Raw genomic sequence first — 101,535 nt, forward strand, 5'->3', positions numbered from 1 at the left:
AACAAATCGGCATTTTCGGCGAATTCGTTGTCCTAAAAATCTCATTTCGAGTTATAAGAACATTTTATGTATGATTTTTGTCATTCGGATCCAAAATTTACTTCGTATTAAGTTCTTTGATTTTTTCAAATTTGAATTTTCCGAGTTCTTTAAACAAAAATAAAGAGGGAATTCGATCGGGACCGTCAAAGCACTTCGTATTAAGCCGGGTTATCGAATTATCCGAGTTCGTATCAACCAAGTTCCACTGTATACAACAACACAACAATTTCTGTACTTAATATATATTTGTAACACTGCACGTGTAACAGAACTTTTGAAGGGCAGTGTCTTTATCATCTAGACTCTTAAAGTAGATTCCACACCTCCATATATGGTAACTGAGTGATCACGTAAGATGAGTGTTGGCGAATGGTTAGTACAAAAACTCCTTAATTTAAGATTTTTCCTTATTAACTTCTGTAATGCTTTCCTAAGGAGTATTTTAAGATAACCCCTGAAAGTTAAGAAATGTTTATAAAACAGGACCTTGTAGCACTTTTCATTAGCTGAAATTTCATTTATAATATGTCGGTAAACAATAACATGACATTTGGATTTTAGCAACACATTTAACCATTGAAATTCTTCCAAGTATAGGCTGTTATAGTTAAGTGATCTCTTCAATTTTTCATGACTAGAAGAGATTTTACGAAACTAGGCTCAAACTTTTTGCTTGCCAAGAATCGCAAATTCCTTAGACTCATTTCATAAAATCTCATATGAAATTAACACTTATATAAGGTCCTATATATATGCTGTAATATCACAAGAGGACAATATTTCTACTGATAACCAGTCTTTAAAAGAGGGAGTATTTTTCTTCTTAGATTTCAATGGATACAAGTGTAGGCTTTCAGATACTCACGGCTACCTCATCAGATGCGAGTCTGCTCTTAAAGGTAAAATTAGTCAAAACAGATTTGGTTTAATAGTTTGATTTTTGTATACCAGGGTATGATAAATGTCCTGTTCTTACAGTCACTTTCATTAGAGTTGACTGGTGAATTATGAAAGGATTCAGAACTGCTAATAAAAGTTGAACAGATGAAGAAACAATCCAACATAATTGTTGGGATGTTTGCAAGATTGTGTACAATCATGACTTTCGGGCTTCTGTATGGTTTGTTGTCGAAATCGCTATCAAAAGTGAATTTACTATAAACCATACAGTAGTCACAGGGTGCTATTTAAATCATGACTTATCTTACTATATAGTTTTGAATCAAGAAATATTTCAATAGACTTTTAGGAAACATACATACATTTTCTTTGAATTAAGGTCTATAGGTAAAGTATTGAATGTAATTAGCAGCATAACCGAACCTCCAGCATGGATGTGGCGATAGCTGTATTTCCTAAATTCAGCGCAGTTTGATCCCTGTGCAAATAAATTCCGCATTTCATAGCTACCCCTGTAAGTTTTTCTATGACAAGAAAAGCAAAACAATTTCAAATTTTTATAAAAAACAATTTTATTGTTGGATTTCTAATGAACATTTGATTTAATGTCTACTTTCAATTACTGAATACATGTACATGTAATAAGTTGATATTCAATACACAAAAACATGTACCGTATTCGACCCAATAAATGCATATGTCCCTATAAGCACCCCTTCCTTTTTTGAGGCCTCGATTTCAATTGCCCAGGCATAAATAAAAGACCAAAACTACACAACTACACAAAACTGTATTTATTTCCCGTCTTATTAGCACCTTTTCATTTTCTTCAATTGTTTAAACGCCTTGGGCGCTTATTGGGTCGAATACGGTATACATTCTTTATTAAAGCATAATACAATAAATTGTGTTTAGTATCAAAAACAAACCCCAATAAAACAACTGTCTACAAAGTACATTTAGAATGAAGTTTTACGATAAGGCACAATGGGAGATATGATTGGAAAAGGAAACAATACTATAGCCTCTTTCAGCATTTCGAACAAAATTAATATTTGTTTTAACAATATTCAAATTGTTTGGTTTTCCTTACAACAGAATTTTTTCTTTTGCTTAAAGATATTGTCCATATTTTTTGATATGACTGTCCATAAATGGACAGCAGAGTAAGATAATGTACTCTTGGTGTCAAGTATTTAAAGATACTCCACCACCAACAGAGCATAAATGATACCCATCATTTGAACAATAATTGAAGTTTAATGGTGTATAAATGTGTAATTAAAACAAAAATACACATCAAATAATTTGTTTTGGTGCAAGTGCAATCAGTACTTAATTCCATATAGGGCATAGTGCCATGAAATTTGTTTGGGACACAATTATTTTTGATATTTACATATTAAAGTAAAATAAGAAGCTCAAACTTTTCCATGTTGGTAATGGTGTAAGGTAAGTAACTTTTGTAAATGAAGAAAAATATTATTTTGTCTGCTCCTGTTTTTGATAAGAGAAAAAAACAAGAGGCCCAGAGGGCCTGTATCGCTCACCTGGTTTGCAATGCCTAGGAATGTTCTGAATATAGGTTCATTGTTTCTTTTCTGAAGGAATTTGAATATTTACCTCTAATTCCCCTATTGGGCCCCACTCTTTCTGCTCCTGGGGGTCAAAGCCAAAATTTATACGAATTCTGTTAATCCCAAGGATGTTTCTGGGCCAAATTTGGTTAAAAATCCAAGCAGAACTATATGACTGGATTTACCGCTATTTCCCATATTGGGCCCTGCCCCTCCTGCCCCCAGGTGTCAGAGCCAAAATTTATACAAACTCTATTCCCCTTCCCCCAAGGATGTCTGTGGTAAAATTTGGTTCCAATCCATGCAGAACTCTAGGACAAATAGCGATTTATAGGATTTACCTCTATTTCCCCTATTGGGCCCCGCCCCTCCTGCCCCCAGGGGGTCAGAGCCAAAATTTATACCAGTTCTGTTCCCCTTCCCCCACGGATGTTTGTGGCCAAATTTGGTTACAGTCCATGCAGAACTCTATGACTAGTAGCGATTTAAAGGAAATGTTGACGGACGGATGGAAGGATGGACGACGGACGCCGCGCCATGACATAAGCTCACCGGCCCTTTGGGCCAGGTGAGCTAAAAACCATGCGTCAGCGGTGTAGCATCTTTAACATAATGGTCATATAGAATGTACAACAAAGGACAATTTACTAGCTGGGTTTAAGCTTTCAGTAGCCATCACAAAGTTTATTTTTGCTTGAACAAAATTCTAGTGCTTCAAATAAAAACTTGAATCGTCATGCAGATGGATAGCAAATGATAGCAGAACAAAACACAACAGCATACTGCACATGTATCAACAGTATACAGTTGTTGACCGGGGTTGAGGGCAACAGATGATTTGTTGGACCCGAAGACAAACTGTTGCCCGAGGCCAAAGGCAATCATCTGTTGCCCAAAAACCCAGTCGATAACTGTTTTGTTATACCCATTGACTCAAAACAATGCATTGATGTCACAAATTGTAGGTGTGACGTCACTCCAGTCCAACAACACATTTCAACAGTCGATTTTAGCAGTTCTTTGGCCTGCTCGACGGAACAGTACATTTATTGGCAATTTTGTCCATAGAGTTTATAAAGAAAATATTTTATAAGGGTATAACAATACGTTATGATGTGTACAGTTATAAACAAAAAATGTCAGCCACCTTCAAATGTAATTAGGACAAAGAGGTGACATTATAAATGGGCAAAAAAGACACAGTATGTACACGTTACATTTTATGGAAAAGGCATATAAACACAAGATTGACTTTCCACCAAAATAGTCCCTCAATACATTCCCCCACTCAAACCCAAACACAGAAGAATGACCACAAATGTAAACTCCATGGACCATCTTTACACAGAAGAATGACCACAAATGTAAACTACATGGACCATCTTTTATCTTGTACAATGATAAATACACACATGCATTACATGAAATATTACATTTTATTCTTGTGTCCTGAAGCACCAAATCTATGGATGAATGACAGTAAATTAATCTATAACAATTTAAATACTGCCAATTTATTCTCACAGTGATTTAATTTCACGTTTTGATGGCTAACAAATCTTTGTAGTGATATGAACTCATCTCGTTTTTTAGTGGCAATTTTTTTTCACTGTATTTGATCGACTGCGAAATACGTGAAATCGCACACTGAAATAGTTTGTTTACTCTCTAGGAATGTTTACCAATATTAACCTCAAATAAGCTCCCTTGTTTTCAATTGTCAATTAAATATGCATGTTCCTGGGTATTAAGTCTGGTCACACACTGGTCAATCCTCCCATTCATACAGCAAAAGGAACATTTGAGTATAAATATGACAAAATAAGTACCTAAAACAATCCCTGGAATCAGCATTCATACAATTATTTAAAATATATATAATTATCTATCGTCACAAACATCAGCTGTCTGTTGCCAGTAAATTCACACCAGGAATTTGTTCTGAGGGAAAATTGTCTGTAATTGAGGTGGCCGTACTACTTGGTATGTCTTCTTCTTTGTATTGTCCAAGTTTGAACTTACAGCAAATAAAATCTGTTAGAATACCTCCAAGGGAATGCATTATTCCTGTAAATACACAAAAGGATGTACAGTTAATTTGATGGATTCGTACACAGAGCATAAATTATCACTGTAAAAGACTGATGTATCATATGTGACACAGAACCAAATAACTAACATGTTGAACACTAAAGACAGCAAAGTACAGAACCAAATAACTAACATGTTGAACACTAAAGACAGAAACGTACAGAACCAAATAACTAACATGTTGAACACTAAAGACAGCAAAGTACAGAACCAAATACCTAACATGTTGAACACTAAAGACAGAAAAGTACAGAACCAAAAAACAAACATGTTGAACACTAAAGACAGCAAAGTACAGAACCAAATAACTAACATGTTGAACACTAAAGACAGCAAAGTACAGAACCAAAAAACGAACATGTTGAACACTAAAGACAGAAACGTACAGAACCAAATAACTAACATGTTAAACACTAAAGACAGAAACGTACAGAACCAAATAACTAACATGTTAAACACTAAAGACAGAAACGTACAGAACCAAATAACTAACATGTTGAACACTAAAGACAGAAACGTACAGAACCAAAAAACGAACATGTTAAACACTAAAGACAGAAACGTACAGAACCAAATAACTAACATGTTGAACACTAAAGACAGCAAAGTACAGAACCAAAAAACGAACATGTTGAACACTAAAGACAGAAACGTACAGAACCAAAAAACGAACATGTTGAACACTAAAGACAGAAAAGTACAGAACCAAATAACTAACATGTTGAACACTAAAGACAGCATAGTACAGAACCAAATAACTAACATGTTGAACACTAAAGACAGAAACGTACAGAACCAAGAAACTAACATGTTGAACACTGAAGACAGAAATGTACAGAACCAAATAACTAACATGTTGAACACTAGAGACAGAAACGTACAGAACCAAATAACTAACATGTTGAACACTAAAGACAGAAACGTACAGAACCAAATAACTAACATGTTGAACACTAAAGACAGCAAAGTACAGAACCAAAAAACAAACATGTTGAACACTAAAGACAGCAAAGTACAGAACCAAAAAACAAACATGTTGAACACTAAAGACAGCAAAGTACAGAACCAAAAAACAAACATGTTGAACACTAAAGACAGCAAAGTACAGAACCAAAAAACGAACATGTTAAACACTAAAGACAGAAACGTACAGAACCAAAAAACGAACATGTTAAACACTAAAGACAGAAAAGTACAGAACAAAAAAAACGAACATGTTAAACACTAAAGACAGAAAAGTACAGAACCAAAAAACTAACATGTTGAACACTAAAGACAGCAAAGTACAGAACCAAAAAACTAACATGTTGAACACTAAAGACAGCAAAGTACAGAACCAAGAAACTAACATGTTGAACACTAAAGACAGCAAAGTACAGAACCAAAAAACTAACATGTTGAACACTAAAGACAGCAAAGTACAGAACCAAGAAACTAACATGTTGAACACTAAAGACAGAAACGTACAGAACCAAATAACTAACATGTTAAACACTAAAGACAGAAAAGTACAGAACCAAAAAACTAACATGTTGAACACTAAAGACAGCAAAGTACAGAACCAAAAAACAAACATGTTGAACACTAAAGACAGCAAAGTACAGAACCAAAAAACAAACATGTTGAACACTAAAGACAGCAAAGTACAGAACCAAAAAACTAACATGTTGAACACTAAAGACAGCAAAGTACAGAACCAAGAAACTAACATGTTGAACACTAAAGACAGAAACGTACAGAACCAAATAACTAACATGTTGAACACTAAAGACAGCAAAGTACAGAACCAAGAAACTAACATGTTGAACACTGAAGTCTTGACACCAAAGTACAGATGCCTTCACATGACAAGGTCATTATAATGAAAAATGTTTGGTTTAAACTTAATTAGTTACAAAATCCAACCGTAAATGGAAAACAGAATGTAACTCACCTGATACAGAAAATATGCCTCCGACGATACCAACCAGCCGTATCAGAAACTGCCCAAATGGACGATGTACTTCACTCACACGAATTTTTAGAGAATTCAGATCATACTTGACAAATATTCCTGGTACTCCATGACTGCCAGTAGAATGGTCAATGCTTCGGTTCTGAAAAGAATTCACAGTATGCTTGAACTTTGTAGAAGGTGGAAAAACCATAACATAATCTACAAACACAGCTGAAATTCAAACTTAATTTAACTTAGTTTAACAAGAGGCCCATGGGCCTTAACGGTCACCTGAGTTCAGATACAGAATGAAACAAAGACATGCATATAAACACTATATATTTGCCCATCAGGCCCTTGAAGTCAGTCAGTGATTTTATGAATTTGATTTTCTAATCTATGAAGGTTATTTAGTTCCATCGAATCTGTGAATTCAGATGAAGATTTTTGAAATTTTAGCCATTTTGACCCCCTTTAGGCCTCACCCTCTAGCCCCTGGGGACAGCCAGGACCAACATGGATATGATGAGACCCCAGGGTCATAATAAGACCTTTCGATCTATGAAGAATATTTGAATCTATCAGTTCCAGAAATTCAGAAGAAGATTTTTGAAGTTATAGCCTATTTGACCCCTTTTGGTCCCACCCCTAAGGTCCCTCAGGGTCAGTCATAGAAAATTTGTTAATAGGATTCAACGTCAATCTCATAGGGATAATTCTGACAATATTTGATTATGTCCTACAATAAATGACCAAATTATGCTCAAAAATGTGTTTTGCCTATATAAACTACAGTAAACTTAACCCCTTTCCAGGGGGAAACCCGAGACCCCAGGGTCATATAATTCACAATTGTTGTAGAAGGCCTTGCAACCTTTCTATCTACGAAGAGTATTTGATTCTACCACATCTGTGAATGGAGAAGAAGATTTTTGAAATTTAAGTCAATTTTACCCCTTTTGGCCCCTCCCATAGCCCCCTGGGGGGTGGGGGTCATATAATTCACAATTTTGATTGGCCTTATGCCTTAGAAGGTTTGTTCAAAATTTTATTGACATTGCTTTAGCAGTTTTGGAGAAGAAGTCGAAAATGTAAATTGTTTATGGACACGCAAAGCACAACAACGGATAAAAGGCGATTGGAATAGGTCACTTGAGACTTCGTCTCAGGTGATCTAAAAATTGATGGGTTTGGGAGCCATGACCCAAACCATCATATCCTTAAAGGCCCAAACCATACATCACAAAGTCCTTTAAAGGCCCAATATTGAATATCACAAAGTTCTCCATATTAAAGGCCTACTAGAATGTTGAATATCACAAAGTTCTCCATATTAAAGGCCTACTAGAATGTTGAATATCACAAAGTTCTCCATATTAAAGGCCTACTAGAATGTTGAATATCACAAAGTTCTCCATATTAAAGGCCTACTAGAATGTTGAATATCACAAAGTTCTCCATATTAAAGGCCTACCTGGTACTAGAATGTTGAATATCACAAAATTCTCCATATTAAAGGGCTACTAGAATGTTGAATATCACAAAGTTCTCCATATTAAAGGCCTACTAGAATGTTGAATATCACAAATTTCACCATATTAAAGGCCTACTAGAATGTTGAATATCACAAAGTTCTCCTTATCACAAAGTTCTCCATATTAAAGGCCTACTAGAATGTTGAATATCACAAAGTTCTCCATATTAAAGGCCTACTAGAATGTTGAATATCACAAAGTTCTCCATATTAAAGGCCTACTAGAATGTTGAATATCACAAAGTTCTCCATATTAAAGGCCTACTAGAATGTTGAATATCACAAAGTTCTCCATATTAAAGGCCTACTAGAATGTTGAATATCACAAAGTTCTCCATATTAAAGGCCTACTAGAATGTTGAATATCACAAAGTTCTCCTATTAAAGGCCTACTAGAATGTTGAATATCACAAAGTTCTCCATATTAAAGGCCTACTAGAATGTTGAATATCACAAAGTTCTCCATATTAAAGGCCTACTAGAATGTTGAATATCACAAAGTTCTCCATATTAAAGGCCTACTAGAATGTTGAATATCACAAAGTTCTCCATATTAAAGGCCTACTAGAATGTTGAATATCACAAAGTTCTCCATATTAAAGGCCTACTAGAATGTTGAATATCACAAAGTTCTCCATATTAAAGGCTACTAGAATGTTGAATATCACAAAGTTCTCCATATTCTACTACATGAATATCACAAAGTTCTCCATATTAAAGGCCACTAGAATGTTGAATATCACAAAGTTCTCCATATTAAAGGCCTACTAGAATGTTGAATATCACAAAGTTTCTCCATATTAAAGGCCTACTAGAATGTTGAATATCACAAAGTTCTCCATATTAAAGGCCTAGTACTAGAATGTTGAATATCACAAATTCTCCATATTAAAGGGTACTAGAATGTTGAATATCACAAAGTTCTCCATATGAAAGGCCTACTAGAATGTTGAATATCACAAATTCTCCATATTAAAGGCCTACCTGGTACTAGAATGTTGAATATCACAAAGTTCTCCATATTAAAGGCCTACTAGAATGTTGAATATCACAAAGTTCTCCATATTAAAGGCCTACTAGAATGTTGAATATCACAAAGTTCTCCATATGAAATCTACTAGAAGGTGAATATCACAAATTCCCATATTAAAGGCACTAGAATGTTGAATATCACAAAGTTCTCCATATTAAAGGGCTACTAGAATGTTGAATATCACAAAGTTCTCCATATTAAAGGGCTACTAGAATGTTGAATATCACAAAGTTCTCCATATTAAAGGCCTACTAGAATGTTGAATATCACAAAGTTCTCCATATTAAAGGCCTACTAGAATGTTGAATATCACAAAGTTCTCCATATTAAAGGCCTACTAGAATGTTGAATATCACAAAGTTCTCCATATTAAAGGCCTACTAGAATGTTGAATATCACAAAGTTCTCCATATTAAAGGCCTACTAGAATGTTGAATATCACAAAGTTCTCCATATTAAAGGGCTACTAGAATGTTGAATATCACAAAGTTCTCCATATTAAGGGCTACTAGAATGTTGAATATCACAAAGTTCTCCATATTAAAGGCTACTACTAGAATGTTGAATATCACAAAGTTCTCCATATTAAAGGGCTACTAGAATGTTGAATATCACAAAGTTCTCCATATTAAAGGGCTACTAGAATGTTGAATATCACAAAGTTCTCCATATTAAAGGCCTACTAGAATGTTGAATATCACAAAGTTCTCCATATTAAAGGCCTACTAGAATGTTGAATATCACAAAGTTCTCCCATATTAAAGGCCTACTAGAATGTTGAATATCACAAAGTTCTCCATATGAAAGGCCTACTAGAATGTTGAATATCACAAATTTCACCATATTAAAGGACTACTAGAATGTTGAATATCACAAAGTTCTCCATATTAAAGGGCTACTAGAATGTTGAATATCACAAAGTTCTCCATATTAAAGGCCTACCTGGTACTAGAATGTTGAATATCACAAAGTTCTCCATATGAAAGGCCTACTAGAATGTTGAATATCACAAAGTTCTCCATATTAAAGGCCTACCTGGTACTAGAATGTTGAATATCACAAAATTCTCCATATTAAAGGGCTACTAGAATGTTGAATATCACAAAGTTCTCCATATGAAAGGCCTACTAGAATGTTGAATATCACAAAGTTCTCCATATGAAAGGGCCTACTAGAATGTTGAATATCACAAAGTTCACCATATTAAAGGGCTACTAGAATGTTGAATATCACAAAGTTCTCCATATTAAAGGCCTACTAGAATGTTGAATATCACAAAGTTCTCCATATTAAAGGCCTACTAGAATGTTGAATATCACAAAGTTCTCCATATGAAAGGCCTACTAGAATGTTGAATATCACAAAGTTCTCCATATTAAAGGGCTACTAGAATGTTGAATATCACAAAAGTTCTCCATATTAAAGGCCTACTAGAATGTTGAATATCACAAAGTTCTCCATATTAAAGGCCTACTAGAATGTTGAATATCACAAAGTTCTCCATATGAAAGGCCTACTAGAATGTTGAATATCACAAAGTTCTCCATATTATACTAAATGTTGAATATCACAAAGTTCTCCATATTAAAGGGCTACTAGAATGTTGAATATCACAAAGTTCTCCATATTAAAGGCCTACTAGAATGTTGAATATCACAAAGTTCTCCATATGAAAGGCCTACTAGAATGTTGAATATCACAAAGTTCTCCATATTAAAGGGCTACTAGAATGTTGAATATCACAAAGTTCTCCATATTAAAGGCCTACTAGAATGTTGAATATCACAAAGTTCTCCATATTAAAGGCCTACTAGAATGTTGAATATCACAAAGTTCTCCATATGAAAGGCTACTAGAATGTTGAATATCACAAATTTCACCATATTAAAGGGCTACTAGAATGTTGAATATCACAAAGTTCTCCATATTAAAGGGCTACTAGAATGTTGAATATCACAAAGTTCTCCATATTAAAGGCCTCTACTAGAATGTTGAATATCACAAAGTTCTCCATATTAAAGGGCTACTAGAATGTTGAATATCACAAAGTTCTCCATATTAAAGGCCTACTAGAATGTTGAATATCACAAAGTTCTCCATATTAAAGGCCTACTAGAATGTTGAATATCACAAAGTTCTCCATATTAAAGGCCTACTAGAATGTTGAATATCACAAAGTTCTCCATATGAAAGGCCTACTAGAATGTTGAATATCACAAAGTTTTCACCATATTAAAGGGCTACTAGAATGTTGAATATCACAAAGTTCTCCATATTAAAGGGCTACTAGAATGTTGAATATCACAAAGTTCTTCATATTAAAGGCACCTGGTACTAGAATGTTGAATATCACAAAGTTCTCCATATGAAAGGCCTACTAGAATGTTGAATATCACAAAGTTCTCCATATGAAAGGCCTACCTACTAGAATGTTGAATATCACAAATTTCACCATATTAAAGGCTACTAGAATGTTGAATATCACAAAGTTCTCCATATTAAAGGGCTACTAGAATGTTGAATATCACAAAGTTCTCCATATTAAAGGGCTACTAGAATGTTGAATATCACAAAGTTCTCCATATTAAAGGGCTACTAGAATGTTGAATATCACAAAGTTCTCCATATTAAAGGCCTACCTGGTACTAGAATGTTGAATATCACAAAGTTCTCCATATTAAAGGGCTACTAGAATGTTGAATATCACAAAGTTCTCCATATTAAAGGCCTACCTGGTACTAGAATGTTGAATATCACAAAGTTCTCCATATGAAAGGGCTACTAGAATGTTGAATATCACAAAGTTCTCCATATTAAAGGGGTACTAGAATGTTGAATATCACAAAGTTCTCCATATTAAAGGGCTACTAGAATGTTGAATATCACAAAGTTCTCCATATTAAAGGCCTACTAGAATGTTGAATATCACAAAGTTCTCCATATTAAAGGCCTGACTAGAATGTTGAATATCACAAAGTTCTCCATATTAAAGGCCTACTAGAATGTTGAATATCACAAATTTCACCATATTAAAGGGCTACTAGAATGTTGAATATCACAAAGTTCTCCATATTAAAGGGCTACTAGAATGTTGAATATCACAAAGTTCTCCATATTAAAGGCCTACTGGTACTAGAATGTTGAATATCACAAAGTTCTCCATATACTAAAGGGCTACTAAGGTAAGTGGGTCTATAGACAGATCCCTTTGTTTCAGTAGGTAGTGGAGTCTTTAACGAAAGATCCCTTTGTTACAGGTAGGTAGTGTGTCTTATAAGACTGAATCCCTTTGTACGGATAGAAGTGGGGTCGAATAAGACAGATCCCTTTGTTACGGGTAGGTGTGTGTCGTTAAGAAGATCCCTTTGTTACGGTAGGTTAGTGGGTCTATAGACAGATCCCTTTTGTTACGGATTAGGTCTTTAAGGACAGATCCTTTTGCTACAGATAGGTAGAGGGTCTTTAAGACAGATCCCTTTGTCTACAGATAGGTAGTGGGTCTTTAAGACAGATCCCTTTGCTACAGATAGGTAGTGGGGTCTTTAAGACAGATCCCTTTGCTACAGATAGGTAGTGCGGTCTTTAAGACAGATCCCTTTGCTACAGATAGGTAGTGGTGTCTTTAAGACAGATCCTTTGCTACAGATAGGTAGTGGGTCTTTAAGACAGATCCCTTTGTTACGATTAGGTAGTGGGTCTTTAAGACAGATCCCTTTGCTACAGATTAGGTAGAGGGTCTTTAAGACAGATACCTTTGTTACAGATAGGTAGTGGGTCTTTAAGACGTAATCCCTGTTGCTACAGTAGGTAGAGGGTCTTTAAGACAGATCCCTTTGTTACAGATAGGTAGTGGGTCTTTAAGACAGATCCCTTTGTTAAGATAGGTAGTGGGTCTTTAAGACAGATCCCTTTGCTACAGATAGGTAGTGGGTCTTTTAAGACAGATCCCCTTTGCTACAGAGAGGTAGTGGGTCTTTAAGACAGATTACTTTTGCCTACAGATAGGTAGAGGGTCTTTAAGACAGATCCCTTTGTTACATGATAGGTAGTGGGTCTTTAAGGACAGATCCCTTTGTTACCGGTAGGTAGTGGGGTCTATTAAGACAGATCCCTTTGTTACAGATAGGGTAGTGGGTCTTTAAGACCAGATCCTTTGCTACAGATTGGTAGTGGGTCTTTAAGACAGATCCCTTTGTACAGATAGGTAGTGGGTCTTTAAGACAGATCCCTTTGTTACGGGTAGGTAGTGGGTCTTTAAGACAGATCACTTTGCTACAGATAGGTAGAGGGTCTTTAAGACAGATGCCACTTTGTTACAGATAGGTAGTGGGTCTTTAAGACAGATCCCTTTGTTACAGATAGGTAGAGGGTCCTTAGACAGATCCTTTGGTTACTGATAGGTAGAAGGGTCTTTAGACCAGATCACTTTGGTACAGATAGGTTGAGGGTCTTTAAGACAGATCCTTTTGCTACAGATAGGTAGTGGGTCTTTAAGACAGATCCTTTGCTACAGATAGGTAGTGGGTCTTTAAGACAGATCCCTTTGCTACAGGATAGGTAGTGGGGTCTATAAGACAGATCCCTTTGTTACAGATAGGTAGTGGGTCTTTAAGACAGATCCCTTTGCTACAGATTAGGTAGTGGGTCTTTAAGACAGATCCCTTTGTTACAGATGGTAGTGGGTCTTTATCCCTTTGTTACAGTAGTGGGTCTTTAAGACAGATCCCTTTGTTACGGATAGGTAGTGAGGGTCTTTAAGACAGATCCCTTTGTTACAGGTAGGTAGTGGGTCTTTAAGACAGATCCCTTTGTTACGGGTAGGTAGTGGGTCTTTAAGACAGATCCCTTTGTTACAGATAGGTAGTGGGTCTTTAAGACAGATCCCTTTGTTACAGATAGGTAGTGGGTCTTTAAGACAGATCCCTTTGTTACAGATAGGTAGTGGGTCTTTAAGACAGATCCCTTTGTTACGGGTAGGTAGTGGGTCTTTAAGACAGATCCCTTTGTTACTTAGAAGATCCCTTTGTAGATAGGTAGTGGGTCTTTAAGACAGATCCCTTTGTTACAGATAGGTAGTGGGTCTTTAAGACAGATCCCTTTGTTACAGATAGGTAGTGGGTCTTTAAGACAGATCCCTTTGTTACAGATAGGTAGTGGGTCTTTAAGACAGATCCCTTTGTTACGGATAGGTAGTGGGTCTTTAAGACAGATCCCTTTGTTACAGATAGGTAGTGGGTCTTTAAGACAGATCCCTTTGTTACAGATAGGTAGTGGGTCTTTAAGACAGATCCCTTTGTTACAGATAGGTAGTGGGTCTTTAAGACAGATCCCTTTGTTACAGATAGGTAGTGGGTCTTTAAGACAGATCCCTTTGTTACAGATAGGTAGTGGGTCTTTAAGACAGATCCCTTTGTTACAGGTAGGTAGTGGGTCTTTAAGACAGATCCCTTTGCTACAGATAGGTAGTGGGTCTTTAAGACAGATCACTTTGCTACAGATAGGTAGTGGGTCTTTAAGACAGATCCCTTTGTTACAGATAGGTAGTGGGTCTTTAAGACAGATCCCTTTGTTACAGATAGGTAGTGGGTCTTTAAGACAGATCCCTTTGTTACAGATAGGTAGAGGGTCTTTAAGACAGATCCCTTTGTTACAGATAGGTAGAGGGTCTTTAAGACAGATCCCTTTGCTACAGATAGGTAGTGGGTCTTTAAGACAGATCCCTTTGCTACAGATAGGTAGTGGGTCTTTAAGACAGATCCCTTTGCTACAGATAGGTAGTGGGTCTTTAAGACAGATCCCTTAGTGGGTCTTTAAGAAGATCCCTTTGTACAGATAGGTAGTGGGTCTTTAAGACAGATCCCTTTGCTACAGATAGGTAGAGGGTCTTTAAGACAGATCCCTTTGCTACAGATAGGTAGAGGGTCTTTAAGACAGATCCCTTTGCTACAGATAGGTAGTGGGTCTTTAAGACAGATCCCTTTGTTACAGATAGGTAGTGGGTCTTTAAGACAGATCCCTTTGCTACAGATAGGTAGTGGGTCTTTAAGACAGATCCCTTTGCTACAGATAGGTAGTGGGTCTTTAAGACAGATCCCTTTGCTACAGATAGGTAGTGGGTCTTTTTAAGACAGATCCCTTTGCTACAGATAGGTAGTGGGTCTTTAAGACAGATCCCTTTGCTACAGATAGGTAGAGGGTCTTTAAGACAGATCCCTTTGTTACAGATAGGTAGTGGGTCTTTAAGACAGATCCCTTTGCTACAGATAGGTAGTGGGTCTTTAAGACAGATCCCTTTGCTACAGATAGGTAGTGGGTCTTTAAGACAGATCCCTTTGCTACAGATAGGTAGAGGGTCTTTAAGACAGATCACTTTGCTACAGATAGGTAGAGGGTCTTTAAGACAGATCCCTTTGTTATGGGTAGGTAGTGGGTCTTTAAGACAGATCCCTTTGTTACAGATAGGTAGTGGGTCTTTAAGACAGATCCCTTTGCTACAGATAGGTAGTGGGTCTTTAAGACAGATCCCTTTGCTACAGATAGGTAGTGGGTCTTTAAGACAGATCCCTTTGCTACAGATAGGTAGAGGGTCTTTAAGACAGATCACTTTGCTACAGATAGGTAGAGGGTCTTTAAGACAGATCCCTTTGTTACGGGTAGGTAGTGGGTCTTTAAGACAGATCCCTTTGCTACAGATAGGTAGAGGGTCTTTAAGACAGATCACTTTGCTACAGATAGGTAGAGGGTCTTTAAGACAGATCCCTTTGTTACAGATAGGTAGTGGGTCTTTAAGACAGATCCCTTTGCTACAGATAGGTAGTGGGTCTTTAAGACAGATCCCTTTGCTACAGATAGGTAGTGGGTCTTTAAGACAGATCCCTTTGTTACAGATAGGTAGTGGGTCTTTAAGACAGATCCCTTTGCTACAGATAGGTAGTGGGTCTTTAAGACAGATCCCTTTTGATCCCTTTGCTACAGATAGGTAGTGGGTCTTTAAGACAGATCCCTTTGCTACAGATAGGTAGAGGGTCTTTAAGACAGATCCCTTTGCTACAGATAGGTAGTGGGTCTTTAAGACAGATCCCTTTGCTACAGATAGGTAGTGGGTCTTTAAGACAGATCCCTTTGCTACAGATAGGTAGTGGGTCTTTAAGACAATCCCTTTGCTACAGATAGGTAGAGGGTCTTTAAGACAGATCCCTTTGTTACAGATAGGTAGTGGGTCTTTAAGACAGATCCCTTTGCTACAGATAGGTAGTGGGTCTTTAAGACAGATCCCTTTGCTACAGATAGGTAGTGGGTCTTTAAGACAGATCCCTTTGCTACAGAGAGGTAGTGGGTCTTTAAGACAGATCCCTTTGCTACAGATAGGTAGAGGGTCTTTAAGACAGATCACTTTGCTACAGATAGGTAGAGGGTCTTTAAGACAGATCCCTTTGTTACAGATAGGTAGTGGGTCTTTAAGACAGATCCCTTTGTTACAGATAGGTAGTGGGTCTTTAAGACAGATCCCTTTGCTACAGATAGGTAGTGGGTCTTTAAGACAGATCCCTTTGCTACAGATAGGTAGTGGGTCTTTAAGACAGATCCCTTTGCTACAGATAGGTAGTGGGTCTTTAAGACAGATCCCTTTGTTACAGATAGGTAGTGGGTCTTTAAGACAGATCCCTTTGCTACATAGTGGTTTAAGACAGATCCTTTGTACAGATAGGTAGGGTCTTTAAGACAGATCCCTTTGCTACAGATAGGTAGTGGGTCTTTAAGACAGATCCCTTTGCTACAGATAGGTAGTGGGTCTTTAAGACAGATCCCTTTGCTACAGATAGGTAGTGGGTCTTTAAGACAGATCCCTTTGTTACAGATAGGTAGTGGGTCTTTAAGACAGATCCCTTTGCTACAGATAGGTAGTGGGTCTTTAAGACAGATCCCTTTGCTACAGATAGGTAGAGGGTCTTTAAGACAGATCCCTTTGTTACAGATAGGTAGTGGGTCTTTAAGACAGATCCCTTTGTTACAGATAGGTAGTGGGTCTTTAAGACAGATCCCTTTGCTACAGATAGGTAGTGGGTCTTTAAGACAGATCCCTTTGTTACGGGTAGGTAGTGGGTCTTTAAGACAGATCCCTTTGCTACAGATAGGTAGAGGGTCTTTAAGACAGATCACTTTGCTACAGATAGGTAGAGGGTCTTTAAGACAGATCCCTTTGCTACAGATAGGTAGTGGGTCTTTAAGACAGATCCCTTTGTTACAGATTGGTAGGTAGTGGGTCTTTAAGACAGATCCCTTTGCTACAGATAGGTAGTGGGTCTTTAAGACAGATCCCTTTGCTACAGATAGGTAGAGGGTCTTTAAGACAGATCCCTTTGCTACAGATAGGTAGTGGGTCTTTAAGACAGATCCCTTTGTTACAGATAGGTAGTGGGTCTTTAAGACAGATCCCTTTGCTACAGATAGGTAGTGGGTCTTTAAGACAGATCACTTTGCTACAGATAGGTAGTGGGTCTTTAAGACAGATCCCTTTGCTACAGATAGGTAGTGGGTCTTTAAGACAGATCCCTTTGTTACAGATAGGTAGTGGGTCTTTAAGACAGATCCCTTTGCTACAGATAGGTAGTGGGTCTTTAAGACAGATCCCTTTGCTACAGATAGGTAGTGGGTCTTTAAGACAGATCCCTTTGCTACAGATAGGTAGTGGGTCTTTAAGACAGATCCCTTTGCTACAGATAGGTAGTGGGTCTTTAAGACAGATCCCTTTGTTACAGATAGGTAGTGGGTCTTTAAGACAGATCCCTTTGTTACAGATAGGTAGTGGGTCTTTAAGACAGATCCCTTTGCTACAGATAGGTAGTGGGTCTTTAAGACAGATCCCTTTGCTACAGATAGGTAGTGGGTCTTTAAGACAGATCCCTTTGTTACAGATAGGTAGTGGGTCTTTAAGACAGATCCCTTTGCTACAGATAGGTAGAGGGTCTTTAAGACAGATCCCTTTGTTACAGATAGGTAGTGGGTCTTTAAGACAGATCACTTTGTTACAGATAGGTAGTGGGTCTTTAAGACAGATCCCTTTGCTACAGATAGGTAGAGGGTCTTTAAGACAGATCCCTTTGCTACAGATAGGTAGTGGGTCTTTAAGACAGATCCCTTTGCTACAGATAGGTAGTGGGTCTTTAAGACAGATCCCTTTCTTACAGATAGGTAGTGGGTCTTTAAGACAGATCCCTTTGCTACAGATAGGTAGTGGGTCTTTAAGACAGATCCCTTTGCTACAGATAGGTAGTGGGTCTTTAAGACAGATCCCTTTGTTACAGGTAGGTAGTGGGTCTTTAAGACAGATCCCTTTGCTACAGATAGGTAGAGGGTCTTTAAGACAGATCACTTTGCTACAGATAGGTAGAGGGTCTTTAAGACAGATCCCTTTGTTACAGATCCCTAGGGCTTTAATGTCAGATGTTGTGGGTCTTTAAGACAGATCCCTTTGCTACAGATAGGTAGAGGGTCTTTAAGACAGATCACTTTGCTACAGATAGGTAGAGGGTCTTTAAGACAGATCCCTTTGCTACAGATAGGTAGTGGGTCTTTAAGACAGATCCCTTTGCTACAGATAGGTAGTGGGTCTTTAAGACAGATCCCTTTGCTACAGATAGGTAGAGGGTCTTTAAGACAGATCCCTTTGTTACAGATAGGTAGTGGGTCTTTAAGACAGATCCCTTTGCTACAGATAGGTAGTGGGTCTTTAAGACAGATCCCTTTGCTACAGATAGGTAGTGGGTCTTTAAGACAGATCCCTTTGCTACAGATAGGTAGTGGGTCTTTAAGACAGATCCTTTGCTACAGATAGGTAGTGGGTCTTTAAGACAGATCCCTTTGTTACAGATAGGTAGTGGGTCTTTAAGACAGATCCCTTTGTTACAGATAGGTAGTGGGTCTTTAAGACAGATCCCTTTGCTACAGATAGGTAGTGGGTCTTTAAGACAGATCCCTTTGCTACAGATAGGTAGAGGGTCTTTAAGACAGATCCCTTTGCTACAGATAGGTAGTGGGTCTTTAAGACAGATCCCTTTGCTACAGATAGGTAGTGGGTCTTTAAGACAGATCCCTTTGCTACAGATAGGTAGTGGGTCTTTAAGACAGATCCCTTTGCTACAGATAGGTAGAGGGTCTTTAAGACAGATCCCTTTGCTACAGATAGGTAGTGGGTCTTTAAGACAGATCCCTTTGTTACAGATAGGTAGTGGGTCTTTAAGACAGATCCCTTTGCTACAGATAGGTAGAGGGTCTTTAAGACAGATCACTTTGCTACAGATAGGTAGTGGGTCTTTAAGACAGATCCCTTTGCTACAGATAGGTAGTGGGTCTTTAAGACAGATCCCTTTGCTACAGATAGGTAGAGGGTCTTTAAGACAGATCCCTTTGCTACAGATAGGTAGTGGGTCTTTAAGACAGATCCCTTTGCTACAGATAGGTAGTGGGTCTTTAAGACAGATCACTTTGCTACAGATAGGTAGTGGGTCTTTAAGACAGATCCCTTTGTTACAGATAGGTAGTGGGTCTTTAAGACAGATCACTTTGCTACAGATAGGTAGTGGGTCTTTAAGACAGATCCCTTTGCTACAGATAGGTAGTGGGTCTTTAAGACAGATCCCTTTGTTACAGATAGTCTTTAAGTACAGATCCCTTTGCTACAGATAGGTAGTGGGTCTTTAAGACAGATCCCTTTGCTACAGATAGGTAGTGGGTCTTTAAGACAGATCCCTTTGCTACAGATAGGTAGTGGGTCTTTAAGACAGATCCCTTTGCTACAGATAGGTAGTGGGTCTTTAAGACAGATCCCTTTGCTACAGATAGGTAGTGGGTCTTTAAGACAGATCCCTTTGCTACAGATAGTGGTCTTTAAGACCTTGTAAGTGGGTCTTTAAGACAGATCCCTTTGCTACAGATAGGTAGTGGGTCTTTAAGACAGATCCTTTGCTACAGATAGGTAGTGGGTCTTTAAGACAGATCCCTTTGCTACAGATAGGTAGTGGGTCTTTAAGACAGATCCCTTTGCTACAGATAGGTAGTGGGTCTTTAAGACAGATCCCTTTGCTACAGATAGGTAGTGGGTCTTTAAGACAGATCCCTTTGCTACAGATAGGTAGTGGGTCTTTAAGACAGATCCCTTTGTTACAGATAGGTAGTGGGTCTTTAAGACAGATCCCTTTGCTACAGATAGGTAGTGGGTCTTTAAGACAGATCCCTTTGCTACAGATAGGTAGTGGGTCTTTAAGACAGATCCCTTTGTTACAGATAGGTAGTGGGTCTTTAAGACAGATCCCTTTGCTACAGATAGGTAGTGGGTCTTTAAGACAGATCCCTTTGCTACAGATAGGTAGTGGGTCTTTAAGACAGATCCCTTTGCTACAGATAGGTAGTGGGTCTTTAAGACAGATCCCTTTGCTACAGATAGGTAGGGGTCTTTAAGACAGATCCCTTTGCTACAGATAGGTAGTGGGTCTTTAAGACAGATCCCTTTTTACAGATAGGTAGTGGGTCTTTAAGACAGATCCCTTTGCTACAGATAGGTAGTGGGTCTTTAAGACAGATCCCTTTGCTACAGATAGGTAGAGGGTCTTTAAGACAGATCCCTTTGCTACAGATAGGTAGAGGGTCTTTAAGACAGATCACTTTGTTACAGATAGGTAGTGGGTCTTTAAGACAGATCCCTTTGTTACAGATAGGTAGTGGGTCTTTAAGACAGATCCCTTTGCTACAGATAGGTAGAGGGTCTTTAAGACAGATCCTTTGCTACAGATAGGTAGTGGGTCTTTAAGACAGATCCCTTTGTTACAGTAGGTAGTGGGTCTTTAAGACAGATCCCTTTGCTACAGATAGGTAGTGGGTCTTTAAGACAGATCCCTTTGCTACAGATAGGTAGTGGGTCTTTAAGACAGATCCCTTTGCTACAGATAGGTAGTGGGTCTTTAAGACAGATCCCTTTGCTACAGATAGGTAGTGGGTCTTTAAGACAGATCCCTTTGTTACAGATATAGGTAGTGGGTCTTTAAGACAGATCCCTTTGTTTTACAGATAGGTAGTGGGTCTTTAAGACAGATCCCTTTGCTACAGATAGGTAGTGGGTCTTTAAGACAGATCCCTTTGCTACAGATAGGTAGTGGGTCTTTAAGACAGATCCCTTTGCTACAGATAGGTAGAGGGTCTTTAAGACAGATCACTTTGTTACAGATAGGTAGTGGGTCTTTAAGACAGATCCCTTTGCTACAGATAGGTAGAGGGTCTTTAAGACAGATCTTTTGCTACAGATAGGTAGTGGGTCTTTAAGACAGATCCCTTTGCTACAGATAGGTAGAGGGTCTTTAAGACAGATCCCTTTGTTACAGATAGGTAGTGGGTCTTTAAGACAGATCCCTTTGCTACAGATAGGTAGAGGGTCTTTAAGACAGATCACTTTGCTAGTAGATAGGTAGTGGGTCTTTAAGACAGATCCTTTGTTACAGATAGGTAGAGGGTCTTTAAGACAGATCCCTTTGCTACAGATAGGTAGTGGGTCTTTAAGACAGATCCCTTTGCTACAGATAGGTAGTGGGTCTTTAAGACAGATCCCTTTGCTACAGATAGGTAGTGGGTCTTTAAGACAGATCCCTTTGTTACAGATAGGTAGTGGGTCTTTAAGACAGATCCCTTTGCTACAGATAGGTAGTGGGTCTTTAAGACAGATCCCTTTGCTACAGATAGGTAGTGGGTCTTTAAGACAGATCACTTTGTTACAGATAGGTAGTGGGTCTTTAAGACAGATCCCTTTGCTACAGATAGGTAGAGGGTCTTTAAGACAGATCCCTTTGCTACAGATAGGTAGAGGGTCTTTAAGACAGATCCCTTTGCTACAGATAGGTAGTGGGTCTTTAAGACAGATCCCTTTGCTACAGATAGGTAGTGGGTCTTTAAGACAGATCCCTTTGTTACAGATAGGTAGAGGGTCTTTAAGACAGATCCCTTTGTTACAGATAGGTAGAGGTAGAGGGTCTTTAAGACAGATCCCTTTGCTACAGATAGGTAGTGGGTCTTTAAGACAGATCCCTTTGCTACAGATAGGTAGTGGGTCTTTAAGACAGATCCCTTTGCTACAGATAGGTAGTGGGTCTTTAAGACAGATCCCTTTGCTACAGATAGGTAGTGGGTCTTTAAGACAGATCCCTTTGCTACAGATAGGTAGTGGGTCTTTAAGACAGATCCCTTTGCTACAGATAGGTAGTGGGTCTTTAAGACAGATCCCTTTGCTACAGATAGGTAGTGGGTCTTTAAGACAGATCCCTTTGTTACAGATAGGTAGTGGGTCTTTAAGACAGATCCCTTTGCTACAGATAGGTAGAGGGTCTTTAAGACAGATCCCTTTGCTACAGATAGGTAGTGGGTCTTTAAGACAGATCCCTTTGCTACAGATAGGTAGTGGGTCTTTAAGACAGATCCCTTTGTTACAGATAGGTAGTGGGTCTTTAAGACAGATCCCTTTGCTACAGATAGGTAGTGGGTCTTTAAGACAGATCCCTTTGCTACAGATAGGTAGAGGGTCTTTAAGACAGATCCCTTTGTTACAGATAGGTAGTGGGTCTTTAAGACAGATCCCTTTGTTACAGATAGGTAGTGGGTCTTTAAGACAGATCCCTTTGCTACAGATAGGTAGTGGGTCTTTAAGACAGATCCCTTAAGACAGATCCCTTTGTTACAGATAGGTAGTGGGTCTTTAAGACAGATCCCTTTGTTACAGATAGGTAGTGGGTCTTTAAGACAGATCCCTTTGTTACAGATAGGTAGTGGGTCTTTAAGACAGATCACTTTGTTACAGATAGGTAACAGATAGGTAGAGGGTCTATAAGACAGATTCCTTTGCTACAGATAGGTAGTGGGTCTTTAAGACAGATCCCTTTGTTACAGATAGGTAGTGGGTCTTTAAGACAGATCCCTTTGTTACAGATAGGTAGTGGGTCTTTAAGACAGATCCCTTTGCTACAGATAGGTAGTGGGTCTTTAAGACAGATCCCTTTGCTACAGATAGGTAGTGGGTCTTTAAGACAGATCCCTTTGTTACAGATAGGTAGAGGGTCTTTAAGACAGATCCCTTTGCTACAGATAGGTAGTGGGTCTTTAAGACAGATCCCTTTGCTACAGATAGGTAGTGGGTCTTTAAGACAGATCCCTTTGTTACAGATAGGTAGTGGGTCTTTAAGACAGATCCCTTTGTTACAGGTAGGTAGTGGGTCTTTAAGACAGATCCCTTTGTTACAGATAGGTAGTGGGTCTTTAAGACAGATCCCTTTGTTACAGATAGGTAGTGGGTCTTTAAGACAGATCCCTTTGTTACAGATAGGTAGTGGGTCTTTAAGACAGATCCCTTTGTTACAGATAGGTAGTGGGTCTTTAAGACAGATCCCTTTGTTACAGATAGGTAGTGGGTCTTTAAGACAGATCCCTTTGTTACAGAGTAGGTAGTGGGTCTTTAAGACAGATCCCTTTGTTACAGATAGGTAGTGGGTCTTTAAGACAGATCCCTTTGTTACAGATAGGTAGTGGGTCTTTAAGACAGATCCCTTTGCTACAGATAGGTAGTGGGTCTTTAAGACAGATCCCTTTGTTACAGATAGGTAGTGGGTCTTTAAGACAGATCCCTTTGTTACAGATAGGTAGAGGGGTCTTTAAGACAGATCCCTTTGCTACAGATAGGTAGTGGGTCTTTAAGACAGATCCCTTTGCTACAGATAGGTAGAGGGTCTTTAAGACAGATCCTTTGTTACAGATAGGTAGTGGGTCTTTAAGACAGATCCCTTTGCTACAGATAGGTAGTGGGTCTTTAAGACAGATCCCTTTGTTACAGATAGGTAGAGGGTCTTTAAGACAGATCCCTTTGTTACAGATAGGTAGAGGGTCTTTAAGACAGATCCCTTTGCTACAGATAGGTAGTGGGTCTTTAAGACAGATCCCTTTGTTACAGATAGGTAGTGGGTCTTTAAGACAGATCCCTTTGTTACAGATAGGTAGTGGGTCTTTAAGACAGATCCCTTTGTTACAGATAGGTAGAGGGTCTTTAAGACAGATCCCTTTGTTACAGATAGGTAGTGGGTCTTTAAGACAGATCCCTTTGTTACAGATAGGTAGTAGGGGTCTTTAAGACAGATCCCTTTGTTACAGATAGGTAGTGGGTCTTTAAGACAGATCCCTTTGTTACAGATAGGTAGTGGGTCTTTAAGACAGATCCCTTTGTTACAGATAGGTAGAGGGTCTTTAAGACAGATCCCTTTGTTACAGATAGGTAGTGGGTCTTTAAGACAGATCCCTTTGTTACAGATAGGTAGAGGGTCTTTAAGACAGATCCCTTTGTTACAGATAGGTAGAGGGTCTTTAAGACAGATCCCTTTGTACAGATAGGTAGTGGGTCTTTAAGACAGATCCCTTTGTTACAGTAGGTAGTGGGTCTTTAAGACAGATCCCTTTGTTACGGGTAGGTAGTGGGTCTTTAAGACAGATCCCTTTGTTAGGGGGTAGTGGGTCTATAAGACAGATCCCTTTGTTACAGATAGGTAGTGGGTCTTTAAGACAGATCCCTTTGTTACAGATAGGTAGTGGGTCTATAAGACAGATCCTTTGTTACAGTATAGGTAGTGGGTCTTTAAGACAGATCACTTTGTTACAGATATGTACTGGGTCTATAAGACAGATCCCTTTGTTTACAGATAGGTAATGGGTCTTTAAGACAGATCCCTTTGTTACAGATAGGTAGTGGGTCTTTACGACAGATCCTTTTGTTACAGATAGGTAGTGGGTCTTTAAGACAGATCCCTTTTTTACTTTCTGAGTAATAGTGGATTTGTTTATGGACATGACAGATAGACAGGTGATCAGAAGTGAAAAAAAAAAAGCACGCATCTGGGTACAGTATACTACCCCAACTCTTACCCGGTGTGAAACAGCATAATTGGTAGGTGTCAACATTAAGCCGATAGGTTCTGACTTCAGTTTGGTACAAATCTGCATAAAGTATTGATTACATATGAAGTCTGAAAGACGGAAAGAAAGTACAAGGAAATACTCAAACCAATCTAATCCAGGGATTAATGTACAAAGTTTAACACCTAGTGGCAAATTTAAAAGAATAGATTTGTTGAGAAGAAATGTTTCCGTAGTTACTGTAGAACCAGGCAAACAACTTTTGATTCATATACATCCGTTGGAATCACTGTTTCCAATTAGCCAATAACAATGGAGCTAGAGGGGTGTGGTGACCAAGTGGTTAAGATGGTCTAACATATTACCACAAGCCCTCCATTTCTGGGCCACGGTGACCAAGTGGTTAAGATGTCCTTTGTTACAGATAAATGGTAGTGACTGAAATTACTATTGTTATAATCCCTCCATTTCTTTGTTTACAGAATTGATTTAGATTATCTATATTACCCACAAGCCCTCCATTTCAATTGTACCACGGTGGCAAAGTGGTTAAGACAATCCCGACATATTACCACAGTAGCCCCTACATTTCTAGGGGGCCACGGTAAGCAAAGTGGGTTACAGATATTATAGATAGTCCCGACATATTTATATATGAATGTCCATATTTGTAGATCCACGGTAAGTATATACAGCAAGTGGTTAAGATGTACGATATTTTGTACAGATAGGTATTTCTGGGTCCTATGCATGTTCTTTTACAGATACCACACGTCCCTACTGGTTTATTACCGACAAGATGTTTTCTGTATGGTGGGCTAAATGGTATTTTTGAACAATATAGATTGTATTTAAGAAGATCCCTTTGCTACATATATATTTATATATTGTTATTCCGTATTACTGTCCCTATATAGTGGTTAGATGTCCAGACATTTATTTATATTGGTACCACGATACCCCAATGGTGTTTTTAAATTGTGTGTCTCAATTATGTGTATTATAGTAGTAGATAGTCATTTATACATGTAGCCTATCCCAATATATTTTATTGTATCCTCCCATTTGGGTCCTTTATGACATATCCCTTTGACAGATTTCAGAGGGTCCTTTAAATATACATCCATATGTAACTCCATATTGATCTTGCCATAAAAATGTTACAGATACGATGGGTATTTAAGTACCATTCTAAGGATATTTCATTGTAAACATATTTTACCTATATAGGAATGTATATCAATATGTATTTACATGCTTTGTATATTATAAGGTATGTCACCAGTATAATGATAAGGGATTGTACAAAAATGTTATGTATTTGTAGTGTACCTAGTATATTTACTGTCTTTGACATTCCCTTTTAAATTGTATTTAGGGGGTTGATACGTCATTCACCGGATACCAAATTTTGTACAGATTCTACGGTCTTATTTTATGGGAGAAGTTGTATCCTCTGTAAGGACAGATAGTGTAAACATTAAACCCTATCACAATCATGTTCATTTTCATATACATTTTTAATTTAAAAGTTTGTATAGTTGTGAATTCCATTTTTTTTGTATATAATAAATATTGATAGGTACCTTTAATGTTTGAGACAGATCTCTTTGTTATTTAGTCATTTTCAAAATTACCTGCAATTTAGCAAAAATTATTTTTTAATACTTTATTTCACATATAATATTTGTATTGTACACTTTTAGTACCAATAGATATTTTATTGAAGTTCTACCATTATGTACCTATATATATATAATTACTATTGTATTTATATTGTACCTATATATATTTACATATTGTATTTATACTGTACCTATATATATTTATATATTGTATTTATATTGTACCTGTATATATTTTTATCGCACCTCGGACAGAAATGTCCCGAAATGATTGGCGGAGAGCCGTCACGTGGTGACCCCCTAACACTTTATAGGGGGTCAGTAAATTTTATTATGGTGCAATATGGCGGCTGTCGCCATCGCTTCAAAATTTAAACACATTCTCTTCAACTAAATATACCACTTCATTACCGTAAAACTATATATTACTTGTTAATTTTTGTGTAAAAATAATTTTAATCGTTTTCATACTTCAAATTACATGAAATGCATTTTTTAAATTCGAGTTGCTTCCCCTACGCCAGTTTGAAAGTTGATGACGCGGCAAAAGTCAAACGTAGCAATATTTAAGCGTTTTCTAGACTGTGATTATAAACAAATGGAGGTGTTCGGACCCACAGATCAATCCTCACTCTACAACCAATTTATGGGCATAACTTTTCAGTGATTATCTCAGCAAGAATGCACAGATGATCAAGGAGATTATACTTAAGATGTTAGATGGATGTTTGTGTCACTCTTGTTTGTGATGCTTTCAATATACAGACAGTTTGGTGTGGTATTGAGGTAGGCCTACTGTGTACATAGGAATGTCAAACTTATTGTTGATTTATGAATTATTCAGTATTATTCTGCAGGTTCCTTATACAGTGTATTTGAAAATTCTTGAAATTAATAAATGAATAAATAAATGTATAGCCTACTGAAGTAGGCCAATTATTTTAAAAGTGTCGATTGTTTGTTATCATTCACCAGCATGATTCAAGTTTGATTTCAGATTCTTGACCAAACAAATACTATGAAATAGGAAACAAAGAATTAATGAAACAATTAAATGGTCCTCAATGAGATAAATTCGTTATATAGTCAGTTACTGACCCCCTATAAAGGCATAGAGGGTCAGTAAGAAGTATAGGAGGCTTGGGCTACGCCCTCGCCCCCTATAAATCTTACTGACCCTCTATGCCTTTATAGGGGGTCAGTAACTGACTATATAACTAATAATATATTGTATTTAACCCCTAGAGTGCCACAGAGCCTATTTATAGGCTCTATAATACTACCGTTGAGTGCCAAAGGGCCTTTTTTTAGGCTCTCTGAAATTCGACAGTTTAACAATAGCGATGACGTCATCTAACTATTCTGCAACGTCATTTTCGCGCTCCAGAAGATCGGCTCGACGGGAAAATGGCGACGTGATTGTTTGCTCCAAGGTTTCGACTTTTTTCACCTAGGAACAATGGCTTTATTTATCCACGGATTTTTACCAAATTTAGTATAACAATACGAAATTGTCTGCTCTCTCAGTTCATACTATTTGCTGAGTCTTTCGATGTTTCATTTTCAAAATTTCATTATTTTTGCACCGTTAAAACTCCATGACACTTTCTTTTTTTTTTACAAATAGCGTGAAAATGCTTGCTCATAGGACACGGTTTTCTAAAAAAACAATATAAATTAAAATTACTGATGTATGATCTGTAAGAGTAGATAATTTTTGGATGTTTGGCAACTTGTTTAGAATCAATGAATAAATAAAATCAGGTAGATCTATATTGCAAAATTGACCACGTGAAAAGACGTTTCAGCCGAAATTGAGCATAAGAAGTCTATTCGTAGCAGTAAAATACTTAAAATTCCAAGTGCATGTGCATTGGTGCCTGTCAGCCATGTTGTTTTCTCATTTGTCCTAAGTTACAATATGCATGTTCATAGGAAGCGGGAGATATAAATGAAAAGAAATCACCTCAAATACTTTCCGAGAATTACCTGTAGCGGTAAAAAGAATGCTTACGGACGGCTGAAGAACGACGGACAAAAGGCGATAATTATGTATATAAAATTTACGTTATATAATTTAATTTTAAGGGATTTATGCTTTATGCTTAAGAGCAACATAAAATGCACAGGTATTAACGCAATATATCAATATCATAAATATACGAGAACATTGATTGTCAGTTGCATTCTTATCTGTTGAGATAAGCACAGGCACAAAACATAAATACAAATGTATGCTTAGACAAATAGCTCTCGTTCGCTTGACTGTTAATAATTACCGACATATCAAATGTACGTCAATAAATATCGACATCACCAAAAATAAGTAACTAACAAATCAACTTTTGTCGATTGTAGGATATTTTTTCGCGGGCTTTTTGGTGTACTCGCGCGGCTGGCAATACTCTTCAGATTTGTCTCCGATTAATGTGAATAGCTAACACATATACATGCATACGATTTTATGCGGACTCGTCCGCCTTATTCATCTTTCTGAAAAAATAGATTTTGAAAATGCAGAAAGTCTGCACCGGGGAAAAAATTATATCATTTGTTCGAATTCCTATATCTTAAAATAAAGAAATATGTGAAAGTGAAGTTATCGATTACACCTACCTCGCTAGCCATTACGATACTATCCCTGTTTTGGGTACTTGGTTTGCTATGTTGCGGTTATATATACCACAGGCGTTAGGCTCTATAGGCATGTTTCTCTCTATTACATATATATATGTGACACAGTATTACCTTGTATAATATATATAAAGAGAGAGAGGGGGGAGAGAGGGAGAGAGAGAGAGAGAGAGAGAGAGAGAGAAATATCTATAGAGCCAAACCCCTGTGCTTATACCGTATCGCTGTACCATTCGCTCGTTCCCCCATCCACCGCTATCATTTATTTACCGAAAGGATATACAATGTATCTCGGTGGCTGACCGTCTGTTTTTCCTATATCATTCTTAGTTTTTTTTTATACATTTTAGAGTGATACAAATGTGCGAATACGGTACGTTCAAGGAATTTCCGTAGATTACATGTAAGACACATGTATACATGTACAGATGACGTCATGAAGAATAAATGTTGTTTGGTTTTCTGTTTGGAATAAAATGTGATTTGAGACGATACATTGGTTTTTATTTCAACGATTCATATAATTCTATTTAAAAACTTCTGTTAAAATATCTGAAAATAGACATATAGCACACGACCTTAAACGCTACAGCAACAGTTTCGGATCAAAAGTCTTTCCGCATTGTTAAATTTTCCTATATATTTTGTTTTATTTTCATTTTATCTTTGAATTTTTTTTTATCTCTTTATTAGTGGATTTTTTTCCAAATTCATCTATATGTTCAGCTCATTATATTTGCATAGTTCTCCAATATTTATTTTTTTAAGATATCATTAGTTTTGTGCTCAAAGCTGACATCTTCCTTTCCTTGTTATGCTAAACATGGCGATGAAGATGGTTTTTTTTGTTTATAAAATATGTTTTTTCTCAAAAGAATCAGTGACGAGAAACTATGCAAATATCATGAGCTGAAATAGTAGAAAATTTCCCATTAGTATGTCAAATTTGGTAAAGATTCATTTGGCTAGGAACTGTACACAAACATGTCCTTTTATCAGTTGTGCACAACAATATCCATTTTGTGACGAGAGGAATTCCAGGCTTGCCGTGATAATGACGTGACGTCGTCACTGGTTCTATTGTTCAATTGTTCTACGTCATATTTTTTTCAAATCACATTTTGATCGAAACACGGCTTGGCACTCTCTAAGAGGATTCCTGTGGCACTCAAAGGGTTAAACTGTACCTATATATTATACATTGTATTTATATTGTACCTATATATTATAAATACAATGTATAATATATATTGGTACAATACGAATACAATATATAAATATATATAGGTACAGTATAAATGCAATATATAAATATTTATCTCACCTCGGACCGAAATGTCCCCAAATGTTTGGTGGAGAGCCGTCACGTGGTGACCCCCTATCACTTTATAGGGGGTCAGTACATTTTGTTATGGTGCAATATGGCGACTCTCGTCCTCACTTCAAAATTTAAACACATTACCTTCAACTAAATATACCACTAAATTACCGTAAAACTATATATTACTTGTTGATTTTTGTGTAAAAATAATTTTAATCGTTTTAATACTTCAAATTAAATGAAATGCATTTTTTTAAATACGAGTTGCTTCCCCTACGCCAGTTTGAAAGTTGATGACGCGGCGAAAGTCAAACGCAGCAATATTCAAGCGTTTTCTAGACTGTGATTATAAACAAATGGAGGTGTTCGGACCCACAGATCAATCCTCACACTACAACCAATTTATCGGCATAACTTTTAAGTGATTATCTCAGCAAGAATGCACAGATGATCAAGGAGATTATACTTAAGATGTTAGATGGATGTTTGTGTCACTCTTGTTTGTGATGCTTTCAATATACAGCCGGTCTGTTGTCATATTGAAGTAGGCCTACTGTGCACATAGGAATGTCGAAATTATTGTTGATTTATGAATTATTCAGTAATATTCTGCAGGTTCCTTATACAGAAGATATTTGAAAATTCTTAAAAGAAATACACAGATAAATATATAGCCTAGGCCAATTATTTTAAAAGTGGCGATTGTTTGTTATCATTTGCGCCAGTATGATTTAAGTTTGATTTCAGATTCCTGACCAAACAAACAGGAAGCAAAGAATTAACAAAACAAATAAATGGTCCTCGATGCGATAAATTTGTTATATAGTCAGTTACTGACCCCTATAAAGGCATAGAGGGTCAGTAAGAAGTATAGGAGGCTCGATCAGGCTACGCCCTCGCCCCCTATAAATCTTACTGCTTTTATTGGGGGGTCAGTAACTGACTATATAACTAATAATATAGGTACAATATAAATACAATCTATAATATATTTAGCTAGTGGTTTTGAAGAATGCGTGCATGCATTACATGTTAATCATGTTTCCAAAATATGACTGTCATGGCGTCAATCACTGACAACGACGGCAACTATAGCAAAACATTGCATTTATTCTGTACCTATATATTTTTATATTGTATTTATTGTACATCTTTACCTGTAATTCTCTCTTACATTCCCATTAACACACATCTTAAAATTGACATTTTTTACTGAGCAGACTAAACTTCACAAGAATTTACACACTAGCCTTAAAGTTCTTCAAAAAAATTTACATTTACCTGCATTCTCTACAATGACTGTCACATGGACGTCTAAAGTAGCCTACATTATCATCATTAATCTTGAAGTTATTCACAAGGACTTACACTTACCTGCATTCTCTATAATGACTGTCACATGGACATCTAAAGTAGCCTACATTATCATCATCAGTCTTGAAGTTCTTCACAAGGACTTACACTTACCTGCATTCTCTATAATGGCTGTCACATGGACGTCTAAAGTAGCCTACATTATCATCATCAGTCTTGAAGTTCTTCACAAGGACTTACACTTACCTGCATTCTCTATAATGGCTGTCACATGGACGTCTAAAGTAGCCTACATTATCATCATTAATCTTGAAGTTATTCACAAGGACTTACACTTACCTGCATTCTCTACAATGACTGTCACATGGACGTCTAAAGTAGCCTACATTATCATCATCAGTCTTAAAGTTCTTCAAAAGGACTTACACTTACCTGCATTCTCTATAATGGCTGCCAAATGGATATGTCGGCCCAAGTTGGGAAAAGTTCTAGGTAGAGAGACGTTATGTCAAAATTTTAGTAAAACTTAGTAAAATATGAAATAGGTCAAGGGTCACATCAATATAAGGTTCAGTACTGCAGAGCTTTACACTATCCAATCACTTAAAACAAATGACCTTACAAATCTGAATCATGGAACGACCTGGGGTCAGGTCAGACACACTCAAACAAATGACCTTACACATCTGAATCATAAAATATTCAGGGGTCAGGTCAGACCGACTTTAAACAAATGACCTTACACATCTGAATCATAAAATATTCAGGGGTCAGGTCAGACCGACTTTAAACAAATGACCTTACACATCTGAATCATAACATGTTCAGAGGTCAGGTCAGACCGACTTTAAACAAATGACCTTACACATCTGAATCATAATATGTTCAGAGGTCAGGTCAGACCGACTTTAAACAAATGACCTTACACATCTGAATCATAAAATATTCAGGGGTCAGGTCAGACCGACTTTAAACAAATGACCTTACACATCTGAATCATAACATATTCAGGGGTCAGGTCAGACCGACTTTAAACAAATGACCTTACAAAACTGAATCATGGAACGACCAGGGGTCAGGTCAGACCTACTTTAACAAATGACCTTACACATCTGAATCATGGTATGTTCAGGGGTCTGGTTAAAATGACTATCTCTTTTACTAAACACAAAATCAAGAGAAAAAATAGATTTGGGATTTGTTTATACCTGTATCACACTGCCACTAGATCAGCCATTTGTTTGTCTATGATAATAGTCTGAGCTTTTTCAGTGCCTGTCCAGCAGGTTTCACTAAAATTACCAATGAGTTATATTATAGAGTATAAAAATTAATCAACTTATTGGTTGGCTGCTGAGTGTGATATATACCAGTACACACAGAGGAAACAATGTGGTATAGTATTCAAAGAACAGCATTATTAGGATAAAAAGGGCAGATCAGGGATTAGTGAACAAGAATAAACTAATATTTATTTTGATAACGACAGACTTACTTTGAACAGAACATAATCTGAACTCAATTTTTTTTTCTTTTATAGTTTTGTATCTATACATAATAGTTTGATAGTGTAAAGCCCACTCCATCTTGTCCCATATATTGACCTTCCCCATTGACCACCACAACCACCCATGCATATGCTATGTATGATAGCTTCCTGTTGTCACCATCACCCCTTACCAGAACTTTTTATCATCATCGAGATATGGGCGTGTCCTCGTGGTATCATCGGCACTGACCTGGGGGTCAAAAGTTCATTAAAGGTCACCAACCCATGCATTGCATAATCAAATATGTTCCACATGATACATTTGATATAAATAGGCTTTGAGAGACTATAACATTGGGATGTTATATGGTATGGTCGATCTGTAGTAGCTGGTGGCACAACAGCACAACCCAGACCGTTTCTCAGCTTATCAAGTAAGACATACCACCTGAATATGGACAACTTTTTATTTGATTAGGATGTTTCATCCCAAAAGAATTTTAATATGAATCCAAATTAATTAATGAAACTAGTAAACATGATGTTAAAGGGACAATTCGGGCTAAGAGAACATTTGCATATATATCTGAAACAAGCCAGTTCTAATGGACGTTAGATAGTTGGTTTTACTGTGATATGCCAGAAAAGCCCACTGTGGTGAAATGTGTACAAAATGTTTAAACTTATTCGCTATCCGCCATTACACATTGTGGTCAGACGTCATGTATGCCGAACTCTGACCCTTCTTAGTTGAATAACATGTGTCTAGAACTACTTAAATTGTTTTTTTAATTAGTGTGTTTACCGTATTATGTGGATACTGTCTAACAAACAATTTCATCTACTTCTCAGTGGTTATATATTGCACTTGTTATTGCTATACCATTTGAAATTTCAACAGTTTCAATTAAAATACTTCACAATGTCGTGTATTTTTTCAGTATTTCATGTTTATATGTAGAACAATACATTTATGTCATTTTTGCTTTGTGGTTATGTAACAGAATAAGACTCACTAAATTGTCCCTTTTACATTACTGGAGGAGCAGATAAGGTCGGTTTGTTGTGTCCCTTTAACATTACTGGAGGAGCAGATAAGGTCGGTTTGTTGTGTCCCTTTAACATTACTGGAGGAGCAGATAAGGTCAGTTTGTTGTGTCCCTTTAACATTACTGGAGGAGCAGATAAGGTCAGTTTGTTGTGTCCCTTTTACATTACTGGAGGAGCAGATAAGGTCGGTTTGTTGTGTCCCTTTAACATTACTGGAGGAGCAGATAAGGTCGGTTTGTTGTGTCCCTTTAACATTACTGGAGGAGCAGATAAGGTTAGTTTGTTGTGTCCCTTTAACATTACTGGAGGAGCAGATAAGGTCAGTTTGTTGTGTCCCTTTAACATTACTGGAGGAGCAGATAAGGTCAGTTTGTTGTGTCCCTTTAACATTACTGGAGGAGCAGATAAGGTCGGTTTGTTGTGTCCCTTTAACATTACTGGAGGAGCAGATAAGGTCGGTTTGTTGTGTCCCTTTAACATAACTGGAGGAGCAGATAAGGTCAGTTTGTTGTGTCCCTTTAACATAACTGGAGGAGCAGATAAGGTCGGTTTGTTGTGTCCCTTTAACATAACTGGAGGAGCAGATAAGGTCAGTTTTGTTGTGTCCCTTTAACATTACTGGAGGAGCAGATAAGGTCAGTTTGTTGTGTCCCTTTAACATTACTGGAGGAGCAGATAAGGTCAGTTTGTTGTGTCCCTTTAACATTACTAGAGGAGCAGATAAGGTTGGTTTGTTGTGTGCCTTTAACATTACTGGAGGAGCAGATAAGGTCGGTTTGTTGTGTCCCTTTAACATTACTGGAGGAGCAGATAAGGTCGGTTTGTTGTGTCCCTTTAACATTACTGGAGGAGCAGATAAGGTCGGTTTGTTGTGTCCCTTTAACATTACTGGAGGAGCAGATAAGGTCGGTTTGTTGTGTCCCTTTAACATTACTGGAGGAGCAGATAAGGTCAGTTTGTTGTGTCCCTTTTACATTACTGGAGGAGCAGATAAGGTCGGTTTGTTGTGTCCCTTTAACATTACTGGAGGAGCAGATAAGGTCGGTTTGTTGTGTCCCTTTAACATTACTAGAGGACCAGATAAGGTCGGTTTGTTGTGTCCCTTTAACATTACTGGAGGAGCAGATAAGGTCAGTTTGTTGTGTCCCTTTAACATTACTAGAGGAGCAGATAAGGTCAGTTTGTTGTGTCCCTTTAACATTACTGGAGGAGCAGATAAGGTCAGTTTGTTGTGTGCCTTTAACATTACTAGAGGAGCAGATAAGGTCGGTTTGTTGTGTCCCTTTAACATTACTGGAGGAGCAGATAAGGTCAGTTTGTTGTGTCCCTTTAACATTACTGGAGGAGCAGATAAGGTTGGTTTGTTGTGTCCCTTTAACATTACTGGAGGAGCAGATAAGGTCGGTTTGTTGTGTCCCTTTAACATTACTGGAGGAGCAGATAAGGTCGGTTTGTTGTGTCCCTTTAACATTACTAGAGGAGCAGATAAGGTTGGTTTGTTTTGTCCCTTTAACATTACTAGAGGAGCAGATAAGGTCAGTTTGTTGTGTCCCTTTAACATTACTAGAGGAGCAGATAAGGTTGGTTTGTTGTGTCCCTTTAACATTACTAGAGGAGCAGATAAGGTTGGTTTGTTTTGTCCCTTTAACATTACTAGAGGAGCAGATAAGGTCAGTTTGTTGTGTGCCTTTAACATTACTGGAGGAGCAGATAAGGTCGGTTTGTTGTGTCCCTTTAACATTACTGGAGGAGCAGATAAGGTCAGTTTGTTGTGTGCCTTTAACATTACTGGAGGAGCAGATAAGGTTGGTTTGTTGTGTCCCTTTAACATTACTGGAGGAGCAGATAAGGTCAGTTTGTTGTGTCCTTTAACATTACTGGAGGAGCAGATAAGGTTGGTTTGTTGTGTCCCTTTAACATTACTGGAGGAGCAGATAAGGTTGGTTTGTTTGTGTCCCTTTAACATTACTGGAGGAGCAGATAAGGTCGTTTGTTGTGTCCCTTTAACATTACTGGAGGAGCAGATAAGGTCGGTTTGTTGTGTCCCTTTAACATTACTGGAGGAGCAGATAAGGTCGCAGTTTGTTTGTTGTGTCCCTTTAACATTACTGGAGGAGCAGATAAGGTCAGTTTGTTGTGTCCCTTTAACATTACTGGAGGAGCAGATAAGGTTGGTTTGTTGTGTGCCTTTAACATTACTGGAGGAGCAGATAAGGTCGGTTTGTTGTGTCCCTTTTACATTACTGGAGGAGCAGATAAGGTCGGTTTGTTGTGTCCCTTTAACATTACTGGAGGAGCAGATAAGGTCAGTTTGTTGTGTGCCTTTAACATTACTAGAGGAGCAGATAAGGTTGGTTTGTTTTGTCCCTTTAACATTACTAGAGGAGCAGATAAGGTCAGTTTGTTGTGTGCCTTTAACATTACTGGAGGAGCAGATAAGGTTGGTTTGTTGTGTCCCTTTAACATTACTGGAGGAGCAGATAAGGTCAGTTTGTTGTGTGCCTTTAACATTACTGGAGGAGCAGATAAGGTTGGTTTGTTGTGTCCCTTTAACATTACTGGAGGAGCAGATAAGGTCGGTTTGTTGTGTCCCTTTAACATTACTGGAGGAGCAGATAAGGTCAGTTTGTTGTGTCCCTTTAACATTACTGGAGGAGCAGATAAGGTTGGTTTGTTGTGTCCCTTTAACATTACTGGAGGAGCAGATAAGGTCAGTTTGTTGTGTCCCTTTAACATTACTGGAGGAGCAGATAAGGTCAGTTTGTTGTGTCCCTTTAACATTACTGGAGGAGCAGATAAGGTCAGTTTGTTGTGTGCCTTTAACATTACTGGAGGAGCAGATAAGGTCGGTTTGTTGTGTCCCTTTAACATTACTGGAGGAGCAGATAAGGTCGGTTTGTTGTGTCCCTTTAACATTACTGGAGGAGCAGATAAGGTCGGTTTGTTGTGTCCCTTTAACATTACTGGAGGAGCAGATAAGGTCGGTTTGTTGTGTCCCTTTAACATTACTGGAGGAGCAGATAAGGTCAGTTTGTTGTGTCCCTTTAACATTACTGGAGGAGCAGATAAGGTCAGTTTGTTGTGTCCCTTTAACATTACTGGAGGAGCAGATAAGGTCAGTTTGTTGTGTCCCTTTAACATTACTGGAGGAGCAGATAAGGTCAGTTTGTTGTGTCCCTTTAACATTACTGGAGGAGCAGATAAGGTCAGTTTGTTGTGTCCCTTTAACATTACTGGAGGAGCAGATAAGGTCAGTTTGTTGTGTCCCTTTAACATTACTGGAGGAGCAGATAAGGTCGGTTTGTTGTGTGTCCCTTTAACATTACTGGAGGAGCAGATAAGGTCGGTTTGTTGTGTCCCTTTAACATTACTGGAGGAGCAGATAAGGTTGGTTTGTTGTGTCCCTTTAACATTACTAGAGGAGCAGATAAGGTCGGTTTGTTGTGTCCCTTTAACATTACTGGAGGAGCAGATAAGGTGGTTTGTTGTGTCCCTTTAACATTACTAGAGGAGCAGATAAGGTTGGTTTGTTGTGTCCCTTTAACATTACTGGAGGAGCAGATAAGGTTGGTTTGTTGTGTCCCTTTAACATTACTGGAGGAGCAGATAAGGTCGGTTTGTTGTGTCCCTTTAACATTACTGGAGGAGCAGATAAGGTCAGTTTGTTGTGTCCCTTTAACATTACTGGAGGAGCAGATAAGGTCAGTTTGTTGTGTCCCTTTAACATTACTGGAGGAGCAGATAAGGTTGGTTTGTTGTGTGCCTTTAACATTACTGGAGGAGCAGATAAGGTCAGTTTGTTGTGTCCCTTTAACATTACTGGAGGAGCAGATAAGGTCAGTTTGTTGTGTCCCTTTAACATTACTGGAGGAGCAGATAAGGTCGGTTTGTTGTGTCCCTTTAACATTACTGGAGGAGCAGATAAGGTCAGTTTGTTGTGTCCCTTTAACATTACTGGAGGAGCAGATAAGGTCAGTTTGTTGTGTCCCTTTAACATTACTGGAGGAGCAGATAAGGTTGGTTTGTTGTGTCCCTTTAACATTACTGGAGGAGCAGATAAGGTCAGTTTGTTGTGTCCCTTTAACATTACTGGAGGAGCAGATAAGGTCAGTTTGTTGTGTCCCTTTAACATTACTAGAGGAGCAGATAAGGTCAGTTTGTTGTGTCCCTTTAACATTACTGGAGGAGCAGATAAGGTCAGTTTTTTGTGTGTCCCTTTAACATTACTGGAGGAGCAGATAAGGTCGGTTTGTTGTGTCCCTTTAACATTACTGGAGGAGCAGATAAGGTCAGTTTGTTGTGTGCCTTTAACATTACTAGAGGAGCAGATAAGGTTGGTTTGTTGTGTCCCTTTAACATTACTAGAGGAGCAGATAAGGTCAGTTTGTTGTGTGCCTTTAACATTACTGGAGGAGCAGATAAGGTTGTTTGTTGTGTCCCTTTAACATTACTAGAGGAGCAGATAAGGTCAGTTTGTTTTGTCCCTTTATCATTACTGGAGGAGCAGATAAGGTCAGTTTTGTTGTGTCCCTTTAACATTACTGGAGGAGCAGATAAGGTCGGTTTGTTGTGTCCCTTTAACATTACTGGAGGAGCAGATAAGGTCAGTTTGTTGTGTCCCTTTAACATTACTGGAGGAGCAGATAAGGTTGGTTTGTTGTGTCCCTTTAACATTACTGGAGGAGCAGATAAGGTCAGTTTGTTGTGTGCCTTTAACATTACTGGAGGAGCAGATAAGGTCAGTTTGTTGTGTCCCTTTAACATTACTGGAGGAGCAGATAAGGTTGGTTTGTTGTGTGCCTTTAACATTACTGGAGGAGCAGATAAGGTCGGTTTGTTGTGTCCCTTTAACATTACTGGAGGAGCAGATAAGGTCAGTTTGTTGTGTCCCTTTAACATTACTGGAGGAGCAGATAAGGTCGGTTTGTTGTGTCCCTTTAACATTACTGGAGGAGCAGATAAGGTCGGTTTGTTGTGTCCCTTTAACATTACTGGAGGAGCAGATAAGGTCAGTTTGTTGTGTCCCTTTAACATTACTGGAGGAGCAGATAAGGTCAGTTTGTTGTGTCCCTTTAACATTACTGGAGGAGCAGATAAGGTCAGTTTGTTGTGTCCCTTTAACATTACTGGAGGAGCAGATAAGGTTGGTTTGTTGTGTGCCTTTAACATTACTGGAGGAGCAGATAAGGTCGGTTTGTTGTGTCCCTTTAACATTACTGGAGGAGCAGATAAGGTCGGTTTGTTGTGTCCCTTTAACATTACTGGAGGAGCAGATAAGGTCGGTTTGTTGTGTCCCTTTAACATTACTAGAGGAGCAGATAAGGTTGGTTTGTTTTGTCCCTTTAACATTACTAGAGGAGCAGATAAGGTCAGTTTGTTGTGTCCCTTTAACATTACTAGAGGAGCAGATAAGGTTGGTTTGTTGTGTCCCTTTAACATTAATAGAGGAGCAGATAAGGTCGGTTTGTTGCGTCCCTTTAACATTACTGGAGGAGCATATAAGGTCAGTTTGTTGTGTCCCTTTAACATTACTGGAGGAGCAGATAAGGTTGGTTTGTTGTGTCCCTTTAACATTACTGGAGGAGCAGATAAGGTCAGTTTGTTGTGTCCCTTTAACATTACTGGAGGAGCAGATAAGGTTAGTTTGTTGTGTCCCTTTAACATTACTGGAGGAGCAGATAAGGTCGGTTTGTTGCGTTATATACAGTCTCTCAAAACTTATTTGTCATATTACAGCAGTGCATGCAGCTTTTAAAACATTCAATTCCAGATATTTCAAATACACTGTACATTATACAGATATACTTATTTTCTCAAACTCATAATAACTTGAAGACCATGCTGAAGCTAATATATTCAAAAATTATGGATACCTCGAATAATTTTCATGGCCACATGACTCTGAGCTAACAAAGTTGGACTGTATTAGATATATACAAATATATGTGTATATATACATGTGTATAAATAGAACATTAGATCACAATTTTCCAGTTATATGCTTATTTCTGTAAATCTATTTATTCATCATATACCGCAGTAGTTATCAAAATGTTAAAAAATCTATTATAAATGATATGTGAAAACTTGTTCTTAAAGAAAATAAAAGAAATCATTTATTTGTGATAGATTTTCAAAACTGCATGCCAATCACTCACAGAACACCTGCAGTATACACCAAAATATCCCACCATCTACTTTCTACAGACACACAAAAGCAATACTGCTCCCCTGCATACATTTATTTAGCAATAAAGCCAGAAATATAAGCCCATCCCCATGATAAAGCATGCAGCAGATCAGAAAAAAACTAAGAGATCCCAGAGGGATCTTGGCCTCTACCAAAGTATGATCTACATCTTACAATGGAAAGAGGGATCTTTTCTCTGCTTTTCAAACTTTGACTATACACTACTTAGAAAAATTTGAGACACATTGCTTCAGTACTTTCAGAGAAATAATGGTAACAAACTTCAATAATCAAAATCCAAGACGGCAGCCTGTTGGCCATCTTGGTCATCGATTGGTTCCAAAATGCAAGATGCACATGTACGGACCTAGGGGAACCCGGAGATGTAATTTGAGACAAAGCCCTTTAGTTCTTTCTGAGAAATAGGGGTAACAAACAGCTTCAACTACCAAAATGTGATATACACAACTAGGTCCCTTGTGGAACTCACATATGAAATTTGAGAAAGATCCCTTCAGTGCTTTCTGAGAAATAGCTGTAACAAGACGGACGAACCACAGACCACAGACGAAAGGCGATTTGAATATTTCACCATCTAATGATGGTATGCAAAAAACATGATGATTGCATGGATTGATCAAACATAAAATTTAATAAAAAAAATTTCTTCTTGTATTTAATTTCAATCATCCAGAAAAAAATTAAATAAAACAGTGATAAACACAAAACGTTTGATATTGTTTCTTCCTTTTTTAAAAGTTGTTATATCATTTTTATATTTTTTAAATTATTGTAAAATTAATTTAAGATGAATCAAGAACACCACACTCATGGAGAATAAATTACCAGGTAGTCAAAGAAAGTTTGTATTAACGATAGTAAGACCTTAATCTTGTATTGATACAAAGGGTTCTTACTTTCCAGCGGTGATGTGAAAGTTTCCTGCCACTTTGTTAACCTCCAAGGATCCGTGAACTCGACAGGCATCTGGCTGTCCCATGGGATTGTCATCTCTGTAATAAACATTACCAGAATATCTAATTCGAATCTTAACAAGAGGCCCAGCGGGCCTGTATCACTCACCTGGGTTTTTTCTTTGAGTAATTCTGTAATTTAGTAATAAGTGATTCAAAAAACACAAAGACAAATTGAGCCTACGATTTGTTTAATTTTGAATCCCAACCATATAATGATGCTATAAATACCATACGAATATCCTATCCAATACATAGTTTCGGAGAGTAAGTAATTTATATGACAAATACATAGTCATTCAGATCCCCCGCCAATGGAGATATCAAAGCTGAAGTAAGTTTGATTGTGGAGACTTATGTGTATGAAAAAAACCAGGAAAAAGGAAGTTGAGCTAAAGAAAGATGGAGTATAATTCAAGTAGAGCGGGGCTGCAATTGTTGAATCAGGTATACAGCCTTGACATTTTTATTAGACTATATACACAAAGATGGGTGGAGTTTTGCAAAGTAACATTTACCATTTACCATGATATTTTCAACAATGTTTCCATGGTAACAGAAAAAGTGCAAAAAATGAAAACCTAAAAATAGCAAAAGGTACTACTAGACCATAAAAAGAATGGGTCTATGAAGTTTCGTGGAAATATCTCTGCTGGTTTTAGAGTTATGATCCGGAAATGAACCTGCTACAAAAATATGATATTTTCAGCAATGTTTCTATGGTTACAGAAAAAAGCAAAAAAGTGAAAACCTAAAAATAGCAAAAGGCACTACTAGACCATAAGAACAATGTGTCTATGAAGTTTCATGGAAATATCTCTGCTGGTTTTAGAGTTGTGCTCCGGAAACGATTCTTACACAAAAATCTGCCATTTTCAGCAATGTTTCCATGGTTACAGAAAAAAGTACAAAAAGTGAAAACCTTAAAATAGCAAAAGGCACTACTAGACCATAAGAACAATGTGTCTATGAAGTTTTGTGGAAATATCTCTGCTGGTTTTAGAGTTATGCTCCGGAAACGATTCTTACACAAAAATCTGCCATTTTCAGCAATGTTTCCATGGTTACAGAAAAAAGTACAAAAAGTGAAAATCTTAAAATAGCAAAAGGCACTACTAGACCATAAGACCAATGTGTCTATGAAGTTTCGTGGAAATATCTCTTCTGGTTTTAGAGTTATGCTCCGGAAACGAACCTGGTACAAAAAAATGATATTTTCAGCAATGTTTCCATGGTTACGGAAAAATGCAAAAAATGAAAACCTAAAAATAACAAAAGGCACTACTATACCATAAGACCAATGTGTGTATGAAGTTTCGTGGAAATATCTCTACTCATTTTAGAGTTATGCTCCGGAAACCATTCGTACGGACAGACAGATGGAGGACGGACGGACGGACGGAACCCATTTGTATATCCCCCGCCAACTTCGTTGGGCGGGGGATAAAAATAGTAGCCAAATTTACCTTTATGGCCCCGCAGCTAAGGCCCCAGGGGGCCAGCCCCATCATTTGTACAATTTTGAATCCCCACCCTATAAGGATGCTACCATTGCATTATGAGTGCTATGCCATGCTTAGTTTCAGAGAAGAAGTCGTTTATATGGAAATAGCCAAATTGATCCCTCCCCTCAGGCCCCCAGGGGGTCAGTCCCATCATTTGTACAATTTTGAATCCCCACCCTATAAGGATGCTACCATTGCATTATGGGCGTTATCCCATGTTTAGTTTCAGAGAAGAAGTAGTTTATATGGAAATAGCCAAATTGACCCCTTTTGGCCCCACCCCTCAGGCCCCTGGGGGTTCAGTCCCATCATTTGTACAATTTTTCAGTTAGTAACCCATAAGGATGCTACCAGTTTAATTTTGTTGAATTCCGACCAGCGGTTATGGAGAAGAAGTTGATTGATGACAGACGACCGGACGCCGAATGCCGGACGCCATGGTATGGCATAAGGTCACCTTGGTCCATCTGACCAGGTGAGCTAAAAACCATGCAAGGCTAAATGAACATGTTATTTAATTCAAAAAGTATCTAGAACCTTCATCACTATTCTGTATTTGCATATAACAGAGTTATCTTTCCTTGCGGATAGGTATTGATTGTGACGCCATGTGGTTGCGAGCGTAACGTCATACTTCTGGGAGAAAATGACGTGAATTGCACTCAGAAAATAATGATGAACAATCGATACCTACGTGCTAGGGCACTAATTCTGTTATATGCAAAGACGGAATAGGTATTGGGACTACAGCAGACTAATTTGATATAAGTCCCGATCTACTGTAAACTGTAGGTAGTGGTACTGTAAACCATCTTTCTTTCGTCTGCGAAAGCAACAATTCGTTTCCAAAACAGACTTCAGAAATAGGAATCTGAATTTTCGGTCTAGTGAGTATAAATAATGTTACGGAAATCCGTTCCCTGACATTTCCATCCAGATTGTGAGTTTTCCAGATTATCATGGATCCACTGTATAATCCATTATATATCCATTGATAACTAATCTAAATGAACATGATTAACCTAGTAGTGGGAGGTTTGTTGTTATTTAGTATGTTTACCATCCTACCAACAGCTCATTAACCATGTGCCAGGATGTGGAGGAAAGTCAGAGTGACAACAGCTCATTAACCATGTGCCAGGATGTGGAGGAAAGTTGGAGTGACAACAGCTCATGAACCATGTGCCAGGATGCGGAGGAAAGTTGGAGTGACAACAGCTCATTAACCATGTGCCAGGATGTGGAGGAAAGTCAGAGTGACAACAGCTCATTAACCATGTGCCAGGATGTGGAGGAAAGTTGGAGTGACAACAGCTCATTAACCATGTGCCAGGATGTGGAGGAAAGTCAGAGTGACAACAGCTCATTAACCATGTGCCAGGATGTGGAGGAAAGTTGGAGTGACAACAGCTCATTAACCATGTGCCAGGATGTGGAGGAAAGTTGGAGTGACAACAGCTCATTAACCATGTGCCAGGATGTGGAGGAAAGTTGGAGTGACAACAGCTCATTAACCATGTGCCAGGATGTGGAGGAAAGTTGGAGTGACAACAGCTCATTAACCATGTGCCAGGATGTGGAGGAAAGTCAGAGTGACAACAGCTCATTAACCATGTGCCAGGATGTGGAGGAAAGTTGGAGTGACAACAGCTCATTAACCATGTCAGAGTGACAACAGCTCATTAACCATGTGCCAGGATGTGGAGGAAAGTTGGAGTGACAACAGCTCATTAACCATGTGCCAGGATGGAGGAAAGTTGGAGTGAAGTGACAACAGCTCATTAACCATGTGCCAGGATGTGGAGGAAAGTTGGAGTGACAACAGCTCATTAACCATGTGCCAGGATGTGGAGGAAAGTTGGAGTGACAACAGCTCATTAACCATGTGCCAGGATGTGGAGGAAAGTTGGAGTGACAACAGCTCATTAACCATGTGCCAGGATGTGGAGGAAAGTCAGGAGTGACAACAGCTCATTAACCATGTGCCAGGATGTGGAGGAAAGTTGGAGTGACAACAGCTCATTAACATGTGCCAGGATGTGGAGGAAAGTCAGAGTGACAACAGCTCATTAACCATGTGCCAGGATGTGGAGGAAAGTCAGAGTGACAACAGCTCATTAACCATGTGCCAGGATGTGGAGGAAAGTCAGAGTGACAACAGCTCATTAACCATGTGCCAGGATGTGGAGGAAAGTTGGAGTGACAACAGCTCATTAACCATGTGCCAGGATGTGGAGGAAAGTTGAGTGGACAACAGCTCAGTTAAGCTCATTACCATGTGCCAGGATGTGGAGGAAAGTTGGAGTGACAACAGCTCATTAACCATGTGCCAGGATGTGGAGGAAAGTCAGAGTGACAACAGCTCATTAACCATGTGCCAGGATGTGGAGGAAAGTTGGAGTGACAACAGCTCATTAACCATGTGCCAGGATGTGGAGGAAAGTCAGTGAGTGACAACAGCTCATTAACCATGTGCCAGGATGTGGAGGAAAGTTGGAGTGACAACAGCTCATTAACCATGTGCCAGGATGTGGAGGAAAGTCAGAGTGACAACAGCTCATTAACCATGTGCCAGGATGTGGAGGAAAGTTGGAGTGACAACAGCTCATTAACCATGTGCCAGGATGTGGAGGAAAGTCAGAGTGACAACAGCTCATTAACGATGTGCCAGGATGTGGAGGAAAGTTGGAGTGACAACAGCTCATTAACCATGTGCCAGGATGTGGAGGAAAGTTGGAGTGACAACAGCTCATTAACCATGTGCCAGGATGTGGAGGAAAGTTGGAGTGACAACAGCTCATTAACCATGTGCCAGGATGTGGAGGAAAGTTGGAGTGACAACAGCTCATTAACCATGTGCCAGGATGTGGAGGAAAGTTGGAGTGACAACAGCTCATTAACCATGTGCCAGGATGTGGAGGAAAGTTGGAGTGACAACAGCTCATTAACCATGTGCCAGGATGTGGAAGAAAGTCAGAGTGACAACAGCTCATTAACCATGTGCCAGGATGTGGAGGAAAGTCAGAGTGACAACAGCTCATTAACAATGTGCCAGGATGTGGAGGAAAGTTGGAGTGACAACAGCTCATTAACAATGTGCCAGGATGTGGAAGAAAGTCAGAGTGACAACAGCTCATTAACCATGTGCCAGGATGTGGAGGAAAGTCAGGAGTGACAACAGCTCATTAACCATGTGCCAGGATGTGGAGGAAAGTTGGAGTGACAACAGCTCATTAACCATGTGCCAGGATGTGGAGGAAAGTTGGAATAACAACAGGTCATTAACGATGTGCCAGGATGTGGAAGAAAGTTGGAGTGACAACAGCTCATTAACGATGTGACAGGATGTGGAAGAAAGTTGGAGTGACAACAGCTCATTAACGATGTGCCAGGATGTGGAGGAAAGTTGGAGTGACCCGAGAAAAAACACCAACCTATGTATATGTAACTGTTTCACATAGAATTCAACTCGCAAGCAAGAGATGGAAAGCTTGTGGTAATATGGACATCTGAAACACTTGTCCACTGCAGCTCTGTTTCACATCGAAGCGTTTAACATGTCTTGTATTCTACCCCTAACTGTCCATCCTACTGCCTGTAGGCTGTGATTTATTCCTATGTACTCTGGATTATTACTAACCTTGGCGGCATACCCTGTTTGTAGACAGCTGAAATACTAGACATCCAGAGAAGCTCCTGAATTGCGTGGTACTCCTCCCTTAGATAGGCATTGATTTCCTGGACCACATCTTGGTATTGTCGTTGTCGTGGTGTAAGTTCAAAATAGGTATGGTCTAATGTCAGTTTGCCAAACATGTTGGTGTCCTGACCAGTCATGTCAACAACGTCTGCTCCAATCACTGTAAGGGAAACAACTATCATATTACAAATCTGTCACAAAACAGGAGAAATACAACTATCTTTGTGAATCTTTATTGAAGTATGGTTTACTGTTAAACTGACAATGCAAGTAAAAAGTATGCATTTGAAATTTAAAAATAACATTGAAATGTTTTTTTTCTAAAATTGTTTCTGAGACATTTTTTTTTGACAAACACGTAAATGACAGCTTAGAAGTAGTTGACATATTTTGTTGCCAAAACAAGCCCCATAAATACCTTTATAGGTAAGTGTTTTGTTTACGTAGGTGATACACAGTGGACAACTACTAGGTGTATATGTAGTGCAAGGGTGTTGATTCACGCGGTTTATATAAGGCTTGGTGAGAGCACCAGATACAGGTAGAGAGAAGAATAAAAATGGCTGACCCCAACAGGAGGTTGTCTCATAAACAATTCTTGAAATACCAGTGTGTTTATCTTTTTAAATCTCAATCAAATACTTTTTAACTTGCATTGTCAGCTTTAATTAGTCCAGTGTTTGTGACATCATATTTTATTGTGATTTTTTATGACATCACAATCACCAGAAGGTTGGAGTAAGCAACACAAAGTCATAATTAACCCTCGTCTTTTTAGTATCTCGTAACTCATGCATTCACTGGAGGTTGATAGCGAAACCGCCTTAACTTCAGCATACCAGACCCCGGTTACAAACTTAAGTCCAAAACTGACTTAAGTCTTAAGTTTTCATATAAATTACATATGGGGGAAAACTTAAGTTTTGACTTAAGTCACTTTTGTTTCCAGATATCAGAGTGAGGTATCATTCTTATTGAATGAGATGTAGATTGGAAATCTACCTCATATGGATATCATGTTTTACCATTAATATTCATGATCTGATACAAGCAGTACTGTTTATATTTTTGTGTTTTAAACTTGTACTAAATAAATAAACACAAAATTACATTGTACATACACTGGCAAGGCATGGCCACGGTCATATCAATGTTGATCTTCAGTTTACTGAAAAAAAATGAAACAATACAGATTTTCTTTATCAATGTTGATCATCATTTTACTGGAAAAAAATGAAACAATACAGATTTTCTTTATCAATGTTGATCATCATTTTACTGGAAAAAAATGAAACAATACAGATTTTCTTTATCAATGTTGATCATCATTTTACTGGAAAAAAATGAAACAATACAGATTTTCTTTATCAATGTTGATCATCATTTTACTGGAAAAAAATGAAACAATACAGATTTTCTTTATCAATGTTGATCATCATTTTACTGGAAAAAAATGAAACAATACAGATTTTCTTTATCAATTTTGATCTTCAGTTTACTGGAAACACGAGGCCCAGAGGGCCTGTATCGCTCACCTGGTTTGTAATGCCTAGTAAAGTTCTGAATACAGATTCATTGTTTCTTTTCTGAAGGATTTGAATACTTACGTCTAATTCCCCTATTGGGCCCCACTCTTTCTGCTCCAGGGGGTCAAAGCCCAAATTAATATGAATTCTGTTAACCCCAAGGATGTTTCTGGGCCAAATTTGGTTAAAATCCAAGCAGAACTATATGACTAGTAGCGTTTTATAGGATTTACCGCTATTTCCCATTTTGGGCCCTGCCCCTCCTGCCCCGGGTGTCAGAGCCAAAATTTATGCAAACTCTATTCCCCTTCCCCCATGGATGTTTGTGGTAAAATTTGGTTACAATCCATGCAAAACTCTAGGACAAGTAGCGATTTATAGGATTTACCTCTATTTCCCCTATTGGGCCCCGCCCCTCCTGCCCCCAAGGGGTCAGAGCCATAAAATGAAACAATACAGATTTCCATGTAAAAGATCTCTATATATCTCGAACAGATATTTTCACATGTTGATTCATTCACTAAATTAAAAATAAATGAAATCACTTACATGTAAAATTTTCACTAAAAGGCTAGTGAGATAGCAAGGCTGAATAGAAGTGCAATGAAAATCGATTTCTCTCCTTGATTTTTTACCATGGATTACCCATTCAATTCATTAGAATCAATCAATTCAAATTAATTACTGCATAGCCAGGCTAATGAAACTAGACAGTTTAATATTCACCCCTAAAATTTCATAATGGACTTTTCTAGTCCTCAATTTAAAAGGGTTTAAATGTGTTTTCAGGGTGAATGAATTGCAGGATATACATACCTGTCAGCATCTGTATCAACTTCGTACTCAAATTTGAGCTGTGTAGAAGCATAGTAAGCTACCTCAGACATCACCAGGATAGCAATGATGATGAACACAACAATAGACACTGAAATAATAGAAAGTTAAGTAAGCTACCTCAGACATCACTAGGATAGCAATGAGGATGTACACAACAATAGACACTGAAATAATAGAAAGTTAAGTAAGCTACCTCAGACATCACCAGGATAGCAATGAGGATGAACACAACAATAGACACTGAAATAATAGAAAGTTAAGTAAGCTACCTCAGACATCACCAGGATAGCAACGAGGATACATGTACACAACAATAGACACTGAAATAATAGAAAGTTAAGTAAGTTACCTCAGACATCACCAGGATAGCAATGATGATGAACACAACAATAGACACTGAAATAATAGAAAGTTAAGTAAGTTACCTCAGACATCACCAGGATAGCAATGAGGATGAACACAACAATAGACACTGAAATAATAGAAAGTTAAGTAAGTTACCTCAGACATCACCAGGATAGCAATGATGATGAACACAACAATAGACACTGAAATAATAGAAAGTTAAGTAAGCTACCTCAGTCATCACTAGGATAGCAATGATGATGTACACAACAATAGACACTGAAATAATAGAAAGTTAAGTAAGTTACCTCAGACATCACTAGGATAGCAATGATGATGTACACAACAATAGACACTGAAATAATAGAAAGTTAAGTAAGTTACCTCAGACATCACCAGGATAGCAACGAGGATGTACACAACAATAGACACTGAAATAATAGAAAGTTAAGTAAGTTAGTTACCTCAGACATCACCAGGATAGCAACGAGGATGTACACAACAATAGACACTGAAATAATAGAAAGTTAAGTAAGTTACCTCAGACATCACCAGGATAGCAACGAGGATGTACACAACAATAGACACTGAAATAATAGAAAGTTAAGTAAGCTACCTCAGACATCACTAGGATAGCATTGAGGATGTACACAACAATAGACACTGAAATAATAGAAAGTTAAGTAAGTTACCTCAGACATCACCAGGATAGCAATGAGGATGTACACAACAATAGACACTGAAATAATAGAAAGCTAAGTAAGCTACCTCAGACATCACTAGGATAGCAATGATGATGTACACAACAATAGACACTGAAATAATAGAAAGTTAAGTAAGTTACCTCAGACATCACCAGGATAGCAACGAGGATACATGTACACAACAATAGACACTGAAATAATAGAAAGTTAAGTAAGCTACCTCAGACATCACTAGGATAGCAATGATGATGTACACAACAATAGACACTGAAATAATAGAAAGTTAAGTAAGTTACCTCAGACATCACCAGGATAGCAACGAGGATACATGTACACAACAATAGACACTGAAATAATAGAAAGTTAAGTAAGCTACCTCAGACATCACTAGGATAGCAATGATGATGTACACAACAATAGACACTGAAATAATAGAAAGTTAAGTAAGCTACCTCAGACATCACCAGGATAGCAATGAGGATGTACACAACAATAGACACTGAAATAATAGAAAGTTAAGTAAGCTACCTCAGACATCACTAGGATAGCAATGATGATGTACACAACAATAGACACTGAAATAATAGAAAGTTAAGTAAGCTACCTCAGACATCACTAGGATAGCAATGAGGATGTACACAACAATAGACACTGAAATAATAGAAAGTTAAGTAAGCTACCTCAGACATCACCAGGATAGCAATGAGGATGTACACAACAATAGACACTGAAATAATAGAAAGTTAAGTAAGTTACCTCAGACATCACTAGGATAGCAATGATGATGTACACAACAATAGACACTGAAATAATAGAAAGTTAAGTAAGTTACCTCAGACATCACCAGGATAGCAACGAGGATGTACACAACAATAGACACTGAAATAATAGAAAGTTAAGTAAGCTACCTCAGACATCACCAGGATAGCAACGAGGATACATGTACACAACAATAGACACTGAAATAATAGAAAGTTAAGTAAGCTACCTCAGACATCACTAGGATAGCAATGAGGATGTACACAACAATAGACACTGAAATAATAGAAAGTTAAGTAAGTACCTCAGACATCACTAGGATAGCAATGAGGATGTACACAACAATAGACACTGAAATAATAGAAAGTTAAGTAAGCTACCTCAGTCATCACTAGGATAGCAATGATGATGTACACAACAATAGACACTGAAATAATAGAAAGTTAAGTAAGCTACCTCAGACATCACCAGGATAGCAACGAGGATGTACACAACAATAGACACTGAAATAATAGAAAGTTAAGTAAGCTACCTCAGACATCACTAGGATAGCAACGAGGATACATGTACACAACAATAGACACTGAAATAATAGAAAGTTAAGTAAGCTACCTCAGACATCACTAGGATAGCAATGATGATGTACACAACAATAGACACTGAAATAATAGAAAGTTAAGTAAGTTACCTCAGACATCACTAGGATAGCAATGAGGATGTACACAACAATAGACACTGAAATAATAGAAAGTTAAGTAAGCTACCTCAGACATCACTAGGATAGCAACGAGGATGTACACAACAATAGACACTGAAATAATAGAAAGTTAAGTAAGCTACCTCAGACATCACTAGGATAGCAATGAGGATGTACACAACAATAGACACTGAAATAATAGAAAGTTAAGTAAGCTACCTCAGACATCACTAGGATAGCATTGATGATGTACACAACAATAGACACTGAAATAATAGAAAGCTAAGTAAGCTACCTCAGACATCACTAGGATAGCAACGAGGATGTACACAACAATAGACACTGAAATAATAGAAAGTTAAGTAAGCTACCTCAGACATCACCAGGATAGCAACGAGGATACATGTACACAACAATAGACACTGAAATAATAGAAAGCTAAGTAAGCTACCTCAGACATCACTAGGATAGCAACGAGGATGTACACAACAATAGACACTGAAATAATAGAAAGTTAAGTAAGCTACCTCAGACATCACTAGGATAGCAATGATGATGTACACAACAATAGACACTGAAATAATAGAAAGTTAAGTAAGTTACCTCAGACATCACCAGGATAGCAACGAGGATACATGTACACAACAATAGACACTGAAATAATAGAAAGTTAAGTAAGCTACCTCAGACATCACTAGGATAGCAATGATGATGTACACAACAATAGACACTGAAATAATAGAAAGTTAAGTAAGCTACCTCAGACATCACTAGGATAGCAATGAGGATGTACACAACAATAGACACTGAAATAATAGAAAGTTAAGTAAGCTACCTCAGACATCACTAGGATAGCAACGAGGATGTACACAACACTAGACACTGAATCAGACATCACCAGGATAGCAATGAGGATGTACACAACAATAGACACTGAAATAATAGAAAGTTAAGTAAGCTACCTCAGACATCACCAGGATAGCAACGAGGATACATGTACACAACAATAGACACTGAAATAATAGAAAGTTAAGTAAGCTACCTCAGACATCACTAGGATAGCAACGAGGATGTACACAACAATAGACACTGAAATAATAGAAAGTTAAGTAAGCTACCTCAGACATCACTAGGATAGCAACGAGGATGTACACAACAATAGACACTGAATCAGACATCACCAGGATAGCAATGAGGATGTACACAACAATAGACACTGAAATAATAGAAAGTTAAGTAAGCTACCTCAGACATCACTAGGATAGCAATGAGGATGTACACAACAATAGACACTGAAATAATAGAAAGTTAAGTAAGCTACCTCAGACATCACTAGGATAGCAATGATGATGTACACAACAATAGACACTGAAATAATAGAAAGTTAAGTAAGCTACCTCAGACATCACTAGGATAGCAACGAGGATGTACACAACAATAGACACTGAAATAATAGAAAGTTAAGTAAGCTACCTCAGACATCACTAGGATAGCAACGAGGATGTACACAACAATAGACACTGAAATAATAGAAAGTTAAGTAAGCTACCTCAGACATCACTAGGATAGCAACGAGGATGTACACAACAATAGACACTGAAATAATAGAAAGTTAAGTAAGCTACCTCAGACATCACTAGGATAGCAACGAGGATGTACACAACAATAGACACTGAAATAATAGAAAGTTAAGTAAGCTACCTCAGACATCACCAGGATAGCAATGATGAGATGTACACAACAATAGACACTGAAATAATAGAAAATTAAGTAAGCTACCTCAGACATCACTAGGATAGCAATGATGATGTACACAACAATAGACACTGAAATAATAGAAAGTTAAGTAAGCTACCTCAGACATCACTAGGATAGCAACGAGGATACATGTACACAACAATAGACACTGAAATAATAGAAAGTTAAGTAAGCTACCTCAGACATCACTAGGATAGCAATGAGGATACATGTACACAACAATAGACACTGAAATAATAGAAAGCTAAGTAAGCTACCTCAGACATCACTAGGATAGCAATGATGATGTACACAACAATAGACACTGAAATAATAGAAAGTTAAGTAAGCTACCTCAGACATCACTAGGATAGCATTGAGGATGTACACAACAATAGACACTGAAATAATAGAAAGTTAAGTAAGCTACCTCAGTCATCACTAGGATAGCAATGATGATGTACACAACAATAGACACTGAAATAATAGAAAGTTAAGTAAGCTACCTCAGACATCACTAGGATAGCAACGAGGATACATGTACACAACAATAGACACTGAAATAATAGAAAGTTAAGTAAGCTACCTCAGACATCACTAGGATAGCAATGAGGATGTACACAACAATAGACACTGAAATAATAGAAAGTTAAGTAAGCTACCTCAGACATCACTAGGATAGCAACGAGGATGTACACAACAATAGACACTGAAATAATAGAAAGTTAAGTAAGCTACCTCAGACATCACTAGGATAGCAACGAGGATACATGTACACAACAATAGACACTGAAATAATAGAAAGTTAAGTAAGCTACCTCAGACATCACTAGGATAGCAATGATGATGTACACAACAATAGACACTGAAATAATAGAAAGTTAAGTAAGCTACCTCAGACATCACTAGGATAGCAATGAGGATGTACACAACAATAGACACTGAAATAATAGAAAGTTAAGTAAGCTACCTCAGACATCACTAGGATAGCAACGAGGATGTACACAACAATAGACACTGAAATAATAGAAAGTTAAGTAAGTTACCTCAGACATCACCAGGATAGCAATGAGGATGTACACAACAATAGACACTGAAATAATAGAAAGTTAAGTAAGTTACCTCAGACATCACTAGGATAGCAATGATGATGTACACAACAATAGACACTGAAATAATAGAAAGTTAAGTAAGTTACCTCAGACATCACTAGGATAGCAATGATGATGTACACAACATAGAGACACTGAAATAATAGAAAGTTAAGTAAGTTACCTCAGACATCACTAGGATAGCAATGAGGATGTACACAACAATAGACACTGAAATAATAGAAAGTTAAGTAAGTTACCTCAGACATCACCAGGATAGCAACGAGGATGTACACAACAATAGACACTGAAATAATAGAAAGTTAAGTAAGCTACCTCAGACATCACTAGGATAGCAATGAGGATGTACACAACAATAGACACTGAAATAATAGAAAGTTAAGTAAGCTACCTCAGACATCACTAGGATAGCAACGAGGATGTACACAACAATAGACACTGAAATAATAGAAAGTTAAGTAAGTTACCTCAGACATCACTAGGATAGCAATGATGATGTACACAACAATAGACACTGAAATAATAGAAAGTTAAGTAAGCTACCTCAGACATCACTAGGATAGCAATGAGGATGTACACAACAATAGACACTGAAATAATAGAAAGTTAAGTAAGCTACCTCAGACATCACTAGGATAGCAACGAGGATGTACACAACAATAGACACTGAAATAATAGAAAGTTAAGTAAGCTACCTCAGACATCACTAGGATAGCAATGAGGATGTACATGTACAACAATAGACACTGAAATAATAGAAAGTTAAGTAAGCTACCTCAGACATCACTAGGATAGCAATGAGGATGTACACAACAATAGACACTGAAATAATAGAAAGTTAAGTAAGCTACCTCAGACATCACTAGGATAGCAACGAGGATACATGTACACAACAATAGACACTGAAATAATAGAAAGTTAAGTAAGCTACCTCAGACATCACTAGGATAGCAATGATGATGTACACAACAATAGACACTGAAATAATAGAAAGTTAAGTAAGCTACCTCAGACATCACTAGGATAGCAATGAGGATGTACACAACAATAGACACTGAAATAATAGAAAGTTAAGTAAGCTACCTCAGACATCACTAGGATAGCAACGAGATATGTACACAACAATAGACACTGAAATAATAGAAAGTTAAGTAAGCTACCTCAGACATCACTAGGATAGCAATGAGGATGTACACAACAATAGACACTGAAATAATAGAAAGTTAAGTAAGCTACCTCAGACATCACTAGGATAGCAACGAGGATACATGTACACAACAATAGACACTGAAATAATAGAAAGTTAAGTAAGCTACCTCAGACATCACCAGGATAGCAACGAGGATGTACACAACAATAGACACTGAAATAATAGAAAGTTAAGTAAGCTACCTCAGACATCACTAGGATAGCAACGAGGATACATGTACACAACAATAGACACTGAAATAATAGAAAGTTAAGTAAGCTACCTCAGACATCACCAGGATAGCAACGAGGATGTACACAACAATAGACACTGAAATAATAGAAAGTTAAGTAAGCTACCTCAGACATCACTAGGATAGCAACGAGGATGTACACAACAATAGACACTGAAATAATAGAAAGTTAAGTAAGCTACCTCAGACATCACTAGGATAGCAACGAGGATACATGTACACAACAATAGACACTGAAATAATAGAAAGTTAAGTAAGCTACCTCAGACATCACCAGGATAGCAATGAGGATGTACACAACAATAGACACTGAAATAATAGAAAGCTAAGTAAGCTACCTCAGACATCACCAGGATAGCAATGAGGATGTACACAACAATAGACACTGAAATAATAGAAAGTTAAGTAAGCTACCTCAGACATCACTAGGATAGCAACGAGGATGTACACAACAATAGACACTGAAATAATAGAAAGTTAAGTAAGCTACCTCAGACATCACTAGGATAGCAATGATGATGTACACAACAATAGACACTGAAATAATAGAAAGTTAAGTAAGCTACCTCAGACATCACTAGGATAGCAAACGATGATGTACACAACAATAGACACTGAAATAATAGAAAGTTAAGTAAGCTACCTCAGACATCACTAGGATAGCAACGAGGATGTACACAACAATAGACACTGAAATAATAGAAAGTTAAGTAAGCTACCTCAGACATCACTAGGATAGCAATGATGATGTACACAACAATAGACACTGAAATAATAGAAAGTTAAGTAAGCTACCTCAGACATCACTAGGATAGCAATGATGATGTACACAACAATAGACACTGAAATAATAGAAAGTTAAGTAAGCTACCTCAGACATCACTAGGATAGCAACGAGGATGTACACAACAATAGACACTGAAATAATAGAAAGTTAAGTAAGCTACCTCAGACATCACTAGGATAGCAATGAGGATACATGTACACAACAATAGACACTGAAATAATAGAAAGCTAAGTAAGCTACCTCAGACATCACTAGGATAGCAACGAGGATGTACACAACAATAGACACTGAAATAATAGAAAGTTAAGTAAGCTACCTCAGACATCACTAGGATAGCAACGAGGATGTACACAACAATAGACACTGAAATAATAGAAAGTTAAGTAAGCTACCTCAGACATCACTAGGATAGCAATGATGATGTACACAACAATAGACACTGAAATAATAGAAAGTTAAGTAAGCTACCTCAGACATCACTAGGATAGCAATGAGGATGTACACAACAATAGACACTGAAATAATAGAAAGTTAAGTAAGCTACCTCAGACATCACTAGGATAGCAACGAGGATGTACACAACAATAGACACTGAAATAATAGAAAGTTAAGTAAGCTACCTCAGACATCACTAGGATAGCAACGAGGATACATGTACACAACAATAGACACTGAAATAATAGAAAGTTAAGTAAGCTACCTCAGACATCACCAGGATAGCAACGAGGATGTACACAACAATAGACACTGAAATAATAGAAAGTTAAGTAAGCTACCTCAGACATCACTAGGATAGCAACGAGGATACATGTACACAACAATAGACACTGAAATAATAGAAAGTTAAGTAAGCTACCTCAGACATCACCAGGATAGCAACGAGGATGTACACAACAATAGACACTGAAATAATAGAAAGTTAAGTAAGCTACCTCAGACATCACTAGGATAGCAACGAGGATGTACACAACAATAGACACTGAAATAATAGAAAGTTAAGTAAGCTACCTCAGACATCACTAGGATAGCAATGAGGATACATGTACACAACAATAGACACTGAAATAATAGAAAGTTAAGTAAGCTACCTCAGACATCACCAGGATAGCAATGAGGATGTACACAACAATAGACACTGAAATAATAGAAAGCTAAGTAAGCTACCTCAGACATCAACAGGATAGCAACGAGGATACATGTACACAACAATAGACACTGAAATAATAGAAAGTTAAGTAAGCTACCTCAGACATCACTAGGATAGCAACGAGGATGTACACAACAATAGACACTGAAATAATAGAAAGTTAAGTAAGCTACCTCAGACATCAACAGGATAGCAACGAGGATACATGTACACAACAATAGACACTGAAATAATAGAAAGTTAAGTAAGCTACCTCAGACATAACTAGGATAGCAACGAGGATGTACACAACAATAGACACTGAAATAATAGAAAGTTAAGTAAGCTACCTCAGACATCACCAGGATAGCAATGAGGATGTACACAACAATAGACACTGAAATAATAGAAAGTTAAGTAAGCTACCTCAGACATCACTAGGATAGCAACGAGGATACATGTACACAACAATAGACACTGAAATAATAGAAAGCTAAGTAAGCTACCTCAGACATCACTAGGATAGCAACGAGGATACATGTACACAACAATAGACACTGAAATAATAGAAAGTTAAGTAAGCTACCTCAGACATCACTAGGATAGCAACGAGGATGTACACAACAATAGACACTGAAATAATAGAAAGTTAAGTAAGCTACCTCAGACATCACTAGGATAGCAACGAGGATACATGTACACAACAATAGACACTGAAATAATAGAAAGTTAAGTAAGCTACCTCAGACATCACTAGGATAGCAACGAGGATGTACACAACACTAGACACTGAATCAGACATCACCTGCTTCTACATGCTAATCATTAGGCCAAAAAAAAATATGTCTGTTTAGGGTTACCCAACCGACCCTAAATTTCTACCCTGATCCTAATTATTTTTTTCACTTTTCTTTGAAAAAAAATAATAAAAATTTAAAGTCGGGATTTCGATCTCAGACTCCGGTTTTGGCCATCATTTGAGAGTGAAAGACACTACACTACCTACCTCTCCCTCTTGTTGGAGTTGTCTTTTTGAAATCATCAGGAACCTTAGAAAAGGCAGAGACTTGTACCTACCTCCCCCTCCTGTGGAGTTGTCACCTTGTAATCATCGGGAACCTTAGGAAAGACAGAGACTTGTACCTACCTCCCCTCCTGTTGGAGTTGTCTTTTTGTAATCATCGGGAACCTTAGGAAAGGCAGAGACTTGTACCTACCCCTACCCCCCCCCCCCTCCCCCTGTTGGAGTTGTCTCCTTGTAATCATCGAGAACCTTAGAAAAGGCAGAGACTTGTACCTACCTCCCCCCCACCCCCACCCCCTCCTGTTGGAGTTGTCACCTTGTAATCATCGGGAACCTTAGGAAAGACAGAGACTTTATCTACCTCCCCCTCCTGTTGGAGTTGTCTTTTTGTAATCATCGAGAACCTAAGAAAAGGCAGAGACTTGTACCTACCTCCCCCTCCTGTTGGAGTTGTCCTTTTGTAATCATCAGGAACCTTAGGAAAGGCAGAGACTTGTACCTACCTCCCCCTCCTGTTGGAGTTGTCACCTTGTAATCATCGAGAACCTTAGGAAAGGCAGAGACTTTATCTACCTCCCCCTCCTGTTGGAGTTATCTCTTTGTAATCATCTGGAACCTTAGGAAAGGCAGAGACTTGTACCTACCTCCCCCTCCTGTTGGAGTTATCTCTTTGTAATCATCGGGAACCTTAGGAAAGGCAGAGACTTTATCTACCTCCCCCTCCTGTTGGAGTTGTCTTTTTGTAATCATCGAGAACCTCAGAAAAGGCAGAGACTTGTACCTACCTCCCCCTCCTGTTGGAGTTATCTCCTTGTTACCATCGGAAACCTTAGGAAAGACAGAGACTTGTACCTACCTCCCCCCCACCCCCCACCCCCCCCCCCCCCCCCTCCTGTTGGAGTTGTCACCTTGTAATCATCGAGAACCTTAGAAAAGGCAGAGACTTGTACCTACCTCCCCCTCCTGTTGGAGTTGTCTCTTTGTAATCATCGGGAACCTTAGGAAAGGCAGAGACTTTATCTACCTCCCCCTCCTGTTGGAGTTGTCTTTTTGTAATCATCGAGAACCTTAGAAAAGGCAGAGACTTGTACCTACCTCCCCCTCCTGTTGGAGTTTCTCCTTGTTACCATCGGAAACCTTAGGAAAGACAGAGACTTGTACCTACCTCCCCCTCCTGTTGGAGTTATCTCCTTGTTACCATCGGAAACCTTAGGAAAGACAGAGACTTGTACCTACCTCCCCCCCACCCCCCCACCCCCCCCCCCCCCACTCCTGTTGGAGTTGTCACCTTGTAATCATCGAGAACCTTAGAAAAGGCAGAGACTTGTACCTACCTCCCCCTCCTGTTGGAGTTATCTCTTTGTAATCATCGGGAACCTTAGGAAAGGCAGAGACTTTATCTACCTCCCCCTCCTGTTGGAGTTGTCTTTTTGTAATCATCGAGAACCTTAGAAAAGGCAGAGACTTGTACCTACCTCCCCCTCCTGTTGGAGTTATCTCCTTGTTACCATCGGAAACCTTAGGAAAGACAGAGACTTGTACCTACCTCCCCCCCCCCCCCCCCCCCCCCCCCCCCCCCCCCGCCTGTTGGAGTTGTCACCTTGTAATCATCGAGAACCTTAGAAAAGGCAGAGACTTGTACCTACCTCCCCCTCCTGTTGGAGTTGTCTTTTTGTAATCATCGGGAACCTTAGGAAAGGCAGAGACTTTATCTACCTCCCCCTCCTGTTGGAGTTGTCTTTTTGTAATCATCGAGAACCTTAGGAAAGGCAGAGACTTTATCTACCTCCCCCTCCTGTTGGAGTTGTCTTTTTGTAATCATCGAGAACCTTAGAAAAGGCAGAGACTTGTACCTACCTCCCCCTCCTGTTGGAGTTGTCTTTTTGTAATCATCGGGAACCTTAGGAAAGGCAGAGACTTTATCTACCTCCCCCTCCTGTTGGAGTTGTCTCTTTGTAATCATCGGGAACCTTAGGAAAGGCAGAGACTTTATCTACCTCCCCCTCCTGTTGGAGTTGTCTTTTTGTAATCATCGAGAACCTTAGGAAAGGCAGAGACTTTATCTACCTCCCCCTCCTGTTGGAGTTGTCTCCTTGTTATCATCAAAAACCTTAGGAGACTTGTACCTACCTCCCCCTCCTGTTGGTGTTGTCACCTTGTTATCATCCGGAACCTTAGAAAAGACAGAGACTTGTACCTACCTCCCCCTCCTGTTGGAGTTGTCTTTTTGTAATCATCAGGAACCTTAGGGAAGGCATCAAGCTCCTTCACTACCTTTAATGCTTGTTTCTGATTCAGGGCATTAAGTCTCCTCATCTTGAAATCTGCACACTATTCTATAGAAACACAAAGTAAACCAAGTTGACTCTAGAGAAAACAACTTAACCAAGTTGTCTGAATTGAAACTAAGATTTTTTGGCATTATTAAGCATAAACTCAGAACAGAAAAGTAAAATTTTTAAAGTGAATAGTCGGGCAAAGGAAACCAGTCTTAATGTGTTCTTTGGCCTTCCATAAGTTATTGTATACCATAATGATGGTCAAGTTCTGCTTACGGTGTCCAGTTTTGACCATTGAAATTTTGGGGAAGCCCCGTGTAAATTTAGCACAGTTCTAAATATAAATTCGCCAAACTCTTTGAAAACGAGGCTGTGTGGAAATGTCAACATGGACATGTGTTTCTCAGTCGTGTCGGTTTCGTTTCGTGTGATAAACCACTAATGCGGTATGTAAATTGTTGTTTTGAGATGATACATTTGATGCAAATGAAGTATTCTTACATTAATGACAATGCTTTGTAATCATTTTTCGATAAAAACATCTTTATACATGGAAATCGACACAAATATTCGGCCGATGCAGAGATGGGGCCCCGGCAAGGGGCAATTATTGCAGCATCGCATTCGTCGTATTTTGCATCAACCGAATCATGAAGGTTAAATACAAATAATTGTAACATAATTTCCTATTTAAAACCACACGAAAACGTTCCATACAACGTCCATGCATGTAGCTGTCAAAGATGTGACAATAAATTAGCTCATACATAGATATTTTACAAGTACAATATATGTGTTCAATTATTCGTGTAGTTTTTTGCGGAGATTTAATTAAATTATCTATGTCTCTGGTTTTTTTTCATAAACAATATTTGAGTTCTGGAGAGAGATGACATGAATGTCCAGCTGGAAGGAAAGAAACTTTTATGATGTATATGTATTGTACAATGTATATACGAATGTATGTAAACGTACATTCCATGTAGCTGCTATAGAATTACAACTAGGAAATTCTCTCAAACATTGATAATATTTAATTCTTCACATTCATGTAGGCCTATGCTGTGAGAATTAACACATCATATATATTTCCAGAAAACATATAGGCCTACATGTATGTTACTTTCCTTTTCTGTTGTTTCCTGTTCTTTTTTGTGCTCTGGAGAAAAAGATGATTGAGTTGGAAGAAAAGTAATTAATTAAGAGAAATGTGTACCACAGTACTTTGTCTGTAGCCGAGGGGTTCTATACTGTTTTAATAGTCCAGTAATTAATAATTAAATTGAAAATTTCAAAATTAAGATGAAATTGTAAATTCCATTTTTGAATGAAGTGGTTCCCCTCCTTTGAGAGTACACAGTGTGTATACCCTTTTTGGTTTTTAGGAATAATACCTGAATAGGAACCTGAAATAACATGACAATCAATCAGGTATGTGTGTGTTGGGGGGTGGGGGGGGTGGGGCTAAAAGACAGAAGAATCATGAGGTTGGGAAGTTGTAACTTGGGTGGGGGGTTGAAATATAGAAGAAATAGCTACAGATGACTGGAAGTGGAAGGGTGCTTTATCATTGATCTGGTCATTGCATATTTGGGGTTTACATGGCTTTTTTTTGGTTATTTAGTCTCATTGATTTTGGAGCAACTATGAATCCATATGGTACTGTATATCTTTCTTTTTTCCATGTGTAGCTATTTCTTCTGTATTTCACCCCCTGCCCAAGTCACAACTTCCCAATAGGTACCACTTTTTTGTTTAGAACTCAAATCAAAGACAGATGTACATAGTACTACATACTACATTTTAGTCTATGTGTTTGTAATCACTGTTACTACAGTATTAATACATAAATGGTCTATGTACAAGTTACACATAGACAATAAATGTGAAATTTGGTTCAGACAAAAAGATTTGTAACATTTCAGATAACTTGCTAGTTTTATGGTTTTATTTATATGTTGAATCTACTCTCTTGTAAAGTAGAATTTAGAAATCTTAAGACAATGGTATCTATATTGCTATATGTAAAAAAAATCCTTATATTTTAAAAGTAATTGAAAAGCTATCTCACAATTAAGCCCTGACAAACAAATGGGCAGGCATATGGATGCAAGAATTATAATCACTGGATCTAGAGGACTAATATAAACAAATATTTCTACAAAGTTAAACAATGAAAAAGTATTGCATCATAATTTTATTTAATGATTACAGTTGAAAGGAACATTTAATAAATTAATACTGTTTAAATGTTCTGTTCATGATCTTCTAGGTCCATATTGGTAAAGTTTACTTTCAAGAGCACTCAAATCAACATTCTTCAGTCTTCATAAGATGCTAATTGTATGTATATGTATACATACACTTGTATACAGGTCCAAGGGATGAACTTTCTGTATTCATGTCACTATGCATGCATGGTGCCTGAAAAAAAGAACCAACAATTTTTATATCTGTTGAATATGACAAAAATTGAAATGATCAATTTCAAATATATATAAATGAATAAATGTAGGTTCATTCTACAGGTTTTTTTTTTTATTTTAGAGAAAACATTTTATAAGTTGTGAATGTGTCACTGATGCATTTGATAGAATCAAATATTGTTTCAAAAAAGATACAAAATTCATTATCTATAGTTCCAACAAAAATTCAGAATAATTATAAATGATACATGGCTGCAGTACATTTCAACTCTGTAAAGTTTGTCATATACACATGAACCAGGTACAGTTGTAATAAATATACAAACACTATTTATTATTATGACCAGAAATAATACTGTATATGTCCTCCAAATATCTCTAAAGAACAAGCTAAAACCTACATGTACATATGTATATGTGTATATCAGAACATATACAATACAATTTTACCAACTAACCTACAATGTAAATCCAACATACAATGTATGTGTATAACACTACCAGAACATGTACAGAACAATAATTTACAAATTAAAAATCTATAAATATATACATCAGAACTGTATGAATTGACCGGAAGCATAATATAATAGATTAATTGAAACAAATCTTAGCTTGATAATGCACTAGCGGTTACATTCTAAATGTACATGCATTACAACGGTACATTTTATAAATATACAGGGCATTCATTACCCTTAAAGAGGCCCCACGAAAGAACCGCTATTTACCCCAGGGTTACGTTTTACGCGATTGAGGAACAGGTATGAAACATGTGACCATATGTGACCACTCATTCATGAAAAAATACTGCTAGGGACTATTTACATAATGATCAAAATACGAAGACTCACTCACTATCAGCTGAGCAGGGAGTACCGGGTAGTAGGCCTAGGTACGTACAGTAGAGGTCCGGAGCCGCGTGCTCATTTGAACTGTTCTCTTCACTATAACAAATTATACTAACACTCTCCATGCGTCGTAATGTTTACCGAGTCATTTGTTGGGATTGTCGCTGCTCCATTGCCTTTCCTTTCGCATTTTAGGTGAGTCAGTTGGTTGTTTTGGCGGAAACCTTTTGGTTCAAAACTACGGTAGCCATGTTTTGTTTACTACGGAGAGTGGTGGATGTTGCGCATGCGTTAAGATTGAACTGCACTGATAGCCGGTCGGGAGCGGCGCGGCAAAATACCCAATACTACCCAATACTACATGTAAAAAGCTAATAATCTACTGTTTTGGGACTTCATATAATCAATACTATTCAATTAAACTATGTTTTGACTTTAAAAATTAGTTTTGTGTTAAAATGTGTGTTTTAAAGCCAAATATCGCCCAATACTGGCCAACGAAACGACTAAATACCCAATACTACCCAATACTACATGTAAATAACATATTAACTACACGTTTATGACATAATCTATTTATTTATGTTATATTAAAATAAAAATTGTCTTATAAAATGAGTTTTGTGTAAAAATGTGAGTTTTGAGGCCAAATATCGGCCGGAAATTACCCAATACTAGCTAACGAAACGACGAAATACCCAATACTACCCCATACTACATGTAAATAACTTACTAACAATTCTGTTATGACATATTCTATTTATCTATGTTAAATTAAAATAAAGTTTGTCTTATAAAATGAGTTTTGTGTAAAAATGTGTGTTTTAAAGCCAAATATCGCCAAATACTGGCCAACGAAACGACTAAATACCCAATACTACCCAATACTACATGTAAATCACTATTTAAACATTCTTTTATGACATAATCTGTTTACTTATGTTAAATTAAAATAAAATTTGTCTTATAAAATGAGTTTTGTATGAAAATGTGAGTTGTGAGGCAAAATATCGGCCGGAAATTACCCAATACTAGCTAACGAAACGACGAAATACCCAATACTACCCCATACTACATGTAAATAACTTACTAACCATTCTTTTATTACATATTCTATCTATTTATGTTAAATTGAAATATAGCCTGTCTTATAAAATGATTTTTTGTGTAAAACGTGTGTTTTAAAGTAAAATATCTCGCCCGAAAATTACCCAATACACAACGACTATATGCCCAATACTACATATAAACTAATGTAATTAACACTTTTTTTCGATTTTTTTCTTTTGTATTTTGAATGATATTTTGCCTAAATAGCGTAATTTTATTGCAACTTTTAAATGTCAAATAACACCCTATACCGACTGAACCAACATATAACAAGAGGCCCAGAGGGCCTGTATCGCTCACCTGGTTTGTAATGCAAAGTAATGTTCTGAATACAGGTTCATTGTTTCTTTTCTGAAGGAATTTTAATATTAACCTCTAAATCCCCTTTTGGGCCCCACCCCTCCCACCCCCAGGGGGGTCAGAGCCAAAATTTATACAAGTTCTGTTCCCCTTCCCCCAAGGATGTTTATGGCCAAATTTGGTCACAATCCAAGCAAAACTCTAGGACAAGAAGTGATTTATAGGATTTACCTCTATTTCCCCTATTGGGCCACATCCGTCCTGCCCTCGGGGCCCAGAGTCAAAATTTATACCAGTTCTGTTCCCCTTCCCCCAAGGATGTTTGTGGCCAAATTTGGTTACAATCCATGCAGAACTCTATGACTAGTAGCGATTTAAAGGATTTACCTCTATTTCCCCTATTGGGCCCCGCCCCTCCTGCCCCCGGGGGGTCAGAGCCAAAATTTATACAAGTTCTGTTCCCCTTCCCCAAAGGATGTTTGTGGCCAAATTTGGTTTCATTCCATTCAGAACTCTATGACAAGTAGCGATTTAAAGGATTTACCTCTATTACCCCTATTGGGCCCCGCCCCTCCTGCCCCTGGGGGATCAGAGTCAAAATTTATACAAGTTCTGTTCCCCTTCCCCCAAGGATGTTTGTGGCCAAATTTGGTTACAATTTATGTAGAGCTCTAGGACAAGTAGAGATTTAAAGGATTTACCTCTATTTCCCCTATTGGGCCCCGCCCCTCCTGCCCCCGGGGGGTCAGAGCCAAAATTTATACAAGGTCTGTTCCCCCTCCCCCAAGGATGTTTGTGGCCAAATTTGGTTACATTCCATTCAGAACTCTATGACTAGTAGCGATTTAAAGGATTTACCTCTATTACCCCTACTGGGCCCCGCCCCTCCTGCCCCAGGGGGACCAGAGCCAAAATTTATACAAGTTCTGTTCCCCTTCCCCCAAGGATGTTTGTGGCCAAATTTGGTTACATTCCATTCAGAACTCTATGACTAGCAGCGATTTAAAGGATTTACCTCTATTACCCCTATTGGGCCCCGCCCCTCCTGCCCCCGGGGGACAGAGCCAAAATTTATACAAGTTCTGTTCCCCTTTCCCAAAGGATGTTTGTGGCCAAATTTGGTTACATTCCATTCAGAACTCTATGACAAGTAGCGATTTAAAGGATTTACCTCTATTTCCCCTATTGGGCCCCGCCCCTCCTGCCCCTGGGGGATCAGAGCCAAAATTTATACAAGTTCTGTTCCCCTTCCCCCAAGGATGTTTGTGGCCAAATTTGGTTACAATTTATGTAGAGCTCTAGGACAAGTAGAGATTTAAAGGATTTACCTCTATTTCCCCTATTGGGCCCCGCCCCTCCTGCCCCCAGGGGGTCAGAGCCAAAATTTATACAAGGTCTGTTCCCCCTCCCCCAAGGATGTTTGTGGCCAAATTTGGTTACATTCCATTCAGAACTCTATGACTAGTAGCGATTTAAAGGATTTACCTCTATTACCCCTATTGGGCCCCACCCCTCCTGCCCCCGGGGGACCAGAGCCAAAATTTATACAAGTTCTGTTCCCCTTCCCCCAAGGATGTTTGTGGCCAAATTTCGTTACATTCCATTCGGAACTCTATGACTAGTAGCGATTTAAAGGATTTACCTCTATTTCCCCTATTGGGCCCCGCCCCTCCTGCGTCCGGGGGACCAGAGTCATAATTTACAAAAGTTCTGTTCCCCTTCCCCCAAGGATGTTTGTGGCTGAATTTGGTTACAATTCATGTAGAACTCTATTACAAGTAGCGATATAAAGGATTTACCTCTATTTCCCCTATTGGGCCCCGCCCCTCCTGCCCCCGGGGGGTCAGAGCCAAAATTTATACAAGTTCTGTTCCCCTTCCCCCAAGGATGTTTGTGGCCAAATTTGGTTACATTCCATTCAGAACTCTATGACTAGTAGCGATTTAAAGGATTTACCTCTATTTCCCCTATTGGGCCCCGCCCCTCCTGCCCCCGGGGGACCAGAGCCAAAATTTATACAAGTTCTGTTCCCCTTCCCCCAAGGATGTTTGTGGCCGAATTTGGTTACAATTCATGTAGAACTCTATGACTAGTAGCGATTTAAAGGATTTACCTCTATTTCCCCTATTGGGCCCCGCCCCTCCTGCCCCCGGGGGACCAGAGCCAAAATTTATACAAGTTCTGTTCCCCTTCCCCAAAGGATGTTTGTGGCCAAATTTGGTTACATTCCATTCAGAGCTCTATGACAAGTAGCGATTTAAAGGATTTACCTCTATTACCCCTATTGGGCCCCGCCCCTCCTGCCCCCGGGGGGTCAGAGCCAAAATTTATACAAGTTCTGTTCCCCTTCCCCCAAGGATGTTTGTGGCCAAATTTGGTTACATTCCATTCAAGACTCTATGACAAGTAGTGATTTAAAGGATTTACCTCTATTTCCCCTGAGGGGCTCCGCCCCTCCTGCCCCTGGGGGACCAGAGCCAAAATTTATACAAGTTCTGTTTCCCCTCCCCCAAGGATGTTTGTGGTCAAATTTGGTTACAATCCATGCAGAACTCTAGGACAAGTAGGGATTTATAGGATTTACCTCTATTTCCCCTATTGGGCCCCGCCCCTCCTGCCCCGGGGGGGGACAGAGCCAAAATTTATACAAATTCTGTTCCCCCTCCCCCAAGGATGGTTTGTGGCCAAATTTGGTTACAATCCATGCAGAACTCTATGACTAGTAGCTATTTAAAGGAAATGTTGACGGACGGACGGACGGACGGACGGACGGACGGACGGACGACGGACGCAGCGCCATGACATAAGCTCACCGGCCCTTCGGGCCAGGTGAGCTAAAAACCCAATAATACTTTTAAATACAACTAATTTAACATGTTTCGATAATTGATATTGTCAAATGAAGATTTGGCCTTATTTCTAATTTTAAGTTTTTGTTTATGCCAAATGCGTCTATAAATACCCAATACTGAAACAAATTAACAAATCAATACTACTAAAATGCAACAAATTAGATCAAAATGCTGATATCAAATCTTCATTATTTTATTTTCATTAGAAGAAAGTAAATGTCCAGCTAGAAAACAAATTTTGTATCACCCAACACATCAAAATAACTTACCCTATAACACAACTTTCTAATTATCATATTTCTGATATTTAATAAAAGCTAAAATCGCGTTTGTTCCAAAATATTGCTAGAAATGTTCATTATTTAAAACTGATAGTTATATGTAACCAGCATGTAGAAGTAATTTTGAAGAAACGTTGTGTTTGCAGTCAGAGTAATGGCGTATTTGCAAAATTAATGTAAAACTTTTAGCCATTCTTTTTAGTAAGAATGTCACCAGACTCTGCGATGAGGGTGCATACAAAGAGCCCGTGCGATTACATGCAGTGTAACAAAATGTTGACGTCAATTTCTCCTTTTTTCTTCATAATTCCACAGGCAAAAATAAAAATGTCTATCTTCAGTATTGAACATATTCAAGTCATATCGTTTCGAATTAAAGCCTCATTTTACACATTTCACATACATGTGCAATTTATTTTAGAAATAGATTAGTTCATGTATGGTGAAATATTTGATCTGGGCAACAGAAAAAAGGAAAATTCTTATTAATCTGCAGTAGTATATATATCATACCCATATATTAGTCAATTTGATTAATTTGCTATGCGTATAAGTATATCGGAATTATCCCCCGCCATCTTGATAACATAACAATGATCATTGTACTATGTATTTATGTATATGTTAACCTATTTGCTGTATTTTTTGGTAAACAAGAGGCCCAGAGGGCCTGTATCGCTCACCTGGTTTGTAATGCCAAGTAATGTTCTAAATACAGGTTCATTGTTTCTTTTCTGAAGGAATTTGAATATTTACCTCTAATTCACCTACTGGGCCCTACCCATCCTGCCCCCGGGGGGTCAGAGCCAACATTTATACAAGTTCTGTTCCCCTTCCCCCAAGGATGTTTGTGGCCAAATTTGGTTACAATCCATGCAGAACTCTAGGACAAGTAGCGATTTATAGGATTTACCTCTATTTCCCCTATTGGGCCCCGCCCCTCCTGCCCCTGGGGGGTCAGAGCCAAACTTTATACAAGTTCTGTTCCCCTTCCCCCAAGGATGTTTGTGGCCAAATTTGGTTACAATCCATGCAGAACTCTAGGACAAGTGGCAATTTATAGGATTTACCTCTATTTCCCCTATTGGGCCCCACCCCTCCTGCCCCCGGGGGGTCAGAGCCAAAATTTATACAAGTTCTGTTCCCCTACCCCCAAGGATGTTTGTGGCCAAATTTGGTTACAATCCATGCAGAACTCTAGGACAAGTAGCGATTTATAGGATTTACCTCTATTTCCCCTATTGGGCCCCGCCCCTCCTTCTCCCGGGGGGTCAGAGCCAAACTTTATACAAGTTCTGTTCCCCTACCCCCAAGGATGTTTGTGGCCAAATTTGGTTACAATCCATGCAGAACTCTAGGACAAGTAGCGATTTATAGGATTTACCTCTATTTCCCCTATTGGGCCCCGCCCATCATGCCCCCGGGGGTCAGAGCCTAACTTTATACAAGTTCTATTCCCACACTTCAAGGATGTTTGTGGCTAAATTTGGTTACAATCCATGCTGAACTCTAGGACAAGTAGCGATTTATAGGATTTACCTCTATTTCCCCTATTGGGCCCCGCCCCTCATGCCCCCGGGGGTCAGAGCCAACATTTATACAAGTTCTGTTCCCCTACCCCCAAGGATGTTTGTGGCCAAATTTGGTTACAATCCATGCAGAACTCTAGGACAAGTAGCGATTTATAGGATTTACCTCTATTTCCCCTATTCAGCGCCGCCCCTCCTGCCCCGGGGGGTCAGAGCCAACATTTATACAAGTTCTGTTCCCCTTCCCCCAAGGATGTTTGTGGCCAAATTTGGTTACAATCCATGCAGAACTCTAGGACAAGTAGCGATTTATAGGATTTACCTCTATTTTCCCTATTGGGCCACACCCTCCTGCCCCTGGGGGGTCAGAGCCAAACTTTATACAAGTTCTGTTCCCCTTCCCCCAAGGATGTTTGTGGCCAAATTTGGTTACAATCCATGCAGAACTCTAGGACAAGTAGCGATTTATAGGATTTACCTCTATTTCCCTATTGGGCCCCACCCCTCCTGCCCCCGGGGGGTCAGAGCCAACATTTATACAAGTTCTATTCCCCTACCCCCAAGGATGTTTGTGGCCAAATTTGGTTACAATCCATGCAGAACTCTAGGACAAGTAGCGATTTATAGGATTTACCTCTATTTCCCCTATTGGGCCCCGCCCCTCCTGCCCCCGGGAGGTCAGAGCCAAACTTTATACAAGTTCTGTTCCCCTACCCCCAAGGATGTTTGTGGCCAAATTTGGTTACAATCCATGCAGAACTCTAGGACAAGTAGCGATTTATAGGATTTACCTCTATTTCCCCTATTGGGCCCCGCCCCTCCTGCCCCCGGGGGGTCAGAACCAAACTTTATACAAGTTCTGTTCCCCTTCCCCCAAGGATGTTTGTGGCCAAATTTGGTTACAATCCATGCAGAACTCTAGGACAAGTAGCGATTTATAGGATTTACCTCTATTTCCCCTATTGGGCCCCGCCCCTCCTGCCCTCGGGGGGGTCAGAGCCAAACTTTATACAAGTTCTGTTCCCCTTCTCCCAAAGATGTTTGTGGCCAAATTTTGGTCACAATCCATGCAGAACTCTAGGACAAGTAGCGATTTATAGGATTTACCTCTATTTCCCCTATTGGGCCCCGCCCCTCCTGCCCCCGGGGGGTCAGAACCAAACTTTATACAAGTTCTGTTCCCCTTCCCCCAAGGATGTTTGTGGCCAAATTTGGTTACAATCCATGCAGAACTCTAGGACAAGTAGCGATTTATAGGATTTACCTCTATTTCCCTTATTCAGCCCCGCCCCTCCTGCCCCCGGGGGGTCAGAGCCAAACTTTATACAAGTTCTGTTCCCCTTCCCCCAAGGATGTTTGTGGCCAAATTTGGTTACAATCCATGCAGAACTCTATGACTAGTAGCGATTTAAAGGAAATGTTGACGGACGGACGACGGACGGACGACGGACGACGGACGACGGACGACGGACGCCGCGCCATGACATAAGCTCACCGGCCCTTCGGGCCAGGTGAGCTAATAAAAAACTTGAAACCTGAATACGAAAGATCAAGTAACCAATGAGAAGCTCCGCCTGGTCAATCTTGATTGATAATGACTGACACCTGTAATTAGTGTCCGCTAGCCAATGATAGGTTTGAAGGGGAGGGGCCTAGAGTCGTGTACCTGTCAATCATACCTGACAACGGTTAATTAAAGTACTGAAAGTACTAAATGGCTCGGTCTCAATGATTGGAGAATGTATTTCTAAAGTCAACACTTTTTTTTTTGACAATAAGAAATAAATTTTGCTAGTGTTCCTTCCAGTTTGGACTTTTGAGGATTCCTTGGACACCAAGGTGTTAAATAAGAAACACATACTAAACTCTTGGGAGCCCATTCTAGTACAGTGGAACCTCCCAAAACCGAACCTTCTCAAAACCGATCACCTCTAGAAACCGAACATGGATGTCATGTACGGAATGAATTCCTCTTTATTAATAGTATATAAAACTTCCCAAAACCGATCCCTCCCAATTCCGAATACCGGACCGATTTTGAGATCGAAATAGTCAAATGTAACTAAAATACACTTCTGAAAACCGGCCTTACCTGAGCGACACCGATAGATTGCATTGAGGTCTGATCAACCGACCGTGAAATACACACATACCTGTACCATAGTTGTTGCATGCCATGTCCTTTGGCATGTATACCGATGGGAAGGCTATAGGTACACAGTAATTATACCCGAGATGGTGGTGTAATTATTTAATTATGCCTATTGTTTAGATATCTAACGAAGGTCTACCATGTGCACGCGGTTTGTTTACTGTAGGAAAACAAGCAGAGCTAGTAATAAAGAGAAAGTTTCGTATTCAAATCACACGTTTTTTTATTTACATATGTAGTTGTCGGATAACGTAAATTATCTGTATGAAGAAGCCGAAGCCATGTATTGTTTTAGAAAATGACTATGTCATATAATGACCGGCATCAACTGATCATCGTGTAATTAGACCATATAATTTGATTCTTGACGTAACCGGAAGCGATCGGTCGTATGTAGGTTGCAGACGAGAACATCCCAAAGAACATTCACGCAACTAACTAACTAAACTACGTTTATAATTGGTAACAAAGTCAAGTTTGCTGTATTCCATTCCTTTTAAACGTACGATTCTCTCTTTTGTGATAACATTCCCATTAACAATCAATATCGGTCGGTTTTAACGAACACTAGGCATACATGCGGTGCACTAATGTAAAAAATGACTTCCGATCGATTAAATCTGGATCGTGATGATCGGTATTCGGTTCACTTCTCCAAACCGAACCCTCTCTAAACCGGCCGAAATTATATGCACCGACCATGATCGGTTTCGGGAGGTTCCACTGTATTTCCTACGATGTTATATGCCAAATGATTTTATAGCATCTTTAACCTTTTCCTTGTTCTTCTCATCAAGTTCCTGGGACCAAAGTATCAGTTAACAAGTATTGTTTTGCAGCAGAGACAGACAAGAGGCATATTTTTCTATGCCAAAATGTCTTAAATATAGAATATGTCAGTCCTCTAGAAGACTTATTAATATAGTCATACCATTTCTGAATGAATTGGTCAATTGGTCTACTTTTAACAAGTTTTTGTAAATATTCTTTTGTAAAACAGCAAGTTGATTGATATATCCAAACATGATTTAAACTAGCTCTGGATAAAATATCTTAAACATCTTACAGCCATTTAAAAAACGTCTGGTCTATTTTCATGTAAAGTATACATTATGCCAAAAAGTAATCATTCTACATTATTGGGTATCTTGTTAGCTCGCCATAGACCATGAATTATTTAATACACTTTCTTAACTTGAGGAAATTACAAATGATTTTTTCTACAATATTTGTATTTTCAAATCCCCATACTTCTGATGAGTATAATAAAACTGGCATTACAAGTGACTAAATATTTTCAGTTTAAAATCAACAGGAAGAGATACATTCCTTTGTTTTTTAAAAATAGTAGACACTGATTTAATTGTTTGTTCAGCAGTTTTTCCTTTTCTTTAAAAACGCTACCATTAATGTTAAAAAATATACCTAGATATGTATACCCTAGCCTTCTTATCAAAATAATTCTATATCCCATAACGTAAACTGGTGTTGTTGGGCCAATTTACGTTTTGAGAATATTGCAACTTTTATCTTTCTGATATTAGGTTATAATTTCCATATAATGCAATATTGTTCAAATCCGTTTAACATTTGTTGTAGAACAGTGTCATCGGCATATAAAAAGATAAAAAGTTTGTGATACATTTCAATATTATCTGTAAATAATTTGTCAATAGTTGTCAGACAATTGACATTCTTTTTCCGCCAGATAAGATTCCAAGTCATCAAGGTATATTGAAAATAGGAAAGGAGATATAAATAAGGTACCATACTGTGCATGTATATGTTCAATGTAAATAGAAAATGTAAGCTGATCTTGCAGAAATGCCTTACAGCGTTATAATAAATTCAGTATGTCTCATTGCATTGGATGTAATCGATTTAAGGGCAGTTCATGTGGTGACCGAAAAAGGTAAAATCACCACTTTCAGAGTGATCAGAGAAGATTGATAGTCAAGGAGGGAAAACATAAGACAACCTGCTTTATGCAAATTAATATTTAATTTATTTTGAATAAATTGTGTCGAAGATGATGATTAGTGTATTATTAACCATAATCTAAATATGTTTTCTAAAAATATTAACAACTAATGTCATATTGTGTTATAAATTTAATGTTTTATTTATTCTTTTTATTTCAAGCATGTACATGTCATAAAAATAAACAAATACCAAGTATATGCTTAAATCATATTAAAGTAAAATTCACAAATCACAACACTAATGTGTATTGTATATATGGAATGAAGATGATGATGGTAATTATTTGGATCAAAAATGTTTACAACATTAAATGTATTATATATATGGAATTTGAATATGATGATAGTAATTATTTTCAGATCAAAAACTATTACAGTATTAAGCTACCACAGTTGAAAATTATTTCTTTCATTTTGTTCACACAATTTTTCTCCTGGACTGGTTCCAATTGAAATGATACTTGCATGTAGACATTCTGTAAAACATAAGGAAACAATAAATGTATTAACAGAGTAATTACTGAAAAGGCTAATATCATATAATTAACATTTTTTTTATAAATAACAATACCAGTTTAGAGTAAATATTATTGAAATTTATTTCCTGTTCAACATTCTGAAACAAAATGGTAAACACATGATCACTAAAAGACAAATTGTGGCAATTTATAATACTTATTTGGTAAATGTTACTTGATGCGAGACTGAATGGACTTTGTAAATGACAACACACATTGCAAAGACAAATATATGGAAGATATTCTTGAAGTAAGACTTAAGGAATCAGCAGAGAGTACGGAACAAATACAGAACTGAAACAAAGCGATTTTGTGGCATCCTGTTAATCCAAATAAAAATTAAACGAATTATTATCAAAACAGTCATCATTTTCTTTCTATGTCTCGACATTTTGGAGAATTCACAAAACACTCCCAACGTCTACTTGATGCCATAATATTGATATTAGAATCATTGATGATTATGATATACATATTATACAGTTGTTTCTGATATTAGCTGTATGTCGTATATAAAATGCCCTGAAAGTTTTATGTCGCGAAAAAAATGCCCTTTTTTGCCCAGCGCCCTGCCCTTTTCAAATCCTATCTGGAACACTGTGTTGTTCTTTAGTCCTCCAGTTCTTTAGAGTTTTGTCCTTCATAAATTGATTGTAATACAGCAGTTGTCATATAATGTATTTGATAATGTGCACAAAGAAGTATAAGTATACGCATAAGTTTGTTTTGCCGAGTAAAAAGTTCAAAGAACTAGTATTGTTCATACCCAAAGATGTAATCGCACTAAAAACAGTGATCGTGTAGGCTTTTGTGTGATTGCATTTGTAAGATTGTGCCAGGTGGTAGAGATTAGTTCCGCTCGAGTGATCACACAATGCAAGTGAGAATCGGGAGTATGTTTATGTAAGTTTTAATTGCTAATCTCTGATGATTATTGATAAAATATAACTCAGGATAATTGCTAAACATTTAACAGCTGTCTTCACGTTTGTTGTAGATTGAAACAGCTTTTTAAGTGCCGTTCTACGGTAGAATTATGAAAAAGAAATCGGCATTTTCATCGATCTACAAATGTAATAGTCCAAAATAATCTCACTTCGAACATTTTATGTATGATTTTTTGTCATTCGGACCAAAAATTTACTTCGTTAATTACGTAGTTTACTGAATATGTTATATATATTATCAGAACGTCAAGTTCCTGTAGGCCTACATGTGATGAAAGAGGCTAAAATGTTTTTAGTGGCAACCTCTAAACGTGCTTTAATATGTAAATGTGTATCTGATAATGTATACATGTGCTTATAAAATTATCGATAATTATGGATGTGGTAAATATTCATACCTTATTAACTGCTGTAAGTTGGAAGATTACGCCACCTTGGACATTTAGAAAATGTTCATCGTCTGTCATGCGCTATTTGATCAGTTGACAAAGTTTATCCTAAATTTTCTTAGAGTTGTCTTCCTTCCATTGTGGATTTACACGTACATGTGGCATAACGCAGCCGTGATAAACAAATATCCATTTCGTCCTAAAATTAATTTGCTCCCGAACTAATATGATTCAAAATACAAAAATCATTATTGTAACAATTTTGATGTTTTAGGTGAAACATTGATTTCATTTTTTCCGTTGCGGGATAATTGTCACTAGTAGGGACTAAACGCGTGGGGCGAAGCGAAGCATTTTCGGGACGAAACGTCTTCATGCATTGTAAACAACATTTTCGGGACAAAAAGTCTAGAAACATTGTAAACAATTCAAGTGAAAATTTTCCAATCTAAGATCATTTTGTTAGTGTATATGGTAAGGATATGAAAGCAGTAATCTACTATTCCTATTTCAACATTACAGATACGCTTATTTCAGTAACTTTCATATTCAAAATTTGCTATTTAAAATTCCCGGTAAAATCAAATTTGTTGAATACACTGCCGCTAGGAGCGCTAGTATCTGCGAGCAATTTCTAAGCCAATCATATTGAGGAAATTGACTGTAAGAGAATTTTGCAACCACGATCACAATGGCGAGGTAACCCTCGCCAAAAAGACAAAAGTTGTAATAATCAGTCCAACGACACCATTTTTTGTTATGCAATACAGAATTAGATTTATTAGAAGGATATACATATCTAGGCTAGGCATATTTTTTTTAATTTCAATGATAGTTTTTTTTTAATGCAAGGAAAAAGGACTGTTGAATAAATCAGTGTTTGCTAATAATAACAAACTTACAAATATATCTCTGCATGTCGATTTTCAACTTAAAAACATATGATACTCGTCAGAAGTATAGGGATTTGAAAATACAAATGTTGTAGAAAAAAATTACGGTATATGGCGAGCTTGGAAGATATATTGGGAAAAAAGTAGAATGATTACTTTTTGGCATAACCTTATATCATCAAATAAATTAACAGGTAACATTATAGATTAATGTATACTTTACATGAAACTGGATATATGTCTTTTAAATGGTTGTCATATGTTAAAGATAATTTATCCAGATCTGGTTTAAGTTATGTTTTGATGTATCAATAAAGTTGCTGTTTTACAAAAGATGACTTTAAAAAACTTGTTAAAAGTAGATTAATTGACTAATTTATTCAGAAATGGTATGACGATATTGATAATCGTCTATAGGACAGACATATTATATATTCATTACACAGTGTGCATAGAAAAGTATTTATTTGAAATTAAATGATAGAAAAATTATGTGTAAGTTTAATATTAACCTGCCGATAGAATCAGGAAGATGGCTTGGTATTCTGCGTAATGAAAGAAAGTGTTATTTATGTAAATCGGATATTGGCGATGAATTTCATTATCTTTTTAAATGCAAACACGAATCAGTTACGTTTTTAAGAAATAAATTTATTCAAAAATACTGCTATACTTACCCAAGTCAAGAAGAAATGGAAGGAATGTTCAATATAGCTAATGCTAAAACCTATATCAAAATTTGACAATATTTCAGGTGGGACAACAGCCTATAGCTATTTAACGATGGGAGTATGCAACATATACAATCAATCAATCAATAATATTTTATCTAAGTGACATATGTTAATACTTAAAACAATCAAGCATGTAATATACAAAGGCATAAAACCAATATCAACATCCAGCCTTATACGGCTTACGAGACACTATTAAACATAAAACAGGTACAATAAAAAACACAAATATTTACATATTATCACAATAAAAAGTGAATAATCGTAAAAGATATGGGGACGAGTATGAATGTGGTTGGGACGATCCCTACTGACGATTGGCACCATCCCTTGGAATAAAAATACCGAGAGAAGGTTACATTAAAATAATAATTGAAGCACGATAAAAATATTGTAATATACAAGACATTGAGGGGGCAATGGAATAACCTTAGCATACACCTGTGAATTTTCGTGTTGCCTTCTTGTGTAGTGGAACTCTTGCCTTTGTATATTAAGACACAACACTGCACATTTGTGTTTATGAAACTGTAATACTGTAGGTTTACGCCAATTATTATCTTAGTAAATTGTTGTTTTTATTTAAGTTATGACCTAGAAATAAGTTATAAATTTATCAATTTTGAGTAAGAAGGAACATGACTTTAAAGCAAACGTAAGCAAAATTATCTACCACTGATATCTTGGAACCCTATGTTCGCAAAGGGCTGTAAATGCCTGATATTTATCTTATATAATTGCCTTACATCATTTTATTATATAGTAGAATTTTAAAAAAATACCAACCCGGACAACAGGCTGCAAACGACACAGTGGACGACGGACATAAAATTGTGTTACTGACAAGGAAGTTTAAATAGACATCGAGTAATTATATCAAGTAGGGGAATGTCATCGAAATCAAGATTTTCCTTGTTGTACCGAAACCTTAAATAAATACATATATCAAAGGTTTAGTGATCCACGTCATATATTGTGATATATTCAATGTGATATATGTTTCTCATAATGGTCATATAAATTGTATAAAAGATGAAAGTATCCGATATTTTTGCACATATTATTTGTATTTATACCAAATAATTCTTGTCCCACTAGATTTCCTATTGTTCCTTTTGGAGTAAAGAAAGATATAAATTGAAACGTAATTGAAAAGGTTCATTACAATGAGTATGTATTCATATGATTTATATAAACAAAAAAAGTAAAAGTAGTCTTTAAATAGGAAAAGGGCATTTATAAGTCTGGGATCAACGGGTCGTAATTGGTATCTGGTGATGTGTACACATTTCTCCGGATGTTAATTCAGCTGACACATTCGGTGATTTGACAGGTGTTTCAAAGGTTACCTAGCTGTCCCCACAACTAAGCGGGAGGTGGTGGGGGGGGGGTTAGGGGTAGAGTGGGGAGGAGTTCTCTTGTCAAATATACGTATCATCATACACTCTTAAGGACAGTATCGGTTATTCGTAATTTTGTCAAGATCTACCTTGTGTTCATTTTTTTTTTCAATTTAATTAAACATGTCTCTCTATGGTGATAAATGTAGAATGTGAGAAAGAAGTGTCTAGTCAAAGTTTATGATGTTCACTTTTCTACAATGAAACAAACTATGTGTACTCATTTATTCATTTGTAGATATATTTACAGTATTTAGTGACTTCAAAATATGTTTTGCATTAAAAATACATAAAACATTAGAAACCGAAGTTGTTTTCTATATGTTAAATCTGTATTATTAACCATTTTAAAAATCATCATATATGCTTGTCTTACAGGTTAATTTCTAAATCTTTTAGCTTTTGATAGATTACTGAACAAAAAATCTACATGTGAACATTCGACAAATTATAACTTCAATTACGATGCTTTTATTCTAATAAATAGTTTATGAGATACACTTCTCTGCAATACAAAATATAAACTATACATGATCACAAGAAATGAAAGTTGGCAAAGAATGTCACCCTGGAGAAGTCTTATAGCAATACAGAATACTGTTACAGTAATAGTGTTCAAGAAACCCGCTTGATTTTCTAATAAAATCGAAAAAATGATATGAAAAAAACATTTTATCTGAAATTCCAAAACATTTTTTTTCATATTTATATGCATACAGATCCTTATCAATTCCAAGAAATCTGTAGTTTCCTTCTGCGGGATGTTAGATTTATAGAAATTTGAGCCTAGAGTTTTCGTTACAATATCCACGACGTGAATCAGATTTCATCTTTACCAATCAATATTTATCATTGTACCCTTTTGATAAGTAAGAAATAAATACTGTTAATGCCAAATAACAAATACAGTATAAGAATTTTTCAATAAAAGTACAATGCTGGTGTAGTTACCCTCAATGACTCAATTAATACTAATTTTCTCCAGTTTCAAGGTCTTGTGTCTGCAGCCAAGAATTTCCTTCGAAAAATTTATGTACAATTGCATTTGGAGATACTCTCTCTACCCGCTATACAACTTGAATTTCAGATTTTCTTTAAGAAAAAAAGGATCTAAAGATTTTTATAACTATTTTGATTACTCCTGCTGTTACACCAATAGGTACAAGAATGTGGAACCTTAAATTTGATTATGATGAAGAGAAATGGGGAAAAATCTATAAACTCCCCTTTATGGTGACAAAAAGTTCGAAACTACAGTGGCTTCAAGTGAGAATTATACATATTCTAGTGACTAATACTAATAATGAAATCTTACTTATAATTAAGCACTATATTTATAAAACAAAATGTCTCCATAAAACGCTTAATATAAGTGCACATGTAAATGTTATAAAATATCGCTACAGTATCCAGAAATATATAGTTTTTCATAAAAGCGATACTCTTCAAAAAAATTTGAAAATGATTGGAAAAATTGGTTGCCGTTGTTAGGAATATGACATTTAAGGTTTTATCTACCTTTTTCAAAAACATCATCTTCATACTAGCGTCATATTTGCATAGATATTGTAATTTTTAACTCCAATGTGTCTAAACGTTGAGTTCACCAGGGTAGTGTCCTATGGCCATCATTTTTACGGTAAAACTTGGTTTTACCAGTATTGGTATCGCAATTCCGGAACTAGCTTTTTACCCCCCCCCCCCGGCTGGTGTCGTGAAGAATAAACTGAATAACCACACATTTGTGGTATATGTAGTTGTAATTTGCACCCAGATACAATATAAACTAGTTTAGAATCATTCTGTAAACTTATTCAGCAGCATCAATATCATTTTAAGTGGATTGCGAAGAAAATAAGAAAATATAGTGAACTGCATTTCATTAGTAACTTAATAATATTCCCGAGGCAATCAACAGGTACAAGTGGTGTCGTGGTAAGTCCTGAGCTTTCTAAGCTGACGGCCCGGGTTCAACCCTTATCGTCGGCAGGTTAATTTTATTTTTTTTTTATTTCATATTTTTATTTGTTGTTAATTCACCATGCTTGAAAATATTCTTTATTTTGTCTTTATATTTATTTTTGTTTTATTTTATTTTTATTTTCCAAAAGTTTATTCCAAACATAGACATGTATAGCATATACACTAAATTACGAACATCCCACTATTACGGCCACTTATTTTCAGTTCCGATTTTTTTTTTCTCTTCAGAAATACAACCCCTGCTCGATTCGTTCTGAAAAGCGGCTACTGGCGTACGCCGATCATGTGACCGGGCGACGACTGGTCGATCTGGCAAAACAAGTATAACCGGCGTATTCCATCATGGCGGACATTTCTTCAGAGCTTTAGGAACATTTTGCTTTTTGCATCAAACATAATCAAAGACTGAATTTAAGTTGATCTAATAGATAACATGATATTCTAATTTGGTTAATATCATGTTATGGTAAACATTATTTACGCTAAACTTACCCTTAGCACGAGTAAGAAAAATACTTCTACGTATACGTTTACAACTTTTATATTAGACAAATTAAAAGCGATTAAATAGTCGACGCATGTGCGTCTGTTTCATAATAAATGAGTGATTGTTCTTCAGATAGTAATGGTAGAGTTAATAACATAATGTGTATTTGGAAAAAAGCGATGTTGCCAATAAAAAATTAGCTTTCAAATATTCGTATTTTTCGATTCCGGGCCAAGAACTTTTAGAAATTCATAAATCATTAGAGTTTAATATTAATAAGATACCGTGACTGGATAATGTCATATGTTGTTTCGCCTTTTGGAAAATGAACAACCCCTCCATTCTCATTTTTTCTTCATCGTGCATGCTACTCTGTATAATATACACGTGTATGCTGATTTATTCCAAAAGAACAAATATAAGAAATTGCATCATACTGCATTAATCTCTTGTGTTGAAGTTTCTTATGAAATAGAAAACATATATGGTGGCCTATTTCGGCCATGTCGCATTGTCGTTCCTCACAAAATCGCTCCGCGCGTTCCTGTTATAATGCACATTTGATATAATGTATGGTGCATTGTAATTTGTATTATAGAATTACATACATACGAGATAATTTTCTTGCATAACAGCTTGGAATTTAATTACACATCACAAGACAATACGCGAAGCAATAATGAGACAATGCGCGGAGTGACACTGCAACGTTACAAAAATACACTGTCGGTGCGACAAATCTTATTTTCTCGCTAATGCGACAGAGCGACATGATTGTTTTATCGCACAGTCGCGTGATATCGACACCTGGCATTTTTGTCGCTCCAAACACTGTCGCTCCATGCATTGTTGCAATGGGCCACACGCCAATCATTATTTGTTCTTACTAAAATTCAACAGATCGCTGAAGCACCGATTAGTAAAGCATGAGTTATCTTAATAAACTGGGTTTAAATTGATACCTTGGTGTGGCATTGTTGTAACTTAACTATTTTATTAATTTATTTCTTACTACATGTCACCAGTAGAATTTTTTTTCCCGTGACTTGACATAGGAATTAACAATGCCCGTACAATCATATTCTCAATTTGAACATTCTTTCTGAATTGTGTATTTACACACATATAAATCTATGTTCTTATGTTACACTCTGAATTACATGTGTTTGACGAAAACGATTCATTAGAACTTTAAAATGTGTTGTTTTCGAAATTGTAAAATCTCAGAATAAACCTTAAAAATCTGTTTTTATTGTTATTGATACACAGTCCAAGAGAAGTCCTTGAAATTTTATGTACTTTGAATAAAACATTCCATTTTTATATACATTAAATTTAAAATTTTTATTATAATCAGGCTAGAATGTACATGCACAACCATTTGGTTCTATAAAATCCATGATACCGTACGTATTACACTATGTAGAGAAAAAAATATGTATAGAGCAAAACCTGGGCTATATATATATATCTAAGTCTATACATCACTGCACATTTCGATGTATTCGCTTCATAAATGTATATCTACATACCTGTGTGTATCAAAAGAGGTTTCAATTCCTGACCGTTAATGAATACAACAAGAAAATCATGATGTTTGGAGAATTTATGTTTGAACGGAATGAGTTTTGCTTAACGAGAGTTTCGTCAACAAATATCTAACATTTATTCCGCCATCTTGCGCCGGTATTAGCCGGTGATTCAAAACCGGCTGATCCGGCGTACGCCGGTCGCGCAACCGGCGCATTTTTTCTTCGAATCGAGTGACTTAGCCGCCTCGCCGGGTCGCCGGCGGGCGCCCGCTCTTGACGAATCGAGCAGGGGTACAATCACACCGCTATTCCGTTTTACGACCAATTTTAATAGTCCCAACGACCACTAAATTAACACTAATTGACCATTTGATTATGACCACAGGCACATGTGACTTCACACCTCGCTGTGCCTCACCTTCCCGCACGCAGCAACCCGTGAACAACTACCCGCAGGTACATCAGTCAGTCTTTTGTTTCCGTCGACCTAATTATCAGATTATCTACCTGTACTAGGAGAGTGTTAATCGCCATCATTTGCATACTTGTGACTGGCAGTTGACGTGATCGAAACCACAAGTAATGCAACGTTCTTTCGATAGCTCTGGTGGCGAGATCGAACGATTTAGGCAGTTCTTTCTCATACGTGTAACGCCAATGGAATTAAAATTCTTTAATGTATGAGATATATTGATCTTATTTCAGATATTTATGAAGTACCGTACGTCAATCATCTCATTTCAATAGATGTGTCATCTATTTTGTTGCGGTAAACAATCGGTGTTTTGCATTAGTTAAAAGTACGCTTGACTATTGCACAGTAGTCTTTCAAACACTTTACCGATTGTGATCGTAAGTTATTATTTGACCAATCATTGCACATGGCGGGGTAATTAAAATCGATTTACGTAAATATTAATAATAATTTACACAGATCAATACCAATTTTAAAACACATAGATTCTCATTTACCTCAGGTGATACTATGTGATAATTAAACCAGAGACATAGATAATTTAATAACTATCTAAATCTCTGATTAAACTAACGATATGTATTTGAATTATAATTAAAACATAATAGAAAGTAATGTCTAGAAAAAGTATTTTCATTTAGATTGTCAACAATTACTTCAGTGAAATTCAGTTTAAGATTTAAGTAAGCACACACCATTAACTTAATTTAATGAAAAAAATATGTCTATGCTCTAGAAATAAATGGTATAGTCATTATATGTCCCTAATTTATCAATCTTTAAAAAATATTTGTAAATTATTGGTTTTGATTAGATACGCATGCATTAAAATATGATATGATTAAGATTCTAATGGCCGACAAAACTAATTGATCAAATATAGTAATTTGCAAATTTATCTTAACCAAAATATATCAAACTGGTTTTTTCCCCACACGTACATGTACATACTCAGCATGCTATGTTATGTTTCTTATGTTTTTTTATATAAATGTAATGTATATGTCATGTCAAGTTTATGTTGATGTCCCATGTATTTGTAAATGTGTTAAATGCAAAAAATTGAACAAAAAAAAAAAAATATATATATATATATATAATATACATTTATATATACATGTATATTGCATTTTTCATAAAATTTCAATTTTGAAACAAAAATACAGTACATATATTATGTACCGGTCAGCTAGGATACAGAGTTTCTGTTCTTGATCGTCATGATCATAGAAGAAACCTGGTCCACCTCAGAATTAAGACCACCTCGCTATTAAGACCACTTTTACTCGGACCACTGGGTGGTTTTAATAGATAGGTTTTAATGTAAATACTGTTATACATATTCTCAACACATGTTATATAATGTTTCTGACGTCCCTTGCTCATACACATTTTCATTTACAGCGGTTCGGAGCGGTAGGGAGCTGGGTTTTCGAGAAAAATATTTCAAAGATTAAAGGATAGATAACCACCCCATATATACATCTCTTCGTATCTGTAGCAGTGTGCAGCCAAGCGTGAAGGTGTGATACATTGATCATGACCACATCAAGTTTCTTTATTAGTTCTCTTTGACAAATACATTGTATAGAGAAACATAATATATAAATATCAATTTCAAAAATTTGACAAGTAGAAAATATGTACATATAAGGAAGGACAAATCATAAATTCTTTTGGAAAATATCAAAACAATAAGCAGTGATCTAGAGTTGGCTGTTCTATTGTTTAGAGGATTAAGTGTCATTTTATAACGAAATCTTATCGTTTGGTTGTTTATGCAAATGAAATGAAAATTCGGAGGTGTTTAAAATATAAATGAAATTGTAATACATGTACGTACTATTCTGTACTAGGCAAATGTACTTATATAATTTGTAACACAATGTTTTTTCAGAGTAGATTATCATGTCAAAGTAAAATTGCTGAGTGAATCTGCTATAATATATATTGAAACCACTGAAGCTTATAATTTTCGTTACTGTAAAGGAAATTTTAGAAATATCAACCCATTTCAAATGATTCGACTGAACTAATTAAGTCTTCCCATCTTCTCCTCCCGGTAGGAGTATGTTATTTTTTCATTACATTGTACAGATCAATATGAAATATTTAATGTAAGTAGGAAACAAATTTGACATATTTCAGAGTCAGCCTAATTCAGGTATTCTCTGATAGCAGATACTAAAACCGTGATATTCCACAAAATTAGTACTAATCTGATAGATTTGTATCAATTCATCAAAACAGTAAAAAGTAAGCGTGTCACTATCCTTCATTAATTCATATACTACAATTATGTTTTTCTTGAACCAAGCCTTATAAGAACAGTTTTTCTACCAATATTCATATTTCAAAGTAAATTATCATGTTCAAGCCTTATGAAAACAGTTTTGGAACCAATAGTCAAATTTCAAAGTAAATTATCATGTCAAAGTAAAATTTCTGAGTGAATTTGCGATCCGAATTTTGGACCTATCCTTGCTCCAAATTTTGCTGAACAACTTTCCATAATGTTTAATAAGAAGATATTTACAAATTGTAGTTAGAAAAGGACACTGATGACAATATCTGTCATTTAGGTAACTCGTGCCGTTACCGTTTGTTAGAATATATGTTGTAATGTACTACAAACTTGATAGACATAGAGAAAAAATATTAACATGTTTTGACAAAAAAACATCCTTCGTGCCATTTACATGTCGTTTAGTTAATTAACTCAGGTTATTTAGTTCTTTAGTTAATATATATACATTCATGTACTTGAAACTTGATAAAGCATATACCGGTAAACAGCTGATAGCTGACAGAGATTTTTTTTTCTCTCTTTCCCTCTCTTTCCCCTCTTTCTCCCTGATATGTTGCCAAAGTAGTATTCGTGAAGTTATGAAGCATGAAAGTCATCCTTTATGACAATATACGTTAGTTATATATGTTACACGGTCTGACAACCATTAAATTTTGTACTTATAGATAGTATGGTGTTCTTAAACTTGCTAGATACATTTTTGTTAAAAAGGAAATCCTTGATGTCATTCATATTAGTCATTAAAGGTCAAATACGTGTACGGTATCGCTTAAACATTATATGAGATTTTATATAATATAACCAGTAAGTTTTTTCTTGATATCTGAAGAATGCCTGTTTAGTTTTTAACAAAAAAAAAATCAATTAAATTTGACATTACAAGTCACCATAATGCTGAAACTTTTCTTTATATAAACTTGACAACATAAATACTTCCTCTTTGATTGAAGGTTCTGCACTGAAATGCATTATGTGTATTTAGAATAACTGGACCTGTACAAAATGTGAGAAAATAAATCAATGTGATAAATTATTACGACCAAATAAAAAACAATTATTTGTATTAGTTTTTCAGCCTTAGTTTAAGTCCTGTTTTCTTTGGATCGTTTTCCAATTTGCAGTTATACTGATAATATAACCATTGACTTATCAATCTTTAACACTCGAATCAACTCCTATCATCCAGAAGTTTTACCGCAGCAGTACTTTCAGTACTTTGATTCTTTTTAGTAACAAGCACCTCAAATAATCCAATTGATATTTTTCAGAGAAATTACTCATCTAATGTAAAAATTAGGGACCGATTCGTTTAATATGCATATGGTGGTATATTGCCTAGGTAGAATATAAAATAATGATGTCCGATTATGTATACGACCTCCGTCATAATTTACAAAATGTAAATTAATTAGGGTTGTATATCACCATAAAATTAATATTTGCCTCATCAAATGCACACGTTTTTGCACCATTGATTATGTAGTAACCGTTTGGTTTGAAAGTTGTTGATTATTTCCTGAAAGCTACAAAAATGTGTGCTAACCATCGTACGTATAATGTACATTTCGCGTAATAACGCGATAATTTTGCGTAATAACGCCAAAGTTTCGGGTAACAACGCCAAAGTTTTGTGCAATAACGTGATTTTTTTTTCTACTAAAATTAACCCAACCGGCTTTCGTAGAAATCCATTCAAACTTTACAAAATACATGGTGTAGAGAAATTACGGCATTTGTCCGTGGATGTCCCCTTTGATCAGTCCGCAGTCAGGTCTAATTGACAGGTACATGACTCTAAGCCCCTCCTCTTCAAACAAATCCTTGGTTAGCGGACACTAATTACAGGTGTCAGTCATTATAATCAAGTGATTGACAAGGCTGAATTCTCATTGGCTACTTGATCTCTAACCAAAAGTATATTAATAATGTATAATGACTTTCACGGTACCAAGCATTTCAACCAACTTACAAATTGTATCAACCCACGCATATTCGGATTTATAGTAAGTTTTGTTTGAAAATCCTAGTAAATATGTACGGTTGCATGGGTAATTTAAGTTTTTCGGTGAAATAAAAAAAAATATGATAGGCACTCTTACACTTATGACTACGAATACAATTTGGATTGTTGGTGAGCTAGGTTTACACGAAATAAATCGAAAAACTGGCTACATCGATGCATTCACTTTGTATGTACAATATTTGTATTTTTGTCACCAAAATCTCAATTGGCTGGATATTTTTCATCAGAGTTACGTAATGTACATATTTGAAAAGTTGCTTATATGACAGTGATGATCTAGTCGCTTCATCCAAGTCATTTCACACATGAAGAGAAGAATGTATCAAAGAACTTTTAGAGGAAGAAGTGATCATGACATGGAGGTAGTTCGCTAAATTATTCTCGATTTGTAGACTAAACAAGTTTTCTTATTTTGCGTCTGTCAGAAAGTCTTTCAAAGACTGTTTCGAGTATGAAATTGAAACAGTTATTGGGTATTTATATGTTGGTTCAGTCAGTATAGGACATACAAATTTTGAAATAAATTTACACCAAAACATCATTCAAAACACAAAAGGAAGAAAACGGCAAAAGGATTGATAATCATATTATTTGTTTTTATGTAGTATTGGGCATTAATTCATTGTGTATTGGTTATTTCCGCGCGAAATTTGGCTGTAAAACACACATTTGTAAAAAAAAAAAAACGTTCATTATTGAAGGTAAAAGATACTTAATTTTAACATAATTAGATATATTATGTTATAGTGGTTAACAAGTTGTTTACAGTATTGGATAGTATTGGGCATTTAAAACTTCATTTCGATACACAGTCCATACTGAGAACTTAATGAAATATCTAAAAATGGTTCCTAAATGTACCTGAATATATTGAAACATGTATATCCATACATAATGGTCAGACTTGCTAAGTTAACCTCTAAACTGACATTGTATTCAATAAATAAGGATATGACACTATCAATTCATCTTGATCTTTATTTATACATTTATGAAATTCAATTTAATTCCGGGAGGATTTTCGCCCCAAAAGTAAAATCGTATTAAAATTCGTGATGCCTTTATATAACAAACACTTCGTAACAAGATAGATACAAATTTATATTTGTGAAATTCAATCTGTTTCCCAAGTTCGGAAAAGAAACGACGATGCGCGGGTGAATTTAGCCCAAAAAGTACAAAGCATGTAAGTTTTTCTGCAGTAAAAAAACTAGTAAAACAAGTCGCTTGCTTACTTCCTCATTTGTGTCATTTGCTGAAATATGGAATTGTACTATGGGTAACTAGTGATCATGTGATTATGGGTTTATTTCCAAATATATAATGATTTCTCTTACGTGTTCAGTACTATGTAGAATTGAAACTTACCCGATTTTCGATCTATACCAATAAAACGTCTACAAATGGTGGTTCCATATTGATATAAACTAATTCTCAGATCCCTGTGTTTCGCAATAGAAAATTTGCCGTATTGCTCAAAATAGATAATGGAACAACAAATGGAAATTGACTAATCAGTTAAATTCGCTTTGACATCGGAAGAAGTTGCAAGTGGTTATTAATATTTTTCATACTTTTGCGTTGACATAAAGACAGGAAGACAAATTAACATGTATATGGAGCGATATGCATATCCCATCTTCTACATCTAGCCAAGCATATTTTTACCATGTGTATTCCTGTAACGTACAATATGACGTTTTTCAAATATAAATTGATAACTTATAGAATATAAATGTACGGAAGTCCATTGGTGCCAAATTAGATATGAAAGATGAAAAAAGTATTGCGAATTAATGCAAAACTTGATATTTTCACTCGGCTGGAAAATACCGTATATTTTCACAATAAAACCTTGCATTTCACAGTAAAAATGTAATAAACCGTCACATTTTGGACTGCTGTGTCTCAAGGAAAGTCATTCATTTCCCACTCCCACAGCAAAATCTAGCCCAGTAGATGACAAGCACGCGCATTTTATGGACAAATAACATCGTTACATAATGTACGTTATACTTGGGAGAATAAATATTTTAAGTAGTTTTAAGTATTATAAGTAGTATTGTGTAGTATCTAGACTCATTGTGTTATGTGATATCAGGTATTTATGGATAAAGAATATCAAAGCAAATCATCTATTTTACATTTACAAATATTACTTTTTAGGCCATATATAACTCAAATGATATGTCAAGGATTTATAAGTAAGACTCTCACTTATAAATACTTGAATAATGTAAACTCGAAATTTGGATTAAATAAATGATGCATTATTTGTATCAAAGTAAAACTTATTTTTCATAAAACAATACTAATTAGAAATGTTGCTTAAAATGCTAAATTAGTTTTTTTATGTACATATGCAGTATTGTGCAGTAATGGGCATTTACTTGTATAAATGTTGTGTTTGGCGGTATATGGGTGTTTATGGCCGATATTTGGCCTCAAAACTCACATTTTCATACAAAACTCATTTTATAAGACAAATTTTATTTTAATTTAACATAAGTAAACAGATTATGTCATAAAAGAATGTTTAAATAGTGATTTACATGTAGTATTGGGTAGTATTGGGTATTTAGTCGTTTCGTTGGCAAGTATTTGGCGATATTTGGCTTTAAAACACACATTTTTACACAAAACTCATTTTATAAGACAAACTTTATTTTAATTTAACATAGATAAATAGAATATGTCATAACAGAATTGTTAGTAAGTTATTTACATGTAGTATGGGGTAGTATTGGGTATTTCGTCGTTTCGTTAGCTAGTACAGAGGATTCCGCTTATTTGCATAGGTCATTTTCCAGAAGAAAATATGCAAATAACCGGAGTATTCGAATAGGCGGAGATGACATTTTGCACCTCCGTTTGACCCCACACATACACAATGTATGTATGTGAATAGGCAAATAGATATCGTTTCGTTTACTTGATAAATACGTAAATTATTTACACTTAAAACGAACCACAAGTAATTATTTTCGAAGTTGTAAATCGATTTTAATTGTTTAATAACAAAAAAATATTCCAATATTAGATTCTTTTTTACGTTAGATCGACACGTGAATATTTGAGAAACAGCTAAACGATCGATATCAAATGCAATTAGATTCTACTAAACAGGATTGGATTTGTGTCTACAATTCTAAACCTAAATAATAAACAAATTTACGTACATTTGCCTGGCAAAATGAACTTACGATCGTGATTAAACTTCAAAGTGCCGATCAACTAGTAGTGTTGCTTTTACACATGTGCATATGAATTCGAAAATGGCGGCAGGTGATGAAGCCATGCGTTCACTCGACCTAAATGTCTTTTGAGAATTCTCCCTGTATTGTTGATCTATACGGCCAATAGCTTGATAACATTTCAGAAATTAATGCATATTCAAGTAGCAATGAAACAATTAACGTAGCAAGTATCTTTTGTATCCTAAGCTTACATACTGTACGAAACTTGCGGTAGTCATTGCACGCCGACTTTGCATGCTTTTATGTCTCGTTCAACGAGACGCTTGATACGCACATGTCTGTCGTAGTCAACAAGACTCTGGTTGAACGAGACTACTCATGAATGGAGATTGTTGTAAGGAAGCATGGTTTCTCCAACCGATCGCGAACTAAGGTACGTTACGTTAATAAATAAACATATTTCAAAGTGCAAATGCTTTAATTAGATGTTTGAGTCAGTGAATATACTAAAGTTATGATCAACCGCTGCTGATGTAAATCGTAACAGCGTCGAATACCTTTGCAGATTCATGCATAAAATAACAAGCCATACGATAACGTTAATCTGTTACCAGGATGATTTCTAGTAAAAGCGAAGTATTTTGAAACATATATCGGCGAATTTCGCTAAAAATATATTGCAAAATTGAAAAATATTCGATTTTATTTTCAGAATTTCCCAAATATTTTATTCAAATAACCGGAGGTCATGTAAAAGTCTATGCAAATACACGGAGTTGAAAAACAAAGATAAAGAAGGAAAAAATCGGGACCGCAGAATTTTATGCAAATAACCGAAATATTCGAATAACCGTTATTCGATTATGTGGAGTCCTCTGTATTGGGTAATTTCCGGCCGATATATGGCCTCAAAACTCACATTTTTACACAAAACTCATTTTATAAGACAATTTTTATTTTAATATAACATAAATAAATAGATTATGTCATAAACGTGTAGTAAATATGTTATTTACATGTAGTATTGGGTAGTATTGGGTATTTAGTCGTTTCGTTGGCCAGTATTGGGCGATATTTGGCTTTAAAACACACATTTTAACACAAAACTAATTTTTAAAGTCAAAACATAGTTTAATTGAATAGTATTGATAATATGAAGTCCCAAAACAGTAGATTATTAGCTTTTTACATGTAGTATTGGGTAGTATTGGGTGGTATTGGGTAGTATTGGGTAGTATTGGGTATTTAGCCGTGCCCGGTCGGGAGGACGCATTAGGATTCCCATAATAAATATTAATTTCTTCGCATACAGAGCGATTTTGATGCGAGATTTTATTTTTCTATTTCATAAGAAATTATACTGGATATATTAACACCATTTTACCGATTTTAGCCCTTCTTTGCCCGACTTTTCGCTTCAAGATATTGTTTTGTTTGGTAAATTTTCAAAAGTCATATTTGCACAACATATGTCAAGGTAAAAAGGACTTGATATATCTATAAAATATTGTATGCAGTCAACCAAACACCTATTGTATATGCGGCTATACTGCAGTAGATACTATATATGCAAACCACAGGCGTCTGCTTCTGGTTTTGGAAAAATATAATAAGAGGCAGCTCTCTGCACGAAGCTCTTCTAACCATAACATGTGTGTGAACATATTCCAGAACCCCTTGGACTTTGAAATCATGTCCCACAGTAAAAGTCTTGCGCCTCCATGTAGGCAGTCAGGTTCTAATTCTAGTTATCAGCACTAAATTAGAAATTTTCTCTATAGACTAAACATGCCGTCAGGATATACTTTGAAATTACCGTCAACAACAACACAATAAATTTACTGGTCAAAATGATATAGTCTTTGTGTCACAAAACCTGATGCCAAAGATGACAGCACAGATTCCCCTGCATTTTTAATAAGATGAAATCACAGCTTGGACTGAACAGTGGCTGATGACGCTCAACAATACAAAATGTAAAACATATGAAGATAGGACGTACTACAAGACATTCCTCCTACAGTTTAACACAGTCTGGAACAACGTCAGAAATCGAAAAAGTAGATCAAGAAAAAGACTTAGGAGTTAATTTTGATGTGAAATTGAACTTAAGTTACCATGTCTGCAGTGTAGTATCAAAAGGAAACAAAGTACTTGGCATAATCTTCAGAACTTTCACATTTAATGGACACGCAAATGTTCTTAACCCTCTACAAGACGTTAGTCCGGCCTCATCTTGAGTACGCCTCTACAGTTTTTCACCGCAGTATTCCAGAAACCCCTTGGACTTTGATATCATGTCCCACGTACAGTCTTGCGCCTCCAGTAGGCAGTTAGGTTCTCATGCTAGTTATCAGCACTAATTCTCGATATTCGGTACCGATGGCGAATGTCCGTATGCATTTACTTTGGAAATTACCCAGTCAAACAATAATTGTGCATTAAATTTACTGTTCACATGTTATAGTCTTTTGTGATAAAAACCAAGTTAATCACTTCCAAACTGCACAGATTCCCCCTGCATTTATAATAAGATGAAAATCTTCTTGGAGCTTATCACATGGTGATGACGGTCAACCAATACAAAATGTAGAACATATGTAGGATAGGACGTCTTACTACAAGAACATTCCTCCTACAGTTTTGTAACACAGTCTGGAAACAACGTCAGAATCGAAAAAATGTAGCAGTTTATCTATAAAATAAATGAATAACTATAAAATAAATAAAAATAAATAGATAATTGAAAAATAAAAGTGCCTAAAATTAAATACATAATTAAAAGATGTATTAGATTATGTGATATATCATATATTTAATAATTTCCTATTATTTTGACTGTTTTTAGTACAACAAAACTGTCAAAACATGTCCCACAATATACATTGATACATGTATTTGTACCTGTTTCGAAGAGGGGTGATTCAATTTAGAGACCAACTGTCATATTGTGACTAGTTTTTCAGTCTCTTTGGGAAAGGTCATCAAATAATTAAAACCAATTTTGCTCTGTGTTTGCACAACCTTTTGTGCAACAACCAGGTAAAAAGGACTTGATATCTATAAAATATTGTATGCAGTCAACCAAACACCTATTGTATATGCGGCTATACTGCAGTAGATACTATATATGCAAACCACAGGCGTCTGCTTCTGGTTTTGGAAAAATATAATAAGAGGCAGCTCTCTGCACGAAGCTCTTCTAACCATAACATGTGTGTGAACATATTCCAGAACCCCTTGGACTTTGAAATCATGTCCCACAGTAAAAGTCTTGCGCCTCCATGTAGGCAGTCAGGTTCTAATTCTAGTTATCAGCACTAAATTAGAAATTTTCTCTATAGACTAAACATGCCGTCAGGATATACTTTGAAATTACCGTCAACAACAACACAATAAATTTACTGGTCAAAATGATATAGTCTTTGTGTCACAAAACCTGATGCCAAAGATGACAGCACAGATTCCCCTGCATTTTTAATAAGATGAAATCACAGCTTGGACTGAACAGTGGCTGATGACGCTCAACAATACAAAATGTAAACATATGAAGATAGGACGTACTACAAGACATTCCTCCTACAGTTTAACACAGTCTGGAACAACGTCAGAAATCGAAAAAGTAGATCAAGAAAAAGACTTAGGAGTTAATTTTGATGTGAAATTGAACTTAAGTTACCATGTCTGCAGTGTAGTATCAAAAGGAAACAAAGTACTTGGCATAATCATCAGAACTTTCACATTTAATGGACACGCAAATGTTCTTAACCCTCTACAAGACGTTAGTCCGGCCTCATCTTGAGTACGCCTCTACAGTTTGGTCACCGCAGTTTGTAAAGGACAAAGTTGCCATAGAAAACTTCCAAAGAAGGGCAACCAAACGAGTGAACTCATTGCAAGACTTGCCGTATAGTGAACGACTAAAACCACTCTGCCTACGAACTGTTGAGTACAGGAGGATTAGGATAGACATGGTGGAGGTGTTCAAAATCATCAACGATATAGATATTGTAGACCATCAAAGAATGTTTTCCTTCGCACGATATGGATCTACCAGAGGACACTCAAAAAAACTATACAAGAGACAAGTTAGACTTAATACCAGCAAAAATGTGTTCAGTAACAGAGTCATCACACAATGGAATTCACTACCAGAATCAGTTGTATCGGCGCCAACGACCAATAGTTTCAAAAGCGCCTAAACAATCATTGGAAAGATCATCCAAATAAATTCAAACCATCACTCTATTATGTACAGGATCAAATGTGCTAAATATGGACCAAGAGACAATGAACAGTTCAATATCCCCTAAACAATCATTGGAAAGACTCAATATCCGCCTAAACAATTATTGGAAAGACCATCCCAATAATTCAAACCATCATTCTAATATGTACTGGATCAAATGTGCTAAATATGGACCAAGAGACAATTAACGGTTCAATATCCCCTTATCGAAATTATGTAAATATTTTTTCGTTTTTTTTTTATTTAAGTAATTAAAGGACGAGTTCGAGCAAGTGCATCTTAGGTACCAATATATTTTAGCTACAAGTGAGGCATAGTGTACGTCTATATATTTTATCCAGTAAAAAAAAAATGAGAAGAACTATATATTAGGTTAACAAATTAGGATACCAATGTATCAAGGATTTATAAGTGAGAAGGATTCGTGACTGTCTCTTTACATTACTAAACACCACGCGAGACGCCTATGAACCGGGAATAAAAACCATTTTTCTCAACAAATACTTGTCATATGGAATCAAACGAAACACCAGTGTAAAGTTTATTAAATTTCACAACGTTTATCACTTGCTTTAAGGACGGAAGATTTAGAGGATATGTCTTAAATTTTCGTTAAAAAAATACGACAACTCATGAAAGACGGCCCGCTTCAGAAAGTAAGACGGTAACCCTCGAACTCGCAAGCTACATCAAAGGCTGCGCCGGCGGATATCAAAGGAAAATCAGTCGTCGCCCAACGTCACGGTCAGTGCACAAACACAAAAGCTCCTGCCTTGTACTTCCCCAAAACCCAATGTGACTTATCCTTCTCATATATGTCCTTGCAATGTATATATACGTCACACCGGAAGAAGTATTTATAAGTAGAGAAGTCATCCACTAAGGGACAACCATATCTACTACTAGCCCGAGATACTCTGGCCCTGACACCAGACTTAGACATTATGACAGTTAGATGTCTGGTTTAGGGCCAGAGCGCAGTAGTACTCGAAAACCTGGAATAAGCCGACACCGTTTGGTATCGAACCAGGTACTCTCCGATTCAGACTACTTATAGAATATTACCACCGAGAATCGCCACTTACCTTGGTCTTTTCAACAAATGAATAATTTATCTACTCATAGCCATCCATTTCACCACGCATGCACGTTCTATTGTGTCAACACAGTAGTTTCTTTTCTGCAACTTTAAATTTCACTCATCAACGTCACCATTTTCTCGTAGTATGCAAATCCTCTTTGATCTCGACGGATTGCTATATTTGGGTAGATATGATATTCATTTGTTGAATAGACTAAGGTTAGTGGTGATTCTCGGTGGTCAGTCTGAATCGGAGAGTAACTGGCCCGATACCAAACGGTGTCGGCTTATTCCAGGTTTTCGAGTATTACTGCGCTCTGGCCCTAAACTAGACGTCTATCTGTCATAATGTCTAAGTCTGGTGTCAGGGCCAGAGTATCTCGGGCTAATCTACTACGAGCCATGACATTCAAGAGGCATCTTCACAAGCCAAGACAGGCTTTCTTTTGATGCAGCTTTTAGTCAGCCAAATGTTCAGCCAAAAGAGTCTACATCAACTGTGCTCTTGTTTCAGATAAACAATTTGCAGTTGCTACTGCAGTAGTTTGTCTAATCCCTATTGAGATTCCTCCTCTAGACTCTTTTATATTCGGACGTCTGATAGATGTCTCTCGTCGGAATCCCTACTCGAGCCTTCTAAACTTTATTCTGGAAAATCAAGTCAGGTTGACCTACCTCTTGTAAGGGTCTATTACAGAAATAATCCAACTGCAGTGGTTCCCATACTAGCACACATCGCTAGTGGAGATATTTTTCTCTCCATACGCACATATATTATTTAGTGACACATATTAAAAATAAAGAACCATCCCATATTGTAAACAATGTTATGTTCCATCGCTACTTTGAGCAGCCATTTTGAAAGTCCCTCTCTGTCATGTGACCACTATAGTCTGTTTCAATAAAATTCATTACCTGTATAACCTTATTCCATTCAGTGTAATAGGCATTATCTGGAACGCACTATAGTGGTCATGTGACAGCGAGGGACTTTCAAAATGGCTGCTCAAAGTAGCGATAGAACAAGACATCATTTGCAAAATGAGATGGTTCTTTGTTTTCAATACATGTAACTTCATAATATATGTGCGTTTTGAGAGAAAAATATCTCCACTATCGATGTGTGCCAGTGTGGGAACCACTGCAGTTGGATTATTTCTGTAATAGACCCTTACAAGAGGTAGGTCAACCTGACTTGATTTTCCAGAATAAAGTTTAGAAGGCTCGAGTAGGGATTCCGACGAGAGACATCAGACGTCCGAATATAAAAGAGTCTAGAGGAGGAATCTCAATAGGGATTATAGTTTGTCATCGATTTTTACATCGTAGCATTTAACTTTTTCCAACATATCTCTACGGGTTCGCACAGAAATCAGATTTATAACCCTCTTTTTCAAAAGTGCGAGTACAATTACCCATATCTCTGGACCACTGAACCTATCCCTACTTATATATTATTTTCAAACCAGAAGCAGACGCCTGTGATAAAACATAAATCATTAACTGCATGATTATTAACTGTTAGTGACCGAAATATATGCCGAACCATGTACACGAACACAAATTGCTTTCCCGAAATGTATATTTTTATAAAGCAGCCAAAATTGGCCACCTTTCGCAACTTACCTGACTAGTTACAACTGTTAGTAATCTTGCATTTATGCGTTTCAATAAGTTGAAAACTTACTTCAGTGATGTGTACAGGAAGTGTCAATTAAAACAATAAATTTCGATACGGAACGGGTTTTAAATTCCGGACAATATGTTATACTATACTAGGCCATAGTTGTGGGTTTTCTTTTCTGTTTTGCGTCATTTTGATTTTCTTAAACCTACCAGCCAGCAAGGCTAAAAAAACACATACAAGAAATTAAACACAATATTTTGCTATGGAATTAAAGATTTTTGTGGGTTCAAATTGATACTGATTTTCAAGGACGTAGGCCTACTTATAAATCCTTGTGATTTTGTACATTTTTCTACAAAAATAAGTTAATTCATTTCAACTGATCAAATTTAGAAAAATGTTTTCTTTTCATAGATTGTACATTTACGGAAATTGTAGGTAACATTACTTACCCTGTTGCACACCTCTTTTATTGCCCAGTTCGGAAAAATGTTTGTGTTTGTTTTTTCACTCAAGAGAGCTATAACCTACCAGCACGGGGAGGCAAAACAGAAAAAAAACTAGTACTGTAATGATATTGGTCAATGCTAGAGACGGACATAGCCAGTGCAACAATGTGAATGCAATCAATATTTTCCGAGCAAATAATGAATATGAAATATGAATCCGCTTTGTTCGTCGGATTTATTGGAAATGGCGATCCATTACCCAAATTGTGAAGGACCAATATTATCGTGACTCTGAATGGTGCGATATACAAAATGCCATTTTTTTAATAAATCTACCAAGAAAACGACATTAAAAATCGACTTTAGAACAAAACAGAGAAACTCATACAATCATAACCAAATGTGAATATAAGCATTGAACGTTTTTCAGTTGGCATTCATTACCAATATATGAATGCCAACTGAACAGAGGCAGATTCAACATGAAGCGCTATCGCGCTTCAAGGTATTTGCTTCTATCCAGTTGGCATTCATATTGGCAGAGATTTAAATAGTTTAATCAATTATATTTAAATCTCTGATATAGGCTATGAATGCAAACTCAAAAATGTTCAATGCCTAAATATAATAATGCCACTGATTTTTTCGGGACGTAATTAGTTATTTTTAAGGACTTACTCCTCTGAGAAGTCAAAATTTTCTTGTATTAAACTTTTTCTCTCATGTAGATTTTTGAAAATGTCTGTCCGTGTGCTCGTTTTTGAGCTATTGTCACTCAAAAATACCTAGTTGACAAAATATTGGATTTTATGGAATTTTGCCGTTTTTACCACATACACAAGAAAATAAAGCCATAATTTCCTAATGCGGTGTTTGATATGGTATCATTTCACACATTAATTAATGCTCAATATTTTAATTACCACGAACCCAGTGAAGATTTATAACAACAATTAGCTCGATACAGCTAAAAATGCTGGCGCAGTGATAATATTTCAGTAAAAAAATGGTAAATCTGTGGCTCTACTCTAAGCGGAAAAAGATCCAATTTAAAATTGGCAGCCAAATGGTTCATTCCTTAAAATCCCTGTATAAAAAAAAAATCTTCAAAAAATAGAAATAATAGGTTTTGACAAAATTTGCATCTGGCTACTTGCTACAGAAAATGATAGATTTTAATTGAAAATCTCATAACTTTTTTATTTATGTTGAAACGAGACTTCAACGGGACTGAAATCTCAGAAGAATACATCCTTAATATTTGATGATCTTGAAGCAAAATTAAACTTTTTATATAGAACACGTCAACTTTTACTATGGCTCATTTTTGTAAACGTAGTAACAAATAACTTTAAACTTATTCCCAAAAAGTAGCCCTCCGATGCGCTCGTGCCGAAAAATGAGAAAAACGTGATTGATAAAATGTTTTAAACTAGATATCATTCAGACTGCGTATGAATTCATGTCATAACCATTGAAAATATTAAGTTTGTGTATCTCAGATGGCCTCCTCGATACTCCAGGGGTTCCGATCACATGCGATCTCTACATCCCTGGACTATCTCATAGTAAAATTGAAGGCAGCTCAGGGAAAAAAATCTGAACCAATCACATACCCCAAAAACATTTGACATACAAACATAAACTTCCATGGATAACAAACTCTCTACGTAGACTCATCAACAAATCTAAACGACTTCACGCCAAATGTCGCTCAAATCACCAACTAACACAAACATACAAAACACTAAAAGCAGAGGTACAAAAACAGATACGAAATGCATACCGTTCTTACTTAGAAAAAATGATTAAAGATCTCCCTACAGACGAGCAAACCACACCAAAAACACACAAACGATATAACCCTAAGAAATTATTTAGCTACATCAAAACAACTCGAAAAGAAAACACTGATATTACAGCCCTACGTGAAGATGGTCAACTTGTAACAGACACCACCACAAAAGCAAACATTCACAACAGAACAAAACCATAACATACCAAACAAAGGCCAATCACCACACCCCATTATGCCTCAAATACACATAACGTGCTTGGGAATTACAAAACTCTTAGAAAACATAAACCCACATAAAGCTTCAGGGCCAGACCAAATATATATGGGAAAATACTCAAAGAACTAAAAGACGTAACAGCACCCATTCTCACAAAAATATTCACAACATCTCTCACCACAGGAAAACTACCACAAGACTGGAAGCATGCTCATGTTCACCCTATATATAAAAAAGGAGACAAACACAACCCTACAAATTATAGACCAGTCTCACTCACCTCAATTTCATGCAAACTCATGGAACATATTATAACAAGCTCTACAATGAAACACCTCGAAAACAATAACATTCTCTATGATTTACAACATGGATTCAGAGCGTCCCGATCGTGCGAAACACAACTAGTCACCTTTATACATGAATTAACACAAAACCATAACAACAACAAACAAACAGACATTATCATCATGGACTTTGCCAAAGCATTTGACAAAGTCCCGCACCATCGCCTACAATACA

The 101,535-nt window shown here is 37.0% G+C and overlaps 1 protein-coding gene across 1 annotated transcript; it reads right to left on the minus strand.

The window, feature by feature from the left end:
* Positions 1-1,496: 1,496 nt before the first annotated feature.
* Positions 1,497-98,155, minus strand: LOC138329923 (endoplasmic reticulum-Golgi intermediate compartment protein 2-like). Its single transcript, XM_069277207.1, is given in 11 exon segments — positions 1,497-4,586; positions 6,544-6,706; positions 25,056-25,073; positions 25,075-25,127; positions 33,621-33,679; positions 41,587-41,682; positions 46,789-47,008; positions 47,970-48,016; positions 49,191-49,299; positions 61,146-61,280; positions 97,598-98,155. Coding segments are annotated over 10 exon segments (1,047 nt in total). The 5' UTR covers positions 61,261-61,280; positions 97,598-98,155; the 3' UTR covers positions 1,497-4,419.
* Between the last annotated feature and the right edge of the window lie 3,380 nt (positions 98,156-101,535).

The sequence above is a fragment of the Argopecten irradians genome, chromosome 8, assembly GCF_041381155.1.
Source record: "Argopecten irradians isolate NY chromosome 8, Ai_NY, whole genome shotgun sequence".
In the NCBI taxonomy this organism is placed as follows: domain Eukaryota; kingdom Metazoa; phylum Mollusca; class Bivalvia; order Pectinida; family Pectinidae; genus Argopecten; species Argopecten irradians.